General features: G+C 43.8%; 1 protein-coding gene across 1 annotated transcript; it reads right to left on the reverse strand.

Moving 5' to 3' along the window:
* Nucleotides 1-576: 576 nt before the first annotated feature.
* On the reverse strand, nt 577-70,873 carry LOC115169365 (neurocan core protein-like). Its single transcript, XM_029724917.1, has 19 exons — nt 70,499-70,873; nt 51,564-51,643; nt 47,803-48,021; nt 47,385-47,567; nt 46,082-46,256; nt 45,683-45,810; nt 45,130-45,444; nt 44,410-44,559; nt 44,221-44,304; nt 43,888-44,099; nt 43,572-43,743; nt 42,213-43,043; nt 31,770-31,886; nt 15,966-16,079; nt 9,488-9,539; nt 7,241-7,430; nt 6,863-7,007; nt 2,180-2,362; nt 577-1,991 (listed from the first exon to the last, which is right to left on the reverse strand). Exons 2-19 carry the CDS (start codon nt 51,634-51,636, stop codon nt 1,867-1,869), a joined length of 3,468 nt encoding a protein of 1,155 aa, XP_029580777.1. The 5' UTR covers nt 51,637-51,643; nt 70,499-70,873; the 3' UTR covers nt 577-1,866.
* Nucleotides 70,874-107,956: the final 37,083 nt, after the last annotated feature.

Genomic DNA, 107,956 nt, shown 5'->3' on the forward strand with positions numbered 1-107,956 from the left:
GTGGCAACTAGTAAGCCGGTGACGTCGACCGCCGAACGCCGCCCGAACAAGGAGAGGGGCCGACTTCGGCGGGAGTCGTGACACCCTGCGAGGCGACCGTTCGAATGGTGCTCTCAATTTTAGTGTCCAGTTCAGCAATAGTAGCCTTAAGATCCTCAGCTATAGCAACACGTAGTTCTCCCAGAGCGCGGGTAAGTTCTGTAAGTGTCACGTTGTTACCAGTGCCTTCCGCCATGTCTGTCTCGTTGTTTGGCGGGGAGTAGGCCTCCGAAGTGGATTTATTGTCCTTTGGTCGCTTATTACTCGGCATTTTCACATAGAAAGTTCCAATATTGTATTAGAAAGAAACGTTTGTTGTAAAAAGTGCTATAAAGTAGGTTAGGTTATTTCGCAGAAAAGTTGCAGGAGCCTCTCACACACAGCCGTTCACTCCAACATGCTAGCTCCGCCCACCCAATCTTCAGTGTTTGAGGTAGTGTATAGAAATGTGGTCGAGAAACAGAAAGAAAACTCAGAAACACTGAAATAATAGCGTTAAAGCCCAGCTTAATCACAAAACTGACCAGATACATTGTCGTCGTTCATTAAGTTTTTGCAGCTTTATTAAGAATGGAACACAACAGCAGGACAGGAAGTCATAACACCAAAAAATGGGATTACGCCCAATCAAATATCAGAAGAACCATATGCATCATGAATCATTGCATCCTACCCGTCACATATTGGAGCCGGGCAAAGATTGGGACTATTGACCACCGAGCAGATAACTTGGTAAAGTTTTGTCCCAGTCCGCAGTATTTCGATCTATCCTATTCCATCTAGATTAATGGGTCTGTTTTAGTTGTTATTTGAGAGGGCGATGCGGAGTACATGACTGGGTCATGACTGGTACATGACAATGCTCAGGTATCAATCAGATACCAGTCAATAACAAACAAACAAACACCACAGTATTTACAGTACAGAGAGAGGCAATCAAAGGGTTACCTTCGTTACTTTTGATTGTAAGAATGGTATATAAAACAAAAACGTATTACATTGCCTCGTTGGATTATGTAAAAAAAAAAGAAAAAACATACTGTATATTAACTTGCGAAGAGTCCATAATAAATAGTGACATTACATGAAGAGATAGCAAATATTAAAAATGGCATGTAAGTTGAATAATAAAACAGACCTGCTATTCAGGAGTCCTAAAGAAACATAACAAGTACAGTATACATACAAAAGCTCTGGGTTATTTGAGACTGAAAGCTAACTAGCTCACTTGCATTAATTACATTTGTGCTTTATAAACAGAATACTGAAATGAGTATGTTCTGAGATGTAGAACAAGCTTCAAACTTTGCAGAACACATACACTCACATAGCATACACACCCTGACACACACACACACACACACACACACACACACACACACACACACACACACACACACACACACACACACACACACACGTCACTGTCTTTATGTTTAGACAGTGAGAATAGGTTATCCATAGACATGCCAAGGATTTTCTGTTTCTAAGATATTAGCGACCGTGTTAGCGAGAGAACAAGTATTACTGTTGTAATGGACCTGGGGTAAACAAAATCAACAACAAAGGAACAAATCCTAACTTTAGATATGTACGTGTGAACAATTCACTTTTTTTGCACTGATGTCAATAGGTCATTTGCATGAAAGTTTTGCACACATACAGTATCTCAAGTGAGATTTTAACCCAAAGAGACGGACTGAAATAGGTCAGGAAAAAATAAATGCCAACTATTGTTGATTGTGAGTCCTGAATGGTTGATCCACTCAGTCACAGGATATGTCAGGGGGTCCAGCACAGGGCATTATGGGAGGTGTAGTATTTGGTTCAGTAGTGGCTGTGTGCATCCTCTTCCCTCTCCCTGTGTGCCTCTCCTCCATGTCTCCTGTGGTTCCTGCGCTCCCGGCGCTGGCCGTGGTGGTGGTTGCGGCGGTACCGGTGGGATCGCTGAGCTGACGGAGGGGAACACAGAGGGTACAGTGACAACATTTACCATCCTGTTTCTTATTGAGCCCATATTAGAGGGAATACACAAATGTTTATGGCTGACCCGGGTGAATAAAGGTTTGTTATCCAAAAAAGGTTACATAACATAACCACTGTGTTTTTTTCAGAACAAAATCTGGTGTTTGTCACTCACACTTTGTGCAGATGATCTTGGGCCGGTCCCAGGTGCCGTTGGCCCGGCAACGCGCAGTGGGGATGTGGCGCTGGTAGAAACCTTCAGTACACTGGTAACGCACAACAGCATGTATGTCATAGTGGGACCGCCGACGGCCAATCAGATGGGCGTTCTCCACGGCGGGTGGGATTCCACACAGCACTGTCAGACGGGCCGACAATAACAAAAAAGTCTGTGTTGAGCAACAAAGCAAAAGCACAAGATACTGTATGTAGCTACAGATGTAGGATCTTAATTTGATGACCCTGTTGCAGGAGAATGCAATGCAGGAAAAGGCTTCTGAAGTTTGTAATTTCCACTTTGAAAAATGCATCAGCCCCTAAAACATTTCCATTAATTATAATACACATAATAATTCACATTTCCTGTTGATGCAGGATTAATTTCCTGCTGTTGGAAACTGGCTCAAATTAAGATCCTACATGTATCTGTATGGTATCTTGCTTGCAGTTCCTTTCTTCTCTCCCTAGGTTGCACTATTGCTACTGAATCCCACCTGAAGACAGTTGGCGAGATTGAGTGCTGCCCAAAGGGAGAAACTGGGTGCTCTGCAGTTGGTATGGAGCAGTGCCAAGTAATAGAGAGCCAAGACAGCTCCCATATTTTCCCCTCCCTCTTTCTCACTCTGCCTCTCCATCTATTTCTCTCTCCCTCGCTCTCTGCTCTGCCTCTCTCTCTTCCACGCTCTGTATTCAAGGAGCTAGGCTTCAGGCTATCTCATAAATCCTCGCTCCTGTTCTCATTCCACAGTGTCACAATTACATCAGGGTAACAAAGAGATGCATTTTGGGACTTTGTGGGCAGATCCGAGGGCAAAACAGTCACTGGCAATTTAATGCCAGCTTTATACAAGATGGCAAATGGTGGCTTTGTAGACCAAGTAATTATCCGTAGGGTGAGATAAAATGGCAACAGAGACAGATGGAGTTTTCTGTTTAGATCAACTGGGAGTTAAAAAAGAACCATGCAATTCAGACTTCTGTGTTATATGTTTGATTGGAGCTTTATACACAAGCATCTTTTCCCAAATTTAGGCCTAGATTCAATCAGTTCAACCGTTAACTGGCGATAGCAGACACCTGCATAGCGGATGTTTTGGCGGTGTCGCAGGTGGAACTGTGTTGGAGCCGTCAAATCGGTGAGCAGCTGCCCCAGCGGTCATTGTCACGAAGCAACACCTGCCCCACTCCAGATAGAAGTTCAGAACGAGAAAGTGTAGGCTATATACAGTAGAAATAATTACAAATTTAAAAATAATTTGATGAAATAATGAGGATTTCTATCAGCCTAATCTAGGTGTAGATTACATCTCATATTCCAGTGTTTGAATTTGTGCAGCATTGAATTTGACTCCGTGCAGCATGGCAATGTCCGCTTTAGGTATAATGCCGGGAGACACTTGGGATTTGAAATGAATTGCATGGTTCTCCGAGCTGGGTATCTCCGGCGCGGCTCACTCTTGGATTGCGTCCTACCTGACAGGTCGCTTCTACCAGGTGGCGTGGCGAGAATCCGTCTACGCACCACGTGCTCTCACCACTGGTGTCCCCCAGCGCTCAGTTCTAGGCCCTCTCCTATTCTCGCTATACACCAAGTCACTTGGCTCTGTCATATCCTCACATGGTCTCTCCTATCATTGCTACGCAGACGACACACAATTAATCTTCTCCTTTCCCCCTTCTGATAACCAGGTGGCGAATCGCATCTCTGCATGTCTGGCAGACATATCAGTGTGGATGACGGATCACCACCTCAAGCTGAACCTCGGCAAGACGGAGCTGCTCTTCCTCCCAGGGAAGGACTGCCCTTTCCATGATCTCGCCATCACGGTGGACAACTCCATTGTGTCCTCCTCCCAGAGTGCTAAGAGCCTCGGCGTGACCCTGGACAACACCCTGTCGTTCTCCGCTAACATCAAGGCGGTGACCCGATCCTGTAGGTTCATGCTATACAACATTCGCAGAGTATGACCCTGCCTTACACAGGAAGCGCCGCAGGTCCTAATCCAGGCACTTGTCATCTCCCGTCTGGATTACTGCAACTCCCTGTTGACGGGGCTCCCTGCCTGTGCCATTAAACCCCTACAACTCATCCAGAACACCGCAGCCCGTCTGGTGTTCAACCTTCCCAAGTTCTCTCACGTCACCCCGCTCCTCCGCACACTCCACTGGCTTCCAATTGAAGCTCGCATCTGCTACAAGACCTTGGTGCTTGCCTACGGAGCTGTGAGGGGAACGGCACCTCCGTACCTTCAGGCTCTGATCAGGCCCTACACCCAAACAAGGGCACTGCGTTCATCCACCTCTGGCCTGCTGGCCCCCCTACCTCTGCGGAAGCACAGTTCCCGCTCAGCCCAGTCAAAACTGTTTGCTGCCCTGGCACCCCAATGGTGGAACAAGCTCCCTCACGACGCCAGGACAGCGGAGTCAATCACCACCTTCCGTAGACACATGAAACCCCACCTCTTTAAGGAATACCTGGGATAGGATATAGTAATCCTTCTAACACCCCCCACCCCCAAAAAAAATAAATATATAGATGTACTATTGGTTGTTCCACTGGATATCATAAGGTGAATGCACCAATTTGTAAGTCGCTCTGGATAAGAGTGTCTGCTAAATGACGTAAATGTAAATGTAAATCCAATCAAATGTTATTTGTCAGATGCGCCGAATACAACCGTTGTAGCCCTTACCGTGAAATGCTTACTTACAAGCCCTTAACCAACAATGCAGTTCAAGAAATAGAGTTAAGAAAATATTTACTAAATAAACTAAAGTGAAACAAAAACAAACAAGCAAACCAAAAAAAATCTAAAAGTAACAAGAAAATTACATAACAATAACAAGGCTATATACAGGGGGTACCGGTACCGAGTCAATGTGCGGGGGTACAGGTTAGTCGAGGTAATTTGTAAAGTGACTATGCATAGATAATTAACAGCGAGTAGCAGCAGTGTAAAAACAAAGGTTGGGGGGGGGGGGGTGTCAATGTAAATAGTCCGGTTGGCCATTTGAGTAATTGTTCAGCAGTCTTATGGCTTGGGGGTAGAAGCTGTTAAGGAGCCTTTTGGTCCTAGACTTGGCGCTCCGGTACCACTTGCCGTGCGGTAGCAGAGAAAATAGTCTATGACTTGGGTGGCTGGAGTCTTTGACCATTATTTGGGCCTTCCTCTGACACAGCCTGGTATATAGGTTCTGGATGTCAGGAAGCTTGGCCCCAGTGATGTACTGGGCCGTACGCACTACACTCTGTAGCGCCTTATGGTCAGATGCCGAGCAGTTGCCATACCAGGCGGTGATGCAACCGGTCAGGATGCTCTCGATGGTGCAGCTGTAGAACTTTTTGAGGATCTGGGGACCCATGCCAAATCTTTTCAGTCTCCTGAGGGGAAAGGTGTCGTGCCCTCTTCACAACTGTCTTGGTGTGTTTGGACCATGATAGTTCGTTGGACACCAAGGAACTTGAAACTCTCAACCCGCTCCATTTCAGCCCCGTTGATGTTAATGGGAGCATGCTCAGCCCTCCTTTTCCTGTAGTCCACGATCAGCTCCTTTGTCTTGCTCACATTGAGGGAGAGGTTGTTGTCCTGGCACCACACTGCCAGGTTTCTGACCTCCTGAACAGGGAGTACGGAGACTAAGCACGCACCCCTAAGGGGCCCCTGTGTTGAGGATCAGCGTGGTGGATATGTTGTTACCTACCCTTACCACCTGGGGGCAGCCTGTCAGGAAGTCCAGGATCCAGTTGCAGAGGGAGATGTTAAGTCCCAGTGTCCTTAGCTTAGTGATGAGCTTTGTGGGCACTATGGTGTTGAACGCTGAGCTGTAGTCAATGAACAGCATTCTCTCATAGGTGTTCATTTTGTCCAGGTGGGAAAGGGCAGTGTGGAGTGTGGTTTGAGATTGTGGCTCTGTGGATCTGTTGGGGCGGTATGCGATTTGTAGTGGGTCTAGGGTTTCCAGCATGATTTGACTGCTCTAACGCAGTTCCCCCTCCAACACCGCCAAAACAACCGCTATGTTGATGTTGGCTAAAGCAGATCTGACTGAATCAAGCCCTTAAAAGGGAAATATGAGAGAGCATTGTGGGCCATCGCTGCTTGTCACACTGCTGCCTATTGAGGTTTGACAGCCCACATATTAATTGGGTTGTTTCTAGGGGAATTTCAGTGGTTTAGAAATAGCACTCTCTTCTGTCTGTCGATAAGGCAAAAAAAAATTATGCATGACACTATGTCTGATGCTAGTCAATAATAACCTGTTGAACTAAATACCAGATTGACACGTTTAACCAAAAGGCCATATTTCTTCTTGCATTTTACGTTGATAAAACTGTCATTATGCTCTTACACTCAGGGCTGATGTGAAGTTTGTCAATAGAATGTCTGGCAGTGAAACGCACAAACAGTCACCAGAGGATACAAGGCTTTGTAGAGGAAAATGAAGGCTTTGGAACGTAATATGAAACAATATTTCCAAAATCGTTATTTGCCATGATGACTCATCTAAAGCCAAATGAACATAACATCCTGTTTCTAGCCACAGCCCAGTCTAATGCCACTTTCCAATAGGAACCCGCTGTTTCGAAAACCCTTACTGAGGACGTTATTTCCATGTAAATGCATCATTGTTGTTTTACCTGTGCTTTTCTTACAGACGTAGGGCAGGTTATAGTTGCAGGGCACATCGTTCCACTTGCCGTCCTCATGGGCGATAGTCACCACACAGTCCTCTCCGCCCGCGAAGAAGTTATCAGGCTGGTTCTCTCTCCAGTTCTCATATACCTACACAATACCACACAATTATGTTACATTGTAATAATTTTCTATTATACTGTAGTCATGCTAAATTGGCTTTAAATCTGTTATAAACTAATAATCACCCAGTTATACATCTGTAGTTACACTTTACACATATTATTCCGACTGCGAGGATCAAGTACAGGTATAAATCACATATATTCACAAACTGAGCATAATATGACATATTATTGACAGAGAGGAATATCGAATCTCACCAGGTCATTGACATCAGTCCACTGGAAGTCCTCCTCCACGGTGCGATCATTCAGGCCAATCCAGGTGTTATCATGGCCCAGACCATTGATGAACTCCTGCTCTGTGACTGAGGTGATGCTACTAAGATGGGCGCTGTGCACTCTGCAGTCCTTCTCTGCATCCTCCCAGGTGTGTCTGTGAGAGAAGTACCTGAAGTGGAGAAACAGGTAGATGTAATTTCAATAGAATAACATACAAGGAGATATTATTGTTATTATGTTGAGAGGTTTCTCGTAAGTAAGCATTTCAGAGCAATGTTGCACTGTTTACACCCTGTTGTAACCTCTGTACAGTGTATTCAGAAAGTACTCAGACCCCTTGACTTCTTCCACATTTTGTTACCTTACAGCCTTATTCTAAAATGGATTAAATCGTTTTTTCCCCTCATCAATCGACACACAATACCCCATAATGATAAAGCAAAAACAGTTTTTTTAAACATTTTTGCAAATGTACACTACCGGCCAAAAGTTTTAGAATACTTACTCATTCAAGGGTTTTTATTTGTACTATTTTCTACATTGTAGAATAATAGTGAAGACAAACTATGAAATAACACATATGGAATCATGTAGTAACCAAAAAAGTGTTGAATCTAAATATATTTTATATTTGAGATTCTTCAAAGCAGCCACCCTTTGCCTTGATGACAGCTTTGCACACTCTTGGCATTCTCTCAACCAGCTTCATGAGGTATGGAACGCATTTCAATTAACAGGTGTGCCTTGTTAAAAGTTAATTTGTGGAATTTCTTTCCTTAATGCGTTAGAGCCAATCAGTTGTGTTGTGACTAGGTAGCGGGGGTACACAGAAGATAGCCTTATTTGGTAAAAGACCAAGTCCATATTATGGCAAGAACAGCTCAAATAAGGAAAGAGAAATGACCATCTATCATTACTTTCAGACATGAAGGTCATTCAATACGGAAATATAAAATTTTTTGAAAGTTTCTTCAAGTGCAGTCGCAAAAACCATCAATCGCTATGATGAAACTGGCTCTCATGAGGACCGCCACAGGAATGGAAGACCCAGAGTTACCTCTGCCGCAGAGGATAAGTTCATTAGAGTTACCAGCCTCAGAAATTACAGCCCAAATAAATGCTTCAGAGTTCAAGGAACAGACACATCTCAACATGAACTGTTCAGAGGAGACTGTGTGAGTCAGGCCTTCATGGTCGTATTGCTGCAAAGAAACTACTACTAAAGGACACCAATAATAAGAAGAGGCATGCTTGGGCCAAGAAACACAAGCAATGGACATTAGACCGGTGGATATCTGTCCTTTGGTCTGGAGTCCAAATTGGAGATTTTTGGTTCCAACCACCATGTCTTTGTGAGACGCAGGGTAGGTGAACGGATCGCCGCATGTGTGGTTCCCACCGTGAAGCATGGAGGTGGTGGTGTGATGGTGCTTTGCAGGTGACACTGTCTGTGATTTATTTATAATTCAAGGCACACTTAACCAGCATGACTACCACAGCATTCTGCAGTGATACACCATCCCATCTGGATTGGGCTTAGTGGGACTATCATTTGTTTTTCAACAGGACAATGACCCAACACACCTCCAGGCTGTGTAAGGGCTATTTTACCAAGGAGGAGAGTGATGGAGTGCTGCATCAGATGACCTGGCCTCCACAATCCCCCGACCTCAACCAAATTGAGATGGTTTGGGATGAGCTCTACTGACAATTCCTTCGACCTCATGGCTTGGTTTTTGCTCTGACATGCACTGTAAACTGTGGGGCCTAATATAGACAGGTGTATAAAATCATGTCCAATCAATTGAATTTACCACAGGTGGACTCCAATAAAGTTGTAGAAACATCTCAAGGATGATCAATGGAAACAGGATGCACTTGAAGTCAATTTCGAGTCTCATAGCAAAGGGTCTGAATACCCATGTAAATAAGGTATGTTTTTTAAAATAAAATGTACAAACATTTCTAAAAATCTGTTTTTGCTTTGTCATTATGGAGTATTGTGTGTAGATTGCTGAGGAAAAAAATTATATTTAATGAATTTTAGAATAAGGCTGTAACATAACAAAATGTGGAAAAAGTCAAGGGGTCTGAATACTTTCCGAATGCACTGTAGATGACAAATACATTTTGATTTGATTTAACATGAATGTTTAGAGGCTTGTCGAAGTTTGAAGTAAAAGCTTTTTTTAGAAGTTTGTAGAACAGTCTTATTTTCTCACGCACCTGTAGCAGTGGCCATGGAACTTCCTCCATCCATGTTCACAACTCTCAACGTCTAAGAGTAGAGGGAGAAAGGAGAGAGGTGGAGGGATGAAGATAGGAGAGAGGTATAGGCGAGATAGGTAAGTGTATGGAAGATGGGAGGGGGCAAAGAAAGACAGATAAAGGAGGCAATGAAGCGAAAAAGAGATTGAGTGAAAGAGATAGGGGAGGGAAAGAGATGAAGGAGAGTAGGAAGATAGATGAAAAGAGGGACAGAGTGAGAGGTGGATCAAAGGGAGAGAAGATTATTCTCATACCCTTTCAACCTTTCATCCAGTATTGTACCTCTCAGGACCTGCAAGGACACATATTAATGGTGTTAAAATCCTGTGAGAGTGAATGAAACACTAAACCTGCAATCATGGATTATGCATTTCCATTCTCGGCACACGTTGTTCCTTTCTCTGCATGGGGAGGACTCATTATTGTGCATTATGAGGACTCATTAATAACTAAGGGTTATGTATTCATTAATCCTCATTGCTATTAGTCTTTCTGCACACACGGGGGAGGACAAATGAGGAGTTGTGGGCGACTGTCTGACTCTGAAGCCAGTGAGGTGTGTGTGTGTGTGTGTGTGTGTGTGTGTGTGTGTGTGTGTGTGTGTGTGTGTGTATGCACTTGTTTGAGTGCGTGTCTGCGCTCGTTTCAGTGTGTGTGCGTGCGTGTGTGTGTTTCGGTGTGCATATATCAGGCAGCTCTCTGCAGCACAGTGACAGGTAAGATACAATGCTTGATAGCCGGTGAGTGATACACCAGGGGTGCGAAGGTGAATGGCAAGGCACTGGAGCGACGAACTGCCCTTGCTGTCTCTGCCTGGCCAGCACCCCTCTCTCCACTGGGATTCTCTGCCTCTGACCCTATTACGGGGACTGAGTGCGTCACTTGAGTGGGTTGAGTCACAGACGTGATCTTCCTGTCCGGTTTTGCGCCCTCTTAGGCTCGTGCGGTGGAGGAGATCTTTGTGGGCTAAACTCAGCCTTGTCTCAGGGTAGTAAGTTGGTGGTCTGTTGATATCCCTCTAGTGGTGTGGGGGCTGTGCTTTGACAAAGTGGGTGGGGTTATATCTTGCCTGGTTGGCCCTGTCTGGGGGTATTGTCGGACGGGGCCACAGTGTCTTCCGACCCACCCCTGTCTCAGTATCTATGCTGCAATAATCTATGTACCGGGGGACTAGGGTCAGTCTGTTGTATCTTGTGTCCTGTGTGAATTTAAGTATGATCCCTCCAATTTTCTCTCTCTCCCTCCCTCCCTCCCTCCCTCCCTCTCTCTCTCTCTCTCTCTCTCTCTCTCTCTCTCTCTCTCTCTCTCTCTCCCTCCCTCCCTCCCCCAGGACCTGAGCCCTAGGACCATGCCTCAGGACTACTTGGCCTGATGACTCCTGGCGGTCCCCAGTCCACCTGGTCGTGCTGCTGCTCCAGTTTCAACTGTTCTTCCTGCGGCTAGGGAACCCTGACCTGTTCAATGGATGTGCTACCTTGTCCCGGACCTGCTGTTTTCAACCCTCTCCTCCTCTCTACCGCACCTGCTGTCTAGACCTCTGAATGATCGGCTATGAAAAGCCAACTAACATTTACTCCTGAGGTACTTATTTTTTTCACCTTTATTTTTTTTTTCACCTTTATTTAACCAGGTAGGCTAGTTGAGAACAAGTTCTCATTTACAACTGCGACCTGGCCAAGATAAAGCAAAGCAGTTCGACAAACAACACAGAGTTACACATGGAATAAACAAAACATACAGTCAATAACACAATAGAAAAAAGTCTATATACAGTGTGTGCAAATGAGGTAAGATAAGGGAGGTAAGGCAATAAATAGGCCACAGTGGCGAAATAATTACAATTTAGCAATTAAACACTGGAGTGATAGATGTGCAGAAGATAAATGTGCAAGTAGAGATACTGGGGTGCAATGGAGCAAAACAAATAAATACCAGTATGGCGATGAGGTAGTTGGATGGGTTATTTACGGATGGGCTATGTACAGGTGCAGTGATCTGTGAACTGCTCTGACAGCTGGTGCTTAAAGTTAGTGCAGGAGATATGAGTCTCCAGCTTCAGTGATTTTTGCAATTCGGAGGAATTGGCTTTGTGGGTGACCAGTGAAATATACCTGATGGAGCGTGTGCTACAGGTGGGTGCTGCTATGGTGACTAGTGAGCTGAGATAAGGTGGGGCTTTACCTAGCAAAGACTTATAGATGACCTGGAGCCAGTGGGTTTGGCGACGAATATGAAGCGAGGGCCAGCCAACGAGAGCATACAGGTCTCAGTGGTGGGTAGTATATGGGGATTTGGTGACAAAACGGATGGCACTGTGATAGACTGCATCCAATTTGCTAAGTATAGTGTTGGGAGGCTATTTTGTAAATGACATCACCGAAGTCAATCGGATAGGTAGGATAGTCAGTTTTAAGTGGGTATGTTTGGCAGCATGAGTGTAGGATGCTTTGTTGCGAAATAGGACGCCGATTCTAGATTTAATTTTGGATTGGAGATGTTTAATATGAGTCTGGAAGTAGAGTTTACAGTCTAACCAGACACCTAGGTATTTGTAGTTGTCCACAAGTCAGAACCGTCCAGAGTAGCGATGCTGGATGGGCAGGCAGGTACGGGCAGCGATTGGTTGAAGTGCATGCATTTAGTTTTATTTGCATTTAAGAGCAGTTGGAGGCCACGGAAGGAGAGTTGTATGGCATTGAAGCTCGTCTGGAGGTTAGTTAACACAGTGTCCAAAGAAGGGCCAGAAGTATACAGAATGTTGTCGTCTGCGTAGAGGTGGATCAGAGAATCACCAGCAGCAAGAGCGACATCATTGATGTATACAGAGAAAAGAGTCGGCCCGAAAATTGAACCCTGTGGCACCCCCATAGAGACTACCATAGGTCTGGACAACCGGCCCTCCGATTTGACACACTGAACTCTGTCTGAGAAGTAGTTGGTGAACCAGGCGAGGCAGTCATTTGAGAAACCAAGGCTGTTGAGTCTGCCGATAAAAATGTGGTGATTGACAGAGTCGAAAGCCTTGGCCAGATCGATGAATACAGCTGAACAGTATTGTCTCATCATTGGCGGTTATGATATCGTTTAGGACCTCGAGCGTGGCTGAGGTGCACCCTTGACCAGCTCGGAAACCAGATTGCATAGCGGAGAAGGTACGGTGGGATTCGAAATGGTCGGTGATCTGTTTGTTAACTTGGCTTTCGAAGACCTTAGAAAGGCAGCGTAGGATAGATACAGGTCTGTAAGCAGTTTGGGTCTGGAGAGTCTCCACCTTTGAAGAGGGGGATGACCATGGCAGCTTTCCAATCTTTAGGGATTTCAGACGATACGAGATCCCTAAAGGTTGAAAAGGCTAGTAATAGGGGTTGCAACAATTTCGGCTGATAATTTTAGAAAGAGAGGGTCCAGATTGTCTAGCCCAGCTGATTTGTAGGGGTCCAGATTTTGCAGCTCTTTTAGAACATCAGCTATCTGGATTTGGGTGAAGGAGAAATGGGGGAAGCTTGGGCAAGTTGCTGTGGGGGTTGCAGGGCTGTTGACCAGGGTAGGGGTGGCCAGGTGGAAAGCATGGCCAGCCGTAGAAAAATGCTTATTGAAATTCTCAATTATTGTGGATTTATCGGTGGTGACAGTGTTTCCTAGCCTCAGTGCAGTGGGCAGCTGGGAGGAGGTGCTCTTATTCTCCATGGACTTTACAGTGTCCCAGATCTTTTTGGAGTTTGTGCTGCAGAATGCAAATTTCTGTTTGAAAACGGTAGCCTTTGCTTTCCTAACTGCCTGTGTATATTGGTTCCTAACTTCACTGAAAAGTTGCATATCGTGGGGGGCTATTCGAGCTAATGCCTTACGCCACAGGATGTTTTTGTGCTGGTCAAAGGCAGTCACGTCTGGAGTGAACCACGGGCTATATCTGTTCCTGGTTTTAAAAAAATTGAATGGGGCATGCTTATTTAAGATTGTGAGGAAAGCACTTTTAAAGAATAACCAGGCATCTTCTACTGACGGAATGAGGTCAAAATCCTTCCAGGATACCCGGGCCAGGTCGATTAGAAAGGCCTGCTCACTGAAGTGTTTTAGGGAGCGTTTGACAGTGATGAGGGGTGGTCGTTTGACCGCAGACCCATTACGGACGCAACCAACGAGGCAGTGATCGCTGAGATCCTGGTTGAAGACAGCAGAGGTGTATTTAGAGGGCAGGTTGGTTAGGATGATATCTATGAGGGTACCTGTGTTTACAGATTTGGGGTTGTACCTGGTAGATTTATTGATAATTTGTGTGAGATTGAGGGCATCAAGCTTAGATTATAGGATGGCCGGGGTGTTAAGCATGTCCCAGTTTAGGTCACCTAACAGCACGAGCTCTGAAGATAGATGGGAGGTAATCAATTCACATATGGTGTCCAGGGCACAGCTGGGAGCAGAAGGTGGTCTTTAGCAAGCGGCAACGGTGAGAGACTTGTTTCTGGAAAGATGGATTTTTAAAAGTAGAAGCTCAAATTGTTTGAGCACAGACCTGGATAGTAAGACAGAACTCTGCAGGCTATCTCTGCAGTAGATTGCAACTGTGCCCGCTTTGGCAATTCTATCTTGTTGGAAAATGTTATAGTTAGGGATGGACATTTCTGGGTTTTTGGTGGCCTTCCTAATCCAGGATTCAGACAAGGCTAGGACATCCGGGTTGGCAGAGTGTGCTAAAGCAGTGAATAAAACAAACTTAGGGAGGAGGCTTCTAATGTTAACATGCATGAAACCAAGGCTTTTTCGGTTACAGAAGTCAACAAATGAGAGCGCCTGGGGAATGGGAGTGGAGCTAGGTGCTGCAGGGCCTGGATTAACCTCTACATAGCTAGAGGAACAGAGAAGGAGTAGGGTAAGGGTACGGCTAAAGGCTATAAGAACTGGTCGTCTAGTACGTTCGGAACAGAGAGTAAAAGGAACAGGTTTCTGGGCGCGGTAGAATAGATTCAATGCATAATGAACAGACAAAGGTATGGTAGGATGTGAATACAGTGGAGGTAAACCTAGGCATTGAGTGATGATGAGAGAGGTTTTGTCTCTAGAAACATCAATTAAACCAGGTGAGGTCACCGCATGTGTGGGAGGTGGGACAAGAGGGTTAGCGGAGGCATACTGAGCAGGGCTGGAGGCTCTACAGTGAAATAAGACAATCACTAACCAAAACAGCAATGGACAAGGCATATTGACATTAAGGAGAGGCATGCGTAGCCGAGTGATCATAGGGTCCAATGAGTAGCTGGACGGGCTGGAGACATGGCGATTCAAACAGCTAGCAGGCCGAGGATAGCAGGCTAGCAGAAGGGCCATAGAGGGAAGTCGCGATGGAAGAAGTCTGTTGTAGCCCCCTCGTGCGGTTACGTCGGCAGATCAGTCGTGGTGGATCAGCAGGGGTCCGTGTAGTAAAAGGGTCCAGGCCAATTTGCAAAATGGGTATAGTAGCCCAAGAAATTGACTGATGGACCACTTCAGCTAACAGGTAACAGACCTGTTGCACCCTCTACAACCACTGTGATTATTATTATTTGACCCTGCTGGTCATCTATGAACATTTGAACATCTTGAATAACAATCTGGCCTTAAATGGCCATGTACTCTTATAATTACATTTACATTTTAGTCATTTAGCAGACGCTCTTATCCAGAGTGACTTACAATAGTGAATGCATACATTTCATTTCATGCATTTTTTTTTTTTGTACTGGCCCCCCGTGGGAATCGAACCCACAACCCTGGTGTTGCACACACCATGCTGGCGTTGCAAACACCATGCTCTACCAACTGAGCCACTGGGAAGGGTTACGGAAGGCACAGCCAGAAGAGGACTGGCCACCCCTCAGAGCCTGATTTCTCTCTAGGTTTCTTCCTTGGTTCCTGCCTTTCCAGGGAGTTTTTCCTAGCCACCATGCTACTACATATGCATTTCTTGCTGTTTGGGGTTTTAGGCTGGGTTTCTGTATAGCACTTTGTGACATCTGCTGATATAAAAAGGGCTTTATACATACATTTGATTGATTGATTGATTGATTGATTGATAGTGCACTGTGATGTTAGCCGCTGATACAGCTGTAAGCCGATACTGCACATAACGCTGATCAAGATGATCTGGATCACAGCCGGCTGCTGTACACTGCTGATAGCAGACAGGCAACATCATCCTGAACACTGTAGATACTGTATCTAGGTATTTACTGTCGACACGTTTATAGAGCTACACATATAGAAGTAGCAAAAACAAAACATCACAAATTGAGATATTATTTTGCATAAGGCTTCATGGTTAAATGTAAAACATGCCCCTGTATAATTTTGAGAAGTGTATGTTAGATGAAAGTGTCTCTCTGTTTAGGCTGTGTGTATTGACTATAGTGTGTTTCCATGCTTGTGCCATGTGTTGATCAGTGTGTATTAACTGTCTTACCCTTCTCACAGGTGTCTCCTGCGTAGCTGGGCAGACAGAGGCAGACAAATGAGTCGATCTTGTCGATGCAGGTGCCTCCGTTTAGACAAGGATTGGACTGGCAGTCATCCACGTCTGTTAGAAAAAACACACACAACACAGGTTGGAGAGTCCTAGAGTAACCATCCACTTTAAATCAAATCACATTTTATCAGTCACATGCACCAAATACAACAGGTGTAGACCTTACAGTGAAATGCTTACTTAGGAGTCCCTAAACAACAGTGCAGTTTTAAAAAATACGGATAAGAATAAGAGATAAAAGTAACAAGTAATTAAAGAGGAGCAGTAAAAAAAAATAACAATATATACAGGGGGGGTGCCGGTACAGAGTCAACGTGCGGGGTCACCGGTTAGTTGAGGTAGTATGTACATGTAGGTAGGGTTAATTAAAGTGACTATGCATAGATGACAACAGAGAGTGGCAGTGGTGTGGAGGGGGAGGGGGGGGGGGCAATGTGAATAGTCTGAGTAGCCATTTGACTAGATGTTCAGGAGTCTTATGGCTTTGGGGTAGAAGCTGTTTAGAAGCCTATTGGACCTAGACTTGGCGCTCCGGTACCGCTTGCCGTGTGGTAGCAAAGAGAACAGTCTATGACTAGGGTGGCTGGAGTCTTTGACAATTTTCAGGGCCTTCCTCTGACACAGCCTGGTACATAGGTCCTGGATGGCAGGAAGCTTGGCCCCAGTGATGTACTGGGCCGTTCGCATTACCCTCTGTAGTGCCTTGCGGTCGGAGGCCAAGCAGTTGCCATACCAGGCAGTGATGCAACCAGTCAGGATGCTCTCGATGGTGCAGCTGTAGAACCTTTTGCGGATCTGAGGACCCATGCCAAATCTTTTCAGTCTCCTGAGGGGGAATAGGTTTTGTCGTGCCCTCTTCACGACTGTCATGGTGTGCTTGGACCATGTTAGTTGGTTGGTGATGTGGACATCAAGGAACTTGAAGCTCTCAACCTGCTCCACTGCAGCCCCGTCGATGAGAATGGGGGCGTGCTCGTTCCTCTTTTTCCTGTAGTCCACAATCAACTCCTTTGTCTTGATCACGTTGAGGGAGAGGTTTAGACTAGTTCACGCAAGTTCACTGGCTATGCGCACAGACCTTGCACAAATACTTTTTCCGTAAATCTAGCATTTGACGACAATGGGCGATTTGTGGAAAAATTTCAGATAAGCTTGGTCTAAAGTTGATGATTGGGGATAGAGTAAAGAGAACAATGTCCACAGCTCTGACATTCTCCCAGAGGTGATTCATTGGTGTAACACAAAGGATAGATTTTTCCTACGTTTTCTATGTCGAACTGCAGCAGTGGTTGCAACACTTTTATTTGATTTATTTAACTAAGCAAGGCAGTTAAGAACAAATTATTATCTACGATGGCCTACCCGGACACGCTGGGCCAATTGTGCCTCGCCCTATGGGACTCCCAATCACAGCCGGATGTGATGCAGCCTGGATTCAAACCAGGTACTGCAGTGACACCTCTTGCACTGAGATGCAGTGTCTTAGACCACTGTGCCACTCGCCACACTAACTAAATTCATATCACCAGGAAATTGTATCCAAATCCTACCATTTTGAAGACCACTCTTGACCTTGTCTTTAGCCTAGCAGTAAAGAGCGTTGGGCCAATAAGTCGAAAGGTCGCTGGTTCAATTGCCAGAGATGGCTAGGTGGATAACCCCCAACAAAAACTGCCCTCCCCGGTGCCGAAGACGTGGATGTCGATAAGGCAGCCCCCCGCACCTCTCTGATTCAGAGGGATTGGGTTAAATATGGAAGATACATTTTGGGTGAATGCATTCAGTTGTGCAACTGACTACGTATCCCCCTTTGCTTTCTTGCACTAACACGTGTCTTTTCTTACGAGCACTGACTTTGCCGATAGTAACTTTTACTCAATAAAGCAGCTATGAATGGACTGACTGTAAGTGGTTCTGGATAAGAGCTTCTACAAAATTACTCAAATGTAAAGGTGAATGTTTTGTAAGGGAGGAGGATAATTTAATTCTCACCATGGCAACTCAAGATTACTGTGGATGTTTCTGTTTTCCTCTTCTTTGTCCCTTTCCTTCCTACTTCACGAATCAGGGCGCCCTGAGAGTACTTCAGAGCCAATTCACTTATTTCATTATTCCTGTGCCAAGCTCAAGGTAGCGAGAGCCATCTCTCTCTCCCTCTCTCGCTCTCTCTCTCTCTCAATTCAATGGGCTTTATTGGCATGGGAAACATATGTTTACATTGCCAAGCAAGTGAAATAGATAATAAACAAAAGTGAAATAATCAAAAAGGAACAGTAAACATTAGACTCACTAAAGTTTCAAAGAAATAGAGACATTTCAAATGTCATATTATGGCTATGTACAAAAGGGAAGATAAATAAACATGAATATGGGTTGTATTTACCTCTCGTCGGCTTTGTGTTCATGTTACCTGATGAAATTGCTGTACAATATGATCTTGTTTCCATCTGATGCACATTCAGATGTCATAAATCAGCACTGCAGAGCTCTCTCTGTCCTCTGCCGTGCCTTGATTGTATTACTGCTGATGATATCTGGTAATGTGCATGTACACCCTGGCCCATCTAATGTTGCTAGCCCCAATTCTGCTCTGATATCTGCTTCACTGATTTCTGCTCTCGTAAAAGCCTGGGTTTTCTGCACGTTAACACTAGAAGCGTATTACTTAAAATGGATCAACGGAAGGTGTGGGTTCACAGCTCCAATCCAGATGTGTTGGTCGTTACTGAGACGTGGTTAAGGAAAAGTGTTTTGAATACTGATGTTAACCTTTCTGGTTATAACCTTCTTCGTGCAAAACAGATCTTCCGAAGGTGGGGGAGTGGCAATCGTTACCAATGATCACTTTCAGTGCTCGCTTGTCTCCACCAAGTCTGTCCCCAAAAATGTGATTTGCTGGGATTAAGCATTAAACATTCAAATAGCTCTTTGTTGACTGTTGCTGGGTGCTATTGTCTTCCATCAGCACCGGCCTGTACCCTACCTGCCCTAAGCACTCTCCTGGCCCCTTACACTAAGTCTGAATTTGTTCTGCTAGGTGACCTAAACTGGGACATGCTTAAACCACCTGACCAAGTCCTAAAGCAATGGGACCCCCTAAAACTCTCTCAGATTATCACCAATCCCACAAGATATGACTCCAAACACCCAGAAAAGGCTACTTTCCTTGACGTTATCCTCACAAATAATCCTGATAGGTATCAGTCTGGTGTTTTCTGTAATGATCTTAGTGATCACTGTTTTACAGCCTGTGTTCGTAATGGCTGCTCAGTGAAACGACCTGTCCTAACTTGTCATAGACGCTTGCTAAAAAACTTTAATGAGCAAGCCTTTCTTCATAAACTGGCCTCTGTAAAATGGTATAGAATCAGCTTGATTCCCTCTGTCAAAGACAATTGGACCTTCTTTTTTGATATTTTCAGTGGTATTGTTAACAAAGACGCCCCATAAAGAAAATGAGAACTAAAAACAGGTTCAGCCCCTGGTTTGACCGTGATCTTGCAGAGTTACTCCACCTCAAGAATTGCATTTGGCGAAAGGCTCGGCACACACACTCAGTCTGACTGGCTCTTGTTCAGGCAAATGAAAAATAAGTGCACTCAGGCTATTGGAAAGTCCAAAGTTCAGTTACTTTATTTTGTGTTAAATGCTCTACAACAAAGCTTTCTTAGTGTCCAAAAAGCTTTCTCTACCCTTAACCTTTTTCTGAACACCTCCAAAACAAAGGTAATGTGGTTTGGTAAGAGAATGCCCCTCTTCCCACAGGTGTTATTACTACCTCTGAGGGTTTAGAGCTTGAGGTAGTCACCTCATGCAAGTACTTGGGAGTATGGCTAGACTGTGCACTGTCCTTCTCTCAGCCAATATCAAAGCTGCAGGCTAAAGTTAAATCTAGACTTGGTTTCCTCAATCGTAATCGCTCCTCTTTCACCCCAGCTGCCAAACTAACCCTGATTCAGATGACCATCCTACCCATGCTAGATTACGGAGACATAATTTATAGATCGTCAGGTAAGGGTGCTCTCGAGCGGCTAGATGTTCTTTACCATTTGGCCATCAGATTTGCCACCAATGCTCCTTATAGGACACATCACTGCACTCTATACTCCTCTGTAAACTGGTCATCCCTGTATACCCGTCGCAAGACCCACTGGTTGATGCTTATTTATAAAACTCTCTTAGGCCTCACTCCCTCCTATCTGAGCGATCTAATGCAGCCCTCATTCTCCACATACAACACACGTTCTGCCAGTCACATTCTGTTAAAGGTCCCCAAAGCACACACATCCCTAGGTCGCTCCTCAATCCAGTTCGCTGCAGCTAGCGACTGGAACGAGCTGCAACAAACACTCAAACTGGACAGTTTTATCTCCATCTCTTCATTCAAAGACTCAATCATGGACACTTACTGACAGTTGTGGCTGCTTTGTATGATGTATTGTTGTCTCTACCTTCTTGCCCTTTGTGCTGTTGACTTTGTCCAATAATGTTTGTAGCATGTTTTTGTAGTGCTACCATGTTGTGCTGCTGCCATGTTGTGCTGCTACCATGTTGTTGTCATGTTGTGTTGCTACCATGCTGTGTTGTCATGTTTTGCTGCCTTGTGTTGTTGTCTTAGGTCTCTCTTTATGTAGTGTTGTGTTGTCTCTCTTGTTGTGATGTGTGTTTTGTCCTATATTTATATTGTATTTTTTTTTTTTATTCCAGGCCCCCGTCCCAGCAGGAGGACTTTTGCCTTTTGGTAGGCCATCATTGTAAATAAGAATTTGTTCTTAACTGACTTGTCTAGTTAAATAAAGGTTAAATAAAATAAATAAAAAATGTACAATGGTGTTCTTCACTGGTTGCCCTTTTCTTGTGGCAACAGGTCACAAATCTTGCTGCTGCGATGGCATACTGTGGTATTTCACCCAATAGATATGGAAGTTTATCAAAATTGGATTTGCTTTGGAATGCTTTGTGTAATCTGAGGGAAATATGTGTCTCTAATATGGTCATATATTTGGCAGGAGGTTATGAAGGGCAGCTCAGTTTCCACCTCACTTTGTGGGCGGTTTGCACATAGCTTGTTTTCTCTTGAGATCCAGGTCTGCCTACTGCGGCCTTTCTCAATAGCAAGGCCATGCTCACTGAGTCTGTACATAGTCAAAGCTTTCCTTAATTCTCTCTCTCACAGAACTGGGTTCAAATATATGTGTATTTGAGTTGCTGGTATTTAATATACAGCTCAAAACAAGTACTTTTATTTCAGTATTTGAATTGTATTTGTAAAAACCAAATAATCTGCCAAATTGTATTTGAAATACTCAAATACACAGACTCAAATACACTCCCATGCATTTAACCCAGGTGAATAGTATTTGAAATAAGTATTTGAAAATACTATTTCCAAATACATTAAAATATTCAACAAATAAAACATCTGAATGCTTACATTTAAAAAATATATATATATTTCACCTTTATTTAACCAGGTAAGCTAGTTGAGAACAAGTTCACATTTACAACTGCGACCTGGCCAAGATAAAGCAAAGCAGTGCAACACAAACAACAACAGAGTTACACATGGAATAAACAAGTGTACAGTCAATAACACAATAGAAAAAAAAGAAAGTCTATATACAGTGTGTGCAAATGGCGTGAGGAGATAAGGCAATAAATAGACCATAGTAGCGAAGTAATTACAGTTTAGCAAATTAACACTGGAGTGATAGATGAGCAGATGATGATGTGCAAGTAGAAATACTGGTGTGCAAAAGAGCAGAAAAGTAAATTAAAATAATATGGGGATGAGGTAGGTAGATTGGGTGGGCTATTTACAGATGGGCTATGTACAGCTGCAGCGATCGGTTAGCTGCTCAGATAGCTGATGTTTTAAGTTAGTGAGGGAAATATAAGTTTCCAGCTTCAGCGATTTTTGTAATTTGTTCCAGTCATTGGCATCAGAGAAGTGGAAGGAAAGGCAGCCAAAGGAGTTGTTGGCTTTGGGGATGACTGCTGGAGCACATGCTATGGGTGGGTGTTGTTATCGTGACCAGTGAGCTGAGATAAGGCGGAGCTTTACCTAGTATAGACTTATAGATGACCTGGAGCCAGTGGGTCTGGCCGCGAATATGTAGCGAGGGCCAGCCGACTAGAGCATACAGGTCGCAGTGGTGGGTGGTATAAGGGGCTTTGGTGACAAAACGGATGGCACTGTGATAGTTTGCTGAGCAGAGTATTGGAAGCTATTTTGTAAATGACATCGCAAAAATCGAAGATCGGTAGGATAGTCAGTATTACGAGGGTATGTTTGGCGGCGTGAGTGAAGGAGGCTTTGTTGCGAAATAGGAAGCCAATTCTAGATTTAATTTTGGATTGGAGATGTTTAATATCAGTCTGGAAGGAGAGTTTACAGTCTAGCCAGACACCTAGGTATTTGTAGTTGTCCACATATTCTAAGTCAGAACCATCCAGAGTAGTGATGCTGGACGGGCAGGCGGATGCGGGCAGCGAACGGTTGAGAAGCATGCATTTGGTTTTACTAGCTTTTAAGAGCAGTTGGAGACCATGGAAGGAGGGTTGTACGGCATTGAAGCTCGTTGGAGGTTAGTTAATAGTGTCCAAAGAAGGGCCAGATGTATACAGAATGGTGTCTTCTGTGGAGAGGTGGATCAGGGAATCACCCGCAGCAAGAGCGACATCGTTGATATATACAGAGAGAAGAGTCGGCCCGAGAATTGAACCCTGTGGTACCCCCATAGAGACTGCCAGAGGTCCGGACAACAGGCCCTCCGATTTGACACACTGAACTCTGTCTGAGTAGTAGTTGGTGAACCAGGCGAGGAAGTCATTTGAGAAACCAAGGCTGTGAGTCTGCCGATATGGATATGGTGATTGACAGAGTCAAAAGCCTTGGCCAGGTCGATGAAGACGGCTGCACAGTACTGTCTTTTATCGATGGCGGTTATGATATCGTTTAATACCTTGAGCGTGGCTGAGGTGCACCCGTGACCAGCTCGGAAACTGGATGGCACAGCATAGAAGGTACGGTGGGATTCTAAATGGTCAGTGATCTGTTTGTTAACTTGGCTTTCGAAGACTAGAAAGGCAGGGCAGGATGGATATAGGTCTATAACAGTTTGGGTCTAGAGTGACCGCGGCAGCTTTCCAATCTTTAGGGATCTCGGACGATACGAAAGAGGAGATTGAACAGACTGGTAATAGGGGTTGCAACAATGGCGGCGGATAATTTTAGAAAGAGAGGGTCCAGATTGTCTAGCGTAGCTGATTTGTACGGGTCCAGGTTTTGCAGCTCTTTCAGAACATCTGCTGTCTGGATTTGGGTGAAGGAGAAGCTGGGGAGGCTTGGGGTAGTCAGGTGGAAAGCATGGCCAGCCGTAGAGAAATTCTTATTGAAATTCTCGATTATCGTGGATTTATCGGTGGTGACAGTGTTACCTAGCCTCGGTGCAGTGGGCAGCTGGGAGGAGATGCTCTTATTACACTTTACAGCGTCCCAAAACGTTTTGGAGTTAGAGCTACAGGATGCAAATTTCTGTTTGAGAAAGCTAGCGTTTGCTTTCCAGACTGACTGCGTGTATTGGTTCCTGATTTTCCTGAGATGTTGCATATCGCGGGGACTATTCGATGCTAGTGCAGTCCGCCACAGGATGTTTTTGTCCTGGTCAAGGGCAGTCAGGTCTGGAGAGAACCAAGGGCTATATCTGTTCTTAGTTCAATTTTTTTTTAAACGGTCATGCTTATTTAAGATGGTGAGGAAATTACTTTTAAAAGAATGACCAGGCATCCTCGACTGACGGGATGAGGTCAATATCCTTCCAGGATACCCGGGCCAGGTTGATTAGAAAGGCCTGCACGCAGAAGTGTTTTAGGGAGCGTTTGACAGTGGACCCATAGAGGATGCAGGCAATGAGGCAGAGGTCGCTGAGATCTTGATTGAAAACAGCAGAGATGTATTTGGATGGCATGTTGGTCAGGATAATATCTATGAGGGTGCACATGTTTACGGATTTTAGGGTTGTACCTGGTGGGTTCCTTGATAATTTGTGTGAGATTGAGGGCATCTAGCTTAGATTGTAGGACTGCCGGGGTGTTAAGCATATCCCAATTTAGGTCACCGAGCAGAACGAACTCTGAAGATAGATGGGGTGCAATCATTTCACATATGGTGTCCCGGGCACAGCTCGGAGCTGAGGGGGGGTCTATAACAGGCGGCAACAGTGAGAGACTTATTTCTGGAGAGATTCATTTTTAAAATTAGAAGCTCAAACTGTTTGGGCATAGACCTGGAAAGTATGACAGAACTTTGCAGGCTATCTCTGCAGTAGATTCCTTACAAGTCCTCCCCCTTTGGCAGTTCTATCTTGACAGAAAATGTTGTAGTTAGGGATGGAAATCTCAGAATTTTTGGTGGCCTTCCTTAGCCAGGATTCAGACACAGCAAGGACACCAGGGTTGGAGGAGTGTGCTAAAGCAGTGAGTAAAACAAACTTAGGGAGGAGGCTTCTGATGTTAACATGCGTGAAACCAAGGCTTTTTCGGTTACAGAAGTCAACAAATGAGTGCCTGGGGACACGCAAGGCTTGGGTTAACCTCCACATCACCCGAGGAACAGAGGAGGAGTAGGATGAGGGTACGGCTAAAGGCTATCAAAACTGGTCATCTAGTGCGTTGGGGACAGAGAATAAAAGGAGCAGATTTCTGGGCATGGTAGAATAAATTCAGGGCATAATGTACATACAGGGGTATGGTGGGGAGCGGGTACAGTGGAGGTAAACCCAGGCACCGAGTGATGATAAGAGAGGTGCATCCCTGGACGGGCTAGTTATGCTGGGTGAGGTCATCACATATGTGGGAGGTGGGACAAAGGAGGTATCTGAGGCATGTTGAGTGGGACTAAGGGCTCCGCAGTAAACTAAGACAATAATAACTATCCCAAACAACAGTGTGCAAGGCATATTGACATTTGAGAGAGACATAAAACGAGGCATAAAGCAATCACAGATGTTGTTTGGGAGAGCTAGCTAAGGCAACAACGGGTAAGACAACAGCTAATCAGCTAAGACAACAACAACAGGTAAAATGGCGATGAATGGGCAGAGGGTCGGTTGACTACACACAGGGACTGAGTTGGGGCCGACAGATAAACAAAAAATAAACAAAATGGAGTACCGTGATTAATGAACAGTCCAGCAAGCATCAGCTATGTAGCCAAGTGATCATAGGGTCCAGTGAACAGCAATAGATGGAACAGGGAAGCCGCTAGGTAGTCATTACTACGCTAGCACGTGGGAGACACGGCGTTTAAAGTTAGCAGGCCGGGGTAAGTAGAAGCGTCTGCGCCGATGTCCGGCGAAGGCCGGTTGAGGGCACAGTGGATGGAGTTAAGTCGGCGGACCAGTCGTGGTGGTACGCCAAGTCGACAAAGGGTCCAGACCAGATGGCGAAAGAGGTATTTGTAGTTGTGGTAATTTAATTTGCTAGCCGGGAGATGCGCCTGGCTCACGGCTAACTGGTGCTAGCTTCGGGGCAGGTGCATAAGCCACTATAGCCACTCGGTAGCAGCGTTGATCCGATGCACACGGCAAGGATCCGGCGGAGTGGTGGATTCTAGCCATGTTGAGGTAGAGTCCGTAAGGCATCGGCTGAGTAGCCGGGTGATCACAGAGTAGGGCGGGAGGTGGGCCTGGGTCAGGCATAGCTTCGGGGCTGGGTCACTCAGTGGCAGCTAGCTGTGATGATCAGAAGTAATGGTCCAGGGTTTACGGCAGGAATCCGGCGTTGTAGTGGAGAAAACAGTCCGATGCTGGCAAGTACTATCCAGGCAACAACAAAAAAACGGCTGGTGTCTGTGCAGAAGGAATGGCTGCTAGCAGTGTCTAACAATGGCTAAATAGCTAGTAGCTAATTAGCTGACTAGCTTCTGATGGAGGTTCTGGTTATAAGGTCAAAAAAAATAGCGGCTACGTGTCACATTGTTGAGGCGGGTTACCGGAAGGTATATTTAATTTAAAAATGGAAAAGAGATTGAAAATACATTGAAATATATACAAAAAAGACGAAAAATACAAAAGTACACGAGGACGACAAACCACGTCTGCACTGCTATGCCATCTTGGAAATCATTGAAAATCATTGAATGTATGTGAAAGTAATGAAGATATTTTAGTATTTAAACCCAGGTCTGCTCTCTTTCACTCCCTCTTGTCCCTGTTTCACTCCAAGAGGGCTTGCTATGACCCCTCGAATCTCTTCACATCGCACACAAACACAAAAGAGATATTTTGTTCACATTCAATAACAAATTCTGTATTCTCCTGAGGGCTGAGCTTTCTTGAAGAAAAAAAATAAATGTAATTGTATTTATTACATTTATTTGACAGGGACAATTCTTGTTCTTTATGTTACTACACATTTTGATGGTGTGGTCCTGTGTGGCTTGTTGGTGGAACATGGCACTTGCAGCGCCAGGGCTGTGGGTTCGATTCCCACAGTGGACCAGAACGAACAAATATAAAAATCTATACACTCACTACTGTAAGTTACTTTGGATAAGAGTGTCTGCTAAATGACAAATGTAAAAAGGGAGGTTTTCTGACAATAAGAACAATTTCAGAAAATGAGAATAATGGCCCACTATATACAACTTTTCCCTGTAAATCTATAGTATAATGCTGGCAGCAGAGTTGCTAGCTAAATACAGTAATTTAGCTTCACAGCAGGGATGCTGTAAAAAAAAATGTACTAAAGGAAAACAGTGCTGTATTATACAATACAGCATTATACTGTAAATGGGCCTACTGTAATCATTAAAGCAACACAGCTGTATTGTATAATTATAGTAATTTGCAGGCAACTCTTACCGTAAATAGTTTTATGGTACCAATAATTGTACTGTAATATGTGTATGGTAATTGTAATGAATGTAAGAATTAATAACATTGATTGAGGGGAGGCGGGGTTTGTATTTTACAATAGTTTACTGTAATTACATGGGATTGGTGCAAGCAGGTTGGCGGCTTGTTTTATGGTAACTTACTGGCAGCCAGTTACCTGTAAATTACTGTAAAAAAGTAGAGCATATTACTGTAAATTCAAAATAACTTTAGTTCAAAAGTGCTTTCTTTACAGTAGTGTACTGTTAAAACGCATTTTATTTGGAATTTACAGTAACATACTGTACTTTTTTACAGTAACTTACAGGTAACCAACTGGCTGCTGGTCAGTTACCATATTAATAAGTTCCAGGTTTTACAGTGTATGAATCACCTGCACTTCTAGAGGCCTTAAAAAAGGCTTCCAAACTTGCACCCCTATTACATTTAATTGTTGAGCCACTACTATAACATATCAGTTAAATTGGTACAGCACATCCACTCACGGGTACAACAAATGTAGCCTCTTACAAGCACACTTCAAAATATGTTAATGAGCCAGAAACAACAATACCATGCGCCAACTGGTGGTCAAAGGGTTTTTGGTCCCCCAGAAATATGGTAGGGTACTGTATTCTGTAGGGTGGAATTACAGTACACTATTTTTTATGGAAACTCACTGGCAGCCATTTTTTGGGTGAAAAAAAGGTACATTATGTTACCGTAAATTCCAAACAAACTTTGGTTTAATAGTGCATTACTGCAAAGAAAGCACTTCTTTACAATAATTTAACAAGTTATGTTTTTTACACTGTACCATTTAAAATACAGTACTTCTAATAAGGTATTGTTAAACCAACGTTTAATTGGAATTTAGAGTACAATTTACAAGTTACACCTAAAATCACCCAGAGTCCATTGCAATTTACGGCAATTTACTGTAAATAATTAATACGGTACATTGCTGTTAGATTTGTCTACTAATGTAAAAAACCCCAAAAAACACTTTGCGCCAGTAATATGGGTCAATTTGGGCTAGAAACAAGCTGTTTTCCCTTTAGTAATGTTGCAAACATATCAAATATGCTCTCAGTTTATTCAATATGGCACCCAGAAGCTGCAGTAAAGTGAAGCCTAATCATTGCAAAATAAAATACTGGGGTGATTTTACTCCTCTTCTTTTTTTTAATACTAAAATAGTCTTTGAATCTACAGTAGGCATAAGTTATTTTTGTAAAGATATACAGTATGTTAGGGTCATTTTTACAGAAGACTTAAAATTACAGTTAATAGCAGTTTTTCAGCATTTTACCCACAATTCAGTGCAATCTACAGCATTAATTCTGTAAAATAAAGTTATGGGATTTTACTGTGCATTCTAGTGTTTTACTGTTGAAATTGCCGAAAAGTCTTACAGTGCAAGTCTGAATCATAACACCGTCTTCTTTTCTCAATTATGAATAACTGATCCAAACACACTGTCTATTACTGTATAATGGCTCAACTCAGAACATTAATTTCAATTCATCCTTCAATTCAAGGTTGAAAGGCACCAAATTGTGCTTTCAAAGTCACTTCAAACTAAACGATATCGTATGTTCTGAGAGTTGATAAGGGCTTGAAAACGAAGTAAAAAAAAAGCCCTCGGGAAGAATGTTGCAGAAAGGTTGTCAGACAAATCAAATCCAGACAGTCAAGACCTTCTGATGGGACCTTTGAACCATTAACCCCCAGTTCTGCATGTCTGGACAAACATAGCACATGGGCTTTGAATTCCACTGACAGGTTCTAGACTACATAAAATACAAATTAAATGTAAAGAACTGTCACTACACTCTTAGAAAAAAGGGTTCCCAAAGGGTTCTTCAGTTGTCCCCATAGGAGAACCCTTTTGGTTCTAGGTAAAACCATTTTTGATTCCAGGTAGAACCCTCTGATGAAAGGGTTCTACTGTACATGAAACCCAAAACAGTTCTACTTGGAACCAATAGGGTTCTACTTAGAGCCAAAAAGGGTTCTTCAAAAGGGTTCTCCTATGGGGACAGCCGAAGAACCCTTTTAGGGTCTAGATTGTACACTCTTTGAAAAAAAGATATCACCTGGAAGTTGTTTTGCAGTACATACTTCCATGACTGTTCTAGGGGTGCATCTCAATAGTCTTCTGCTCTTCGTCACTTCTGCTCTTCGTCACTTGTCCTTCATCAGAACTTCAGTTCCATAGGCATCACTGTCTTTGGAGTCAGTGTCACTGTCTTTTGTCTCTGGTGATCACTTCACCCCAGCATGAGCTTGAACATCTCTTCCCCCCGTAACCTTTCTCTCACCTCCAAGTCAACATTTGCCAACATACTGTACAGTATCAACCCACATGTATACACACACCTTGTCTCAAAACACACAATGCTTTTGTTCCATATGAATGTTTAATCCTGTCATGCGTAATGCAGAGGAGTTAGGGCTCCTGACCACTGGTGGAAAAAGTCGCCCCATTTGTCATACTTGAGTAAAAGTAAAGATACCTTAATAGAAAATGACTCAAGTAAAAGTGAAAGTCAGCCAGTAAAATTCTACTTGAGTAAAAGTCTAAAAGTATTTGGTTTTAAATATACTGAAGTATCAAAAGTAAATGTACAAGTATAAATTATTTCAAATTCCTTATATTAAGCAAACAAGACCGCATCATTTTTACATTCTTATTTATTTACAGATAGCCTGTGGCACGTTCCAACACTTAGACATAATTTACAAACGAAGCATGTGTTTAGTGGGTCTGTCAGATCAGAGGCAGAAGGGATGTGTGAATTGAAGAGCATTTTCCTGTCCTGCTAAGCATTCAAAATGTAACGAGTACTTTTGGGTGTCAGGGAAAATGTATGGAGTAAAATGTACATCATTGTCTTTAGGAATGTAGTGAAGTAAAAGTAAAAGTTGTAAAAATATAAATAGTAAAGCAAAGCATAAAAAACTACTTAAGTAGTAATTTAAAGTATTTTTACTTAAGTACTTTACACCACTGCTCCTGAGAGAGATAATACCACAAATACTGATGCACACGCACACACACAGCCCTGCCTTGGCATCATGCTCTAAGCCCATTCTCTGTCTCACAGCTTTATAAGCCAGCAGTACCCAGTTAGGCAAATATACTGTATATACACAAAAGTATGTGGACACACCTTCAAATTAGTGGATTAGGCTATTTCAGTGTATAAAATTGAGCACACAGCGATGCAATCTCCATATACAAAAATTGGCAGTAGAATGGCCTTACTGAAGAGCTCAGTAACTTTCAACGTGGCACTGTCATAGGATGCCACCTTTCCAACAAGTCAGGTCGTCAAATTTCTGCCCTGGTAGAGCTGCCCTGTAAGTGCTGTTATTGTGAAGTGAAAACGTCTAAGAGCAACAAACGCATTCTCTGGAGTTGTGAATCACGCTTCACCATCTGCCAGTCCGACGGACGAATTTGGGTTTGGCGGATGCCAAGAGAACGCTACCTGACCGAAAGCATAGTGCCAAATGTAAAGTTTGGTGGAGGAGGAATAATGGTCTGGGGCTGTTTCATGGTTCGGGCTAGGCCCCTTAGTTCCAGTGAAGGGAAATCGTAACATTACAGCATACAATGACATTCTAGAGAATTCTGTGCTTCCAACTTTGTGGCAACAGTTTGGGGAAGTCCCTTTCCTGGTTCAGCATGACAATGCCCCTGTGCACAAACGAGGTCCATACAGATATGGTTCGTCAAGATTGGTGTGGAAGAACTTGACTGGCCTGCACACAGCCCTGACCTCAACTCCATCGAAAAACTTTGGGGTGAATTGGAACACCGACTGCGAGCCAGGCCTAACTGCCCAACCTCACTAATGCTGCTGTGGCTGAATGGAAGCAAGTCCCTGCAGCAATGTTCCAACATCTTGTGGAAAGTCTTCCCAGAAGAGTGGAGGCTGTTATAGCAGCAAAGGGGGGGACCAACTCCATATTAATGTCCAAGATTCTGGAATGAGATGTTCGACGAGCAGGTGTCCACATACTTTTGGTCATGTGGTGTACCTCCTCATCACAGCAGACAGGTAAATACAATGACTGTCTGGCGCTGTCTCATCTCACGGGTATTTACATTGACATTTTAGTCATTTAGCAGACGCTCTTATCCAGAGCAATTAGGGTTAAGTGGCTTGCTCAAGGGCACATCGACAGAGCCTTGTCAGCTCGGGGATTCGAACCAGCATCCTTTCAGTTACTGGCCCAATGCTCTAACCACTAGGCAACCTGCCGCCCTATTGCTATAAGATGGGAGATGATCCTGCAGGGTTTGTGAGTCTGGGTCAGGGCTGAGGTAGAGATGTTAGTCAACCTTATGGGAGAAAGTCACTGAGATTCATAGTCACACAGACACTGTGGAGTGTAAAGTAATAAAGGGAAGGAAGTCGTATGACAACTGACTTTCTAGCATGAATCCTATAGCCAACACGTTCCTACCTAAAGTAGTTCCTACCTAAAGTAGTTCCCACCTAAAGTAGTTCATGTCCTGACAGTATTCAGACAGTTGCTGTAAGCTAAAGTCACCACACTGATAAACAACAGGAGTTGGTTTAGTTGGTGTTTCTGATCTAACCTTTCATTGTGTGGGTGTAACAAAGCCATCCAAGTGAGAGCCAGCAGGCACAGAGAAGAGATTGACCTTGACAACCACAACAATACTTCTGACCCCTAGCCTCTAACCTCTAACCCCCAAACCCCTGTCTAAAGGGTGATGGAGAACTTGACCTTAGACCTACCACTAATATATTTTAAGACTCAGTTACACACAAATACATATGCATGTGTGTGTGTGTGTGTGTGTGTGTGTGTATTGTAAACTCACCGATCTCACAGTTCTCCCCTGTGAAGCCTTGTGGGCAGTAGCAGCTGTAGCCCTTGCCCTGAGGTAGACACTGCCCTGCATGCAGACATGGGTTGGTCACACAGGGCTCCCCCACACCTGAGAGAGAGGAAGAGGGGTGGGGGGGGATTAGATGATGGAGAATTAAAAGATTTTTCATCCATTCATTTTTAGATGCATGCGAGACTTGTCACTCTCGGACAGTCCTCACTCCTCAGAAAGGACATACCTAAATGGATGCACATTCACTTATACAACTACAGAGGACAGAAGTCTACTGACATCATCAGACTTCATTCACTTAGGCGTACTGTCACGGTTTAAACACAGCTTCTTGACTCTATGGGGGGACAACGCATTTGGTGAAAACGACTCAATATGAAATGGTAGCCGTCATCCGAGTCCACTTGGAGATAGTAAAGCACAGGAGAACTTAGCATATATATCTCCTGGATATCTTCTTGAAAGAGAGGAAGGGCAGTGCAGCTGAAATGACCATGGCAGCTTTCCTATTCTAATTTCAGTGATAAGCAAGACACCTGGTTTAGCTATCTAAGCACAACCAGACGAGGTACAGCAATTTCCTAAGGCAGTATGGTTGCGGGTCATACAGTGTGCATTTAGATCTATGTTTTTACCATGCTGTTGTCAGATATAAGGTATTGAGATATCCTTAGACTGGAGGGCAGCACTCTTTTTCACAATAACCATCCTCAAGAGCAAATACATGCATCTAGTAGCAACTAAACGTTGCCAAGAGCACATACACTTCTGATGCATCTAGTAGCAACTAAATGTTGCCAAGAGCACATACACTTCTGATGCATCTAGTAGCAACTAAACGTTGCCAAGAGCATATACACTTCTGATGCATCTAGTAGCAAATAAACGTTGCCAAGAGCACATACACTTCTGATGCATCTAGTAGTAACTAAACGTTGCCAAGAGCACATACACTTCTGATGCATCTAGTAGCAACTAAACGTTGCCAAGAGCACATACACTTCTGATGCATCTAGTAGCAACTAAACGTTGCCAAGAGCACATACACTTCTGATGCATCTAGTAGCAACTAAACGTTGCCAAGAGCACATACACTTCTGATGCATCTAGTAGCAACTAAACGTTGCCAAGAGCACATACACTTCTGATGCATCTAGTAGCAACTAAACGTTGCCAAGAGCACATACACTTCTGATGCATCTAGTAGCAACTAAACGTTGCCAAGAGCACATACACTTCTGATGCATCTAGTAGCAACTAAACGTTGCCAAGAGCACATACACTTCTGATGCATCTAGTAGCAACTAAACGTTGCCAAGAGCACATACACTTCTGATGCATCTAGTAGCAACTAAACGTTGCCAAGAGCATATACACTTCTGATCCACCCCTTTCTCTCTCTCACTCCATATAGATTTGTTTCTCTTTCTCTAATCTGTACAGTATATCGGCCCATAGCCTTCACAGTACACACACACACACACACCTCTATGTAAAATTACTGAGCCATGCAGTTCATGCAGCTCTCTCCCTTGCTCTCTGCCAAATCCATTGACCTCTGCTATGCTGGATAGGCAGGGAAGTGCAACCTAACCACAGTGCTCTGCCGAGTCTGCTGTTACTGGGTTAAAACACCACTGGCACCAGGAAGGACAGTCACACAGTGAATTGTGGATAGAGTAGTGATGGGAGTTGAGGGTGGTAGTGAACAGTCATGATCTGTATACACAACCATTCTGGAGTAATGCTGGTAGTGTGGGCATCACCATAACTATAACCAATGCTTCTACATAAAGATCTATTTTCCTGTTTCTTCTGAAAGACACTATGCCTAGACCCAAACTTCAATCACCCATCACCTTTCTCCTTGTCTCTGTTGTCATGGTTACCATATAGAAAGTGATTATTGGCAAAGAAATGGTATGGTACCAGATGTGGTATGAAGAATAGAGAACGGAACAGACCACCTACTGATCTCTCAGGCCCCCCTATAATTCATCCAATCATTGTTCACAGGATAATTAATCATTTCCATATCAACGGTCGCCATGACGCCTGGTTGTCCCCTAAGCGGCTCGTTAAGGAAGCTTGAGGTCTTTGAAGGTACCGACTCACCCGCTAAGAATGTTCTGTTCCCGCCCTCTGACACCTAGGAGTGTGTGGATCTATGCGTGTATGTGTGTGTGTGTTCTTCCTTACATTGTGTGTGTGTGTGCGCGCGCGTGTGTGTGTGTATAATCAAAGTGGTTTGAATTTGCATTACATTTATGCTAATTTCCATCTTGTCTCATTATGTCTGACGCTAAATAGCTCATCACTTTTAAACTGCTGATATGAATTATGATACAACATAATCATGATATATTGGAACGAACGGTAGAGGTTGTAGACAGCACAATCGTGTGTGTGTGTGTGTGTGTGTTTACCCATCACACAGAGGGTAAAAATCAATACCTAGGCTAGAGCTGGGACAATAAATCGAAAATTATTGACACCGACTACACCGACCACTTATCGTGGGCATTTTTCTGAAATCGTTCATTATGATAAGTAGCCTTTACTAGAGAAATGTGAAGTTTGAATGAAAATAAGTTTAAATGGGACAATTAATAGCTACAGCATCCTTGTCCATATCGCCCAGCTTTGACCCAGGCTATGTTAGCCTGCAGCCTGATTCCATCTTCTACATAGCAGACGTCTCTTAAAGACATCCTCACAATAATCATCATGCTGGCTATTCGTTTAGGCCAACAATATGAGACAGATAAACGAAACATCCAACAGGAGCAAAATAAAACACCACCGCAGTTTGCCATAGGAACTGAGTAAAGTAAATCCATGATATGAATGTGTATTTGATCTATGAACATAGTCATTGCTATCACTTCTGTCCAGCTGTCGTTCTGCCTCTGGTTGGGTTAAAAGTAGAAGACACATTTCAGTTGAATCCATTCAGTTGAACAACAAACTAGGTATCCTCTTTTCCCTTTCCCTGTGCTACTGTACGCTTTGGATTATAGATGTATTTTCGCATTTCATAGCGATTGACCCACTGCGTTTATCCTTCTAAGGTCAATTTCGTGCTGAGGTCAGGTGCTAAGGCTAGCGATGTGTTGCTGCTACCGTGCCACTAGTATATTGTTCTAACAGTCAAGGTCAAGACTAGCCATCACAAACATCACTGTTTGGAGCCTTTATAATAGCCAGAGGACCAAGAAAATACTTTAGTGTGTGTGTGTGTGATTTGTGTGTGTGTGTGATTTGTGTGTGTGTGTGTGTGTGTGTGTGCGTATAACACAGATTAGCCTACAGTGGCTGGTTGTTCATTAAAGTGAGTGGAGCAGAGAAATCAACAGGGCAGAGAATGAGCTGACAGACTATGCCTTCACCTTGCGCCTGACACCAAGACATATGCACCAAAACACCAGCACACCAATAGACAAACAGACCAACCGACTCAGAGAAGCAGCTTGTTTTGGCCTACAGCTCTTTATGCAACTCTTGCTCATTCCTAGCCACAGTGAGAGAAGGGAGAGGGATAGAGAAATGAAGAGCAAAGGAAAGAGAGCGGTGAAAGCCTGAGAGAGAGTAGGAGAAAAAGAGAGAGCTAGAAAGAGAGGTGAAAGGTTGAGTGAGCGAGAGGGGAATAGGTTGAGAGAGAGAAGGAGAGAAAGAGAGAATGTGTGAAGGTGTGAGAAAGAGATAGAGGATGTGATAGAGTTTGGGATAGAGTTTGGGATAGAGAGAGAGAAGGGCCCTTGAGGCTTGTATATAAAACATGAGCGGCCTCTCCTGCAGCCCCTTATTGATTACACAGCCTGATGAGGTCCACTCTGATCCAGTCAGCAAAAACAAACATTAGCCACCTCTCTACTCAGACAGAACACACAGAGAGAGAGAGAGACAGAGAGAGAGCGAGAGACCCAGTATCCAATGAGCTCCTCAATAGATTTTTTCTGTTTGTGTAATGGGGCTGCTAATGTACTGTATGGGATGGAAATAAGGAGTTAATACAGGTCAGTAAAGTGGCCCAATGCTTTCCTAGCCTCCTGAGGCTATCAACTCAATGAACAATACCACATAACATTCTCTGAAGTCCCTGTCAATACTATGCACTGTTATAACCCATAGTCTTTGGTTACATTTACTCATCACATCTCAGCCTCTGAGGAATACACAGCATATCTACCAATGATGTTTATAAACCCTAGATCGCAAATGCTATGTAATGGCCATTGAGAGGCTTTGAAGCCGCCAGTCGGCCATATTGGCACTCCCCAGTAGGAGCAGTCCTCTATAGGAATCAATGGAATTATACAGTATTTAAATGTAATGTTTCAAGGACAAAATTACATGTATTTAAGTATTTGTGTTGTTGTAGTGGGGACAGTAACATTAGTAATCTCAAAAAATGCTATCTTCATTTTTTTCTTTCTGTTTAGCTCACATTATATAATTTAACAGTATGCATTAAGGTGTCTATAATAGAATAAATGTGGTATAAAAAAAAATGTAGACATGAATAAATGCATATGCTATAGCTTCCAAAATATATTTTTTTACAACGGTGGGAGAGTGCCAAGATGGAGACACGGTGGCTTCAACACAGCACCCACTATCAGTCATCCAGTGTATATACAGTACCAGTCAAGAGTTTGGACACACCTATTCATTCAAGGGTTTTCTTTATTTTTACTATTTTCTACATTGTAGAATAATAGTGAAGACATCAAAACTATGAAATAACACATATGGAATCATGTAGTAAGCAAAAAAGTGTTAAACAAATCAAAATAGATTTATATTTTACATTCTTCAAAGTAGACTCCCTTTGTCTTGATGACAGCTTTGCACAATCTTTGCATTCTTTCAACCAGCTTCACCTGGAATGCTTTTCCAACAGTCTTGGGAGTTCCCACATATGCTGAGCACTTGTTGACTGCTTTTCCTTCACTCTGCGGTCCAACTCATCCCAACCCATCTCAATTGGGTTGAGGTCGAGTGATTGTGGAGGCCAGGTCATCTGATGCAGCACTGCCTCACTCTCCTTCTTGGTCAAATAGCCCTTACACAACCTGGAGGTGTGTTTTGGGTCATTGTCTGTTGAAAAACAAATTGTAGTCCCACTAAGTGCAAACCAGATGGGATGGTCTATCGCTGCACAATGCTGTGGTAGCCATGCTGGTTAAGTGTGCCTTGAATTCTAAATAAATCACCAACAGTGTCACCAGCAAAGCACCCCAACACCATCACACCTCCTCCTCCATGCTTCACGGTGGGAACCACACATGCGGAGATCATCCATTCACCTACTCTGCGTCTCACAAAGACATGGCAGTTGGAACCAAAAATCTCAAATTTGGACTCATCAGGCCAAAGAACACAGTTCTACCGGTCTAATGTTCATTGCTCGTGTTTCTTGGTCAAAGCAAGTTTCTTATTCTTATTGGTGTCCTTTAGTAGTGGTTTCTTTGTAGCAATTCAACCATGAAGGCCTGATTCATGCAGTCTCCTCTGAACAGTTGATGTTGAGATGTGTCTGTTACTTGAACTCTGTGAAGCTGCAATCTGAGATGCAGTTAACTCTAATGAATTTATCCTCTGCAGCAGAGGTAACTCTGGGTCTTCCTTTCCTGTGGAGGTCTTCATGAGAATCAGTTTCATCATAGTGATTGATGGTTTTTGCGAATGCACTTGAAGAAACGTTCAAAGTTCTTGAAATTTTCCAGATTGACTGACCTTCATGTCTTAATTAAAGCAACTGTCACTTATCTTTGCTTACTTGAGGTATTCTTGCCATAACATGGACTTAGTATTTTACCAAATAGGTCTATATTCTGCATACCACCCCTACCTTGTCACAACACAACTGATTGGCTCAAATGCATTAAGAAAGAAATTCCACAAATTAACTTTTAAACAAGACACACCTGTTAATTGATTTGCATTCCAGGTGACTACCCCATGAAGCTAGTTGAGAGAATGACAAGAGCGTGCAAAGCTGTCATCAAGGCAAAGGGTGGCTACTTTGAAGAATCTCAAATAAAAAATATATTTCCATTTGTTTAACACTTTTTTGGTTACTACATGATTCCATATGTGCTATTTCATAGTTGTGTTGTCTTCACTATTATTCTACAATGTAGAAAATAGTACAAATAAAGAAAAACCCTTGAATGAGTAGGTGTGTCCAAACTTTTGACTGGTACTGTATAAATCATTGATTTCTAGCACTGTTGACAACATGAACCGTTGCAAGAGAGCAAAATAAATCACCACAGAAATGTGTAGTGCAAGAATGCCTAAGGGAGAGGTTATATCCAGCTACAAGCCTCATTCATTATCAGGTGAGAAATAGCTCTGGAGAGAGAGACACTAAAGCAGGTGCTAGATTTACAAAACACAAACCTGCCTGTGAACTTAATCAGGGCTGTATCTATGGAGGCATCACTACCTTCCTAGTCCCTAGTTGGAGTACATATAGGATGGGTCTGGTACGAGGTGTATTGTAGGTGGAAACGCAATGTATTATCTCTGAATTGAAAAAACAGATTGAATAACAGCAGCGAAGAAACAGCCGTGAGGATTGTACAGAGATCAACCTGACTGAGGCCATGATGGACAGAAATGGGAAAATATGTTGGTGTTTTGTTCAGCTTTGTGTGGAATTTTGATGATAAAAAATGTAAAATAATAATAGTAATAATTATATGAGTAATAATAATATGCTATGTAGCAGACGCTTTTATCCAAAGCGACTTACTGTTGTGCATGCATATGTCACGATGTGGCCCTTTGAGGGTGTATATCGTGGCTCCCCCCCTCTCTCTCACTCTACCCACCACAAGTTTTATGACTTTACGACAGGTCATAAATACCTGGTAGAAACTGCCATGCAGTATTGAGGGAGAGAGTCTACCACAGGGCTGCCCAACCCTCTTCCTGGATATCTACCGTCCTGTGGGTTTTCAGTTAAACCCTAATTTAACACGCCTGATTCCACAAATGTTCTGCTCAACAAGACCTTAACTAGCTGAATCAGATGTGCTAAATTAGGGTTGGACTGAAAACCTACAGGACAGTAGATCTCCAGGAAGAGGGTTGGGCAGCCCTGGCATACCAGAACAAAGGCCTTCTCTTAGTTCAAAACTCCTATTCCCCAAAATGGGAGAATGAAACAATATTTCTACTTTGAGAATGTGGGAATGGTCCGTGGACACTTAAGGGACAGTCACAAAAATAATAAATGGAAATCCAATTTATCAACCCATGGAGGTCTGGATTTGGCGTCACACTCAAAATGAAAGTGGAAAACCACACTACAGGCTGATCCAACTTTGATGTAATGTCCTTAAAACAAGTCAAAATGAGGCTCAGTAGTGTGTGTGGCCTCCACGTGCCTGTATGACCTCCCTACAATGCCTGGGCATGCTCCTGATGAGGTGGCGGATGGTCTCCTGAGGGATCTCCTCCCAGACCTGGACTAAAGCATCCGCCAACTCCTGGACAGTCTGTGGTGCAACGTGGCGTTGGTGGATGGAGCGAGACATGATGTCCCAGAAGTGCTCAATTGGATTCAGGTCTGGGGAACGGGCGGGCCAGTCCATAGTATCAATGCCTTCCTCTTGCAGGAACTGCTGACACACTCCAGCCACATGAGGTCTAGCATAGTCTTGCATTAGGAGGAACCCAGGGCCAACCGCACCAGCATATGGTCTCACAAGGGGTCTGAGGATCTCATCTCGGTACCTAATGGCAGTCAGGCTACCTCTGGCGAGCACATGGAGGGCTGTGCGGCCCCCCAAAGAAATGCCACCCCACACCATGACTGACCCACCGCCAAACCGGTCATGCTGGAGGATGTTGCAGGCAGCAGAACGTTCTCCACGGTATCTCCAGACTCTGTCACGTCTGTCACGTGTGCTCAGTGTGAACCTGCTTTCATCTGTGAAGAGCACAGGGCGCCAGTGGCGAATTTGCCAATCTTGGTGTTCTCTGGCAAATGCTAAACGTCCTGCACGGTGTTGGGCTGTAAGCACAACCCCCACCTGTGGACGTCGGGCCCTCATACCACCCTCATGGAGTCTGTTTCTGACCGTTTGAGCAGACAAATGCACATTGTGGCCTGCTGGAGGTCAATTTGCAGGGCTCTGGCAGTGCTCCTCCTGCTCCTCCTTGCACAAAGGCGGAGGTAGCGGTCCTGCTGCTGGGTTGTTGCCTTCCTACGGCCTCCTCCACGTCTCCTGATGTACTGGCCTGTCTCCTGGTAGCGCCTCCATGCTCTGGACACTACGCTGACAGACACAGCAAACCTTCTTGCCACAGCTCGCATTGATGTGCCGTCCTGGATGAGCTGCACTACCTGAGCCACTTGTGTGGGTTGTAGACTCCGTCTCATGCTACTACTAGAGTGAAAGCACCGCCAGCATTCAAAACTGACCAAAACATCAGCCAGGAAGCATAGGAACTGAGAAGTGGTCTGTGGTCACCACCTGCAGAACCACTCCTTTATTGGGGGTGTCTTGCTAATTGCCTATAATTTCCATCTGTTGTCTATTCCATTTGCCCAACAGCATGTGAAATTTATTGTCAATCAGTGTTGCTTCCTAAGTGGACAGTTTGATTTCACAGAAGTGTGATTGACTTGGAGTTACATTGTGTTGTTTAAGTGTTCCCTTTATTTTTTTGAGCAGTGTAAATTAAGTCAGAACGCCAGGACGGAGTTCCCACGTTGGAATGGTTACAATTCTATAGGCCATCGGAGACCATACAGCTGTAGTTTTGCCTACACGGCTGGAAATGGTTAAACTCTGAGACTATCGATCACTACAGAATAAGAGCAAATCTTAGACGTATAATTACTAGTCTGCAGCTAGAAATTACGTAAGTCTAGAACGAGAATACCGACAACCGCCGAAGCATCTATTCTTTGAGAACATTTCCGAATGGTACTCTGAAGTATTCATTATAACCACCGACAACCATGAAAGACATTGTGACTTCTGGGAAAGTTAAGCAGAGACTCTGATGAACTCTACAGGATGATTGAGGATTCAAGGTGGTGACCCGATCCTGTAGGTTCATGCTCTACAACATTCGCAGAGTACGACCCTGCCTTACACAGGAAGCGGCGCAGGTCCTAATCCAGGCACTTGTCATCTCCCATCTGGATTACTGCAACTCGCTGCTGGCGGGGCTCCCTGCCTGTGCCATTAAACCCCTATAACTCATCCAGAACGCCGCAACCCGTCTGGTGTTCAACCTTCCCAAGTTCTCTCACGTCACCCCGCTCCTCTGCACACTCCACTGGCTTCCAGTTGAAGCTCGCATCTGCTACAAGACCATGGTGCTTGCCTACGGAGCTGTGAGGGGAACGGCACCTCCGTACCTTCAGGCTCTGATCAGTCCCTACACCCAAAGAAGGGCACTGCGTTCATCCACCTCTGGCCTGCTTGCCTCCCTACCTCTGCGGAAGCACAGTTCCCGCTCAGCCCAGTCAAAACTGTTCGCTGCTCTGGCACCCCAATGGTGGAACAAGCTCCCTCACGACGCCAGGACAGCGGAGTCAATCACCACCTTACGGAGACACCTGAAACCTCACCTCTTTAAGGAATACCTGGGATAGGATAAAGTAATCCTTCTAACCCCCCTCCAAAAAAAAGATATAGATGTACTATTGTAAAGTGGTTGTTCCACTGCATATCATAAGGTGAATGCACCAATTTGTAAGTCGCTCTGGATAAGAGCGTCTGCTAATTGACGTAAATGTAAATGTAAGACAACAACGACATTCAAGCAGACATATATACATTGCAATTATTCTCGAATGAGCGGCCGTTCATGTGCGAAGGATTAGCATTTCAATGAACATAATTATCCACTGTGTAGTGAATCCATTTTGTCTTTCCCGCTCTCTCAGTCCCCACCCCTTTCCTTTGTCATATCGGCTTAGCCCACTAGGGACTTTTCTATTATTGTTAGTAACCAATATCTACTGTTATGTATTTCGGTGATTAGTTAGTTAGTAAATAAATAATTAAGCCAATTTGTATATTGCTGATTCATTATGGTAACTAGGGTTGGTGCAGATATCCAAGGGTTTGCGATGTTCAGTAATGAGAACTGATGAGGTAACAAATAATTAATAGAAGACTAATTGATCAGATATGAAAATATCTGTAGAGTTATATTCAGAAAACATTTTCCGTGGTGCCCCGACTTCCTAGTTAAATAATGTTTACATGATTTGTTTAATCACGTAATAATTAAACCTAGAGAACTGATTTGATATAAATAAGTCTTCACATTTAATGATAGTCTAGACACAACACATTGATTTGTTGTATGGGTGGCCCCAACAAGAATCAAATCCACAACCCTTGGTGTTGTAAGTGCCATGGTCTACAGACAGACAGAACTTACCAGCTGAGCCCAGAGTTCTGTTGCTTCGGTTGAATCCCGCACGCCTGCCACCCTCCTCGTCCAGGTTGCTAGGCAACCCGGAGCCCAGTGCGTGAGACCAGGCTGTATCTTCTTCCACTGGGGGTCCGGAGGGCAGCGCCAAGGGCCCACTTTCTGGACCCTCACCTCCCTGCTCTCCAGATCTCTCCACTAAGACCGAGGAGAGGGACGATGAGGCCTCACTGGAGCTTCCTTGGATGACTGAGGCTGATGGTGGAGGGGCTAGAACTCCAGTACCCTGTCTGGATGGAGGGGAAGAGTCTCTGCTGTCTGACCCAGCTGTGGAGCTGCTGACTGGGGGTTGAGTTGTGGTGCAACGGGCTCCTGACTGCTCCTTCCTTGTGGTTCTCTCGTTGGATGGAGGGACTCTGATTATGGGTTTGCTGGTTCCAACGGGGAGACGGGTGAACTGGATCTCCCCTCTCGCGTCTTCGGAGGCCTCCTCAGCACTCCCCTCCTCTTTCACTATCCCTCTCTCTCTCCCAACACTGGCCAGGCCATCTGCTCTAGTGGGAATAGTGATAGCATCTCCCTTTCTCCTATAATCCGGCTGGGGCGAGATCTCAACTTCTGATGGGGCCACACGTACCAACGTCCCCCCTTTGGGCTGAGTGGTGTCTGGGACAGCCTCCCATCCTCCAGGGGTGGAGGAGGAGACAGAGGACTGGCTCTCTGAGGCTGGGGTAGAAGTGAGCAGAGCTGGGGAGGACGAGGGCTCACCAGTGGGTGGTATATCATCTAGTTCCCCCAGCCCTAAGCTATCCCACCACCTATGACACCATGAGAGTGAACCTGCAGGGGGAAGAAAGAGAGGAAGTTAGAGGAGGCAGTGGGAGAGATAGGAAGGAGAAAGGAATGAGAAGAGGGAAGAGGCAGGAGCTGTAAGAAGAACGAGAGCGATCCTGCCAGAGCATAGCGGAGAGCATATTGTGTATTCACTGTTCTCCCTGAGATACAAAACCAATACCTCTAAGCCTTTGTCTTCTATTGTGCTGCTATTTCTTTTATAGTTTTACCATCCCAGAAAACCCTTCATTACAAGAAAAGGCTTAAATAATGCAGACAATAATGCCTAAGGTTCCCTTCTCTGTTAAACATGTATGCCTTTGGGTTGAATGGGGCCAGAGAACATATCTGTATTAATGAAGCTTAGACTACTGAAAAGGGCAGAAAGACAGTTTCTGACCCAGACTAACATGCAAGCACACACTCACAAACACAGTCTCTCTTTCTTTCTCTCTCTCGCTTTCTCTCTTTTCTTTCTCTCCAGCTGTTTGTCTCAGTATCACAACCAAAATAAAGCAAAAAGTCTGCACTAACCTGGAGCAGGAGAGCCAGGAGAACCGGTGGGCACAGTCCTGCTCTCAGTCAGAGTCCCCTCCGTAGTTCCCTTTCTCTCCACCTCCGGACTGCCTGTTCCTGTGGTACCTTCTGTCACCCCTGCCAGGTAGTTCCACGGCTTCCACATGGACTTCACTATCTTGGCCATCACCTTTAGACAGAGACCACAATACAGCCAATACAATGAATTTACTGTAATACAATAAACAATACTTGAGCGACAAAGTGCCTGTATGCCAAAGTACCCTGATGACACAGTACATGTAATCAACCGATATTGTAAAAATGTAGCAACCTTTCTGTCAGTGGGGGCTGAGGTAGAGGGTGATAACTCCTCTTTCTGTGTGGTAGAACTTGGACCGTGGCTGGGGGTGGCTGGAGGTCTGAGGAAAACTCCAGAGTTAGGGTCCATGTCTCCCAGGTCTCCCCAGGCTAGAGAGCTCTCTCCTGGGCTCAGCTGCAGGGTGACATACCCCTCAGAGGACTCTGAGGACCAGGGGTCTGAAGCTGAGAAGATCAACACATTGAATTACAGTAACAATAATCATCCAAAACCAGGTGCTTTGGTCAAAAGTAATGCGCTATATGTGCAACAGAATATAATTTAGATGTGGTTAAAGTTTCTTACAAGAGCGGGCCTCTTCCTCCAGATCAACCAATCCTGACCAGTTCGAAGGTGTGAGGTCATCAGAAGGTGAAAGGTTACGGCTCCCTGTGAAGATGGGAGAGAAGGGAGGATTATTAATAAAACCTTCTTGCCATTCAACCATGTTGAAAACCCATTACTCTACATCTATCCATTCATCTCCACACCCACCTGTGGTCGGGGGGCTGCCGGTGGTCTCAGTAGCCAGGGAAAGGCTGTCTGTTCCTGGAGTGTCTGTGTCGCTGGAGCCGGTCAGGTAGCTCCAGGGCTTCCACAGAGACGCGTAGATCTTAGAGATGGGACCTGGCTTCTTTACGTTCCCTGATGAAACCATAAGGAATTGAGGAGCATGCATGTGTAGGAGATGTTACAACCCAATGAATGAACAATGACCGAGGGTTCATGGTCAGTATGTGCAATAAATTCCTGTCTAATGAATCATCTCTCTCCTCCTCTCTCTTAAGCTCTCTTCCACTGCCTAGAAGTCTATCCAGCAGTTCCAGTATAACAAAGGTTAAGACAAGAGGATTCTAATATCCCATAACTCTTTGCATAAATTAGGAATAATTCTGACAAAGGGACCAGCTATGCTATAGTAGTTTGCAACAGCGGTGGTCTCATGAATCAAATTATTTTCCAAAGATTCCTCATGGAATTATTAGGTTGCCTTAACCAGTGTTGCTATGGTTACGTCCTTGGCAACGCATGTCATGGTGGGCAACAGCATCGTCATGCTTACTTCACAAACCATCAATTTCAATGACATGGCGATTCAGTAGAGATGGTTAAGTCATACAGTAGCTACACCTCTAACAATACTTTAATCAGTGAATGGGGGAAAGGTCTTGGATGTTTGATCTCTTGGACTCCAGATCTGGACTTCATTCTCACCTCTGTAGCAATAGGCATCATAGAGCGGCGTGGCGTCCGGAGCATTGCCACATCTGCTGCTGGTTGTGGTTTCATTGGTGTTGGGTACGACGGTCCAGACCCCTGGCTGGTCCCCTCCACAGCCCTGCCTGGGCTGGGTGATAGGGTAGCGGACACTGCCGTCAGAGAGCCAGCCTGGAGCACAGCTGTCCAGCCCAGCCTTCCAGGCCAGGTAGAGCTGCCCCACCGTGGCCAACTGTCCCCCCAGGGAGATGCAGCGTTCTGAGGCAGAGGACAGAGTCAGACGCCCTGGGACCCATGAGTGGAATACCTCACCTGGATAGAGAGAGGTGAGGGGGGAGGGAGAGAGAGAGAAGGAGAGAGAAAGAGAGGGATCGAGAGAGAGGAGGTTCTGACTCAGATATCTTTATTGTCCTTTCACAAGCCTACAAATTCACAAGGACATTTTATTAAAGTAACTCAGGAGTGGAAGTGAGATGTTTCTGTGTGTGTGTGTGCCTGTGGACATGTGTATGCGTGCGTACAACCATGCGTGCGTGTGTGTCTGTCTTACCGTCCAATTCCCTGGCGAAACAGTAGACATCAAACAGCTCATTAGGGTCTCTCTTCCCATAATTCCTCACACCAGCCGAGTACTCCTGTTGTCCATAGCAACCACGCTCTGGTGACTGGATAGGATAGCTGTGGAGATAATATTAATAGGATCAGAGTCAGAAAACTAGGCTCTGTGTTTGCACCAGATGTTCAAAATATCAAACTATGGCTGTCCTCGAAACAGTATGTCTGTTTGTATTGTTGTATTGTAAGGGAGTGTTTGGATGTGACAGGGGTGACTGGGCCAGCTCTGTGTGTGTGTGTGTGTGTGTGTGTGTGTGTGTGTGTGTGTGTGTGTGTGTGTGTGTGTGTGTGTGTGTGTGTGTGTGTGTGTGTGTGTGTGTGTGTGTGCCCTCACCGGACAGTCTGGTCGGAGAGCCATCCGGCAGCACAGTTGGCATAGCCATTGTAGAACACTGCCCACAGCTGGGTCGGCGTGGCGATGAGGGCGGAGTTCTCCTGACAGGCCCACTGGGCGTCATCGAATGAGAGGGCGTAACGGTCGCTAGGAGACCGGTAGTGGAACACCACACCTGAGAGGAGAGACACGGAGGTGAGGTGACTGACAGACACATTCTCTCTCCCTCTCCCTCTCTCTCAAACTCTCTCTCTCTCTCTCTCTCCCCCCCTCTCTTGTACTTTCCTCTTTCTTGATCAACACCGCAAGGACACACACATGCAGCACACATATTCACAAAAAAAAACAAGCACTCAATTTGAGCAGCGTACGACACAGCCACACACAGGTTTGGGTTGTGATGCCAAGTGTGTATTTGTCTCAGACAAACAGATGGGAGCTTGTACAACCAATTAGATCATTAGGATGTTCATTCACTGATGAAGGTCACCCAATGAAATGTTACTCTCCGTGTGGCATTGTAAGACACTAAATGATTATGCTAATATTAACATGGGAATGTAGAAGATGTTTTTTCTAACTTTTGTTCCCTCCTCTGCATCTGCAGTAGAATATCGGATGTCCGTGATATAGCCCTACTTTGACAGATTATACAGATGCACTGGTTGGCAACCAAATAGGTTCACTGTTCCCATTCTGAACAGATCAATTGGAAAACCTCTGTTCTTTTAGCTGCATTTCATGGAAGAGCAGTCACAGAGTACTCGTCATTGGTATTCAATCCATGCACTTAATATTAATTACAGTGTTATGGACTATTAGTCTGTTAATATGAATCCATAATGAAAACACAAACAGAAGCAGAGAAAAGTAAGACTGGAGAAAGTAATTGTGATATTGATATGATGAATCAATGCAATTAGTGTTGAATAAGATAAAGGAGGCTTTGTCCCAACAATCAATGGGAAGGACCAATGGTCTTTAAGTAAAAGGTCACATTTTCACACTGAGGTTTCTAAGATGCCATTAATGATCATTTGAAGGGACAAAGAGCTTGGTTATCCACCGTATGGATTTGTCTAGCTTTCAGAAATATAATAAGTAAGCTTTTCACTATTGATGAACTCTACTCCACAACTGTAAAAATGAGAAGTGATTCACAAAACACACTAATTAAATCATTCAAAGATGATACTTCTTGTAATTGTTGCAAACAAAGATATACTGTATTAAATCGGAGAGAAAAAAAGGTCTCAACTTAAATTACAACAGCATACAGTCAGTTACAGTGTAAACTCCTCACCCATGACCACAAGGGGCAATACGTCTCGCTCATAGTTGTCTCCCATGACAACCTGGCAGTGGTAGGTGCCTGTGTCGTTGCTACGGAGGCCTGAGATCTCCATGGTAGCATTTAGGTTGTTGGCAGCGTATCCAAGCAACCTGACCCGCCCAGCGAAAGCCTTATTCACCTTCACCACGTCACCTTTGGCAAAGAGTTACAAAATATGATTTTGTCTATGAAAGTGTATACTCTACATAATTTGGTCATAATGAATGACCTGTTTATTTGATAGTGTATTACACAAATCCAAATGTGGCATGTTTAAGTGTTGATTGAAATTAACATCCTGCTGGTTGAAACAGTCTACGACCATGTTGGTTGAAACACTATCATTGATTCATTAGCTTTAATTTAAGACTATTGTTACTTTCTTTACCTTTGGCTGAGAGTACCATCTGCTCCAGGGGACCCCCCTTTCCTCCACGTGGTACCCAGGTTCGGGTCCACTGGATATGGGGAGGCTGGCTGGAGGGGCTGGGCTCACTGGGCTCGTGGGTGAAGACACAGGGGAGGTGAGCGAACCCGGCCAGTGGCTCTTGTACGGTAGGGTGGATGACTCTGTGCATGTTCACTATGGAGGCTGCCTCGCTCACGCCTATGGAGAGGAAGAAGAGAGACAGGGTCATGAGGGAAAAAGGGAAGAAGAGATCAAATGTACTCCTATGCGTTCACTCAATGTGGCGGCCGATCTACCCATCATTGACTTGAATGGTAATTCTATTTCTATGTAAGATCCTGAAGTAAGCTAAGACAGACAGGAGTAAAGGTTAGTGTGACAGCGACATGTTCCGTCAGTTTGGTCTATTAGAGCCAAGCCAATTACCTATTGAGAGAGCAGAAGAGGAATGAGAGGAGCTGAGATTCCAGGGAGCCATCTGATACTGAACCAGACCTCTGGGATTCATTACCAGCGGAACACTCAGAACATTCCGGAACCCAACTCCATTCCAGCAGAGGTGACACAACAGCGCTGTGTAGAGTCTCACACACACACACACACACACACACACACACACACACACACACACACACACACACACACACACACACACACTTGCAGACGCACACGGCACGCACGCACACACACGGGCACACACACACTTGACACTTGGCTGGATAGACGGATAATTGATTCCAATTTCAGTATGCTTATTTCATCACATTCATATCTGCATTCATACACCTGCTTTCCCTCTCTCTTTCTCCTCTCTCTCTCTTTTTCTGTCCCCACATCCCTCTGGTTTTTTCCCCCTCTTTCATTCTCTCCCCTCTCTAACCACTAACCTCTCTGTCCCCCTTTCCTCTCTTTTTCTCTCCCTCACTCCCTCTCCCCTCTCTAGGATTTGATTGGCTGTAAAAGTGTCGGGACGGTGTTTTCCGCACAAAGTAGTTCTCTCACTCCAGATGCCGTGAGATACAGCCTCAGGGTAACCATGGAAATGGGAATACCAGTAAAGGCCAACTACAAGGCTAACCCAGTAGATATTTCCCATCTCCATTTAGATTGGAACGTTTTCACAAGTGGAACCCCCTAGAGAGAATCCCCATGTCAGTATTCTAAAAATCATACCGCTTTATCCCCAAACCAGAAGGAATCACAAACACTGTTTGGTACGTGGAGAGAGAGAGAGAGAGAGAGAGAGAGAGAGAGAGAGAGAGAGAGAGAGAGAGAGAGAGAGAGAGAGAGAGAGAGAGAGAGACAAACAGATGAAGACAGATGACTGTGAATGGAAAAACATATGGAATTGACAGCAGAAAAGAAAGGAGGGAGACTTCTAAAAATGGAAACAAGGGTGGAGATGACATGGAGGACTTTTACTGTCATCAACAGAAGCCGCTCTCCTATTGTATGCTTGTCAGAGTGGCAAACCATGTATAGAACTTGCCAGTATTAGGCCTACGAAGTGTCCTTCAAGGATGTATTGTTCATTTAATTTGTCTCATTCTTGTCCCTGCCTATTACTAATGGTTGACAAGTTTCATGCAGTGTAGCTCTGACATACAGGAGCCCTGACAGTGATATGAGAGAGAAGCATGTTATTCAGTTGTGTCTGTTCTGCTACTGCATAGCCGTCTTGTGACGACCCTCCTACTCTGTCTGCTGTATTTCTCTCTTTGCACTTGTTCCTTATTAGGATGCTGGTGGGCGGAGTTGGAAGGGTCGTCAGCTAGATGGGAAACACCTGGGCTCGGGTGTGTCCCAGGATAAAGGCACCTCTTCCACAGTCATTGGGGAGACTCTCTCCATGCAGACACCTTGTTTTTGGTTGTGCTAGTTGTGGAATCTAATAAATATATATTTTTGATACTCCTTGTCTCCACGTTGTCTCCCTTTTGTTGCGAACTCTGAGCCGGTTCGTAACAAGTGGGGGCTCATCCGGGATCTTGAACTTGTGTTTGGGAGAAAACGTGGAGGTATGTTAAACTGAGGTGCTTGGTTTGTTAGTTTGCCTGTGTCAATTTGGGACGCAGAGGCCTGTGTCAATTTGGGACGCAGAGGCCTGTGTCAATTTGGGACGCAGAGGCCTGTGTCAATTTGGGACGCAGAGGCCTGTGTCAATTTGGGACGCAGAGGCTGGTACGTTGTTCCGGGGGCCCTTGTTGGTCCCCGGTTTTATGGGGGGGTGTGTGACGACCCTCCCACTCTGTCTGCTGTATTTCTCTCTTTGCTCTTGTTCCTTATTAGGATGCTGGTGGGCGGAGTTGGAAGGGTCGTCAGCTAGATGGGAAACACATGGGCTCGGGTGTGTCCCAGGATAAAGGCACCTCTTCCACAGTCATTGGGGAGACTCTCTCCATGCAGACACCTTGTTTTTGGTTGTGCTAGTTGTGGAATCTAATAAATATATATTTTTGATACTCCTTGTCTCCACGTTGTCTCCCTTTTGTTGCGAACTCTGAGCCGGTTCGTAACAGTCTTCACTTGTGCCGGGCTAGTCAAATCAGATGGTTCCTCAGCTTCATGTCAATAAGTGATAGATATACAATCACACACATCATAGCCCAGCAGAGTCAAAGACCTCGAGGCATTCTCTCCCAGCAAATGCATGCCTTTCCATCCCCCAGCCATCCATCTATTAGCTGGGATATCCATGGCAACAACAGCTGGAGGATAGTGTCCAGGTAGTGGTGTGTGTGGTGTGTGGGGAGAGTGATATACCGTAACCTGTGAGTGGCCTCTGAGACCCTTCGTCCATCTGAGCAACAGAGAGCCATAACACACACGTACATGCACGTGTGCACCAGACACACAAGCACGCACGCACACACATATACATATCTAAACACACACACTTAGAGACACTCTCTCTCACACTCAAGTACATTACAGTATCTGCTTTTGAGCCAAAATCCCATTAAGTTCTTTCAAATAATGTAGACCATGAAGGAGACGAAACGAGGAAAGAATGGTAACTACAGATGTAGGGTCTTAACTTGATCACTTTTTTGTTGCTGAGAATTTTCCTGCATGGCAGGGAATGCAAACCTGTAATGTATTAGAGGTTCTAAAGGGCTTCTAAAGTTTGTAATTTCCACTTTAATGTCAGACTTGATGTATCAAAAAAATGCATCAACCCCTACAAAAAATAATCCACATAATAATTCACATTTCCTTTTGCTGAATGATTATTTTTCTGCTGTAGCAAACTGGGTAAAATGAAGATCCTACATCTGTATCTAAGCCTATTGGGACACAGTCAGTTTGTGGTTCCTCTAACATCATAGGTTTTAACCACATGCTTAGATAGACTTCCAACACAGAGTCATGCTGTCTTCGTTGCTCCAGCACAGTACAATTTGACGCAGTGTAATTGAACAGACGGTCAACTAAAGTACCATCAATGGGTTTGGAACAGTTCCAGTACAGTCCCACAGAGCCTGTCTGCAAACATCCACAACATGTTTCTCAGTTACAACATTCAAACTACACAATAAACAAGTATTACTAATCAACATTACTACTGATCCGAAACTTGTTAGCCTGGGCGAAATTTTCGGCTTCTATTTTCTGAAAATGTGCCTGGGATTTCCAGCAGCACTTCATGTTGATGTGTTGTCCACCAGCTTCCCAGAAACTGAGGGCTGAAACCAGTGTGCATGTCAGACTGAAGGATGAGCACAGATAAGAGCACTCACCTAGGCCAGCACACAGAAGCAGCAGCAGAGACAGGACAGCCTGTCGACCAGCTACATGCACAGCCACTGCCATCCTGGACCTGCAAAGAGAGAGAGGGGGGGGGGGGGTGAAAGAGAGGGAGAGGGAGACAGAGAGAGGGGGTGAGAAAGAGATAGATGGAAAGAGAAGACGAGAGAGAGAGAGAGAGAGAGAGAGGGTGAGAGAGAGATAGATGGAAAGAGAAGGCGAGAGAGAGAGGGTGAGAGAGAGAGGGTGAGAGATTGATAGATGGAAAGAGAAGGCGAGAGAGAGAGAGAGAGAGAGAGAGAGAGAGGGTGAGAGATTGATAGATGGAAAGAGAAGGCGAGAGAGAGAGGGTGAGAGATAGATGGAAAGAGAAGGCGAGAGAGAGAGGGTGAGAGATAGATGGAAAGAGAAGGCGAGAGAGAGAGAGAGAGAGATAGACAGACAGATAGATAGATGGAAAGAGAAGGCGAGAGAGAGAGAGGGGGGGTGAGAGATATATAGATGGAAAGAGAAGGCAAGAGAGAGAGAGAGAGAGAGAGAGAGAGAGAGAGAAGGCGAGAGAGAGAGAGGGGGAAAGACAGAGACAGAGACCATTAAGATTCACGTTGCATGGTTAAAGTAGTATTTGTCTGTGAATCTCTCACTCTCTCTCTTCTACTTCTCCCCAGGTAGACACATTCTGTAGGTCAATGAGCTATGAGCATGTACACTGCGTGTTCCGTGTGTCCTGTCCTGTATTTATACCTCATGTTGCATCCCCTCACCAAAGAGTGAGCTGCATAGACATTAAAAAGCTTATTTTGTCTCCATTCTTCTGTTGTATTATGCAAGAGGACGGAGTCTTTGTCGTACGCCCTGTTGAGCTGCTAGATCACTTTCAATGTGAGCAGACATGGCGACCTTTGACCTATCCTCCACGTTGGAAATCCTGAGCCACATGAGGAATGAGCCTCTGGCAGACAGGGAGTCATGCAGAGAGCCTGGCTGCGAGCCCAAACCCTCGCAGTCAATACAGAAAGACAGAAGTAGCATTGACAGTAGAGCATCTAAGAATGGCCGAGGGGGATGGAGTATTCAAAGAAATGGAATGTGAGTTTGGTATCTTTGTGGTATAGGAGTTTATGTGCAAACTGACAACGTTTTATTCCATCTATCTCCCATTCCTGGAAATACGTCGCCTCTTCGCCTACTGTGCAACCGCGCAATAAAATCAGCTCTGAATTGAAATGCTTTTAGAGGACGTGTCCATAGGATTAAGAAAATCAGCATTCAAAGGGTGTACAGACAAAGATCAAGTGATTTGTGCTAAGAACTGGCAACCAGGAAATCCTGTGTTCAGACGGTTTTGCATTTACCAGGATAACTCCAGTCGTGTCCAATGAATTTCTGCTGCTCTGAGGTGACTGTAATTGTATTTTGGCAACCCTTTCAGAGTGGGCCTGCCATCAAGAGGGTAAAGATAAAGGTATTTCGTCATGGATAGTAAAGTATTGTAACACATTCCACATTTAAAAGCGACTGTCCTTTATGTAACAGAGTCCTGGTGGTCTGTGGAACCCTAGGCAAGGGTTGACTGGTATTGGTGAGACCCCACGGTGCCAGATACTCAAGTTACACTAACACAGCGTTTCCCAAGCCATGGATCGAGACCCAAATTGTGCACCATTGCAGATTCATTTCGAGGCACATCTTCAGTTTGGGGTCCTGGTTAGAACTGTCGGTTATGCTCACTGGGTGGACCACGGGTCATGATGATGGCACAAATAAAGGATGCACCGTGTCCGCTCTAAGCAAGGTTAGAGACGAGGCTAGAGAGCAACAGTAGAGGGTATATGAAAGGCCTCGTCACGACAGCCACTGCAGTCACAGCCAGCATACTGAGCAGGAGAGTATGAACATCACTATAGATACCATACAACTCTCCCCTCCTATACACGGCCCACTCAAGCCTTTGGTTCAAGGGATTTTACAACTCACAGTGATCCTTGTGGACCTGAACGCACCAGCTGTATACTAACCAGCCTCACCCTATTGACTACAGCCATTGGATGTTGTTAACGCCTTCTTTTAAGACTCCTTTCTGCACGTCTTCCTTTATTTCACACGCAGAGTTGTCTTAGGCGGAGAAAAGAACTCAAGGTGGCTCTAGAATGTGTCGGCGAATGGGGCTGTCCATTCCGTCCATTCTGATTGTACGGGCTGAATACAAGACATTCTAAGAGGGCCGACAGAGCATGCAGTAGAGATCCAACCAGGCAGCCACCACTGTGATAGACAGGTCTGGGAGAAGGGAGATACCGTCTTGCTCTGTGCTGAGCTGCTGTCCATCAGTGCAGAACAGCAAAGGCCCTGAAACCATGCCTTCACTATCATTACTTCAGTAGGAAAGAAAGCCTAGCCCTGTGCCCCCTCTCCCTCCAACCCCCCCCCCCCCCCCCCCCCCCCCCCCGCCTCAAAGCATTCGACCAAGTCTTTCAGTGGGATTTTCCCTTAAAGTTTGCTTTGGAGGATTTTCGGCACTTCCAAACCTAAATGGAAATCGAAGGATGAAACTGCTATGCTCCACAAGAGACATTGAAAACCAGTGAAATACACAGCATTGATCCATCCAGCTTTCCAGCCCATGTTTGTGTAAGGAAGGGGGACACCTCTGAATCACTCCCTACGATCGCATACATCTAGTGGGCATGAGCTCTCTCCCCAGCCTGCTCTCATTACCACAGATATGAGCAGGCTTGTGTGTGTGTGTGTGTGTGTGTATATATCTACAGTATATCAACGCCTTCCAACTCATAACATAAATAGAGTCAGCAGTGACAGAGAGCCGTTAAGTCCCTTTAGTTAATCAACCCACTAGCTGCTCCGGTCTCGATTCATGATACCCAGGCACCTCAGAGCACTTCATCTGTCTCAGTGACACACATAAACACACACAAATTACCACCAGCCCAGTCGGAATGCTCTTTCTCAGAGGGGGCAAAAAAAGAAACGCGCGCACACACACGCCATGCTGACGCACGTCACACATACAACACATAAAAACCCTGCATGTTCTTCGTTGGATCTGCTGTCCTCTCTACCTGGCCTTGGATAGAATATCGCTCGTCTCCTCCCACTGGCAGAGGACCTACAGTGCCTTCAGAAAGTATTCATACCCCTTGACTTTTTCCACATTTTCTTGTGTTACAGCATGAATTGAAAATAGATTAAATGTAGATTTTGTGTAACTGGCCTACACGCAATAACCCATAATGTCAAAGTGGAATGATGTGTTTTTAGATTATTTATTTTTTTACAAATGAATAAAACATGAAAAGCTGAAATGTCTTGAGTCAATAAGTATTCAACCCATTTCTTATGGCAAGTCTAAAAAAGTTCAGGAGTAAAAATGCTTAACAAGTCACATAATAAGTTGCGTGGACTCACTCTGTAGTGCAATAATAGTGTGTTTAACATGATATTTGAATGACTACCTCATCTCTGTACCCCACACATACAATTATCTGTATGGTCCCTCAGTAGAGCAGTGAATTTCAAACACAGATTCATGTGAAGTTATTAATTACACTTTGGATGGTGTATCAATACACCCAGTCACTGCACAGATACGGGCGTCCTTCCTAACTCAGTTGCCAGAGAAGAAGGAAACCGCTCAGGGATTTCCCTATGAGGCCAATGATGACATTAAAACAGTTACAGAGTTTAATTGCTGTGGTAGAAGAAAACAGAGGATGGATCAACAACATTGTAGTTACTCCACAATACTAACAAATGACAGAGTGAAAAAAAGGAAGCCTTTACAGAATATTCCAAAACAATCCTGTTTGCAATAAAGCGCTACAGTAAAAATGTGGCAAAGAATTTACTTTATATCCAGAAAACAAAGCGTTATGTTTGGGGAAAGTCCAACACAGCACATCCCTGAGTACCATATTTTCAAGCATGGTGGTGACTGCATTATGGGTATGCTCGTCATCGGCAAGGACTAGGTTGTTTTGTTTTGGGGGGGGGGGGGGGGGGGTAAAAATAAACGGAATAGAGCTAAGCACAGGCAAAATCCTAGAGAAAAACCTGGTTTAGCATGCTTTTCAACAGACACTGGGCGAAATGTTCAGCAGGACAATAACCTAAAACACAAGGTCAAATATACACTGGAGTTGCTTACCAAGATGACATTGAATGTTCCTGAGTGGCCAGATTACAGTTTTGACTTACAGTGCATTCGGAAAGTATTCTGACCCCTTCCTTTTAAAAAAAATGCTGTCATCTTACAGCCTTCTTCAAAAATGGATAAAATATTTTTTTTCTATCATCAATTTACATAAAATACCCCATAATGACGAAGCAAAAACAGGTTTTGCAAATGTATTAAAAATAAAAATCTGAAATACTTTATTTATATAAGTATTCAGACACTTTGCTATGAGACTCAAAATTGATCAATGTTTCCATTGATCATCCTTGAGATGTTTCTACAACTTGATTGGAGTCCACCTGTGGTAAATTCAATTGATTGGACCTGAAGCCATGAGGTAGAAGGAATTGTTCTTAGAGCTCCGAGACGGGATTGTGTCGAGGCACAGATCTGGTGAAGGGTACCAAAAAATGTCTGCAACATTCAAGGTCCCAAAGAACACAGTGGTCTCCCTCATTCTTAAATGGAAGAAGTTTGGAACCACCGAGACTCTTCCTAGAACTGGCCGCCCAGCCAAACTGAGCAATCGGGAGAGAAGGGCCTTGGTCAGGGAGGTGACCAAGAACCCGATGGTCACTCGGAGAGAGCTCTAGAGTTCCACTGTGGAGATGGGAGAACCTTCCACAAAGACAACCATCTCTGCAGCACTCCACCAATCAGGCCATTATGGTAGAGCGGCCAGACGGAGGCCACTCCTCAGTAAAAGGCAAATGACAGCCTGCTTGGAGTTTGCCAAAATGCACCTAAATGACACTCAGACCATGAGAAACAAGATTCTCTGGTCTGATGAAACCACGATTGAACTCTTTGGCCTGACTGCAAAGCATCACGTCTGGAGGAACCCTGGCACCATCCCTACCGTGAAGCATGGTCGTGTCAGGACCTCAGACTGGGGCGAAGGTTTACCTTCCAACAGGACAACGACCCTAAGCACATAGCCAAGACAACGCAGGATTGGCTTCGGGACAAGACTCTGAATGTCCTTGAGTGACCCAGCAAGAGCCCGGACTTGAACCCGATCGAACATCTCTGGAGAGACCTGAAAATAGCTGTGCAGTAACGCTCCCCATCCAACCTCACAGATTTTGAGAGGATCTGCAGAGCAGAATGGGAGAAACTCCCCAAATACAGGTGTGCCAAGCTTGTAGCATCATACCCAAGAAGTCTCGAGGCTGTGATCACTGCCAAATGTGCTTCAACAAAGTACTGAGTAAAGGGTCTGAATACTTATGTAAATATGATATTTAAGTTTTTATTTTTAAGACATTTGCAAAAATTTCTAAAAAACAGTTATTGCTTTGTCATTATGGGGTGTGTTGATTGATGAGGGGGGAAAACTATTTAATCCATTTTGAATAAGGCTGTAATTTAACAAAATGTGGAAAAAGTTACGGGGTCTGAATACTTTCTGAAAGTCTGTCTAGCAATGATCAACAACCAACTTGACAGCAGTTAAAGAATTTTTAAAAGGATAATGTGCATAGTGTGCAATGTGTATTGCTGCAGAATGCTGTGGTAGAATTCTGGTTAAGTGTGCCTTGAATTCTAAGTGTCACCAGCAAAGCACATCATAACACCACCTCCTCCATGCTTTACGGTGGGAAATATAAATGCGGAGAGATGTGTATTTCACTTGAACTCTGAAGTATTTATTTGAGCTGCAATTTCTGAGGCTGGTAACTCTAATGAACTTGTCCTCTGCAGTAGAGGTAACTCTGGGTCTTCCATTCCTGTGGCAGTCCTCATGAGAGCCAGTTTCATCATAGCGCTTAACGGTTTTTGTGACTGCACTTGAAGAAACTTTCAAAGTTCTTGAGTTGTTCCGTATTGAAATGTCTTAAAGTAATGCATGGACTGTCATTTCTCATTACTTATTTGAGCTGTTCTTGCCATAATATGGACTTGGTCTTTCACCAAATAGGGCTATCTTCTATATACCACCCCTACCTTGTCCCAACACAACTGATTGGCTCAAACGCATTAAGAAGGAAAGAAATTCCACAAATTAACTTTTAAGAAGGCACACCTATTAATTGAAATGCATTCCAGGTGACTACCCCATGAAGCTGGTTGAGAAAATGGCAAAAGTGTGCAAAGCTCTCATCAAGGCAAAGGGTGGCTACTTTGAAGAATCTCAAATATAAAATATATTATGATTTGTTTAACACTTTTTTGGTTGCTACATGATTCCATAAGCATTATTTCATAGTTTTGATTTCTTCACTATTATTCTACAATGTAGAAAATAAAATAGTAAAAATAAAGAAAAACCCTTGAATGAGTGGCAGTTTTGTAAATGTACTTTTGACTGTATGTAAATGAAATATTCTGTATTTCATTTTCAAAAAATGTGCTACCATTTTGTTTTTACTTTGTCATTATAGGGTAGTGTGTGTAGATGGGTGAGAGAAAAATCAGGCTGTAACAACAGCATTTGGAATAAGTCAAGGGGTATGAATACTTTGTGAAGGCACTGCAAGTCTCAATGCCTCCTGGGAAAAGGAGGTCAGTAACTGTTCAATAGTGTTTCATGAGTTAATTAAGAGGACACTTTCCTTGACAACAACAACCTGGGGGAAAGTTGCAGGCCCCAGTTGATGCAACAGACTTTTAAACTTCCCTTGATATTTCATTACATGTCAATCTAGGAAGAGATGAACGAAGAGAAACAAAGAGGACGACAATGGAATGTTCAGTCATTATGACTGTGTGTGTGTGTGTGTGTGTGTGTGTGTGTGTGTGTGTGTGTGTGTGTGCGCACACATGTGTTTGGCTTTTATAGAGCAAAGCGTTGTTTTATAAAGAGAAACTGTTTCATAAAGCAAAACTGTCAGACGTTGCTTCAGGTTTTTTTCTCTCGCTGGGGATCTGGCAGCTGAAAAATGACGTTCCTCTCTTTCCTCCTCCTTAATCATGTCTTACAAAAACAATTACCTCTTCAGAGCGGCGGAGGGCTCCAAATGATGGACAGACTAAGTGAAGGGTAGAGAGCTGAGGCGAGGGCCACTTTAAAACCAACTAGTAAAATACTTCCAAATCGAACTGCCAATTTGAAATTTAAAAGCTCTTTGAAAATGGACAGGCTGGCACAGGTGGTAACCTGGCATAATGCTATTCGCATTGCTATGATACGGTGTGGACTGGGGCTGTACCTCACAGGTGGTCTTGCACTTTGACATTGTGGATGGGTTTTAATTGATATACTCTGTCTTCTAGGAACAGAACATTGTTTGTGCCATAATCTTGAGTAGGTAATGTGCTAGGTAATATTTTATCATCTGTGAGAACATTATTCTTATTCCCTATAGGCTCAGCATGGCATTGTGACATAATAACAGGAAAGACAAAATGACTCAGCAACAGAAAAATCTAAGTAATGGGTACATTTGTCTAGGAAATAGGAAGTAGACAGAGAATTGCACAGTAATTACTTAAGACATTATCAGAAGTAGCTACCGGACTACAACTCCGCAGAGGACAAGTTCAACTCTTTGTTTCTGTCTAAAGTAACTAGACCATTTGTAGGTATCATACGCCTTGGAGGTGCTCAGAAATACGGAGAGTAAGTTTCGTATGGCGCTGAGACCAGGCTGAGAGGAAAGGAGAGGAGAGTAGAGAAATCAGAGAGGAAAGGAATCAGAGAGGAGAGGAATCAGAGAATTAAAAAAAATGTACAATGCTTCTGATATGATGGAGGGAGAGTTTAGTTTAATAGGATCCCCATTAGCTACTGCACATGTAGCAGCTACTCTTCCTGGTGTCCACATAAAACGTACAAATACATGACAAAGTACAGAGCAGTTATATACAAATAACAACATAAGATATTACATTAAATAAAATACTAATAAATAAAATAATTATGTATAGGAAAGACACCAAGAGACAACAAAAATACTATTTACACACTAGTTATATATCTATACATATTTGTGAGAGAAAAGAGGAGAGAAGGTGAGAGGAAAGATAAGAAAAATAATTAAGGATTAGGACAAAGAGAGAGAGTTAGACAATTATAATTACAAAAAGATGCTATCGCAGGAAAAAAGGGTTCCAAAAACATTCTCCAGCTGTCCCCATAGGAGAACCCTTTTTGGTTCCAGGTAGAATCCTTTTGGGTTCCACGTAGAACCCTCTATGGAACGGGTTCTACATGGAACCGAAAAGGGTTCTTCTATGGGGACAGCCAAATAACCTTTTTAGGTTCTAGGTAGCACCTTGTAGATGCAAAATGACTGCCAAACTGATGTGGAAAAGAGACATCGCAGCTAGGCGGTGAATCTTTAAAATGGCATCAATCACAAGTAGGTCACATAAGTGATGATTTCCATTGGGCGTGATGATTATTGGAGCAAATAGCCTGGGACCATGCAGCGGTAAGCCCCACAATATTGAGGTTACCGCCCAGAACATAAGCATGACAGATGGTGGTTGATCAAGCCATCTACAGTAAGTCTACTCAATCATACTGTACTAACCATACTGTAACAGCTTACCAGCCGTCCATACCCCTCTTTCTGTCTCCCATGTCCTCACATCTTAAGTGGGGGGAGTAAATGGGACTACTATATTTAACTTACTGTTAGTCTATACAACCATATGGCTCTGCAAATAAAATGTATTATTATTATTGCTACTCAAACAAAGACCATAACCCTCTCACTCTGTCTCCTTACATCTTAAGTGGGGGAGTGAATGGGACCACTGACTAACCTACTGCAACATCCTCTTGTCACCGAGCTTATGAGATGAAGTTCTAATGAGAGGCTAAGATTTGGCCTAGCTGCGTGCCAGAGACAGACACACAGTAACCTCATCTGTCTAGAAGATGGTCCAAAGACTGCCACGTCTAATGACTCTGAGGTCATTAAGATTTATAATGCTTCATATCATTACTGAGGAGCAGGAGCCTAATTACAGCGTTATCACATTACACAATGCCTACAGATACAATACCATATTGATCATATAAATATGGAGATATATATATATATATATATATACACACTCAACATACTTATCAAATAAGTATTGCTATTTATAGCTAAAATATAACATAACTGAGCACAGTGCTTCTACATGACTTATGTGCAATAAACCCTGGTGTGCTTTACTCAGGTGCTGCGAACCTGAGAGAGATACAAAGGCATAGTGGTATAGAGCCCCCTGTGGAGCTATACCACTGCAATGGAACTATAAACATTTCATTTATCAGTGGAAGACTTTCATGCAGTATGTGTGTTATTGTGTGTGTGTCACTCTGTCAGTGAAGACAGATGCAAGAAGCACTCAATCAACGCAGCTCAATCAACCTATGTACTGGATTTGTGTTAAAAAGCAAGTGTAACCAACTTTGTAACATTGTGTGAGAGATGGTGATGAAGACAGAGAGAGAGATGGTGATAGAGAGAGAGAGATGTGACAGAAGGAACAGTCACAATACAAATGAATAGCAGCAGATACAGTTGAAGTCAGAAGTTTACATAGACTTAGGTTGGAGTCATTAAAACTCGTTTTTCAACCACTCCACAAATTTTTTGTTAACAAACTATAGTTTTGGCAAGTCGGTTAGGACATCTAATTTGTGCATGACACAACACATTTTTCCAACAATTGTTTACAGACAGATTATTTCACTGTATCGCAATTCCAGTGGGTCAGAAGTTTACATACACTAAGTTGACTGTGCCTTTAAACAGCTTGGAAATTTCCAGAAAATGATGTAATGGCTTTAGAAGCATCTGATAGGCTAATTGACAACATTTGAGTCAATTGGAGGTGTACCTGTGGATGCATTTCAAGGCCTACTTTCAAACTCAGTGTCTCTTTGCTTGACATCATGGGAAAATCAAAAGAAATCAGCCAAGACCTCAGAAAAAAAAATGTAGACCACAAGTCTGGTTCATCCTTGGGAGCAATTTCCAAATGCCTGAAGGTACCACATTCATCTGTACAAACAATAGTACACATGTATAAACACCATGGGACCACGCAGCCATCATACCGCTCAGGAAGGAAACGCGTTCTGTCTCCTAGAGATGAACGTACTTTGGTGCGAAAAGTGCAAATCAATCCCAGAACAACAGCAAAAGACCTTGTGAAGATGCTGGTGGAAACAGGTACAAAAGTACCTATATCCACAGTAAAAGGAGTCCTATATCGACATAACCTGAAAGACCACTCAGCAAGGAAGAAGCCACTGCTCCAAAACCACCATAAAAAAAGCCAGATCCCGGTTTGCAACTGCACATGGGGACAAAGATCGTACTTTCTGGAGAAATGTCCTCTGGACTGATGAAACAAAAATAGAACTGTTTGGCCATAATAACCATCGTTATGTTTGGAGGAAAAAGGGGGAGGCTTGCAAGCCGAAAAACACTATCCCAACCGTGAAGCACTGGGGTGGCAGCATCATGTTGTGGGGGTGCTTTGCTGCAGGAGGGACTGGTGCACTTCACAAAATAGATGGCATCATGAGGAAAGAAAATTATGTGGATATATTGAAGCAGCATCTCAAGACATCAGTCAGGAAGTTAAAGCTTGGTCACGAATGGGTCTTCCAAATGGACAATGACCCCAAGCATACTTCCAAAGTTGTGGCAAAATGGCTTAAGGACAACAAAGTCAAGGTATTGGAGTGGCCATCACAAAGCCCTGACCTCAATCCTATAGAAAATGTGTGGGCAGAACTGAAAAAGCATGTGCGTGCAAGGAGGCCTACAAACCTGACTCAGTTACACCAGCTCTGTCAGGAGGAATGGGCCAAAATTCACCCAACTTATCAAATCAAATTTATTTCTCACATACACATGGTTAGCAGGTGTTAATGCAAGTGTAGCGAAATGCTTGTGCTTCTAGTTCTGACCATGCAGTAATATCTAACAAGTAATCTACCAATTCCACAACAACTACCTTGTACACAAGTGTAAAGGAATTAATACGAATATGTACATAAAAATATATAAATGAGTGATGGCCGAACGGCATAGGCAAGATGTAATAGATGGTATGGAGTACAGTATATACATATGAGATGAGTATTGTAGGGTATGAAAACATAAAGCAGCATTGTTTAAGGTGGCTAGTGATACAATACATCAGGATGGCAAGATGCAGTAGATGGTATAGAGTACAGTATATACATATGAGATGAGTAATGTAGGTTATGAAAACATTATATAAAGTGGTATTGTTTAAAGTGGCTAGTGATACATCTAATTACATCAAGATGGCAAGATGCAGTAGATGGTATGGCGTACAGTATATACATATGAGATGAATAATGTAGGTTATGTAAACATTATCTAATATAAATAATATAAAGTGGCAAGTGATAAATTGATTACATCAATTTTCCCATTATTAAAGTGGCTTGAGTTGAGTCAGTATGTTGGCAGCAGCCACTCATTGTTAGTGATGGCTGTTTAACAGTCTGATGGCCTTGAGATAGCTGTTTTTCAGTCTCTCGGTTCCAGCTTTGATGCACCTGTACTGACCTCGCCTTCTGGATGTTAGCGGGGTGAACAGGCAGTGGCTCGGGTGGTTGCTGTCCTTGATGATCTTTTTGGCCTTCCTGTGACATCAGGTGCTGTAGGTGTCCTGGAGGGCAGGTAGTTTGCCCCCGGTGATGCGTTGTGCAGACCGCACCACCCTCTGGAGAGCCTTCCGGTTATGGGCGGAGCAGCTGCCGTACCAGGCGGTGATACAGCCCAACAGGATGCTCTCGATTGTGCATCTGTAAAAGTTTGTGAGTGTTTTTGGTGACAAGCCGAATTTCTTCAGCCTCCTGAGGTTGAAGAGGCGCTGCTGCGCCTTCTTCACCACGCTGTCTGTGTGGGTGGACCATTTCAGTTTGTCCGTGATGTGTACGCCGAGGAACTTAAAAACTCTCCACCTTCTCCACTACTGTCCCGTCAATGTAGATAGGGGGGGTGCTCCCTTTGCTGTTTCCTGAAGTCCTCGATCATCTCCTTTGTTTTGTTGACATTGAGTGCGAGGTTATTTTCCTGGCACCACACTCCAAGGGCCCTCACCTCCTCTCTGTAGGCCGTCTCGTCGTTGTTGGTAATCAAGCCTACCACTGACCCAGGGTTTCGAGCTTAATTCCTCTCATCTGCAAACTTGATGATTGAGTTGGATGCATGCATGGCCACGCAGTCGTGGGTGAACAGGGAGTACAGAAGAGGGCTGAGAACGCACCCTTGTGGGGACCCAGTGTTGAGGATCAGCGGGGTGGAGATGTTGTTACCTACCCTCACCACCTGGGGGCGGCCCGTCAGGAAGTCCAGGACACAGTTGCACAGGGCGGGGTCGAGACCAAGGGTCTCGAGCTTAATGACGAGTTTGGAGGGTACTATGGTGTTAAATGCTAAGCTGTAATCGATGAACAGCATTCTTACATAGGTATTCCTCTTGTCCAGATGGGTTAGGGCAGTGTGCAGTGTGATGGCGATTGCGTCGTCTGTGGACTTATTGGGTCGGTAAGCAAATTGGAGTGGGTCTAGTGTGTCAGGTAGGGTGGAGGTGATATGGTCCTTGACTAGTCTCTCAAAGCACTTCATAATGACGGAAGTGAGTGCTACAGGGCGGTAGTCATTTAGTTCAGTTACCTTAGCTTTCTTGGATACAGGAACAATGGTGGCCATCTTGAAGCATGTGGGGACAGCAGACTGGGATAGGGATTGATTGAATATGTCTGTAAACACACCAGCCAGCTGGTCTGCGCATGCTCTGAGGACGCAGCCGGGGATGCCGTCTGGGCCTGCAGCCTTGCGAGGGTTAACACATTTAAATGTTTTACTCACATTGGCTGCAGTGAAGGAGAGCCCGCAGGTTTTGGTAGCGGGCCGTGTCAGTGGCACTGTATTGTCCTCAAAGCGACCAAAAAACTTGCTTAGTCTGTCTGGGAAGCTTGTGGAAGGCTACCCAAAACGTTTGACCCAAGTTAAACAATTTAAAGGCAGTGCTACCAAATACTAATTGAGTGTATGTAAACTTCTGACCCACTGGGAATGTGATGAAAGAAATAAAAGCTGAAATAAATCACTCTACTATTATTCTGACATTTCACATTCTTAAAATAAAGTGGTGATCCTAACTGACCTAAGACAGGGAACTTTTACTAGGATTAAATGTCAGGAATTGTGAAAAACTGAGTTTAAATGTATTTGGCTAAGGTGTATGTTAATTTCCGACTTCAACTGTAGCTAGGGGCTGTTAAGATGCCTGCGCCGGGTCCGTTACTCCAGCTGTATGTCTGGTAGGGGTCAGAGGTGAACGGCTATAGGTGAGAGGTCAATGTGGCTGGTAACATCAGGTGGAAGGGATCAGGTACATGGGCAGTGGCTTTGGCCTAGATTCAATCAGATCGAGAGTTAACCTACGTTGGCCGACATCCACATAGCGGAATTTTTGGCGGTGTTGGAAGTGGAACTGCAGTATGAGCTGACAAATTGGTGAGCAGCTGCTCGTGTGTCACAAACCACTCCCTTATTATACATACAGGGTTAAAGTTCAAACGGCGATAGAAAGTTTAAGCTCTATCGATGATAGAAATAGTCAGTTTTCATGTTCATTTGGATGGAGGAATTATAGCCTCAGTCTAATTGTGGTGTAGACAATAGAATAATACGCATTTGAGTGTTTGAACTTGTAATGCAGCTGCATGAACTTCTAAAGCGGTCGCATGGCATTTCTCAAAAATCGGCGATATAGTAACGCAAGGAGCCGCTTGTGGATTTGACAGCTCTTACGCAGTTCCACCTCCGACACGCCAAAACAACCACTATGCGGGTGTCGGCTATAGCACGGATCTGATAGGATCTAGCCCTTCGACTTTAATCCACCCACTGGGAGAGATGGGGTGCATCCAAAATGGCACCCTATTCCTTATATAGTGCACTATTTTTGTAGTAATATAGAGAATAGGGTGCCATTTCATACATAGCCATGGCCAGAGAAGTGGCCATCAAAATGGAAAAAGAAATTATACATTCAGGCTAAGAGGTGCTGGCGCCACAGAGATAAACTACTTCCATTTCAATGGCTGCCACTTCATCCAGGAGTTTACATGTTTAATGACACGCAGAAGAGGTGCTCAGTCCACAGAATATAAACTAGGTGCATAAAAAAAAAGAGTTCTAACACATACTAACATTTATTGCAGATAGAGCCTTGGTCTGAGCAACGGTGCGTCGGTAATAAACGTCATGTATTGAACGTGCATGAAAGTTGTCATCATGGACTTCTTTATTCCCGTAAGAAATAACACAGATGACCAAATTCAATCATCATTGGACACCATGATGTGACTAGACCCTGGGGAGTAGCACTTAGTTTATGGAGATCATATGGAGGTCATATGGAGTCTTCTGGCAACCAGTATACAGAGTAACACAAGGGTCAATAACATGATATGGTAATTTAGCCTTTATCCAAAGCGACTAAAAGTTCTGTCTTATATGGAGTGTATGTACTGTAGCTCATGTCGGAATCATTCTTCAACTCTGGTTTCGCAAGAGCCAACCAGCTGAGAAGCTCCAACGAATGTGGAGCCATCAGAAATGTGTCAAAAAGCTTGCTATTGAGCAGCTCAAACAGGAATACTAAACGTGATAGCATGACCTTCAGCATCTGCTACCAGTCAATACCAGAGAAAGGAGGCTCTCCGCTGACAAGAAACAAAGAGAGGAGCCGTTCTCTTTGTGTGAGAACCTTTTAGCTGTGGTGCCGTTGTCTTGTCCAGGCCTGTGGTGATTGGTTTGGGGGAGGGGGGGGGGTCAGTCCTTCTCAGGGTGCAAATAGTAAACTTGATTGATGGCTCGATCCATCCAACCCCCCCTCTAGGTTGCTCGTCATTGGAGACTTCACAGCAGGGGAAACGGAGAGAGAGAATCTGAGGTGGAAAATCTCTCTCCCTCCCCTCTTCTTGAAATTGTTGAAATTCAAGGCAGAGTGAGGTCTGCGTCATCAATACATGGGAGCTCGAAGATTAACATCTGCCAAAATGGAGAAAATAAATCTTTCACTCAAAACTGTATTTTCAGTCCGATTCAATCGTATTGCATACAGAACATAATGGGTTCACACAATGGTAGCCACAATGCTTTTCTTCTTTTAAAAAAAGCATCGGAAATGGTAGCAAAGCCAAATCCAAGCACAATATGCATCACATACAATCTAAAAGGTAAATACCAGGTAAACCCCTCACAGGTAGATGCCTCCAGTTTTCCATATAAGACACAATATCTGCATGCATGGGAAGTAGATTCTAAACAAAGATACTGCATCATAGCCTACATTTCTATGGTAGGTTTACTTGAACATGTCACAATGGAACTGTCCAGGTTAAAACCTGCCCAATAAACAAGACAAGACAAAAAGTGGCCTATTCCCCTGTTGTTTGTGTCACAATGACCACATGATTAAGTTGCCACTTTACAACTCTACAGTACCAATCCTCTGGGCTTTTTGATACAGTTCTTAGTGTGTCAAAGGTTGTGGGTTCGATTCCAGCAAGGGACTAATCCCCATATTTTTTGCATTTGCACAATGCTAAGCAAGTACAACATTAAAAACCCAATTATGAAATAGTTAGTAACACAATAACACATAATACACAACAGACATTTAGAACACACACACCCCAAGCCCTTATATAGTGATTATCATAGCACTTTCTCAAGAACAACTCAAACCACTTCACACTGTATAGTTTAAATCCCATCCGACACTAATGTGCAGCAGTTCCATACCACACAGTTCACAGTAACAGACTCCGTGCCTGAAAATAACGTCTAGCTGTCGATTATCATAAACCACAACCTTCTGGCCACTGAAAAACGTCCAAACTGGCAACCGAAGAGAGACACTCCAGTCTCTTAGATAGTTAATCATTTCATATCCTCTCCAGGCACCTGAAATATATTAGTTTCCAGGGTGTGCTGACACTGATATTTTCTGCACATATTGGCAACTAAAATCAACATGTTGCCAGTTCAGAGACACGTTGCCAGTTCAGCCCTTCTCTATCAAAACAGCCCTTCCTGATTGTGCTCAGTGGGCCTTTTCCGCCTGTGCTCAGTGATTCTAAAGAATATCTTGAACATTATAGACCTACGGCTATTTCTGAGATGCCATAGGTCCGTATTCGCATTTTCCAACACAAATCAGTGATTCTGGGCTATGGTCCACATATAGCTTTGGGAATTTTCTTGGGAATAATTTATCTTGGGGAATTTTCCTATTGTGAAAAATGAACAATATTTCTAGCCACAACCCTACCACAATTAGCTGTGGGGTAGTGGGAGCTGGCTGCACAAACACTGGTAAAGGTTACACTAGCATAAAGTAGGTTGCATAGTAATGGCATCTGGCCCATGCCGTGGTTAACCAGCCTGCCAGTAGATTTGGCTAGCCTAGCACACTCTTTCTCCTTCAGCAGGTCAGCTCCTCCCAGGGGAGGGATCCAGCCTGTCTCTGATCTGATGAGGGTGTGAGGGAGGTCTGTGACGCCTCTGGCGGTGGTCTAGGAAACCCAGGAGTGAACTCTCCTGCACGCACCCAGACAGAATGAAAGATGCATGGGGGCCACTGGAGAAGTTTCAGTCTGGTTGGTAAGGTCCTCATGCTCCCTGGCTCTGTCTCAGTTACTGTCTCTGTTTCCTCTCTTTCTCCTCCCTCTTTCATTATTGTCTTCCATCTCTCTGCCTGCTTATGTCTCCTCTCTCTCTCTCTCGCTCCCTCCCTCCCCCCATATCTCTGTGTGGTTTCACAATGGCATCAGCCCAAACTCTGTATTGGAAAAGCTAGTTAACCTCGCCATGCTAAACTCTCTTCTTTACAAGGCCTATCAAAAAGAGGTTGGCTACTTTATACTCTAGACCACTGGTTCCCAACCAGGGGTACTAGGACCACTGGGGGTACTTGGCCTATCTACATGGGGTACTTGAGAAGACTTATGAGACCATAGGACTACTGGTAAAATGGACATGAGGGGGTACTTCAGGGGTACTCCGGGCAGAGAAAAATTCTATTGGCGGTACAGTAACCGAAAAGGTTGGAAGCCACTGCTCAAGACTAGAATAATGAATAGATAGACAAGGCTTAGGGCACTCAGACAATCTCACACAATAGACCTCATGTCAAGGTGACTAACACAGCTCCGCTTCCTAAGACAAAGTGATTGGGACATTTTCATTAACAAGCTCTACTGTATGTTTAAGACTTTTAGAGCATTGAGCACCAGTGTGAAACATGCCTAGCTGAAGTGGATATACTTTAGTGCATTGGAACAACTTTGGAGTAGGACTATATAATTAGTGACCACTATGCAGGAATGTTTGTACTTATATCCACAATGGTTTCCATCATTCTGATGCTGCTAATATTTTTACCGTTTCTTTGCCTCTTATTTATCAAATGAGCACATTGACAGATTACAAGGCATAAAGTACATTTGAAATGGACAAATATTCTGTATGCCACAACAGCAACCTCTTCTATCTTTGCCTAGGAGAATGTTGGCAGAGAGACAGAACTAGTGCTAACATTGTCCTTTATCTCTCTTATCGCCCGTATCTCTGATGTCATGCCCAGGCCAGGCTATTGGGGTTACAGACAGCCACACCTCTGATTGGCCCCTGAGAGGTTATGTGGGTGGGACCATTATGCATAATGGAGAACATGACAGCTGGGCAGGTGTTCTGATCACTGATCTATGTTCCATCAGCTGTCTGCCAAACGATCCCTTTCGCCAGCTCTCTTTTTTTCTCTCTTTTGTTTCCCTTTATCTCTCACTCTCTTATTTTTTCCACACACACACACACACACACCACATTAACTTGAGGACCATTATATATTGAGGACGCTCTTTAAATGCCACAAATAAAATGTAAGCCATTGCCATAATGCCTCTTACACATTAATGGTAGCCTGCGGTATCAGATAGTTGTGTCTCCCATTTGGCCCCTCCAGAGAAAGTATATTTCCCTCTGAGTCTCCTGTATGAGGGAAACCCTGAGACAAGCCCAGAGGTCCTTCGGTTAGAAGAAGCCGTTTGGGGGACACACGGGTCATAAAATGAAAAGCTTGGATCTAAATCATTCAAAAGATCACAAGAAGAAGCTACTGCAAGCTTAGTGGGGGTGGTGTTTAATAGCAGATGTAGAGGTAGTCATGGTGATCATCAGTGATTAGCTTATATATGCCCACATCCTTCATGCATGGTATTCAACACAGGTCAGAAGGAAGATCAGAAATAATAGCTTAGAAAATGCATAACATGTCCATACAAAAGTCCTTTGAAAGTCATGTATTATACCCTATGGTGTTTATAAGGAAAGCAGGATCCTGCTATGTCATTTTCCTGGTAGAACACATGAAAGTAGCCTACTCCTTATACAAAAATGCATAACATGTCCATACAAAAGCCCTGTTAAAGTCCTTATTATACCCCGCTGGTGTCTATGCAAAGCAGGACCTGTCTATGTAATGTTCATGTTGGAGCACCTGAAAGTACTTCTACTTGGGCTGAAATCTTTGCTTGGTTGGCCAAGAAAGGCTTACAGAGCAAGATGCATCAATCCATCCCCCGTGTCCAGGCGCCGCTGATGCACCAGTCTGCATGCAAGCTATTATCCAATTTTGTTCAGACAGGGTTAAATAACCACAAATCCTATATCAAACAAATGAAAAAGTAGACAATTCACAGACAATGAATATGTTCAATCTTACCTGAAATAAGTTTTTACAAATTCCGCAGGAATGTTAGAGCGGTACGTTGCGCTTTTTTGCAGGTGTTTCAAACGTAGAATACCCTGATGCTCCAATCGTACCGTCTGACTGTCAGCGATGAGTCGAATGGGTGAAACAGCAAAAACAATAGCCGGTAAGTGAGCAACAACAAAAAAGATTCAACGCGCTACACCTTCAGCATATAGGTCAACTGTCTGCTCCACGACTAATATTCAGCATCTGCCTCATGTCCAATTTGGAGATATCTGATCTAAATCGTGATAGACGCTTGGCGCAGGTGCTCACTCCCTGTACACCGGTGGCGACGCTGCGGGTGAGGAGCTGAACCGGTTTGAACAAAGAGGCGAGCACTGACAGACAGACGGTTCCATCATTCAATGGAAAATAAGAGGGGGAGGTGAGGATTGATTTTACATGACCATAATCCGATGCCATACATAAACCTAAAAGGTTGATCCCTTGTCTCTGAATTAAATTAAAATTGGCACATCATGAGATTATAACTAGACTGGAGATCTGAGTTAAGTAGTGGAAAAAGTACCCAATCGTCATACTTTAGTAAAAGTATAGATACCTTAATAGAAAGTTACACAAGTAAAAGTGATTGTCAGCCAGTAAAATACTACTTGAGTAAAAGTCTAAAAGTATTCGGTTTTAATTATACTTAAGTATCAAAAGTAAAAGAATAAATAATTTCAAATTCCTTATATTAAGCAAAGTGGACAGCACCATGTTCTTGTTTTTAAAATGTATGGACAGCCAGGGGAACACTCCAACACTCAGATATTATTTACAGATAGCCAGGGGCACACTCCAACACTGACATTATTTACAGATAGCCAAGTAAAGTACAGATACCCCAAAAAACTACTTAAGTAGTACTTTAAAGTATTTTTACACCACTGGTTTTTAATAGTCTCGTCCCCATCACCCCATACCCCAGTTTCCCCCAACCACTTAAAATAGTCAGTGGTGGAATAAGTACCCAATTTTCATACTTGAGTAAAAGTAAAGATACCTTCATAGAAAATGTGTCATAGGCGTCGTAAGGATAGGACCAAGGCGCAGCGGGTAAAGTGCTCATCTTCTTAATTTATTTAAAGAAAACACTTAAACAAACGACAAAAACAGTTCCATAAGGCTCCCAGGCTATACAGAAAATAACCACCCACAAAACACAAGTGAAACAAACACAACTAAATATGGTCTCCAATTAGAGACAACGACAACCAGCTGCCTCTAATTGGAGGTCATTGCCAAAAACCCAACATAGAAATAGAACACTAGATATAAACATAGAAATAGAAAACATAGAACCTAAACCAAAAACACCGAAACACACAAAACAAACACCCCCTGCCACGCCCTGACCAAACTACAATGACAAATAACCCCTTTTACTGGTCAGGACGTGACAAAATGACTCAAGTAAAAGTGAAAGTCACCCAGTAAAATCCAACAAAAAGTATTTGGTTTTAAATATACTTAATTATCAAAAGTCTATTTAATTGCTAAAATATACTTAAGTATCAAAAGTAAAAGTATAAATACTTTCAAATTCTTTATATTAAGCAAACCAGACAGCACGATTTTCTTGTTTATTTTATTTTACAGATAGCCAGGGGCACACTCCAACACTCAAACATGATTTACAAACAAAGCATTTGTGTTTAGTGAGCCCGCCAGATCAGATGCAGTAGGGATGACCAGTGATTTTCTCTTTAAGTGCGTGAATTAGACCATTTTACTGTCCTGCTAAGCATTCAGAATGTAACGAGTACTTTTAGGTGTCAGGGAAAATGTATGGAGTAAAAAGTACATTATTTTCTTTGGGAATGAAGTGTAGTAAAATTAAAAGTTGTCAAAAATATAAATAGTCAAATAAAGTACAGAAACCCCAAAAAACTACTTAAGTTGTACTTCAAACAATTTTTACTTAAGTACTTTACACCTCTGAAAATAGTTCTAGGGTTACATAAAAGTAAATGCACCTCCAGTAATTCATGTATCATTCATTTTGTTTGTGTAGCCTATGTATTCTTAATGCCAACTAAAATGCATCTTATTTCTCAAATTCAGGCATAAAATAGTTAATAAAACACGTAACACATATTTCTACCTCACTGATAAGTGATATAAGTGTTAACACCCAGTAAAACAAGTGAGCGCCCTGCCCTTCCTTGTCAATGCCACAGTTCTCTGGTAGCCAACATAATAAATGCTTTATAGACACATAGTTGTCTGAGATGTATCATTTGGCTAACTCAACATGGCAGCAGCCCACATTGCAGCACTGCAGTGCAGTGGGGTTAATAGCAACGCATCTGCATCCATCCTCGTTATTAACCACAACATAAGAGGAAGAAAACTTCTCTTTGGTGTTGACATTAGGCCCAATGCTGCATATTTAAAAAATATATGGCTGTGGGTTGTGTATCTAGTCATGTCTTAACGGAGGTAGTTGTTTGGGTGTGTGGCTTCAAAGACACCAATTAGAATAGTCACACAGCAGATAAGTCTGCTTCCATGACATTGAACTCAATTTAGACTACCGGAAAGCTAGTCCTTGTTTACAATGATCAGAAGTGCAATTCTCACAGTGAGGTTCAAACACATCATTGGACAGGTTTCACGACAACAAAAAACATATTAAATAATTTATCGAACAAACAAAACAATCACGGCAGCAGGATGTGAAATATAGATGACATTAACTTCAGATTTTCAGAAAGAGCTATTTTACCCAAGATGCTCTAGTGTTCTGAAAAAAGGTCACTCTGTATCCCTGAACATGACAGGTTCTGCATTATTTATCCATTCAGGTAACATGGTCAGGAAAAAGCCAGGGCCTTTATGACTAATGATAGTCACTCCTGTTAACTTCTCCGGATCTCATAAAGAGAGCTAACTGTTGCTAAATCAAAAGCGTACGGGGATCAGAATTTTAAAATAAACAATATCACTTGTATTTACCCTCAGTTAAGTACAAACAGTCCTTTGATAGAAAGAGGGTAGTTTGCTGATGTATCTCAGAGTGATGCAAAACAACGGATATATTGAACAGTAAGAGGTCTGACTAACTCTTCTCTCTTTGCGTTACTCATGCTCATAGAAGAAGACTGGCGGACGAGCCAACAAAGATATAGAAGTTGAAAAACGACCATCATTGATACATTTACATGTGTGTGTAATGAAAGATGTCGGCCTCTAACTCCTCGTTCAACTGAAAGACTGTACTGACTGAATATGATCCAAATCTTTTGAAATAGTTTGACAGTTGAGTAGACGTTGGAGAGTTTGCCAAACCAATAAAAGCTATGTCCATTTGGATTTAGAATAACCTAAATGACAGTGTATGTGACAAGATAAGTCTTTCCAAATCTTTGAGTTATCTGACTTGTTTTATGAACAAGAAAGTAGAGGAGACATGGTGCTCTTCACTGATGTCAATGAATGAATGGCTCTCTCTCTCTCTCTCTCTCTCTCTCTCTCTCGCTCTCTCTCTCTCTCTCTCTCTCTCTCTCTCTCTTTTTTTCTTTCTCGCTCTCTCTCTCTCTCTCTCTCTTTCTCTCTCTCTCTCTCGCTCTCTCTTTTTCTTTCTCTCTCTCTCTCTCTCTCTCTGCTCTCTAGCTCTCTTTCTCTCTCTCTCACACACACACACACACACACACACACACACACACACACACACACACACACACACACACACACACACACACACACACACACACACACACACACACACACACACACACACACACACACACACACTGAGGCTGATCAGTGCAGCCTAGTCATGTGTGGTGACTTTTAGAAATGCCAGGTGTCTACCCAAACAGACAAACAATGTCAATCGCTCACCAGCGAGAAGGCAGCCATTCACAAACAACACTATCTGGTCTACCACACAGGCTTCAAGACAATAATTCTCACAGGATGATCTGCAATAATGATAGAATACAAATAGGATTTCAATCAATCACCTAATGTGAGCAAACACCAAAACCAGAAGGAATCATCATAGACACGGTAGAAACTTGAGGGTTTGCTCTCCTACTGAAAAATGATGGCCTAAACCAAAGCCATGCTGTATATATGGCCCTGGCAGAAACCACACTGACATTTGGTTAGGAGCAGGATGGCATTTTGGTGTGTGTGTGTGTGTGTGTGTGTGTGTGTGTGTGTGTGTGTGTGTGTGTGTGTGTGTGTGTGTGTGTGGTGTGTGTGTGTGTGTGTGTGTGTGTGTGTGTGTGTGTGTGTGTGTGTGTGTGTGTGTGTGTGTGTTTGTGTGTGTGTGGTAGCCTTCACTGGACGCACCCTTTGTGTTGATGGGGCAGTCAATCAGACTACCGCTTGGCAGCCATTCTGGGGCCGAGTGTTCCCTTGCCAACAAGACCCATCTGTACGGTAGCAGTGCGACTGCAACTGTGGAGGAAGTGAGGGAGACGCGGTGAAGTTCCATCTTACTGTAACCACAGAGCATACCTCTACACTGCCCGATTAAAGGTTTGTTTCCTTGTCTGTTTATGTCCAAGTTTTTACTGGAAGAGACCCAATTAAGCTTATGCACATGTGAATATACAGTATGTGCTGCATGTATGTACACTGAACAACAATATAAACGCAACATGTAAAGTGTTGGTCACATGTTTCATGAGCTGAAATAAAGGATCCCAGATACTTTCCATACGCACAAAAAGCGTATTTCTCTCAAATTCTGTGCACAAATTTGTCTACATCCCTGTTAGTGAAAATTTATATTTTGCCAAGATAATCCATCCACCTGACAGATGCTGCATATCAAGAAGCTGATTAAACAGAATGGTCATTAAACAGGTACACCTTGTGCTGGGGACAATAAAAGGCCACTCTAAAATGTGCAGTTTGTCACACAGCACAATGCCACAGATGTCTCAAGTTTTGGGGGAGCGTACAATTGGCATGCTGACTGCTGGAATGTCCCACAGAGCTATTGCCAGAGAATTTAAGGTTAATTACTCTACCATAAGCCACCTCCAATGTCGTTTTAGAGAATTTGTCAGTACGTCCAACCGGCCTCACAACCACAGACCATGTGTAACCACGCAAGCCCAGGACCTCCACATCCGGCTTCTTCACCTGCGGGATCGTCTGAGACCAGCCACCTGGACAGCTGATGAAACTGTGGGTTTGCACAACCAAAGAATTTCTGCACAAACTATCAGAAAGCTTCTCAGGGAAGCTCATCTGCGTGCTCGTTGTCCTCAACAAGGTCATGACCTGACTGCAGTTCGGCATCATAACCAACTTCAGTGGGAAAATTCTCACCTTCAATGTTCACTGGTACACTGGAGAAGTGTGCTTTTCATGGATTAATCCCTGTTTCAACTTTACCGGGCAGACGGCAGACAGCGAGTATGGCGGTGTGTGGGTGAGCGGTTTGCTGATGCCAACAGAGTGCCCCATTGTGTCGGTTATGGTATAGGCAGGCATAAGCTACGGACAATGAACACAATTGTATTTTATCAATGGCAATTTGAATCATAGAGATGCCGTGACAAGATCCTGAGGCCCATTGTCATACCATTCATCCTCCACAATCACCTCATGTTTCAGCATGATAATGCAATGCCCCATGTTGCAACGCCCCAGGATCTATACACAATCCCTGGAAGCTGAAAATGTCCCAGTTCTTACATGGCCTGCATACTCACCAGGCAAGTCACCAATTGAGCATGTGTGGGATGCTCTGGATTGACGTGTACGACAGTGTGTTCCAGTTATTTCAACTGACTGATGTCCTTATATGAACTGTAGTTAGAAGGAATCTCATGTCTTAAAGGCTCTCCAAGTGGAAATATGGTGAAGTGTTGGAAGTTTGAACTTTCTGGTTTGATAACGTCTGCAGTTTATTTTTCATATCACATGTAATAATTCAGTTTTGTTGTGTGTGTTGTGTTGTTGTGTGTTGTTGTGTGTGTGTGTGTGTGTGTGTGTGTGTGTGTGTGTGTGTGCCACAAAGGAGCAGCCGGGGCAACAGCCTCCACCCTCCAAACAGAGACAGAAACTCAATTAAAGGGATTCTCCTGTACTTTTGCATACCTTTCAGCCAGTGGTTCTGAAAGTAGCGCTCACGAGCCAAAAGTGGAAATTGCGTACTACGTCGCATATGTGCAGATACAGTTGAAGTTGGAAGTTTACACCTTAGCCAAATATATTTAAACTCAGTTTTTTCCAATTCCTGACATTTAATCCTAGTAAAAATTCCCTGTCTTAGGTCAGTTAGGATCACCACTTTGTTTTAAGACATTAAGAATGTGAAATGTCAGAATAATAGTAGAGAGAATGATTTATTTGAGCTTTTATTTCTTTCATCACATTCCCAGTGGGTCAGAAGTTTACATACACTCAATTAGTATTTGGTAGCATTGCCTTTAAATTGTTAAACTTAGGTAAAACGTTTTGTGTAGCCTTCCACAAGTTTCCCACAATAAGTTGGGTGAATTTTGGCCCATTCCTCCTGACAGAGCTGGTGTAACTGAGTCAGGTTCGTAGGCCTGCCTGCTCGCACATACAACAAATTTTCTATAGGCTTGAGGTCAGGGTTTTGTGATGGCCATTCCAATACCTTGACTTTGTTGTTCTTAAGCCATTTTGCCACAACTTTGGAAGTATGCTTGGGGTCATTGTCCATTTGGAAGACCCATTTGCAACCAAGCTTTAACTTCCTGACTGATGTCTTGAGATGTTGCTTCAATATATATTGTTAGGGATAGGGGGCAGTATTTTCACGGCCGGATAAAAAACGTACCCGATTTAATCTGGTTACTACTCCTGTCCAGAAACTAGAATATGCATATAATTAGTAGATTTGGATAGAAAACACTCTAAAGTTTCTACAACTGTTTGAATGGTGTCTGTGAGTATAACAGAACTCATATGGCAGGCCAAAACCTGAGAAGATTCTATACAGGAAGTGCCCTGTCTGACAATTTGTTCTCCTACTAGGGCATCTCTATCAAAAATACAGCATTTCTGCTGTAACGTGACATTTTCTAAGGCTTCCATTGGCTCTAGGAAGGCGCCAGAATGTGGAATGAGAGCTCTCCAGTCTCTGGGTGAAAAACAGCAGGGGTTTTTGTGAGTGGTCCTTCTGGAAACAATGACACTGAGGCGCGCGTGCACGAGACGACTCCATGTTTTACTTTCAGTGTTTGAACATATACAATGTCGCCCGGTTGAAATATTATCGCTATTTTACGAGAAAAATCGCATAAAATTTTATTTTAAACAGTGTTTGACATCGAAGTACAGTAATGGAATATTTTGATTTTTTTTGTCACGAAATGCGCCGGCGCGTCACCCTTCGGATAGTGACTTGAAATCACGAACAAAACGGAGCTATTTTGATATATCTACGGATTATTTCGAAACAAAACAACATTTGTTGTTGAAGTAGAAGTCCTGGGAGTGCATTCTGACGAAGAACAGCAAAGGTAATCCAATTTTTCTTATAGTAAATCTGAGTTTGGTGAGTGCCAAACTTGGTGGGTGTCAAATTAGCTAGCCGTGATGGCCGGGCTATCTACTCAGAATATTGCAAAATGTGCTTTCACCGAAAATATATTTTAAAATCTGACATAGCGATTGCATAAAGGAGTTCTGTATCTATAATTCTTAAAATGATTGTTTTGTTTTTTGTGAACGTTTATCGTGAGTAATTTAGTAAATTCACCAGAAGTTTGCGGTGGGTATACTAGTTCTGAACAACACATGCTAATGTAAAAAGCTGGTTTTTGATATAAATATGAACTTGATTGAACAAAACATGCATGTATTGTATAACAAAATGTCCTAGGAGTGTCATCTGATGAAGATCATCAAAGGTTAGTGCTGCATTTAGCTGTGGTTTTGGTTTTTGTGACATATATGCTTGCTTTGAAAATGGCTGTGTGATTATTTTTGGGAGGGTACTCTCCTGACATAATCTAATGTTTTGCTTTCGTTGTAAAGCCTTTTTGAAATCGGACAAAGTGGTTAGATAAAGGAGAGTCTTGTCTTTAAAATGGTGTAAAATAGTCATATGTTTGAGAAATTGAAGTTTTTGTATTTTTGAGGTATTTGTAATTCGCGCCACTCTATACCATTGGATATTGGTGAGGCGTTCCGCTAGTGGAACGTCTGTCCCTAACAGGATATCCACATACATTTCCTGTCTAATGATGCCATCTGTTTTGTGAAGTGCACCAGTCCCTCCTGCAGCAAAGCACCCCCACAACATGATGCTGCCACCCCCGTGCTTCACAGTTGGATTGGTGTTCTTCGGCTTGCAAGCCTCCCCCTTTTTCCTCCAAACATAATGATGGTCATTATTGCCAAACAGTTCTATTTTTGTTTCATCAGATTAGAGGACATTTCTCCAAAAAGTACGATCTTTGTCCCCATGTGCAGTTGCAAACTGTAGTCTGTTTTTTTATGGCAGTTTTGGAGCAGTGGCTTCTTCCTTGCCGAGTGGCCTTTCAGGGTATGTCGATATAGGACTCGTTTTACTGTGGCTATAGATACTTTTGTACCTGTTTCCTCCAGCATCTTCACAAGGTCCTTTTCTGTTGTTCTGGGATTGATTTGCACTTTTCGCATCAAAGTACGTTCATCTCTAGGAGACAGAACGCGTCTCCTTCCTGAGCGGTATGACGGCTGCGTGGTCCAATGGTGGTTATACTTGCGTACTATTGTTTGTACAGATGAACGTGGTGTTTGGAAATTGCTTCCAAGGATGAACCAGACTTGTGGAGGTTACAATTTTTTTCTGAGGTCTTGGCTGATTTCTTTTGATTTTCCCATGATGTCAAGCAAAGAGGCACTGAGTTTGAAGGTAGGCCTTGAAATACATCCACAAGTACACCTCCAATTGACACAAATTATGTCAATTAGCCTATCAGAAGCTTCTAAAGCCATGACATCATTTTCGTGAATTTTCCAAGCTGTTTAAAGGCAGTCAACTTAGTGTATGTAAACTTCTGACCCACTGGAATTGTGATACAGTGAATTATAAGTGAAATAATCCGTCTGTAAACATTGGTGGAAAGATTACTTGTGTCATGCACAAAGTAGATGTCCTATCCGACTTGCCAAAACGATAGTTTGTTAACAAGAAGTTTGAAGTGGTTGAAAAACAAGTTTTAATGACTTCAACCTATGTGTATGTAAACTTCCAACTTCAACTGTATGTGTACCATGTCATTACTCTCTCTCTCACTACTGTGTGTGCATCATGTGCATGTTACTAGCTGTCACTCATATTGAGAGGGGCTGAAGCTCATCGGTTGAACTCAAATTGCAAGGGGGCTGGCCCAAGTGGGGCGAAATTTAGGGGAAATGTTGCAGCACAGCTTCCAGAAGAACAGTTGCTTTCAAACTAGGGATTTCGTGGCTAATTGACAGTAGCTATGCTCATAGATTATCCATGCACTGAATGAGCTACACATTGACACATACAGCCCAAAGTGAGAGGTTTCAAAAATACTTAGTAATCGCCAAAGTTCTGGAGCATGTCTTTAAGCACCGATCCGCCTAGGACATAAAATTCAGATCATGCAGGAAGTGGCAACTGTGTGTGTAATTACCCTACATCCAGCTCACAGTCCCTATAAAACCCAGATGGAAGAAGCAAAGCTGAGGGACATATGCACATATGTGCTTTCTATGTCTTCTTTTGAAGAGGCCACACACCCACACACACACACTGGCCTTTTATGTAACATCACGTCCTTTCATGCCTTCCAAGAGCACTCTCTTTTCTGATTTTGACTTCATGGTAGCAGCTATGTGTGGTACACAGAGAGATCACCCACACAATTCTCTTTACACTGCACCAAACATGAGTGACGATTTCTGCTGAGTATGTCATTGTAACAAACTACACTCACATGATGAGCAACTTTGCCTGAGACCTGGATCCCAGAGCGAATGCCTTTTTCTTGGTGGGCTAACATGGTCTTGAGTCACACACACTGTTCAATTCCCTGTAGCTTACACCCAAGGTTCCTGTGCAGTTGTTAGACCATGTAGCTGTAATCAAGCCAGCCTATAGGCTGCTTGGGAGTTTTAGTCTCATTGCATCAGCCTGGTTGTGATGTTTGGAGAGGCAGGAGGAAAGGTTCTACCCACATCTTGTCAGGCAGCCTCTGCCTCAGTACTCACCATATACAATATATCCGTAGACAGGAATTCTATGACATCACCCTATCTAGGATTCTGTACCTTTGGTACGTACTTTATACTCACTCCCATTACTCTACATGCAGGTTGATTCCTATTGCATCTGGCTGTATGGTGTAGCCTACATCTGCTCTGCACATATTCATAGAGCCTAATTAATTGTTGTCATCTGTCTTGTCTGTTTGTCTATCCAGATTTCTATTCTCTTACTGATACTTCCTCTCCCTCTCTCCAACTCCTCTCTGTCTGTCTTTATACAGTAGGAAGAGCCAGCGGTCCAACCATCTTTTGTTTGGCTGAACAGTGATCAGATGGCCTTGGTTGGTTTCTATGTTCTCACAGCTTAACAGGCTAAATTCTTTAACCAAAAGTAAATGTGCTGAACATCTTTTATAACACCTACACAATCGCTTTCTCTCAATTCAATGACCCCAGTCGAGATTGGTTCTGTTGTAATTTACAAACGTACAAAACTGACATAGGAACAGACAGCATTGAGGAGCTGACCATTGAGTGATGTACTCTTCTGTGCCTTTTCTTCCTATACGTCCTATACAAAGACATATACTGGTACACTGGAAACATTGTGTACAGCCAGGAGTTGGAAGCGGTTCGGGGAACAGAACTGAAAACCAGAAAATAAATACATTTTTCAAGGAACAGAATCAGGACCGGGAACGAAGGTGATCTATACTGTTCTGGAACAGAACCATTATTTTAAAAACATGGGAACTGGTTAATAACGTTATTTTACGTTACAGGGGTTTCTTTCCAGTCCCACAAAAAACGCGACAAAGATCTATGCAAAGCCCTAACTCTGTCACTCAGAAACGTATTCCAGTGTCTGCCTGCCAGCTGCAAATCCTTGCCAGTGTGTGTACACGTGTGTAGACTACCTGCCCCTCCCCCTCTGAAGCATAGGCTACTGTAGCCTACTGACGTTACAAGTGTGATTCAGAAATTAAGGAGAGAGATTTTGAATTGGAGAAGAATGGATTAACTTTTTCAATGCTAGTTAAGGATACTATAGGTATCACATTTCACATTGGATTTACTAACAAAAAGGTAAGACGTTTTTATTTTAATTCTGGTGCCGCTTTGCACACAGAAGCTTGTTAGCTAACTAGCTAGCTAGTTCTGGTCCAATGTTAAGCCAACTCTCTGAAGTTCAAAGACATTCAAAGTTACTTCATAGAAACCACTCCTCCGTAGGTATAATTCTGTGTGCCTAATTCAGATAATGCATGTCATAACAAGATCCCCACCGCTTCAAGCCAATCCTCCTCCTCCTCCCTCTCTCGCTCTCTCCCAACCTGCATCTCCCATCCTACACTTGTGTGTACAATGCATGTAAACAACTTTAGCTTGCCTGCCTCTCCGCTCCATAGCAAGCTGCTCTATCCGCACTGATTGGCGAAGTCTTTTAATATCGAGACAAATTTTAAAAAATTTATTATTTCAGAGGTTTTAAAAGGAACAGAAAGGAATTATATAAACCATAACTTTTTTGGTTTCGAACCAGCTCATAACTTTATGTTGCTGGTCAGAACAGTGAAACGGAACGAAAAAAATCTGTTTCTGTTCAGAACAAATGATTGGAAAACAATTTCACTTCCAACCCGTGTGTATAGCTAGAATGTCACGCCCTGACCTTAGAGATCTTATTTATTCTCTATGTTTGGTTAGGTCAGGGTGTGACTCGGGTGGGAATATCTATGTTTTCTATTTCTTTGTTTTTGAGCCGAGTGTGGTTCCCAATCAGAGGCAGCTGTCTATCGTTGTCTCTGATTGGGAATCATACTTAGGCAGCCTGTTTTCCACCTGAGTTTTGTGGGAGGTTATTTTCTGTTTAGTATTCTGTTACCTGACAGAACTGTTCGCTTTTCATTTTGTTACCTTGTTTGAGTGTTTTTTTTATCAATAAAAACCATGAACACTTTCCACGCTGCGCTTTGGTCCACTCATTCTGACGAGAGCCGTTACATAGAAATTGTTTTTTCAAACATTGTTAGCAACTGGATATTTATAGACTGAAAACTCAAAGCCCAGGAGAAAAGGGAACTCTGTCAAAAAAGTTCACACATTCTGTGGATATTTCACTTTGTTTGCTACTGAAATCAGAGGACCCAAACGGCTCTAAAATATCAATATCCACACCACCACCAATGCTGTTCAAACATATAAATGTGAAAAGAAAATATGGAAATTAATTTGATTTAAAGGGCAATTTTCCAGAGTTCATTAGGTGGAAATGAAGCAGCGTGTCCAGAAATTGTGCATGCATGTTAGGACTGCAAAACAAAGGAAATGGGTTATGAAAAACGACCTATTCCTGTATGGTAATGTGATTCTTTACACAATATATTGTATCAACAATTCCACCTTGCATTGTGTGTCACATCTTTAATTTTATGTTCATGAAAATGAACTCTAGATAGAAAATGTGTCTATCTAATTACAAAACAGATGGGCTTGCCTGTGGTCATACACCTCTCTCTCTCACACTCACCTTCCTCTCTCTCTGGATGAAATTACCCATTTGCTTGGGTCTTCTAATTACAAATAATTTGTAAGCACAATACGGAAGCATGTGTCGGGCATATTTTACACTTGGCCCCAAGCCCCAACCGTACAGACTATATAAACACAGCCACAGTAGGGAGACATCACAAGGGCATATTGTACTGTGACGACCCTTCCACTCTGTCTGCCGTATTCTCTCTTGTTCTTGTTTCTTTATTAGGAGGCCGGTGGGCGGAGTTGGAAGGGTCGTCAGATGAATGGGAAACACCTGGGCTCGGGTGTTTCCCAGGATAAATGGACCTCTTCCAGATTCATTGAGGAGACTCTCTCCACACAGACACCTTGCTGTTTTTGGTTGTGTAGTTTTGTGGTTTTCTTGGTTATTTGCTTTGGCACCTTTCAACACTCTGCATTATTACATTCAAGTATGCAACACACTCACTTACACTACTGATTACTGATTACACATGCCATTGTTACCTTCTTAGTTGCTTTATTTAATAAATATATATTTTTGATACACCTTGTCTCCACGTTGTCTCCCTTTTGTTACGAACCCTGAGCCGGTTCGTAACAAGTGGGGGCTCGTCCAGGATCTTGAACTTGTGTTTGGGAGAAAACGTGGAGGTATGTTAACTTGAGGTGCTTTGTTTGTTAGTTTGAGTTGGGTGCTCAGTACTGGTTGCCTTTGGTTAATTTGTTTGTGTGCTGCGTTGGAGAGAGTACATTGGTTAGTTTCCAGGCCTCTGCCCAGCCTGGAAACATTTGTTGTACTCGCTGTTGGAACATTGGTCTGAGGTGAGTAGAATCAGCTGTGTACCTCGGTGGGAGATTTGGATAGGGTAGTGAAACTTACTACCTGGAGCTATAGTCTTTTTCCCCTGCTAGGCTTAGCGACGTGTTTCATTTTGGAATATGTTGGGCATTGTTAATGTTTGTTATTTTTGTGTGGTGTCTGTGGACTGAGCAGTTGTCTCGGGAGCACATCCGTGGCTTGGTGGAATCTACCAGCGTGCTGGGGGGTTACTTCCTCGCCAGCGGGCTACAGTGCATAATTACCCACCGCAAATCTGCATGAAGACTAGGGTTGAGTTATTGTAGGTTTTGGGGAAGCTCCATATCTCATCTCTTTTCTGTGGTACCAGTGTGATTGTTATTTCTCTTGTTGTGGTCTGGTGTGCTCAGAGGGGTTGAGTGAGATTTTTTTTTTCTCTCCCTTTCCTCTCTCTCTCTGACTATGGCGTCTAATGTAGACGAGTTCATTCGCTTTCCATCAGAGGAACTGTTAGACTTATGTACTAAAGAACAGCTGTTGAAGGTTGCTGAACACTACAAAATTGAAATTAGTGATAAACGTCTAAAAAATTCCATTAGGTTAATATTGAAGGCCAATCTGATGGAGAGTGGTATTCTTGACGTTACCACTGGGGCAGCCTCTGCTGAGGACTCGCCGTCTCCCCGATATGTCACAATTACCGCTCCATCGGTTAGTCCTAGTAATCTTCTTTTTGAACAGCAGAAAGAGCTGCTTCTGTTACAGCAAGAGCACGATCGTGAGAAGCTAGAGTACGATCGTATAAAATATGAAAAGGAATTGGCTGCTGATCAGTTAAAATATGAAAAGGAATTGGAATTTAAACAGGATAAGGAGCGTGCAGATCGTGTAAAATATGAAAAGGAATTGGCTGCTGATCAGTTAAAATATGAAAAGGAATTGGCTGCTGATCAGTTGAAATATGAAAAGGAATTGGAATTTAAACAAGATATGGAGCGTGCAGATCGGTTAAAACATGAAAAGGAATTGGCTGCTGATCAGTTAAAATATGAAAAGGAATTGGAATTTAAACAGGATATCGAGCGTGCTAAAATCAAGCTGCAACAAGAGCGACTAGAGTTGGTTAGGGAAGGAAAGCTCTCAGGAGAGAGTTTGCTCTGGGAAGATGACCCAGAATTACTTAGGAATCGTTCCTCTTTTGGTCGTGCCCCGGACACATTTGACATTGTTGGGAATTTACGGTTATTGCCTCAGTTTAATGAAAGGGATCCTGAGACATTCTTTTTGTTGTTTGAGCGTGTTGCTAACGCTAGGAGTTGGCCTGATTCTGATCGCACTTTGATGTTGCAGTGTGTGCTGACTGGTAAAGCTCAGGAAGCATATGCAGCTCTTAGTGTAGCCGACAGTGTCAGTTATGATAAGGTTAAAACGGCGGTGTTACAGATTTACGAATTGGTTCCTGAGGCTTACCGCCAACGATTTAGAACTTTAGAAAGGGATGATAAGCAGACTCATGTTGAGTTTGCGCGAAAATTATCTTCACAGTTTAATCGCTGGTGTTCCGCTTCTGCGGTTATGACTTTTCAAGGGCTGTGTGATCTGATTATGCTAGAGCAATTTAAGGACACAATCCCTGATTATATAGCGACGTATATTAACGAACGCAAAGTAAAGACTGTCGCTGAAGCTGCGGTTTTGGCAGACGAATATGTTTTGACTCACAAAAGTGTTTTTGTAGAGCCCCGTATACGGAGTGAGTGGAGACATTCGGAGAGATTTGAACCACGCTCACAGAGTTACTCTGGTTCACGGGCAGAGTTTTATTCAACTAGGGTTGAGCCTGATTCCCGTGGTAAAACTGACTTTGGTCAAGAGTGTCACTACTGTCAAGGCTCAGGTCATTGGAAAAACGAATGTCCGGTTCTCAGGTCTAGGGGTAAAATCAGTACGTGTGCTAACGTTAAATCTAGGCCTACGGCGTTAGCTGCGTCTGTTCCACATCAGTTTACTCCTGAAACATTGTCTCAGGCCCAGGGCCATGTGAAAGTTCATATTGACCCAGGCTATTTACCTTTCGTTACGGAGGGTTTTGTGTCTATGTTAGGAAGTAAGAACCTAGTGCCAGTGAAGATCCTACGAGACACAGGTGCCTCGGAATCGTTTGTGTTGGAATCTGTGTTACCCTTCTCTGCTGAGACTGATTCTGGGAATAGTGTTCTAATTAGGGGAATAGGTTTGAATAATCTGTCAGTTCCATTGCATAGACTAATGTTGGATTGTGGACTGGTGAAAGGTGAGGTTGTTGTGGGGGTGCGTCCTTCGTTGCCTATTGAGGGTATCGACGTTATCCTTGGGAATAACTTGGCTGGCGAGTGTGTGTGGCCTGTTGTGTTTCCATCTCTAGTGGTTTCCACTAAATCGTCACTTGTAGGGATTCCTGATGAGAGTGAGCAGAGGTTCCCAGCGGTGTTCTCTGGGGGTACAGTGACGCGGTCTATGAGCCATGGTGACCTGGTCCCTGCTCCGGTAAATGTGAATACCACAAAGAAGTCTCTCGCTGTTTTCCCTGTTATTCCGTTGTCTGTACTCATCTCCGATCTAAACAATGCGCCACGGATGGACCACACATTAGAAGAGTTGCGTGACCAAGTTGTGCCTGTGGAACAGTTGGGAGATGTTGCACATGGTTATTTTCCCCAAGAGGATGTTCTGATGAGAAAGCTGGTGTCTATAGGGGACGGTAAACCTGTTCGTTTGGCTGATAACGTTGCTTCCCTTGGTTCTGTTAATGCTAGGTCTGTGCATGAGGAAAAAAATGTTCCTGGTCCCGATGATTGCATACTGCAGGGTAGATTGAAGAATTCTGAGACACTGGATATTTTGGATAGCCCTTTTACTCAGCTACCTGTTGATGGGCGGGAAGAGCTGGGTGGTCTGATTCGGAAAATTCCAGGATTGTTTTCTGTGACACCTACATGTACAAACTTGATAGAACATGATATTGACACTGGAAATGCTGACCCCATTCGTCAGGGGTTCTATAGAGTCTCTGTAGAGAAACTGCGTTGTCTGGATGCTGAGGTCAGGTACATGCTGGAGAGTAAGATAGCAGAGCCTTCTTTCTCTAGTTGGGTTTCTCCCTGTATCTTGGTCAGTAAAACGGATGGAACGGACCACCGTAATGTAAACGGAGTTACTAAGCCGGATTAATTTCCTCTTCCTCAGATGGAGGATGGCGTTGATCAAGTCGGCGCAGCTAAGTTGTGAGCAAATTTGAACGGTTATTGTGCCATTGGCAGGTGCCACTGACGAGTAGGGCATATGACATTTTTGCCTTTATTACTTCTTCTAGTCTGTACTCGTATTCGTTATGAGTTTAGGACTATGAATCGTTGGGAAATGTTGTTTGCGTTGGTAGCTAATGTGGTCTCTTGTGTGCCCTGTTCCTGAATATTTATGTGACTGACCGTTGTTTGGGGTTGTCGTGTTCTGTCGTTCCTGTCTGTTCCCTCCTGGTCGCGTTTTCTTCTTTCCTCTTAAAAGTTGCTTCCTGTACACAAAGGTTGCTGAGGTCTGGGGAGAAGGAGGTTGGCTGGGGCAAGTGGAAGGTGAACATGTAACCTCTTGTAAATTTGGAACGCAGAGGCTGGTACGTTGTTCCGGGGCCCTTGTTGGTCCCCGGTTTTATGGGGGGGGGTGTGACGACCCTTCCACTCTGTCTGCCGTATTCTCTCTTGTTCTTGTTTCTTTATTAGGAGGCCGGTGGGCGGAGTTGGAAGGGTCGTCAGATGAATGGGAAACACCTGGGCTCGGGTGTTTCCCAGGATAAATGGACCTCTTCCAGATTCATTGAGGAGACTCTCTCCACACAGACACCTTGCTGTTTTTGGTTGTGTAGTTTTGTGGTTTTCTTGGTTATTTGCTTTGGCACCTTTCAACACTCTGCATTATTACATTCAAGTATGCAACACACTCACTTACACTACTGATTACTGATTACACATGCCATTGTTACCTTCTTAGTTGCTTTATTTAATAAATATATATTTTTGATACACCTTGTCTCCACGTTGTCTCCCTTTTGTTACGAACCCTGAGCCGGTTCGTAACAGTACTGTAACATGAAAGAAAGAATATACACACATCCCTCTATTTCAGGTGCTGGGTATAAAAACATCAAAAGGCTAATGATATATACAACACAGATATGCTCCCAAGGATGACTTATTGGTGAGATACTCAAGATATTAACACGGTTTCCAACCTCCCAGGGATCTTTGTTAGGACAAGTATCTGGCATACAATACAGTAAACTCTCACATACAGTGTATTCAGAAAGTATTCAGACCCCTTCACTTTTTCCTCATTTTGTTACGCTACAGCCATATTCTAAAATTGATTACATAAAACATTTCCTCACCAACCTACACACAATACCCCATATTGACAAAGCGAAAAAACAGGTTTTTAGAAATGATTGCATATTTATAAATAATAAAAAACAGAAATAGGACATCTACATAAGTATTCAGACCCTTTACTCAGTACTTTGTTGAAGCACCTTTGGCAGAGATTACAGCCTCGAGTCTTCTTGGGTATGACACTACAAGCTTGGGACACCTGTATTTGGGGAGCTTCTCTCATTCTTCTCTGCAGATCCTCTCAAGTTCTGTCAGGTTGGATGGGGAGTGTTGCTGCACAGCTATTTCCAGGTTTCTCCAGAGATGTTCGATCGGGTTAAAGTGCGGGCTCTAGCTGGGCCACTCAAGGACATTCAGAAACTTGTCCCGAAGCCACTCTTGCGTTGGCTGTGTGCTTAAGATAGTTGTCCTGTTGGAAGGTGAACCTTCACCCAGCCTGAGGTCCTGGGCACTCTGGAGCAGGTTTTCACAAAGGATCTCTCTGTACTTTGCTCCGTTCATCTTTCCCTCAACCCTGACTAGACTCCCAGTCCCTGACGCTGAAAAACATCCCCACAGCATGATGCTGCCATGCTTCACTGTAAGGATGGTACCAGGTTTCCTCCAGGCGTGTCGCTTGGCATTCAGGCCAAAGAGTTCAATCTTTGTTTCATCAGAAAAGATAATCTTGTTTCTCATGGTCTGAGAGTCTTTAGGTGTCTTTTGGCAAACTCCAAGCGGGCTGTCATGTGCTTTTTACTGAGGAGTGGCTTCCGTCTTGCCATTCTACAATAAAGACCTGATTGGTGGAGTGCTGCAGAGATGGTTGTCCTTCTGGAAGGTTCTCACATCTCCACAGAGGAACTCTGGAGCTCTGTTAGAGTGACTATCGGTTCTTGGTCCCCTCCCTGACCATGGCCCTTCTCCCTCGATTGCTCAGTTTGGGTGGGCGGCTAGCTCTAGGATGAGTCTTGGTGGTTCCAAACTTATTCCATGTAAGAATGATGAAGGCCACTGTGTTCTTGGGGACCTTCAATGGTGCAGAAATGTTTTGGTATCCTTCCCCAGATCTGTGCCTTGACACAATCCTGTCTCGGAGCTCTACTGACAAGTATTCAGACCCTTTGCTATGAGAGTCGAAATTGAGCTCGGGTGCATCCTGTTTCCATTAATCATCCTTGAGATGTTTCTACAACTTGATTGGAGTCCAGCTCTGGTAAATTCAATTGATTGGACATGATTTGGAAAGGCACACACCTGTCTATATAAGGTCCCACAGTTGACAGTGCAAGTCAGAGCAAAAACCAAGCCATGAAGTCGAAGGTATTATGAAAAAAATCTAAAAACCTGTTTTCTCTTTGTCATAATGGGGTATTGTGTGTAGATTGATGAGTATTTTTTATTTAATGCATTTTAGAATAAGGCTTTAATGTAACAAAATTTGGAAAAGGTCAAGGGGCTGAACACTTTCCGAATGCACTGTATATGTACATTACAAATACAGCATCAGCATATAACTGCTTACCGGGCATACAGAAACATAGCTTGAAGATATTGAAACATAAAAGTATGAAAATACAGCACAGAAAATATATACAAAATGTCCTGATAGGCCACATCCTCATTCTGAGACTGCCTGTCCTTCATCTGTCCATTTTCCTCTGTCATCCATCCATCTATTGCTCTCTCCATCTCTTCATCCATTTGAGTATTCTGCCTGACTAGGCTGTGTTATGCGGAGATTATGTAGATAGGGGCTCTAAATTGATCAGCATTACAGTCACTTCTCGCAGTAACAGCATGCTGTATCTGTATCACCACCTCGTCCTTGACTGGACGCTACATCACCTCAGAGCATTGGAGGATTTTTGTAGTGTCTGCGTCCGCTGGGGGACATGGGGAGCAGGGTTTGAATACAGCTTTAAGGTGTGCAGGCTTTTGTTCCAACTCAATACTAACACATCATATTCAGCTTATCAAGGTCATTAGTTGATTAAAGTGCACTACATGACCAAAAGTATGTGGACACCTGCTTGTCCAACATCTAATTCCAAATTCATGGGTGTTAATATGGAGTCGGTCCCCTTTGCTGCTATAACAGCCTCCACTCTTCTCGGAAGGCTTTCCACTAGATGTTGGAACATTGCTGTGGGGACTTGCTTCCATCCAGCCACAAGAACATTAGTGAGGTCGGGCACTGATGTTGGGCAATTAGACCTGGCTCGCAGTCAGCATTCCAATTCATCCCAAATGTGTTCAATGGGGTTGAGGTCACGGCTCTGTGCAGGCCAGTCAAGTTCTTCCACACCGATCTCGACAAACCATTTCTGTATGGACCTCGCTTTGTACGCGGGGGCAAGAAGATGGCGCCGACAGATATGGCAGCTCTGCTTCTAGATCCTAAGCGACTTTCCAGTATTTTGTTATTTTGTGTGTTATTTCTTACATTATTAGCCCAGATTTTTGTGTTATTATATACAGCCGGGAATAACTTTTGGATATCAGTGGTAACTCACCAGCATTACGACCAGAAACACGACTTTCCTGAATATGATCCTTGGTTCATACCCCCAGGGCAATTTAACTTATCCCAGAGGCCGCTCCAAGACGCCACCTGTGGAGAAGAGGTATTCGGAGTGGACTTCTAGTCCGACTCAGGAGGCGTGCACACCATCCACCGCTTCCGAGTATTTTAATCGCTAATGTTCAGTCCTTGGACAATAAAGTAGACGAGCTCAGACATCAGGGACTGTAACGTACTCTGTTTCACGGAATCATAGCTCTCTCCGGAAATACTGTCCCCATCCATACAGCCAGCTGGGTTCTCAGTACATCGCGCAGACAGGAATAAAGAACACTCTGGGAAGAAGAAAGGAGGAGGTGTATGTTTCATGATTAACGACTCGTGGTTGATTGTGATAACGTACAGGAACTCAAGTCCTTTTGTTCACCCGACCTAGAATATCTCACAATCAAATGCCGACCGTATTACCTCCCAAGAGAATTCTCTTCGGTTATAGACACAGCTGTGTATATTCCCCCTCAAGCTGATACTACGAATGCCCTCAAGGAACTACACTGGACTTTGTGCAAACTGGTAACCACATATCTGAGGCCGCATTTATTGTAGCTGGGGATTTTAACAGAGCAAATTTGAGGAAAACACTACCGAAGTTCTATCAACACATTACCTGTAGTACTCACGCTACAAAGACTCTCAACCATTGTTACTCTCTCTTCTGGGATGGCTACAAGGCCCTCCCCCGCCTTCCCTTCAGCAAATCAGGTCACGACTGCATTCTGCTCCTCCCTTCCTATAGGCAGAAACTCAAACAGGAAGTACCCGTGCTAAGGTCTATTCAACGCTGGTCTGACCAAATGGAATCCATGCTTCAAGGTTGTTTTGATCACACGGACTGGGATATGTTCCGGGTTGCATCTGAGACTAACATTGACGTATACGGACACAGTGACTGAGTTCATCAGGAAGTGCATAAGGGATGTTGTTCCCGCTGTGACTAAAACCTACTCAAACCAAAAACCGTGGATAGATGGCAGCATTTGGGCAAAACTGAAAGCGCGAACCCCAGCATTTAAACACGGGAAGGTGACTGGGAATAGAGTTGAATACAAACAGTGTAATTATTCCCTCCGTAAGGCAATCAAACAGGCAAAACGTCAGTACAGAGACAAAGTGGAGTCGCAATTCAACAGCTCAGACATCAGACATATGTGGCAGGGTCAACAGACAATCACGGATTACAAAGGGAAAACCAGCCCAAACGTCTTTGTCCCGGACAAGCTAAAAACCTTCTTCGCCCACTTTGAGGATAACACAGTGCCACCGATGCGGTCCTCTCCCAAGGACGGTGGGCTCTCGTTCTCTGTGGCCGACGTGAGTAAGTCATTTAAGCGTGTGAACCCTCACAAGACTGCCGGTCCAGACGGATTCCCAGCTGCGACCTCAGAGCATGTGCAGACCAGCTGGCTGGAGTGTTTACGGACATATTCAATCTCTCTCTATCCCAGTCTGTTGTCCCCACTTGCTTCAAAATGTCCACCATTGTTCCTATAGCCAAGAAAGCAAAGGTAACTGAACTAAATTGCCACATAGCACTCACTTCTGTCATCATGAAGTGCTTTGAGAGGCTAGTTAAGGTTCATATCACCTCTACCTTACCTGACACCCTAGACCCACCCTAATTTGCATACCGCCCCAATAGATCCACAGATGATGCAATCGCCATTGCACTGCACACCTCCCTATCCCATCTGGACAAGAGGAATACCTATGTAAGAATGATGTTCATTGACTATAGCACAGCCTTCAACACCATAGTACACTCCAAGCTCATCACTAAGCTCGTGGGCCTGGGTCTGAACCCCGCCCTGTGCAATTGGGTCCTGGACTTCCTGATGGGCGTCTCCCAGGTGGTGAAGGTAGGAAACAACACCTCCACTTCGCTGATCCTCAACACAGGGGCCCCACAAGGGTGCGTGCTCAGCCCCCTCCTGTACTCCCTGTTCACCAATGACTGCATGGCCACACACGCCTCCAACTCAATCATAAAGTTTGCAGACGACACAACTGTAGTAGGCCCGATTACCAACAGTGACGAAACAGCCTACAGGGAGGAGGGGAGAGCCCTGGCAGATTGGTGCCATAAAATCTCCCTCAACTTCCACAAAATGAAGGAGCTGATCATGGACTTCAGGAGACAACAGACCGCAGTGGAGAAGGTGAAAAGCTTAAAGTTCCACGACGTACACATCACTGACAATCTGAAATGGTCCACCCACACAGACAGTGTGGTGAAGAAGGCGCAACAGCACCTCTTCAACCTCAGGAGGCTGAAGAAATTTGGCTTGGCCCCTAAGACCCTCACAAACTTTTACAGATGTACAATTTAGAGCATCCTGTCAGGCTCTATCACCGCCTGGTACGGCAATTGCACCGCCCACAACCGCAGGGCTCTCCAGAGGGTGGAGCGGTCTGCCCAACGCATCACAGGGGGGATACTGGGCTCCCGAGTGGCGAAGCGGTCTAAGGCACTGCATCTCAGTGCAAGCGGCATCACTACAGTCCCTGGTTTGAATCCAGCCTGTATCACATCTGGCTGTGATTGGGAGTCCCATAGGGTGGCGCACAATTGACCCAGTGTTGTCCAGGTTAGGCCGGGGTAGGCCAAATTTTGTAAATAAGAATTTGTTCTTAACTGACTTGCCTAGTTAAATAAAGGTTAAATAAAAATGTACAAAAATACTGCCTGCCCTCCAGGCCACCTACAGCAAACAATGTCACAGGAAGGCCAAAAAGCATCAAGGACATCAACCACCGGCCTGTTCACCCCGCTATCATCCAGTCAGTACAGGTGCATCAAAGTTGGGACCGGGAGACTGAAAAACAGCTTCCATCTCAAAGCCATCAGACTGTTAAACAGCCATCATAAGCCGGGTTTCACCCAGTTACTTAACCCTGCACCTTAGAGGCTGCTGCCCAATATACATAGACTTGGAATCACTTGAATAATGGAACACAACGCATCACCGGGGCAAACTACCTGCCTTCCAGGACACCTACAGCACCCGATGTCACAGGAAGGCCAAAAAGTACATCAAGGACATCAACCACCCGAGCCATGGCCTGTTCACCCCGCTATCATCCAGAAGGCGAGGTCAGTACAGGTGCATCAAAGCTGGGACCGAGAGACTGAAAAACAGCTTCTATCTCAAGGCCATCAGACTGTTAAATAGCCATCACTAGCCAGCTACCACCTGGTTACTCAAACCTGCACCTTAGAGGCTGCTGCCCTACAGACATAGACATGGAATCACTGGTCACTTTAAACGGAACACTAATCACTTTAATAATGTTTACAGACTGTTATACTCATTTCATATGTATATACTGTACTCTACTGTATTTTAGTCAATGCCACTCAGACATTCCTCGTCCTAATATTTATATGTTTCTTAATTCTATTCTTTTACTTTTAGATGTGTGTGTATTGTTGTGAATTGTTAGATACTACTGCACTGTTGGAGCTAGGAACACAAGCATTTCAATACACCCGCAATAACATCTGCTAAATATGTTTAGGTGACCAATAAAATTTGATTTGATTTTTGATATGCTGAAACAGAAAAGGGCCTTCTACAAACTGTTGCCACAGAATCCTCTAGAATGTCATTGTATGCTGTAGCATTAAGATTCCCTTCACTGGAACTAAGGGGCCTAGCCCAAACCATGAAAAACAGCCCCAGACTATTATTCCTCCTCCACCAAACTTTACAGTTGGCACTATACATTTGGGCAGGTTCTCCTAGCATCTACCAAACCCAGATTTGTCTGTTTGACTGCCAGATGCTGAAGTTTGATTCATCACTCCAGAGAACGGTTTCCACTGCACCAGAGTCCAATGGTGTCGAGCTTTACACCACTCCAGCCGATCCTTGGCATTGCACATGATGATCTTAGGCTTGTGTATGGCTACTTGGCCATGGAAACACATTTCATGAAGCTCCCAATGAACAGTTCTTCTGCTGACGTTGCTTCCAAAGGCAGTTTGGAACTTGGTAGTGAGTGCTGCAACCGAGGACAGATGATTTGTACGCACTACGCGCTTCAGCACTAGGCTGTTCCGTTCTGTGAGCTTGTGTGGCCTACCATTTCACGGCTGAGCCGTTGTTGCTCCTAGATGTTTCCACTTCACAATAACAGCACCTACAGTTGACCGGGGCAGCTCTCGCAGGGCAGAAATTGGACGGACTAACTTGTTGGAAAGGTGGCATTCTATGACGGTGCCACGTTGAAAGTCATTGAGCTCTTCGTTAAGACCATCCTACTGCAAATGTTTGTCTATGGAGATTGCATGGCTGTCCTCAATATTATACACCTGTCAGCAACGGGTGTGGCTGAAATAGCCGAATCCACTCATTTGAAGGGGTGTCCACATACTTTTGTATATATAGTGTATTTTACCCTAGCCCATCCATAATCTTTCTACTGACTCAGTGTGGTCTGGTCTGCGGTGTTCAAGGTCACGCTGCTCGCTAATATAAACAGACCACAGGCAGGAGCCGCAGGAACCGCAGGGCTGAACTCTGATCTCTGGGTGATAGGTTGGCCTAATTGAAACCTGGAGAGGGCTGTGGAGAGCTGCACTATGTTCTGTTGAGTCAGATAGAGTCCTCTTGACATTAGGGCATCTCCCTCACCCTCCCTCACCCTCCCTCATCCGTCTCCTTTACCTCGCCCCTGAGCTTCCTTTAACGATACTTTGCTTTATCTTGGCCAGGTCGCAGTTGTAAATGAGAACTTGTTCTCAACTGGCCTACCTGGTTAAATGAAGGTGAAATAAAAATATGTACTTTGCACCATCCACAGCTCCACACCTGAACGGTGTCCAATGTTCACCTCCTCGCTGTCATCGCACTTTTCCAAGTCTGAGAAGTGTTTGGAGAAACAATCTTGAAGGACACAGAGATGCTGAATGGTGGAAAACCTTGGTCGTGTGGTATTGCCATGTTCTGCAGAATCACTTCTTGTCATGTGAAAAAGGACAAGAGGGAAGAGATGCCTAAAGCTATTGTGACAGTCTTGGCAAGAAGCAGACAAGCTATTAACTAACCTGAAAGAGTGAGACACAATACATAAATGGACTACAGCTTAAATCTAAACAACACTGCATCCCAGTTTGAATACCTTAGTTTCATAGTTCATTCTGTCCCTCTACTTGGGCTATGTGGTTATGTTGGATTGATGAACCCAATACTGAAGAAAGAGACAATTTATTTTTATTTAACCTTTATTTTACTAGGCAAGTCAGTTAAGAACAAATTCTTAATTACGATGACGGCCTACCCCGGCCAAACACAGACGACGCTGGGTCAATTGTGCACCGCCCTATGGGACTCCCAATCCAGGCCGGTTGTGATACAGCCTGGATTCAAACCAGGGTGTCTCTAGTGACGCCTCAAGTACTGAGATGCAGTGCCTTAGACCACTGCGGCACTCAGGGGCACCAGGTCTGATTCAACTAATCATGATTCTAAGTGTATTTGAATCAGGTGTGCTAGTCTTGAAGTGGAAGAAAATCCTGCCCACGCACTGATTGAGCAAGGTTGGCCAATGGCCGATGGTCACCCCTGGTGTAGGTCCTGGTTGAATTGAAACAAGGGGGTTGATTGAATAGTAGCGCCATCTAATGGAATCAGTTGGTGACACATCTAACATTCTCACAAACTGAATTTCCATCCAATTGGCGACAGATTTTCATGCGAATATTCAAAAATCCGCATTAAAACAATATGTGCATTTTCCCACTAGAGATGCGTTTCCACCAAATGGACTTGTTGCGGATAAAAGGGTGTGCGTGTTGACATAGTGCACATAAAAATGATTTTTGCGCTTAGATTCTCATGTAGCGAATAAAAAATACAAGTTAAATGGGTTGCCATTGACTTTCAACTCTACTGATGCTTTAGTCACACAATATTGGGTTAAATAGCGAATATGCCCACTCTGGCATTGGTACGTGTGCTCTAGCCAACAGTTTGCATATACAGTGCGGGTATAGCCTACATTAAGAGATTATTATGGACAAAGGAGCGGGATTATGTGTATTTGTCGAGCGGGATTATGTGTATTTGTCAAACGGCAGCCAAGCATCGATCATCATGTCAGCAGAATAAAACTCTCCATATTTATTGTAAAGGAGCATTAAGATCATCACCTTGCACTTTCACCACCCTCTGAAGTGGGACGGCCATACAACATAGAAGTTTACTTTGATATGATGGTTATTATATCAATATTTGCGCATAAAAGCATTTCCCACTGCAATTTCTTGCATAATTAATTTTACCAACGCAAAAAGATCCCACCTTTACTATCTTATTTTGTTTTGTTGACATTTGGAAAGTTTACCAACAAATTTACTTTCCATCAGTCCTGCCATTACATTTTTTATCAGAATTGTAGGTTACTTTACTCGCATAAGAAGGTTGGGTGGGAACCTGGTTAATAAACCACGTTTCAATCCACAGAGTAAACTGCGCATATTTTCTTTATGCAGATTTTAGATCATTCGCATGAAAATCTGTCGCCAATTTGATGGAATCCTAGCTACTGACAGGAGAAAATTCAAAGCAGTGAAAACTCATACAGTATTTCAAGTTTTATTGGAACATGCACAGGATACAACAGGTGTAAAACAGTACAGTGAAATGCTTTACTTGCAAGCTCTTCTCCGATAATGCACAATAGAGCAAGTAATATACATAAGAAATAAAACACTTGAAATGCGAGAGAAGAAAAAAATAAATGAAACACGTGAATGCTGTTATATACAGGTCTTATAGACAGGTTAGTGCAGTGCCAGTACCTTGATCCCAATGTGCAAGGGTACTGGAGTGATAGCAGGATAAAAAACGGGCGAAATAATCGTCAGGGGCGCAACTTTGCTTTTAGAAGTGGGGGGGGACATAATTATTATTATTTTATTTATTTATTTTTATCCAGTTGGATAATCACTCCAAACAGCCTACCCGATCTCTCGGAGACGTCTGCATTGTCCTGAAGCACACCGTTGCCTCGTTTTGTATCACATTGCAATTATAAAACTGGGGGGGACAAAAATGCAATTTCAGAATGTGGGGGGGAGGGGCATGTCCTCCCCGTCCCCAGTGAAAGTTGCGCCCCTTTTAATCGTTATAAACAATATTTATAGTGTCAACTGATGGTGATATTAATCACTATAATCAATTAATTACGGCATGAGTTTATGTGTCGTGTGCATTATTATGAGTGGGTGTATACTGTATGTGAGGTGTCAGTAGTGACTGTGTGAGCATGGGTGCATGAGTGTGTGTGTATGTGAGTATGAGGGAATGTGAAGAGTGTCAGTGTAAGTGTGTGTGGATGAGTTGTAGAGACCTGAGAATGGGCATAAAGAGTCTGTGCAGGTAGTCAGTGAGGATAGCCTATGGGAGAGAGGGAGGGCAGTGGTAATTATCTTTTCAACAGTTTCCAGTTTCCTTTCTCAGACACCGCCTGACATGAATGTCTTGGATGGCTTGGACCTCGCCTCCAGCGATGCGCTGGGCCGTCTGCATCACCCTTTGTAGGGCCTTGCGGTCGCTGGTGGAACAGTTGCCATAGCAGGCGGTGATACAACCGGTCAGGATGCTTTCGATGGTACACCGGTAAAAGTTCCTGAGAATCTGAGGGTCCATGCCAAATCTCTTCAGTCTCCTGAGGGGAAAGTGGCGTTGTCGTGCCTTCTTCACGACTGTGCTGGTGTGAAGGGACCGTGTTAAGTCCTCAGTGATATGGACGCCGAAGAACTTGAAGCTCTCGACCCTCTCCACTGTGGCCCCGTCGATGTGGATGGGGTTATGCACCCCCCAATGTTTCCTGTTGTCCACAATCAGCTCCTTGGTCTTGCTGACGATGAGGGAGAGATTGTTGTCCTGACACCACAGTGTCAGATCTCTGACCTCCTCCCTGTAGGCCGTCTCATTGACGTCAGTTGCAGTAATAGTGTGTGGGTAGAATCACTGGGGAAGCCCAAAAAAAGCCATATTACAATCTATTCTGTTGTGATAATTGTGTTGTTTGCTCTATAAACGGTTGGTTCATTTGCCTTGTGACCATGATATATAGGCCTAAAGGCCAAGATAATAGGAAGACACAGTGACAGAATAAATTCAACCACACCTTTGTTTCTTGCTCGGATGCTTTCTCAGGTGAGATACATTCAGCCTCTTGCAAAATGAAGGAAAATTATGAAACACAGAGAGACGAAAGATGCATTATTTTACGTTTTAAAAATAAGTTATTGGTAAATTTTTTGGGGAAGCCTGGCTTCTCTTGGCATCCATAAATACACGCCAGTGGTCAGATATCGGGCCAACCACCGCCGTGTAGTCAACAAACTTGATGATGGAGTTGGAGTTGTGGCCGAACAGTAGCGGGTAAACAGGAATTACAGGAGGGGGCTAAGCACACATCCCTGCGGGGGTCCCTGTGTTGAGGGTCAGTGTGGTGGAGGGGTTGTTCCTTACCCTGCCAAGTCAACCAGCGTTTATCTTAGCTCCTATTTTTCCCGGTCTCTGTTTTCCCTAGCCCTCCTGGTTTTGACCCTTGCCTGTCCTGACGCCGTATCCGCCTGCCTGACCACTCTGCCAGTTCTGACCTCGAGCCTACCTATCCCCTTGTACTGTTTGGACTCGGACATGTTCACTGAACCCCTGCCTGTCCTGACCTCGAGCCTGCCTATCGCCTGGTACTGTTTGGACTCTGACCTGGTTTATCAACTCTCACCTGCCCCCGACCAGCCTTTTGCCTTTTGGTATAATAAATATCGGAGCTCAACCATCTGCCTGCTGTGTCTGCATTTGGGTCTCGCCTTGTGACCTTATACAAAGTCAATATTTTGTAGAGCCACCTTTCACAGCAATTACAGCTGCAAGTCTCTTGGGGTATGTCTCTATAAGCTTGGCACATCTAGCCACTGGGATTTTTGCCCATTCTTCAAGGGAAAACTGCTCCAGCTCCTTCAAGTTGGATGGGTTCCGCTGGAGTACAGCAATCTTTAAGTCATATCACAGATTCTCAAATGGATTGAGGTCTGGGCTATGACTAGGCCATTCCAAGACATTTACATGTTTCCCCTTAAACCACCCGAGTGTTGCTTCAGCAGTATGCTTAGGGTCATTGTCCTGCTGGAAGGTGAACCTCTGTCCCAGTCTCAAATCTCTTGAAGACTGAAACAGGTTTCCCTCAAGGATTTCCCTGTATTTAGCGCCATCCATCATTCCTTCAATTCTGACCAGTTTCCCAGTCCCTGCCAATGAAAAACATACCCACAGCATGATGCTGCCACCACCATGCTTCACTGTGGGGATGGTGTCCTCGGGGTGATGAGAGATGTGGGGTTTTCACCAGACATAACGGTCTCCTTGATGGCCAAAAAGCAACATTTTTGTTACTCTGACCAGAGTACCTTCTTCCATATGTTTGGGGAGTCTCCCACATGACTTTTGGAGAACACCAAACGTGTTTGCTTATTGTTTTCTTTAAGCAATGGCTTTTTCTGGCCACTCTTCCGTAAAGCCCAGCTCTGTGGTTCTATGGACAGATACTCCAATCTCCGCTGTGGAGCTTTGCAGTTCCTTCAGGGTTATCTTTGGTCTCTGATTAATGCCCTCCTTGCCTGGTCCATGCGTTTTGGTGGATGGCCCTTTCTTGGCAGGTTTGTTGTGGTGCCATATTCTTTCCATTTTTTAGTAATGGATTTAATGGTGCTCCATGGAATGTTCAAAATGTCAAATATTTTTTTTATGCCCAAACCCTGATCTTTACTTCTCCACAACTTTGTCCCTGACCTATTTGGAAAGCTCCTTAGTCTTCATGGTGCCGCTTGCTTGGTGGTGTTGCAGACTCTAGGGCCATTCAGAACAGGTATGTATATATACTGAGATCATGTGACAGATCATGTGACACAGATTGCACACACTTTATTTAACTAATTATGTGACTTCAGAAGGTAATTGTTTGCACCAGATCTTATTTAGGGGCTTCAGAGCAAAGGGGGTGAATACATATGCACGCACCACTTTTCCGTTTATTTTTTTGTCGAATTCTTTGAAACAAGTAATTTTTTCCATTTCACTTCACCAATTTGGACTAGTTTGTGTTTGTCCATTACATAAAATCCAAATAAAAATCCATTTAAATTACAGGTTGTAATGCAAAAAGTAGGAAAAATGCCAAGGGGGGTGAATACTTTTGCAAGGCACTGAAGGTATTCCTATTTTCTAGGTGGGAGAGGACAATGTGGAGTGAAATTGAGATTTTATCATCTGTGGGTTGTTTGGGGCGGTATGCAAATGGGAGTGGGTCCAAGTTGTCTGGGATAATGGAGCTGATGTGTGCCATCCTTTCAAAGCACTAAATTATTACAGATGGGTGCTACAGGGTGATAGTCATTGTGGCAGGATGCATTAGAGTTTTTAAAACAGTAATGACGGTAGTCAGCTTGAAACGTGGGTATTACAGACTGGGACAAGGAGAGGTTGAAAATGTCAGTGAAAGAGGCCTGCCAGCTGGTCTGCCCATGCCCCGAGGACACGCCTTGGAATACCGTCTGACCCTGTGGTCTTACGAGTGTTGACCCGTTTAAAAACCTTACATCAGCCTCAGAGAGCGAGATCATCCGGTTTTCCGAATCAGCAGGGGCCCTCATGCAGGGTTCTGTGTTTTGTCGAAGCGTGCATAAAAGGCATTCAAATCGCCTGGCAGAGAAGCATCGTTGGGTAGCTAATGGTTAGGTGCTCTGTTCGAATCCGTAATAGACTGTACTCCTTGCCACATGCGACAAGCGTCGGAGCCGGTGTAGTAGGATTCCACCTTATTCCTGTATTGTCCTTCACATATCCCTAACTGGGCAGTCACTGACAGTGCCATCTACAGGAAAATACTGGAATAACTTGTACATTCAGTGCAGAACAAGGAAAGGCCCTCAATTGGAGAAAGGTAACCTAAAGAAAATAGTTTCAGCATAAGAATTGTAATTCAATTCAACCACTGGTGGCAGAGACACTGTTTAATCCTTTCCTATATTTGACTTGTTCTCATCTTCCGATAGCTTCCGAAGACAGTTCTTTAACCGAGCTGTCTCCTGCAAAATATGTTTATCTTCTTGCTTAGTAGGACTACAGCAACTGCAATGAGAAAGCATTAAAGGGCCAATCTGCAGAAGGATGGGGCTTGAGAACGATAAACAATTCATAGACAGAGCTATGGATGCAAGGACCGACCATCCATAAGATCAAAATATTAGTTTGAATCATGTTTTGAAGCATTTCAGTCTTTGTTGACATTGACTTTGTTTACAAGCATTTGGGTATGACAGTTGAACTAAGCTCATGAAGCATGTACAAGTTATATTATTCTAGAATCAATGGCTATATAGGCCAGTAATTCATTTAACAGTCCAAACATTTATTTAGCAACTACAGATTGCCCCTTTAACCACTTACACTTCATGACCAAAAGTATTTGGACACCTACTCATCAACCATTTCATTCTAAATCACAGGCATTAATATGGAGTTGGTCCCTCCTTTGCTGCTATAACAGCCTCCACTCTTCTGGGAAGGCTTTCCACTAGATGTTGGAACATTGCTGCATGGACTTGCTTCCATTCAGCTATAAGAGCATAGTGATGTCGGGCACTGATGTTGGGCAATTAGGCCTGGCTCGCAGTCCGAGCTCCAATTCATCTTAAAGGTGTTCGATGAGGTTTAGGTCAGGGCTCTGTGCAGGCCAGTCACCTTCTTCCACACCAATCTCGACAAACCATTTCTGTATGCAACTCGCCTTGTGCCCAGGGGCATTGTCATGCTGAAACAGGGAAGGGCCTAAACAATTTCTACTTACGAGCTATTCACATTTTTCCCACAAGGGGTCAGACTTTCCCATATCAATAACACAGCACCAATGTCATCCCAAGTATAGAGGGAATTTGCCTATAGAGGAAGTTCGCCTCCCATTCATCAAACTCCTTTTATTCACGTTGACAAAAGAGACATCAAATGAAGAGGCATGGGAAAAAGCAACAATGCATTTCAGGGCCTAGTCACTTGCTAATATATGCAAAGGCAGAATTAAGCAAGTGTAAGGGGTGTGTGTGTGTGTGTGTGTGTGTGTGTGTGTGTGTGTGTGTGTGTGTGTGTGTGTGTGTGTGTGTGTGTGTGTGTGTGTGTGTGTGTGTGTGTGTGTGTGTGTGTGTGTGTGTGTGTGTGTGTGTGTGTGTGTCTTTTTCCTCCTTCACTACATGACAGTAACCCAAACTCCAAATGACCCATGAAATCCCTTCAGGGCGATGTAACTGTAAAACCGGACAGCTATACAGATATTCTATTTCATGTTCATGCCCTATTTTCTCTATTTACAGAATACAACTCCGGATATAGTATATGTGACACAGATTGGTTTCACATTAAATATTGAGGAAAGCAATAGTCATAAAGCTTTTCTATGTCCCCAATAGCAAATGGAAAATGTGTTTCTGAGCCTTATATCCCTCTATTTCTATCTCACTGGCACCCCAAAATGACGTCCCCCTAAAATGAATCCCAAATGACCTGTCTCATCCATGGCTGCGCACCCTTTCCCACCCAAATCAAAAGGGGGGAGTCACTAGAGGTCATGTCTGGGCACCCCCCAGGAGAACAGCAGGGTCTCTGTCTGCCCCCCCATCCCCCCCCCCCCCCCCCCCGACTCTCCAAAGGCTCTCTATGGTCCCTATAGCAACAGCCAAGGCAGGGAGAAGGCCCCAGACTGGGGCGTCCGACCAGATGCCCATAATTAATGCTATTATACGGAGGTGTCAGCCAGCCCTGCCAGTTTCCTTTCCATAGAAGCAGACACTCTCCCAGACCTGTCAGGACCCTGTACGGCTGGGTGAAAAATGACCGGCCAGCGGAGGGTGGGGGGGGTGTGAAAAATGACTGTCCAGTGCCTCAATGCCTGGGGAGACACTACTATAGAACATGCATGGAGTAGCTGCAGCGGTTATGATAGTAATGCTTCAGGGCAATGGTTCCAAAACCATTTTACCTTTTTAGTACTGTGATCCGCTTACAGCCTTTCCATTTTTCATGTGACCCACCAGATAGTCTTAATAATGACTCTAGCCATAACCCAGTCCTGAGTCACAACCCAGTAGGAAATGGACACCAGCTACACACCAATGGGGCCCGACCCACCATTTAGGGAACACTGCTTTAAGGGGTACAAATTGGCATATTTCATTATGGCGCATTCTGCAGAATCAATTGTGCCTTTTGTCTGTGTGTCCAGAGCAGCACCACAATATAACACATCAACCTAAGTTACAGGGGATAGAGCTGTTGTGATTTAGGGCTACTCTATTGGGTTCGTGGACTACAATACAGCGTTAAATGTGCTGTAGTGCGTTGAGCTGTAATGATGGTTCTGCATCTTGAGCTAGTGTAATAGAGTATTGGGGTCATGGTGGCTGGCTGTAGTCCTGTCAGGACACTGACTGGCTGTGTGAGTCTGCTCTACAAGGTTGACTGACGCTGACTGTTGGGTTGTAGAGCCACCATCCCACGTTGCATCTTACAGCATGAACCTTACATAGACATACCGTCTCTAACACTGCTGATATGGGGAAGCTCGAGTTACGTTTAAGTTGACCTTTGACAGGCAGTGCGTTTGTAATTGCGTGATTAAATATGGACTATTAACCGTAGCGATGCTTGATTTTTAATTGTATCTTTCTAGCTATCTTTTTGTACAGGTGAGCCATTGGCTTCCCAAGACAAATATGTGACAAAACGCACAAACAATTTCCAAAAGCAAAGCGTAGAAATAGCATGAGTATTGTACCCTCACGAGAGCTCCAGAATAACCTATTAACCATTTTGGGTTGGATAGCAGCACACTTCAGAAGACCAATTAAGAACCACTCAGATTTAGACCGTTTAAGTCAATACGACGATTAAGATGTCATAACCTCTGGGTTTTCTACAGGTCCAGCCATAACCACATCGATCTTATCGACCCTGGTTGGGTCAAAGATGCATCCATCTGCTGTCCGACACATCAGAGGTCACCCAATGCACTGTCCTGGAGTTCATCAACACTCTCCCTGGTCACTGACACACTCACCGACCCTAAAGGTCAACGGGTCATTTGACCCTCTGCCCCTAGCCAGTCCCACTTGTCTGTGTAACGTAATAAGCTGTTTGACCACAACCTGTCATTACAAGGGTCTATTCAGTTCTGTTGTGTTCTACAGGACCACAGTGAGTCTCAAGCATCTGTAGCAAGGACTCCAGCCAGGCAGGCGGTCTGTAAAAAGGGACTAAGGGAGCCAGTGAAAAGGTAGGCGAGGTTTGTAAAGGATGAACAACATAGTGGCCATTTGGGGATCTAGTCAGTGGTGTGTATGGCTCAGTTGTTTTATATGTTTTTGCCTTGTGGATTGTATCTCAAATGGGCCACCCAATAGTAACTGGTCATCATAAAAAGACAATATACAAAAATGCACAGGCTACACCCAAAATGTGAAGAAAGGAAATAAATGGATGTGTAATACAGATGTGTGATCTTCATTTGACCTATTGTCACAGCAAAATAATCCTGCAACATTTAGTCAGTAATGTTACGTGATCAGTAGTTAGGCTATTGGGTTATTGTGTGTTATTGTGGGTTTTCAATTAATTTATGTCAATCCCAAAGCTTATCTGCATTTTCTGAGGTGCAGAAAAATTCTCAGCAACAAAAGAGTGATCAGATTAAGATCCTACATCTGTACATATTTTCTAAAACACTACAACCCTTATTGCCTTATTCTGGTCCACAGCACCCTAGCACCTTTGGAGTGTCTGTAAAGCAGTTTTCTCCAATCGTGATCCTGAGGACCCACAGAGTTACACATATTTGTTCTAGCCCAGCTCTAACATAGTATGTGCTTTGGGTCCATTAGTCCTGGGGCTGGAACATAAATGTGCACATCACTGTGGGTTTGAAGACCACTGTTTCAGAGCGCTCAATGGGATTTATTCACTTTGGGGTTGGGGGTCAAAGAGCCAGACACCATTTTATGGGACCTCAGATACAGAGAGGAGGGGGGCCGTGGGGTGTCTGGGGGAGGCCAATTATAGGGTGGCTAGACACCACTGTCAAGCTCCACTTCTCTCTTCTCTATGGTATTTCTCATGTTAACACTGAAGTCATCCTATGGTCTTGAACATGTGAATGTGAAGTCAGTGTTGGCTTATGTATTCAGGCATTCTTATTTGTTCATTTTTTCATGTGACTGTTTTGGGCTAGTACTTCAGATCCTGAAGTATGGTCCATAGTAGGTATTTGTTTTGGTATGAAATTACATTTTACGTATGTGCTTAATAATGCGCAATAAACCGAAACCTGAACTTGGTTTTGGGGAAAAGGGCTGAAGTTCATTGGATAAAATAGGTTTGAAATATGTGACAGATGGATTTAAAGGAAAATCTAAACCTATTATGTATCTTTTTATTCTATGTCCTGAATGTATGATTGTCCTGGAATTTATTCTGTAGCTTTTTTCTTGGTTGGGTTCGTTATCTCAATGGGATTATAAAAAAGTATAAACATTTTGGAAGTTATTAGGATGGAATAAATGTCGAGGCTGAATGAATTGAGAGGAGGGGTTGTGAGTGGAGAAAGGGGGGAAAGGGGGATACCTAGTCAGTTGTACAACTGAATGCCGTCAACTGAAATGTGTCTTCCATATTTAACCCAACCCCTCTGAATCAGAGAGGTGCGGGGGGCTGCCTTAATCGACATCGTACAAGGTAAAAAAATCTGTCGTTCTGCCCCTGAGCAAGGCAGTTAACCCACTGTTCCCTGGGCACCGAAGACGTGATCCATGATAAGAGAAAAATAATTCACGGTAGAATAACAGAGACTTCATTAATAGAATGAGAGGAAACTATGGATAGGGTTAGGGTTGGGTGAAGATGTAAGGATACAGGGCATAAACGTCTGATGCAGAGTGCTGATCATAATCGTTCATGCAAATGTCCTAATAAATCTAACACAAAAATCTGATTAATGATGGTTTATTACAGATTAGATTTTTTTTTGTTGATTTTACAGTAAAAGGAGAAAAATATACGCATGACACACATTGAGTATTTACATGTCAGTTCATCAAAGTCTTATTTCCCTGTTCAATGAGCCTGCCCTCCATCACACCTTCCCTTCACCTGGCACATGGTTTAAACACAGACGAGTGTGAACTCCACTGCCCCGTCCTCATTGGTTGGCTGTATAGCGTAGCTTTCCATTCCGTGCGTTGCAGGTTTCAAATTAGCGGACTGTATCTCTGCAGTACCAAAACAAATCAGCGGATCATCATGAGCATAAAAAATACCAACAAATGTGAGCTCTTCTATATGCCTTAGAAATGATCATGCCCATAGATTTTCACCTGCCCCAACTCTACCCACGGGAGCAAATAGTTCAGTCATCATTTTCATATTAAAAAGTGAACCAATATTTTTGAACTTCAGCTCGTTCATGGACTATACTGTACAAGTCCAGTTTGGTGCCATTCAGAAAGTAAAGTGCGGCTATAGATTTCCATGGGCTCATATTATTTGTGATATCTGCCTTGAGCCAGCTTTTGTAGACGTCATGTTAATTTTCGTAAAAACCAATTATTTTTTCGATGAGCCCATTTCATTTCTGTAGGCTACAAAAATACTAATTTAATTTTCCATACGGATGGTGAGTATAGGTCTAGTCCTAGTGTCTCCTTTGTGACGAAAATGACTTCTGAAATCAATTATCCTATTTTTCTACACAAAATAGGCATATTGTCTTGTAATACGTCTAGTCCAAATTGGCTTCCTTGTGTGAAGTTATGGCCTACGCCTTTAACCTAGGATACTTACAGTTTTATGATGGTAAGAGTAGGCCTAGGCCTAATACAAATATTCTCCAAATTCCAGCCT

This window comes from Salmo trutta, chromosome 31, assembly GCF_901001165.1.
Source record: "Salmo trutta chromosome 31, fSalTru1.1, whole genome shotgun sequence".
NCBI classification, from domain to species: domain Eukaryota; kingdom Metazoa; phylum Chordata; class Actinopteri; order Salmoniformes; family Salmonidae; genus Salmo; species Salmo trutta.

What these genes read in the sequence shown, in the direction of transcription:
- LOC115169365 (XM_029724917.1), bottom strand. Translation starts at nt 51,636, where the DNA reads ATGGCAGTGGCTGTGCATGTAGCTGGTCGACAGGCTGTCCTGTCTCTG. An exon ending in CTCTCCGACCAGACTGTCCG is followed by an intron (nt 45,811 to 46,081) that starts GTGAGGGCACAC and finishes TTATCTCCACAG; the next exon opens with CTATCCTATCCAGTCACCAG. An exon ending in CAAGATCATCTGCACAAAGT is followed by an intron (nt 1,992 to 2,179) that starts GTGAGTGACAAA and finishes CCCCTCCGTCAG; the next exon opens with CTCAGCGATCCCACCGGTAC.